At 43.3% G+C, this 144179-nt stretch overlaps 2 protein-coding genes and 1 long non-coding RNA gene across 4 annotated transcripts; 2 read left to right on the plus strand and 1 right to left on the minus strand.

The window, feature by feature from the left end:
• Positions 1–45105: 45105 nt before the first annotated feature.
• LOC123728798 (extensin-like) lies at positions 45106–47508 on the minus strand. The gene has a single exon (XM_045701771.1). It carries the CDS (start codon positions 47506–47508, stop codon positions 45106–45108), a length of 2403 nt encoding a protein of 800 aa, XP_045557727.1.
• Positions 47509–52290: 4782 nt separating this feature from the next.
• LOC123728799 (mediator of RNA polymerase II transcription subunit 15-like) lies at positions 52291–69199 on the plus strand. Its single transcript, XM_045701772.1, has 3 exons — positions 52291–52311; positions 52618–52739; positions 68395–69199. Exons 1-3 carry the CDS (start codon positions 52291–52293, stop codon positions 69197–69199), a joined length of 948 nt encoding a protein of 315 aa, XP_045557728.1.
• A 20070-nt stretch (positions 69200–89269) lies between these two features.
• LOC106577314 (uncharacterized) lies at positions 89270–93901 on the plus strand. Of its 2 annotated transcripts, none has more exons than XR_001322103.2 (2): positions 89270–89477; positions 93436–93901. It is a non-coding gene; the product is annotated as an uncharacterized lncRNA (long non-coding RNA). The 2 variants fall into 2 exon arrangements; XR_006760578.1 differs by lacking the exon at positions 89270–89477 and adding an exon at positions 90540–91052.
• The last annotated feature ends 50278 nt before the right edge of the window (positions 93902–144179 follow it).

Raw genomic sequence — 144179 nt, forward strand, 5'->3', positions numbered from 1 at the left:
AGAAGGATAATAATATACTGTAGAGAGAGAGAAGGATAATAACATACTGTAGAGAGAGAGAAGGATAATAATATACTGTAGAGAGAGAGAAGGATAATAATATACTGTAGAGAGAGAGAAGGATAATAATATACTGTAGAGAGAGAGAAGGATAATAATATACTGTAGAGAGAGAAGGATAATAATATACTGTAGAGAGAGAGAAGGATAATAATATACTGTAGAGAGAGAAGGATAATAATATACTGTAGAGAGAGAAGGATAATAATATACTGTAGAGAGAGAGAAGGATAATAATATACTGTAGAGAGAGAGAAGGATAATAATATACTGTAGAGAGAGAGAAGGATAATAATATACTGTAGAGAGAGAGAGGATAATAATATACTGTAGAGAGAGAGAAAGGATAATAATATACTGTAGAGAGAGAGAAGGATAATAATATACTGTAGAGAGAGAAGGATAATAATATACTGTAGAGAGAGAGAAGGATAATAATATACTGTAGAGAGAGAGAGGATAATAATATACTGTAGAGAGAGAGAAGGATAATAATATACTGTAGAGAGAGAGAAGGATAATAATATACTGTAGAGAGAGAAGGATAATAATATACTGTAGAGAGAGAGAAGGATAATAATATACTGTAGAGAGAGAGAAGGATAATAATATACTGTAGAGAGAGAGAAGGATAATAATATACTGTAGAGAGAGAGAAGGATAATAATATACTGTAGAGAGAGAGAAGGATAATAATATACTGTAGAGAGAGAGAGAGAAAGATAATAATATACTGTAGAGAGAGAGAAGGATAATAATATACTGTAGAGAGAGAGAAGGATAATAATATACTGTAGAGAGAGAAGGATAATAATATACTGTAGAGAGAGAGAAGGATAATAATATACTGTAGAGAGAGAGAAGGATAATAATATACTGTAGAGAGAGAGAAGGATAATAATATACTGTAGAGAGAGAGAAGGATAATAATATACTGTAGAGAGAGAAGGATAATAATATACTGTAGAGAGAGAGAAGGATAATAATATACTGTAGAGAGAGAGAAGGATAATAATATACTGTAGAGAGAGAGAGAAGGATAATAATATACTGTAGAGAGAGAGAAGGATAATAATATACTGTAGAGAGAGAGAGGATAATAATATACTGTAGAGAGAGAAGGATAATAATATACTGTAGAGAGAGAAGGATAATAATATACTGTAGAGAGAGAAGGATAATAATATACTGTAGAGAGAGAGAAGGATAATAATATACTGTAGAGAGAGAGAGAAGGATAATAATATACTGTAGAGAGAGAGAAGGATAATAATATACTGTAGAGAGAGAGAGGATAATAATATACTGTAGAGAGAGAAGGATAATAATATACTGTAGAGAGAGAGAAGGATAATAATATACTGTAGAGAGAGAGAAGGATAATAATATACTGTAGAGAGAGAGAAGGATAATAATATACTGTAGAGAGAGAAAGATAATAATATACTGTAGAGAGAGAAGGATAATAATATACTGTAGAGAGAGAGAAGGATAATAATATACTGTAGAGAGAGAGAAGGATAATAATATACTGTAGAGAGAGAGAAGGATAATAATATACTGTAGAGAGAGAAGGATAATAATATACTGTAGAGAGAGAGAGTCTGATAATAATATACTGTAGAGAGAGAGAAGGATAATAATATACTGTAGAGAGAGAGAAGGATAATAATATACTGTAGAGAGAGAAGGATAATAATATACTGTAGAGAGAGAGAAGGATAATAATATACTGTAGAGAGAGAGAGAAGGATAATAATATACTGTAGAGAGAGAGAAGGATAATAATATACTGTAGAGAGAGAGAAGGATAATAATATACTGTAGAGAGAGAGAAGGATAATAATATACTGTAGAGAGAGAGAAGGATAATAATATACTGTAGAGAGAGAGAAGGATAATAATATACTGTAGAGAGAGAGAAAGGATAATAATATACTGTAGAGAGAGAGAAGGATAATAATATACTGTAGAGAGAGAAGGATAATAATATACTGTAGAGAGAGAGAAGGATAATAATATACTGTAGAGAGAGAGAAGGATAATAATATACTGTAGAGAGAGAGAGGATAATAATATACTGTAGAGAGAGAGAAGGATAATAATATACTGTAGAGAGAGAGAAGGATAATAATATACTGTAGAGAGAGAAGGATAATAATATACTGTAGAGAGAGAGAAGGATAATAATATACTGTAGAGAGAGAAGGATAATAATATACTGTAGAGAGAGAAGGATAATAATATACTGTAGAGAGAGAGAAGGATAATAATATACTGTAGAGAGAGAGAAGGATAATAATATACTGTAGAGAGAGAGAAGGATAATAATATACTGTAGAGAGAGAGAAGGATAATAATATACTGTAGAGAGAGAGAAGGATAATAATATACTGTAGAGAGAGAGAAGGATAATAATATACTGTAGAGAGAGAGAAGGATAATAATATACTGTAGAGAGAGAGAAGGATAATAATATACTGTAGAGAGAGAGAAGGATAATAATATACTGTAGAGAGAGAGAAGGATAATAATATACTGTAGAGAGAGAAGGATAATAATATACTGTAGAGAGAGAGAAGGATAATAATATACTGTAGAGAGAGAGAAGGATAATAATATACTGTAGAGAGAGAGAAGGATAATAATATACTGTAGAGAGAGAGAAGGATAATAATATACTGTAGAGAGAGAGAAGGATAATAATATACTGTAGAGAGAGAAGGATAATAATATACTGTAGAGAGAGAGAAGGATAATAATATACTGTAGAGAGAGAGAAGGATAATAATATACTGTAGAGAGAGAAGGATAATAATATACTGTAGAGAGAGAAGGATAATAATATACTGTAGAGAGAGAGAAGGATAATAATATACTGTAGAGAGAGAGAAGGATAATAATATACTGTAGAGAGAGAGAAGGATAATAATATACTGTAGAGAGAGAAGGATAATAATATACTGTAGAGAGAGAGAAGGATAATAATATACTGTAGAGAGAGAGAGGATAATAATATACTGTAGAGAGAGAGAAGGATAATAATATACTGTAGAGAGAGAGAAGGATAATAATATACTGTAGAGAGAGAGAAGGATAATAATATACTGTAGAGAGAGAGAAGGATAATAATATACTGTAGAGAGAGAGAAGGATAATAATATACTGTAGAGAGAGAGAGGATAATAATATACTGTAGAGAGAGAGAAGGATAATAATATACTGTAGAGAGAGAGAAGGATAATAATATACTGTAGAGAGAGAGAAGGATAATAATATACTGTAGAGAGAGAGAAGGATAATAATATACTGTAGAGAGAGAAAAGGATAATAATATACTGTAGAGAGAGAGAAGGATAATAATATACTGTAGAGAGAGAAGGATAATAATATACTGTAGAGAGAGAGAAGGATAATAATATACTGTAGAGAGAGAGAAGGATAATAATATACTGTAGAGAGAGAGAAGGATAATAATATACTGTAGAGAGAGAGAAGGATAATAATATACTGTAGAGAGAGAAGGATAATAATATACTGTAGAGAGAGAGAAGGATAATAATATACTGTAGAGAGAGAGAAGGATAATAATATACTGTAGAGAGAGAGAGGATAATAATATACTGTAGAGAGAGAAGGATAATAATATACTGTAGAGAGAGAAGGATAATAATATACTGTAGAGAGAGAGAAGGATAATAATATACTGTAGAGAGAGAGAGGATAATAATATACTGTAGAGAGAGAGAGGATAATAATATACTGTAGAGAGAGAGAAGGATAATAATATACTGTAGAGAGAGAGAGAAGGATAATAATATACTGTAGAGAGAGAGAAGGATAATAATATACTGTAGAGAGAGAAGGATAATAATATACTGTAGAGAGAGAGAGAAGGATAATAATATACTGTAGAGAGAGAGAAGGATAATAATATACTGTAGAGAGAGAAGGATAATAATATACTGTAGAGAGAGAGAAGGATAATAATATACTGTAGAGAGAGAGAAGGATAATAATATACTGTAGAGAGAGAAGGATAATAATATACTGTAGAGAGAGAGAAGGATAATAATATACTGTAGAGAGAGAGAAGGATAATAATATACTGTAGAGAGAGAGAGGATAATAATATACTGTAGAGAGAGAGAAGGATAATAATATACTGTAGAGAGAGAGAAGGATAATAATATACTGTAGAGAGAGAGAAGGATAATAATATACTGTAGAGAGAGAGAAGGATAATAATATACTGTAGAGAGAGAGAAGGATAATAATATACTGTAGAGAGAGAGAGGATAATAATATACTGTAGAGAGAGAGAAGGATAATAATATACTGTAGAGAGAGAGAAGGATAATAATATACTGTAGAGAGAGAGAAGGATAATAATATACTGTAGAGAGAGAGAAGGATAATAATATACTGTAGAGAGAGAGAAGGATAATAATATACTGTAGAGAGAGGAGAAGGATAATAATATACTGTAGAGAGAGAAGGATAATAATATACTGTAGAGAGAGAGAAGGACAATAATATACTGTAGAGAGAGAGAATGATAATAATATACTGTAGAGAGAGAGAGGATAATAATATACTGTAGAGAGAGAGAAGGATAATAATATACTGTAGAGAGAGAGAAGGATAATAATATACTGTAGAGAGAGAGAGGATAATAATATACTGTAGAGAGAGAGAAGGATAATAATATACTGTAGAGAGAGAAAGGATAATAATATACTGTAGAGAGAGAGAAGGATAATAATATACTGTAGAGAGAGAAGGATAATAATATACTGAGAAGAGAGAAGGATAATAATATACTGTAGAGAGAGAGAAGGATAATAATATACTGTAGAGAGAGAGAAGGATAATAATATACTGTAGAGAGAGAGAAGGATAATAATATACTGTAGAGAGAGAGAGAAGGATAATAATATACTGTAGAGAGAGAGAAGGATAATAATATACTGTAGAGAGAGAGAAGGATAATAATATACTGTAGAGAGAGAAGGATAATAATATACTGTAGAGAGAGAGAAGGATAATAATATACTGTAGAGAGAGAGAAGGATAATAATATACTGTAGAGAGAGAGAAGGATAATAATATACTGTAGAGAGAGAGAAGGATAATAATATACTGTAGAGAGAGAGAAAGGATAATAATATACTGTAGAGAGAGAAGGATAATAATATACTGTAGAGAGAGAGAAGGATAATAATATACTGTAGAGAGAGAGAAGGATAATAATATACTGTAGAGAGAGAGAAGGATAATAATATACTGTAGAGAGAGAGAAGGATAATAATATACTGTAGAGAGAGAGAAGGATAATAATATACTGTAGAGAGAGAAGGATAATAATATACTGTAGAGAGAGAAGGATAATAATATACTGTAGAGAGAGAAGGATAATAATATACTGTAGAGAGAGAGAAGGATAATAATATACTGTAGAGAGAGAAAGATAATAATATACTGTAGAGAGAGAGAAGGATAATAATATACTGTAGAGAGAGAGAAGGATAATAATATACTGTAGAGAGAGAGAAGGATAATAATATACTGTAGAGAGAGAGAAGGATAATAATATACTGTAGAGAGAGAGAAGGATAATAATATACTGTAGAGAGAGAGAAGGATAATAATATACTGTAGAGAGAGAGAAGGATAATAATATACTGTAGAGAGAGAGAAGGATAATAATATACTGTAGAGAGAGAAGGATAATAATATACTGTAGAGAGAGAGAAGGATAATAATATACTGTAGAGAGAGAGAAGGATAATAATATACTGTAGAGAGAGAGAGAAAGATAATAATATACTGTAGAGAGAGAAGGATAATAATATACTGTAGAGAGAGAAGGATAATAATATACTGTAGAGAGAGAGAAGGATAATAATATACTGTAGAGAGAGAGAAGGATAATAATATACTGTAGAGAGAGAGAAGGATAATAATATACTGTAGAGAGAGAAGGATAATAATATACTGTAGAGAGAGAGAAGGATAATAATATACTGTAGAGAGAGAGAAGGATAATAATATACTGTAGAGAGAGAAGGATAATAATATACTGTAGAGAGAGAAGGATAATAATATACTGTAGAGAGAGAGAAGGATAATAATATACTGTAGAGAGAGAGAAGGATAATAATATACTGTAGAGAGAGAAGGATAATAATATACTGTAGAGAGAGAGAAGGATAATAATATACTGTAGAGAGAGAGAAGGATAATAATATACTGTAGAGAGAGAGAAGGATAATAATATACTGTAGAGAGAGAGAGGATAATAATATACTGTAGAGAGAGAGAAGGATAATAATATACTGTAGAGAGAGAGAAGGATAATAATATACTGTAGAGAGAGAGAAGGATAATAATATACTGTAGAGAGAGAGAAGGATAATAATATACTGTAGAGAGAGAAGGATAATAATATACTGTAGAGAGAGAAGGATAATAATATACTGTAGAGAGAGAGAAGGATAATAATATACTGTAGAGGAGAGAAGGATAATAATATACTGTAGAGAGAGAAGGATAATAATATACTGTAGAGAGAGAGAAGGATAATAATATACTGTAGAGAGAGAGAAGGATAATAATATACTGTAGAGAGAGAGAAGGATAATAATATACTGTAGAGAGAGAGAGAGGATAATAATATACTGTAGAGAGAGAGAAGGATAATAATATACTGTAGAGAGAGAGAAGGATAATAATATACTGTAGAGAGAGAGAAGGATAATAATATACTGTAGAGAGAGAAGGATAATAATATACTGTAGAGAGAGAGAGAAGGATAATAATATACTGTAGAGAGAGAGAAGGATAATAATATACTGTAGAGAGAGAGAAGGATAATAATATACTGTAGAGAGAGAAGGATAATAATATACTGTAGAGAGAGAGAAGGATAATAATATACTGTAGAGAGAGAGAAGGATAATAATATACTGTAGAGAGAGAGAAGGATAATAATATACTGTAGAGAGAGAGAAGGATAATAATATACTGTAGAGAGAGAGAAGGATAATAATATACTGTAGAGAGAGAGAAGGATAATAATATACTGTAGAGAGAGAGAGAATAATAATATACTGTAGAGAGAGAGAAGGATAATAATATACTGTAGAGAGAGAGAAGGATAATAATATACTGTAGAGAGAGAGAAGGATAATAATATACTGTAGAGAGAGAAGGATAATAATATACTGTAGAGAGAGAAGGATAATAATATACTGTAGAGAGAGAAGGATAATAATATACTGTAGAGAGAGAGAAGGATAATAATATACTGTAGAGAGAGAGAAGGATAATAATATACTGTAGAGAGAGAGAAGGATAATAACATACTGTAGAGAGAGAAAAGGATAATAATATACTGTAGAGAGAGAGAAGGAAAATAATATACTGTAGAGAGAGAGAGAAGGAAAATAATATACTGTAGAGAGAGAGAAGGATAATAATATACTGTAGAGAGAGAGAAGGATAATAATATACTGTAGAGAGAGAGAAGGATAATAATATACTGTAGAGAGAGAGAAGGATAATAATATACTGTAGAGAGAGAGAAGGATAATAATATACTGTAGAGAGAGAGAAGGATAATAATATACTGTAGAGAGAGAAGGATAATAATATACTGTAGAGAGAGAGAAGGATAATAATATACTGTAGAGAGAGAGAAGGATAATAATATACTGTAGAGAGAGAGAGGATAATAATATACTGTAGAGAGAGAGAAGGATAATAATATACTGTAGAGAGAGAAGGATAATAATATACTGTAGAGAGAGAGAAGGATAATAATATACTGTAGAGAGAGAAGGATAATAATATACTGTAGAGAGAGAGAGAAGGATAATAATATACTGTAGAGAGAGAGAAGGATAATAATATACTGTAGAGAGAGAGAAGGATAATAATATACTGTAGAGAGAGAGAAGGATAATAATATACTGTAGAGAGAGAGAAGGATAATAATATACTGTAGAGAGAGAGAAGGATAATAATATACTGTAGAGAGAGAAGGATAATAATATACTGTAGAGAGAGAGAAGGATAATAATATACTGTAGAGAGAGAGAAGGATAATAATATACTGTAGAGAGAGAAAGATAATAATATACTGTAGAGAGAGAGAAGGATAATAATATACTGTAGAGAGAGAGAAGGATAATAATATACTGTAGAGAGAGAGAGGATAATAATATACTGTAGAGAGAGAGAGGATAATAATATACTGTAGAGAGAGAGAAGGATAATAATATACTGTAGAGAGAGAAGGATAATAATATACTGTAGAGAGAGAGAAGGATAATAATATACTGTAGAGAGAGAGAAGGATAATAATATACTGTAGAGAGAGAGAAGGATAATAATATACTGTAGAGAGAGAGAAGGATAATAATATACTGTAGAGAGAGAGAAGGATAATAATATACTGTAGAGAGAGAGAAGGATAATAATATACTGTAGAGAGAGAAGGATAATAATATACTGTAGAGAGAGAGAAGGATAATAATATACTGTAGAGAGAGAGAAGGATAATAATATACTGTAGAGAGAGAGAAGGATAATAATATACTGTAGAGAGAGAGAAGGATAATAATATACTGTAGAGAGAGAGAAGGATAATAATATACTGTAGAGAGAGAGAAGGATAATAATATACTGTAGAGAGAGAGAAGGATAATAATATACTGTAGAGAGAGAGAAGGATAATAATATACTGTAGAGAGAGAGAAGGATAATAATATACTGTAGAGAGAGAGAAGGATAATAATATACTGTAGAGAGAGAGAAGGATAATAATATACTGTAGAGAGAGAGAAGGATAATAATATACTGTAGAGAGAGAAGGATAATAATATACTGTAGAGAGAGAAGGATAATAATATACTGTAGAGAGAGAGAGAAGGATAATAATATACTGTAGAGAGAGAAGGATAATAATATACTGTAGAGAGAGAGAAGGATAATAATATACTGTAGAGAGAGAGAAGGATAATAATATACTGTAGAGAGAGAGAAGGATAATAATATACTGTAGAGAGAGAAGGATAATAATATACTGTAGAGAGAGAGAAAGGATAATAATATACTGTAGAGAGAGAGAAGGATAATAATATACTGTAGAGAGAGAAGGATAATAATATACTGTAGAGAGAGAGAGAAGGATAATAATATACTGTAGAGAGAGAAGGATAATAATATACTGTAGAGAGAGAGAAAGAATAATATACTGTAGAGAGAGAGAAGGATAATAATATACTGTAGAGAGAGAGAAGGATAATAATATACTGTAGAGAGAGAAGGATAATAATATACTGTAGAGAGAGAAGGATAATAATATACTGTAGAGAGAGAGAAGGATAATAATATACTGTAGAGAGAGAGAAGGATAATAATATACTGTAGAGAGAGAGAAGGATAATAATATACTGTAGAGAGAGAGAAGGATAATAATATACTGTAGAGAGAGAAGGATAATAATATACTGTAGAGAGAGAGAAGGATAATAATATACTGTAGAGAGAGAGAAGGATAATAATATACTGTAGAGAGAGAGAGGATAATAATATACTGTAGAGAGAGAAGGATAATAATATACTGTAGAGAGAGAGAAGGATAATAATATACTGTAGAGAGAGAGAAGGATAATAATATACTGTAGAGAGAGAGAAGGATAATAATATACTGTAGAGAGAGAGAAGGATAATAATATACTGTAGAGAGAGAGAAGGATAATAATATACTGTAGAGAGAGAAGGATAATAATATACTGTAGAGAGAGAAAGGATAATAATATACTGTAGAGAGAGAGAGAGGATAATAATATACTGTAGAGAGAGAGAAGGATAATAATATACTGTAGAGAGAGAAGGATAATAATATACTGTAGAGAGAGAGAGGATAATAATATACTGTAGAGAGAGAGAAGGATAATAATATACTGTAGAGAGAGAGAAGGATAATAATATACTGTAGAGAGAGAGAAGGATAATAATATACTGTAGAGAGAGAGAAGGATAATAATATACTGTAGAGAGAGAGAAGGATAATAATATACTGTAGAGAGAGAAGGATAATAATATACTGTAGAGAGAGAGAAGGATAATAATATACTGTAGAGAGAGAGAAGGATAATAATATACTGTAGAGAGAGAGAAGGATAATAATATACTGTAGAGAGAGAGAAGGATAATAATATACTGTAGAGAGAGAGAAGGATAATAATATACTGTAGAGAGAGAGAAGGATAATAATATACTGTAGAGAGAGAAGGATAATAATATACTGTAGAGAGAGAGAAGGATAATAATATACTGTAGAGAGAGAGAAGGATAATAATATACTGTAGAGAGAGAGAAGGATAATAATATACTGTAGAGAGAGAGAAGGATAATAATATACTGTAGAGAGAGAGAAGGATAATAATATACTGTAGAGAGAGAGAAGGATAATAATATACTGTAGAGAGAGAGAAGGATAATAATATACTGTAGAGAGAGAGAAGGATAATAATATACTGTAGAGAGAGAGAAGGATAATAATATACTGTAGAGAGAGAGAGAAGGATAATAATATACTGTAGAGAGAGAGAAGGATAATAATATACTGTAGAGAGAGAGAGGATAATAATATACTGTAGAGAGAGAGAAGGATAATAATATACTGTAGAGAGAGAGAGGATAATAATATACTGTAGAGAGAGAAGGATAATAATATACTGTAGAGAGAGAGAAGGATAATAATATACTGTAGAGAGAGAGAAGGATAATAATATACTGTAGAGAGAGAAGGATAATAATATACTGTAGAGAGAGAGAAGGATAATAATATACTGTAGAGAGAGAGAAGGATAATAATATACTGTAGAGAGAGAAGGATAATAATATACTGTAGAGAGAGAAGGATAATAATATACTGTAGAGAGAGAAGGATAATAATATACTGTAGAGAGAGAGAAGGATAATAATATACTGTAGAGAGAGAGAAGGATAATAATATACTGTAGAGAGAGAGAAGGATAATAATATACTGTAGAGAGAGAGAAGGATAATAATATACTGTAGAGAGAGAGAAGGATAATAATATACTGTAGAGAGAGAGAAGGATAATAATATACTGTAGAGAGAGAAGGATAATAATATACTGTAGAGAGAGAGAAGGATAATAATATACTGTAGAGAGAGAGAGAAGGATAATAATATACTGTAGAGAGAGAGAGAAGGATAATAATATACTGTAGAGAGAGAAGGATAATAATATACTGTAGAGAGAGAGAGAAGGATAATAATATACTGTAGAGAGAGAGAAGGATAATAATATACTGTAGAGAGAGAGAAGGATAATAATATACTGTAGAGAGAGAGAAGGATAATAATATACTGTAGAGAGAGAGAAGGATAATAATATACTGTAGAGAGAGAGAAGGATAATAATATACTGTAGAGAGAGAAGGATATATATATAGAGAGAGAAGGATAATAATATACTGTAGAGAGAGAAGGATAATAATATACTGTAGAGAGAGAGAAGGATAATAATATACTGTAGAGAGAGAAGGATAATAATATACTGTAGAGAGAGAAGGATAATAATATACTGTAGAGAGAGAGAAGGATAATAATATACTGTAGAGAGAGAGAAGGATAATAATATACTGTAGAGAGAGAGAAGGATAATAATATACTGTAGAGAGAGAGAAGGATAATAATATACTGTAGAGAGAGAAGGATAATAATATACTGTAGAGAGAGAGAAGGATAATAATATACTGTAGAGAGAGAAGGATAATAATATACTGTAGAGAGAGAAGGATAATAATATACTGTAGAGAGAGAGAAGGATAATAATATACTGTAGAGAGAGAAGGATAATAATATACTGTAGAGAGAGAAGGATAATAATATACTGTAGAGAGAGAGAGGATAATAATATACTGTAGAGAGAGAGAAGGATAATAATATACTGTAGAGAGAGAGAAGGATAATAATATACTGTAGAGAGAGAGAAGGATAATAATATACTGTAGAGAGAGAGAGAAGGATAATAATATACTGTAGAGAGAGAGAAGGATAATAATATACTGTAGAGAGAGAGAAGGATAATAATATACTGTAGAGAGAGAGAGAAGGATAATAATATACTGTAGAGAGAGAGAAGGATAATAATATACTGTAGAGAGAGAGAAGGATAATAATATACTGTAGAGAGAGAGAGGATAATAATATACTGTAGAGAGAGAGAAGGATAATAATATACTGTAGAGAGAGAGAAGGATAATAATATACTGTAGAGAGAGAGAGAAGGATAATAATATACTGTAGAGAGAGAAGGATAATAATATACTGTAGAGAGAGAGAAGGATAATAATATACTGTAGAGAGAGAGAAGGATAATAATATACTGTAGAGAGAGAGAGAAGGATAATAATATACTGTAGAGAGAGAGAAGGATAATAATATACTGTAGAGAGAGAGAAGGATAATAATATACTGTAGAGAGAGAAGGATAATAATATACTGTAGAGAGAGAGAAGGATAATAATATACTGTAGAGAGAGAGAAGGATAATAATATACTGTAGAGAGAGAGAAGGATAATAATATACTGTAGAGAGAAGGATAATAATATACTGTAGAGAGAGAAGGATAATAATATACTGTAGAGAGAGAGAGGATAATAATATACTGTAGAGAGAGAGAAGGATAATAATATACTGTAGAGAGAGAGAGGATAATAATATACTGTAGAGAGAGAAGGATAATAATATACTGTAGAGAGAGAGAAGGATAATAATATACTGTAGAGAGAGAGAAGGATAATAATATACTGTAGAGAGAGAGAAGGATAATAATATACTGTAGAGAGAGAAGGATAATAATATACTGTAGAGAGAGAGAAGGATAATAATATACTGTAGAGAGAGAGAAGGATAATAATATACTGTAGAGAGAGAGAAGGATAATAATATACTGTAGAGAGAGAAGGATAATAATATACTGTAGAGAGAGAGAAGGATAATAATATACTGTAGAGAGAGAAGGATAATAATATACTGTAGAGAGAGAGAAGGATAATAATATACTGTAGAGAGAGAAGGATAATAATATACTGTAGAGAGAGAGAAAGGATAATAATATACTGTAGAGAGAGAGAAGGATAATAATATACTGTAGAGAGAGAAGGATAATATACTGTAGAGAGAATAATATACTTAGAGAGAGAGAAGGATAATAATATACTGTAGAGAGAGAGAAGGATAATAATATACTGTAGAGAGAGAGAAGGATAATAATATACTGTAGAGAGAGAGAAGGATAATAATATACTGTAGAGAGAGAAGGATAATAATATACTGTAGAGAGAGAGAAGGATAATAATATACTGTAGAGAGAGAGAAGGATAATAATATACTGTAGAGAGAGAGAAGGATAATAATATACTGTAGAGAGAGAAGGATAATAATATACTGTAGAGAGAGAGAAGGATAATAATATACTGTAGAGAGAGAGAAGGATAATAATATACTGTAGAGAGAGAGAAGGATAATAATATACTGTAGAGAGAGAGAAGGATAATAATATACTGTAGAGAGAGAGAAGGATAATAATATACTGTAGAGAGAGAGAAGGATAATAATATACTGTAGAGAGAGAGAAGGATAATAATATACTGTAGAGAGAGAGAAGGATAATAATATACTGTAGAGAGAGAGAAGGATAATAATATACTGTAGAGAGAGAGAAGGATAATAATATACTGTAGAGAGAGAAGGATAATAATATACTGTAGAGAGAGAGAAGGATAATAACATACTGTAGAGAGAGAAAAGGATAATAATATACTGTAGAGAGAGAGAAGGATAATAATATACTGTAGAGAGAGAAGGATAATAATATACTGTAGAGAGAGAAGGATAATAATATACTGTAGAGAGAGAGAAGGATAATAATATACTGTAGAGAGAGAGAAGGATAATAATATACTGTAGAGAGAGAAGGATAATAATATACTGTAGAGAGAGAGAGGATAATAATATACTGTAGAGAGAGAGAAGGATAATAATATACTGTAGAGAGAGAGAAGGATAATAATATACTGTAGAGAGAGAGAAGGATAATAATATACTGTAGAGAGAGAGAGAAGGATAATAATATACTGTAGAGAGAGAGAAGGATAATAATATACTGTAGAGAGAGAAAGGATAATAATATACTGTAGAGAGAGAGAAGGATAATAATATACTGTAGAGAGAAGAAGGATAATAATATACTGTAGAGAGAGAGAAGGATAATAATATACTGTAGAGAGAGAGAAGGATAATAATATACTGTAGAGAGAGAGAAGGATAATAATATACTGTAGAGAGAGAGAAGGATAATAATATACTGTAGAGAGAGAAGGATAATAATATACTGTAGAGAGAGAGAGAAGGATAATAATATACTGTAGAGAGAGAGAAGGATAATAATATACTGTAGAGAGAGAAGGATAATAATATACTGTAGAGAGAGAGAAGGATAATAATATACTGTAGAGAGAGAAGGATAATAATATACTGTAGAGAGAGAGAAGGATAATAATATACTGTAGAGAGAGAGAAGGATAATAATATACTGTAGAGAGAGAAGGATAATAATATACTGTAGAGAGAGAGAAGGATAATAATATACTGTAGAGAGAGAGGAGGATAATAATATACTGTAGAGAGAGAGAAGGATAATAATATACTGTAGAGAGAGAAGGATAATAATATACTGTAGAGAGAGAGAAGGATAATAATATACTGTAGAGAGAGAGAAGGATAATAATATACTGTAGAGAGAGAAGGATAATAATATACTGTAGAGAGAGAGAAGGATAATAATATACTGTAGAGAGAGAGAAGGATAATAATATACTGTAGAGAGAGAGAAGGATAATAATATACTGTAGAGAGAGAAGGATAATAATATACTGTAGAGAGAGAGAGAAGGATAATAATATACTGTAGAGAGAGAAGGATAATAATATACTGTAGAGAGAGAGAAAGGATAATAATATACTGTAGAGAGAGAAGGATAATAATATACTGTAGAGAGAGAGAAGGATAATAATATACTGTAGAGAGAGAGAAGGATAATAATATACTGTAGAGAGAGAAGGATAATAATATACTGTAGAGAGAGAGAAGGATAATAATATACTGTAGAGAGAGAGAAGGATAATAATATACTGTAGAGAGAGAAGGATAATAATATACTGTAGAGAGAGAAGGATAATAATATACTGTAGAGAGAGAAGGATAATAATATACTGTAGAGAGAGAAAGGATAATAATATACTGTAGAGAGAGAAGGATAATAATATACTGTAGAGAGAGAAGGATAATAATATACTGTAGAGAGAGAGAAAGGATAATAATATACTGTAGAGAGAGAGAAGGATAATAATATACTGTAGAGAGAGAAGGATAATAATATACTGTAGAGAGAGAGAAGGATAATAATATACTGTAGAGAGAGAGAAGGATAATAATATACTGTAGAGAGAGAAGGATAATAATATACTGTAGAGAGAGAGAGAAGGATAATAATATACTGTAGAGAGAGAAGGATAATAATATACTGTAGAGAGAGAGAAGGATAATAATATACTGTAGAGAGAGAGAAGGATAATAATATACTGTAGAGAGAGAGAGAAGGATAATAATATACTGTAGAGAGAGAGAGAGGATAATAATATACTGTAGAGAGAGAGAGAAGGATAATAATATACTGTAGAGAGAGAAGGATAATAATATACTGTAGAGAGAGAAGGATAATAATATACTGTAGAGAGAGAGAAGGATAATAATATACTGTAGAGAGAGAGAAGGATAATAATATACTGTAGAGAGAGAGAAGGATAATAATATACTGTAGAGAGAGAGAAAGAAGGATAATAATATACTGTAGAGAGAGAGAAGGATAATAATATACTGTAGAGAGAGAGAAGGATAATAATATACTGTAGAGAGAGAAGGATAATAATATACTGTAGAGAGAGAGAGGATAATAATATACTGTAGAGAGAGAGAAGGATAATAATATACTGTAGAGAGAGAAGGATAATAATATACTGTAGAGAGAGAAGGATAACAATATACTGTAGAGAGAGAAGGATAATAATATAATGTAGAGAGAGAGAAGGATAATAATATACTGTAGAGAGAGAGAAGGATAATAATATACTGTAGAGAGAGAAGGATAATAATATACTGTAGAGAGAGAAAGGATAATAATATACTGTAGAGAGAGAGAAGGATAATAATATACTGTAGAGAGAGAGAGAAGGATAATAATATACTGTAGAGAGAGAGAAGGATAATAATATACTGTAGAGAGAGAAGGATAATAATATACTGTAGAGAGAGAAGGATATTAATATACTGTAGAGAGAGAGAGAAGGATAATAATATACTGTAGAGAGAGAAGGATAATAATATACTGTAGAGAGAGAGAAGGACAATAATATACTGTAGAGAGAGAGAGAAGGATAATAATATACTGTAGAGAGAGAGAGAGAAGGATAATAATATACTGTAGAGAGAGAGAAAGGATAATAATATACTGTAGAGAGAGAGAAGGATAATAATATAATGTAGAGAGCGAAGGATAATAATATACTGTAGAGAGAGAAGGATAATAATATACTGTAGAGAGAGAGAAGGATAATAATATACTGTAGAGAGAGAGAGAAGGGTGATAATATACTGTAGAGAGAGAAGGAAAATAATATACTGTAGAGAGAGAGAGAAGGATAATAATATATTGTAGATAGAGAGAAGGAAGGATAATAATATACTGTAGAGAGAGAATAATAATAATATACTGTAGAGAGAGAGAGAGAGAAGGATAATAATATACTGTAGAGAGAGAGAAGGATAATAATATACTGTAGAGAGAGAGAGAAGGATAATAATATACTGTAGAGAGAGAGAAGGATAATAATATACTGTAGAGAGAGAGAAGGATAATAATATACTGTAGAGAGAGAGAAGGACAATAATATACTGTAGAGAGAGAAAGGATTATAATATACTGTAGAGAGAGAAGGATAATAATATACTGTAGAGAGAGAAGAGATAATAATATACTGTAGAGAGAGAGAAGGATACTAATATACTGTAGAGAGAGAGAAGGATAATAATATACTGTAGAGTGAGAGAAGGATAATAATATACTGTAGAGAGAGAAGGATAATAATATACTGTAGAGAGAGAGAAGGATAGTAATATACTGTAGAGAGAGAGAGAAGGATGATAATATACTTTAGAGAGAGAAGGAAAATAATATACTGTAGAGAGAGAAAGGATAATAATATATTGTAGATAGAGAGAAGGATAATAATATACTGTAGAGAGAGAAGGATAACAATATACTGTAGAGAGAGATAGAAAGATAATAATATACTGTAGAGAGAGAAGGATAATAATATCCTGTAGAGAGAGAAGGATAATAATACACTGTAGAGAGAGATGGAAAATAATATACTGTAGAGAGAGAATAATAATAATATACTGTAGAGAGAGTAGGATAATAATATACTGTAGAGAGAGTTAGAGAAGGATAATAATATATTGTAGAGAGAGAGAAGGATAATAATATATTGTAGAGAGAGAGAGAAGGATAATAATATACTGTAGAGAGAGAAGGATAATAATATACTGTATTTTTTATAGTGTCAGATAGTGAGTGTGGATCGCTCTCTTTCTCTCACTCTCTGCCAGTGTGTGTGTGCGTGTGCACGTGGCATTCATTCACTCTGAAAACATCAACATCAACACTCCAAGTCCCCGCAGACCGCCGTTTAACACTCCCCAGTAATCATGGGAATTTTCTCCCCTTCCCTAGCTGGGTACTCTCCCTTCCACTCCTCTCTCCTCTGCTCCGCACCGGGGCCTACCAGATCCCTGCATGCTGGGGCCTAAAATCCCATGCGCGGTGGGGCCCTCAGAAATCCAATAGAAGTGCTTTTATCCCCTGAAGATACAGTACAAATCATCATTGGTTTTATCTCAGCTGGGGTTGTCACTTTTCTCAATGAGCTTAGTCCTTCTCACCGCTGTCTGTCAGGGCCCTGTGTTCTCACACGCACACAAACACAAAAACACACACCAACGCACACACGCCTGCACGGTCCCGTCCGATACCCCTCCTCTCCTCTCTTCTCCTCCTCTCTCCCCTCTCTCCTCCCATCTCCACCAGGACCGACACCCCTCCTCTCTCCTCCTCTCCTCTCCTCTCTTCTCCTCGTCTCTCCCCTCTCTCCTCCCATCTCCACCAGGACCGACACCCCTCCTCTCTTCTCCTCTCTTCTCCTCTCTTCTCCTCCTCTCTCCCCTCTCTCCTCCCATCTCCACCAGGACCGACACCCCTCCTCTCTCCTCCTCTCTTCTCCTCTCTTCTCCTCCTCTCTCCTCCCATCTCCACCAGGACTGACACCCCTCCTCTCTTCTCCTCTCTACTCCTCCTCTGTCCCCTCTCTCCTCCCATCCCCACCAGGACCAACACCTCTCCCCTCTTCTCCTCCTCTCTCCTCCCATCTCCACCAGGACTGACACCCCTCCTCTCTTCTCCTCTCTCCTCCTCTCTTCTCCTCCTCTGTCCCCTCTCTCCTCCCATCCCAACCAGGACCGACACCTCTCTTCTCTTCTCCTCCTCTATCCCCTCTCTCCTCCCATCCCCACCAGGACCGACACCTCTCTTCTCCTCTCTTCTCCTCTCCTCTCTTCTCCTCCTCTCTCCTCCCATCTCCACCAGGACCCTTCAGTCTGTTTTCTTCTTCTCTCTTCTTCTGTCTTGTTCTAGCTTCTTTCCTTCTCCTGTCTTTGTTTTCTAGGGGTGAGGAAGGAGGGATTAAGAAGGGAGGGAGGGAAGAAGGAGAGAAGGAACGCAGGAGGACACTGGTTTTGTTCCAAGTTGCCCTCTGCTCTTCCACCACTTGTCTTTGGGCCAGGTCTTGCGACAGACTGAGAGGAGGAAAGTGTGTGTGTGTGTGTGTGTGTGTGCGTGCGTGCGTGCGTGTGTGTGCCATTCGTGAGGTCTTGGATGCAGTGGAATGTGCCTAATCTGCTGTCATCACTATGAAAATTGGTATTTGTTGATGTGTGTGTGTGTGTGTGTGTGTGTGTGTGTGTGTGTGTGTGTGTGTGTGTGTGTGTGTGTGTGTGTGTGTGTGTGTGTGTGTGTGTGTGTGTGTGTGTGTGTGTGTGTGTGTGTGTGGTGGCGGCTTCGGCCAAGTCAGGGGAGGATGGAAGAAGCCTGGAAGAAGCATCAAATACAGTGCAAGGCCACCTGTAAATACATCCCTGGAGAATAGATGCTTCTGTTCATAAAAGTTGCTCTTTTAGGTAGGGTGTGTGTGTGTGTGTTTGCGTGGATGTGGGTGTGTGCTAGTCATATTGAATTCGTATAATTATGGGATTTGGGCTTTATGTTTTTCTTTCTCTCTTACCTCATATTGTACTCTGCACTACGACTCCTTAAGGACCCATTCATGTATTCCAAGTACCAGTGCTTTCCTCCTTCAATAAAAGAGAACCCTTCTCTCTCTACATAAAAACCCCTTACATTTTGATAGCTCCTCTCCTCTCCTCTCCTCTCCTCTCCTCTCCTCTCCTCTCCTCTCCTCTCCTCTCCTCTCCTCTCCTCTCCTCTCCTCTCCTCTCTACCATTCAGAGCAGGTAAAGAGCTGTAGGTCTAAAATATTAAAGAGCCAGTCGGTAAAACCTTCCTCACAAATTAAAAAATAATTAATGTTTCTACCTTTAATGTACAGACCTGGCTGGCTGGGAGTCCGCAGCTTGACTCTGCCCTGGGCCCCTCTCTCTCTCTCCCCTTCTATCTCCGTCTCTTAATGCTCAGACTGGGTACCTATCTACCTGGTTAAGTGGTTTTTTGTATCCACCAGCCCATATTAAAGTGTGACTGTGACTTCCCAAGGAGCCACCCGCCCCGGTCCGCCATACAGCCTAAAACTCCAGATCAACTCTCCACATTGCTTTACCTTTTTAGCAATTAGAGCACCTTGGCTTAAATAATAAACTTACAACATTCCTCCTCACCCCAACTTCCTAATACACCTGGGTTCAAATACTATTTGAAATAATGTCAAGTTCTATTAGCTGTGCTTGATTGATCTTGCCTGTTGCGATGGAACCAATAGAAACACTTCAAAAGTCTTAACCCCACCCACCGGGGCACTCCAGGCAAGCTCAAGCAAAACACTGAGAGTATTTGAAAGATTTCAAACATTATTTGAACCCAGGTCTTCTACCTACCTCGCTCAATATAGCATATTTTATTTAGGTGCTGTGAGTGCTGCTATAGCGACTACACCACTCTGGACCTCGCTCTGTAGCTCTGCTAATGCAGGTATTTTCCACCCGGAGCCTTTTAGAAGGTCATTAAGTACCTACAGTAAGTAAGGGCTGTAGCATATTACCCATATACCCCGGCATCCTGGTCCATTTCTAGGGGAGGGGGAGTTTAATAATGAATCCTTTACCTGCGTATATACTAATGTTTCCTTAGCATATCAGCAGAGTTGAGGAATAACATTAAGAACATGTGGTCTGAGTCCCAAATGTCTGCCTAGAACCTTCAGACTGAGAGTGTCAGCAGAATATATACTAACCTATATCAATGTGTTACCCTATATCAACTTGTTAACGTATATCAACGTGTTAACCTATATCAACGTGTTACCCTATGTCAACGTGTTACCCTATGTCAACGTGTTACGCTATATCAACGTGTTACGCTATATCAACGTGTTCCCCTATATCAACGTGTTAACCTATATCAACGTGTTAACCTATATCAACGTGTTAACCTATATCAACGTTTTAACCTATATCAAGGTGTTAACGTATATCAACGTGTTAACGTATATCAACGTGTTAACCTATATCAACGTGTTAACCTATATCAACGTGTTAACGTATATCAACGTGTTAACGTATATCAACGTGTTAACCTATATCAACGTGTTAACCTATATCAACGTGTTAACCTATATCAACGTGTTTACGCTATATAAACGTGTTAACCTATATCAACGTGTTAACGTATATCAACGTGTTAACCTATGTCAACGTGTTAACCTATATCAACGTGTTAACCTATCTCAACGTGTTAACCTATGTCAACGTGTTAACCTATATCAATGTGTTAACCTATGTCAACATGTTAACCTATGTCAACGTGTTAACCTATGTCAACGTGTTAACCTATATCAACGTGTTAACGTATATCAACGTGTTAACCTATGTCAACGTGTTAACGTATATCAACGTGTTAACGTATATCAACGTGTTAACGTATATCAACGTGTTAACCTATGTCAACGTGTTAACGTATGTCAACGTGTTAACCTATATCAACGTGTTAACCTATATCAACGCATTTCTTGTTTACCATCAAATGTCAACTTTTTAAATACCTTTTTAAGAGATATTGTATTGATCATCAAGAGAAGACTTGTTTAGCAGATATTGCATTGCTCATCAAGAGAATACTTTTTTAAGAGATATTGTATTGCTCATCAAATTTCCTTTGTGTGGACTATTCAGTGTGGAAGGCTATTTCTAAGTCCTACTTATAGATTTGAGGTTTTTCTTCTGTGGACTACTTTCCTTTGTATTATTACACAGACTAACAGCTGAACTGCTAGAATAAATCCTTATTTCATTTCTTGATTATTTAGATTTTTGCTAAAATAAAATAACAGGGCCCAGCCTTTGGGAGAGGAACAGGAGGTTACTGCTGAAGCCTTGCCTTTAAGGCTTACTGTTTTAACTCGAGGTCCTTACAAAGCAAAACATAACTAAACTCAGAGGTGAATCAAATATCGACTTTATGTGATCAATTGCTTATTAAAACTTTAATTACATTCAACAAAAATATAAACGCAACATGTAAACATGTTGGTCCCATGTGTCATGAGCTGAAATAAAAGTTCCCTTAAACGTTCCATATGTACAAAAAGCTTATTTCTCTCAAATTTTGTTCACAAATTTGTTTATATCCCTGTTAGTGAGCATTTCTCCTTTGCCAAGATAATCCATCCACCTGACAAGTGTGGCATATCAAGAAGTGGATTACACAGCATGATCATTACAGAAGGCCACTCTAAAATGTGCAGTTTTCACACACAACATAATGCCACAAATTTTGAGGGAGCGTGCAATTGGCACGCCGACTGCAGGAATGTCCACCAGAGATGTTGCCAGAGAATTGAATGTTAATTTCTCTACCATAAGCTGCCTTCAATTTTTTTTTATGAATTTGGCAGAACATCCAACTGGCCTTACAACCTCAGACCACACATAACCACGCCAGACAAGGACCACCACACCCGGCTTATTCACCTGCTGGATTGTCTGAGACCTGATGAAACTGTGGGTTTGCACAAGCTACGGACAACCAACACAATTGCATTTTATGGATTTCAATTTGAATGCACAGAGATACCGTGATGAAATCCTGAGGCCCATTGTCGTTCCATTCATCAGCCGCCATCACCTCATGTTTCAGTATGATAATGCATGGCCCCATGTCGCAAGGATCTGCACACAATTCCTGGAAGCTGAAAATGTCCCAGTTCTTCCATGGCCTGCATTCTCACCAGACATGTCACCCATTGAGCATGTTTGGGATGCTCTGGATCGACGTGTATGACAGTGTGTTCCAGTTCCCGCCAATATCCAGCAACTTCGCACAGCCATTGAAGAGGAATGGGACAACATTCCACAGGCCACAATCAACAGCCTGATCAACATCTATACGAAGGATGTTGGTCATGCTGCATGAGGCAAATGTTGGTCACATCAGATACTGACTGGTTTTCTGATCCAAGCCCCTACTTTTTTTTTTTTTACTTCTTCGGGATCGGTGTCCCATCCACGAGACAGTTGAGCTAATGTATGGCTAATGTGATTAGCATGAGGTTGTAAGTAACAAGAACATTTCCCAGGACATAGACATATCTGATATTGGCAGAAAGCTTAAATTCTTGTTAATCTAACTGCACTGTCCAATTTACAGTAGCTATTACAGTGAAGGAATACCATGCTATTGTTTGAGGAGAGTGCACAATTTTGAACATGAAAAGTCATTTGGGCAGTCTTGATACAACATTTGAACAGAAATGCAATGGTTCATTGGATCAGTCTACAACTGTGCACATACACTGCTGCCATCTAGTGGCCAAAATCGAAATTGCACCTGGGCTGGAATAATACATTATGCCGTTTCTCTTGCATTTCAAAGATGATGGTACAACAAATATACAAAATAATGGTTGGTATTTTCTTTTTATTATCTTTTACCAGATCTATTGTGTTATATTCTCCTACATTCCTTTTACATTTCCACAAACTTCAAAGTGTTTCCTTTCAAATGGTACCAAGAATATGCATATCCTTGCTTCAGGGCCTGAGCTACAGGCAGTTAGATTTGGGTATGTTATATTAGGTGAAAATTGAAAAAAAGGGGCGGATCCTTTTTTATTTATTTTTATTTATTTCACCTTTATTTAACCAGGTAGGCAAGTTGAGAACAAATTCTCATTTACAATTGCGTCCTGGCCAAGATAAAGCAAAGCAGTTCGACACATACAACAACAGAGTTACACATGGAGTAAAACAAACATACAGTCAATAATACAGTAGAAAAATAAGTCTATATACAATGTGCGTAAATGAGGTGAGATAAGGGAGGTAAAGGCAAAAAAGGCCATGGTGGCAAAGTAAATACAATATAGCAAGTAAAACACTGGAATGGTAGATTTGTAGTGGAAGAAAGTGCAAAGTAGAAATATAAATAATGGAGTGCAAAGGAGCAAAATAAATAAATACAGTAGGGGAAGAGGCAGTTGTTTAGGCTAAATTATAGATGGGCTATGTACAGGTGCAGTGATCTGTGAGCTGCTCTGACAGCTGGTGCTTAAAACTAGTGAGGGAGATAAGTGTTTCCAGTTTCAGGATTTTTGTAGTTCGTTCCAGTCATTGGCAGCAGAGAACTGGAAGGAGAGATGGCCAAAGGAGGAATTGGCTTTGGGGGTGACCAGAGAGATATACCTGCTGGAGCGCGTGCCACAGGTGGGTGCTGCTATGGTGACCAGTGAGCTGAGATAAGGGGAGACTTTACCTAGCAGGGTCTTGTAGATGACCTGGAGCCAGTGGGTTTGGCGACGAGTATGAAGCGAGGGCCAGCCAACGAGAGCGTACAAGTCGCAGTGGTGGGTAGTATATGGGGCTTTGGTGACAAAACGGATGGCACTGTGATAGACTGCATCCAGTTTATTGAGTAGGGTATTGGAGGCTATTTTGTAAATTACATCGCCGAAGTCGAGGATTGGTAGGATGGTCAGTTTTACGAGGGTATGTTTGGCAGCATGAGTGAAGGATGCTTTGTTGCGAAATAGGAAGCCAATTCTAGATTTAACTTTGGATTGGAGATGTTTGATGTGAGTCTGGAAGGAGAGTTTACAGTCTAACCAGACACCTAGGTATTTGTAGTTGTCCACATATTCTAAGTCAGAGAGTCCAGAGTAGTGATGCTGGACGGGCTGGCAGGTGCGGGCAGCGATCAGTTGAAGAGCATGCATTTAGTTTTACTTGTATTTAAGAGCAGTTGGAGGCCACGGAAGGAGAGTTGTATGGCATTGAAGCTCGTCTGGAGGGTTGTTAAAACCTCTTGACGGGCTCGTCCCGTATGCGGGACGGACATCCAGCGAAAAAAATCCTATCGCCATAAGCATAACGAAATGTAATATATATATTTTTTCAAATATAGGACTATGTTATATCGTTTTATAGATACACCTCTCCTGAATCAAACCCCGTTGTCCGATTTCAAAAAGGCTTTACAGCAAAAGCAAAACATTAGATTATGTTAGAGGAGTATATCATAAAAGTAGCCACATAGGCGTTTTCCGACCAACCACATGCATCACAAATAACCAAAAAACAGCTAAATGCAGCACTAACCTTTTACAAACTTCATCAGATGACACTCCTAGGACATCATGTTACACAATACATGCATTCTTTTGTTCGATAAAGTTCATATTTATATATAAAAACAGAATTTTACATCGGCTTGTAACATTGACTAACTATTTTCCCTCAAATGCATCCGGTGAAACAGCGCTACAATTTACTAAATTACTATTCGAAAACATTTTTAACCTCTATGGGACCGGCGGGACGAATTCGTCCCACCTACGTAACAGCCACTGCCAGCCTGTGGCGCGATTTTCAAAATCTTCAAAATCCTATTACTTCAATTTCTCAAACATATGACTATTTTACAGCCATTTAAAGATAAGACTCTCGTTAATCTAACCACACTGTCCGATTTCAAAAAGGCTTTACAACGAAAGCAAAACATTAGATTATGTCAGCAGAGTACCAAGCCAGAAATAATCAGACACCCATTTTTCAAGCCAGCATATAATGTCACCAAAACCCAGAAGACAGCTAAATGCAGCACTCACCTTTGATGATCTTCATCAGATGACAACCCTAGGACATTATGTTATACAATACATGCATGTTTTGTTCAATCAAGTTCATATTTATATCAAAAACCAGCTTTTGACATTAGCATGTGACGTTCAGAACTAGCATACCCCCCGCAAACTTACGGGGAATTCGCTAACATTTTACTAAATTACTCACGATAAACGTTCACAAAAAGCATAACAATTATTTTAAGAATTATAGATACAGACCTCCTCTATGCACTCGATATGTCCGATTTTAAAATAGCTTTTTGGTGAAAGCACATTTTGCAATATTCTAAGTACATAGCCCAGGCATCACGGGCTCGCTATTTAGACACCCGGCAAGTTTAGCACTCACCATAATCATATTTACTATTATAAAAATGTCATTACTTTTTGTTGTCTTCGTCAGAATGCACACCCAGGACGTCTACTTCAATAACAAATGTTGGTTTGGTCCAAAATAATCCATCGTTATATCCGAATAGCGGCGTTTTGTTCGATGCGTTCCAGACACTATCCGAAATAGTAAAGAAGTGTCGCGCTTGGCGCAATTCCTGACAATAAAATTCAAAGTATTCCATTGCCGTACGTCGAAGCATGTCAACCGCTGTTTAAAATCAATTTTTACGTCATTTTTCTCGTAGAAAGCGATAATATTCCGACAGGGAATCTCCTTTTCGGCAAACAGAGGAAAAAATCCCAAAGGCGGGGGCGGTCGGGGTCACGCGCATAAGCTAGTGTCTCTTGATGGGCCACTAGAGAAAGGCGATAATGTGTTTCAGCCTGGGGCTGGAATGACGACATTCTCTTTTTTCCCGGGCTCTGAGAGCCTATGGAAGACGTGGGAAGTGTCACGTTAGAGCAGAGATCCTTAGTAAATGATAGAGATGGCAAAGAAGTTCCAGAAATGGTCAGACAGGCCACTTCCTGTAAAGGAATCTCTCAGGTTTTGACCTGCCATTTGAGTTCTGTTATACTCACAGACACCATTCAAACAGTTTTAGAAAATTTAGGGTGTTTTCTATCCATATGTAATAAGTATATGCATATTCTAGTTACTGAGTAGGAGTGGTAACCAGATTAAATCGGGTATGTTTTTTATCCAGCCGTGTCAATGCTGCCCCCTAGCCCTAACAGGTTAAAATGTAATATTGTCATTCTAAGATTTATAGATGAATATCTCTTGAAAGCACCTGTAATGCCAGATTTAAAAATAACTTTACTGGGTAATCACACTTTGCAATAAAAGGGGATGCGATACTCAGAAAATAGGCTAGCAATACAGGTCAGCGCCATCTTGGAACAATCGCATATCAAATCTAGTCTTGTATACTATTGTCAATAATCCCTTACCTTTGATTGTCTTCATCAGAAAGCACTTCCAGGAATCCCAGGTCCACAACAAATGTATTTTCGTTCGAAAAAGTTAATCCTTTATGTTCCAATAGCTTGTTCTTGTTAGCGCGTTCTGAAGGCTGCACCAAAAGTTCCGTCGTGTACGGGACACCTCTTTCGAAAAAATGCTTTTTTTTAATTCCGGTTCGTTCAAACATGTCAAACGTTGTATAACATAAATCTTTAGGGCCTTTTTCAACCAGAGCTCCAATAAGATTCAAGGGGGATGATTGCATTGTCTTTCAAAACGTTTCGAAAGGGGAGGGTAGCCAGGGGCGCCGGCGTCATAATGGTGATGGCCCTCCTCATGTGATCACTTTCCACAGCGTCTCATTCATTCAGTTCACAGTAGAAGGCTCAAATCACTTTGTAAAGACTGGGGACATCTAGTGGAAGCAATAGGAAGTGCTCAATGAACCATTGCTCACTGTGTGAATTACAGGCAAAGTGGTGAAGTTGAGTCCGCAATTCAGAATTCCACATCCTGTTACGATCGGTCTCGGGGTTTTGACTGCCATATGAGTTCTGTTATACTCACAGACACCATTCAAACAGTTTTAGAAACTTTAGGGTGTTTGCTATCCACAAGTATTAATTATATGCATATCCTAGCTTCTGAGTTTGAGTAGGAGGCCATTTAAAATGGGCACAATTTTTTTTCAAAAATCGCTGTAGCGCCCCCTATCCTAGGCGACCGTCAAGAGGTTAACACAGTGTCCAAAGAAGGGCCAGAAGTATACAGAATGGTATCGTCTGCGTAGAGGTGGATCAGAGACTCACCAGCAGCAAGAGCGACATCATTGATGTATACAGAGAAAAGAGTTGGCCCAACAATTGAAGCCTGTGGCACCCCCATAGAGACTGCCAGAGGCCCAGACAACAGGCCATCCGATTTGACACATTGAACTCTATCAGAGAAGTAGTTGGTGAACCAGGCGAGGCAATCATTTGAGAAACCAAGGCTATTGAGTCTGCCGATGAGGATGTGGTGATTGACAGAGTCGAAAGCCTTGGCCAGGTCAATGAATCCGGCAGCACAGTATTGTTTCTTATTGATGGCGGTTACGATATCATTTAGGACCTTGAGCATGTCTGAGGTGCACCCATGACCAGCTCTGAAACCAGATTGCATAGCGGAGAAGGTGCGGTGGGATTCGAAATGGTCGGTAATCTGTTAGTTGACTTGGCTTTCGAAGACCTTAGAAAGGCAGGGTAGGATAGATATAGGTCTGTAGCAGTTTTTGTCAAGAGTGTCCCCCCCTTTGAAGAGGGGGATGACCGCAGCTGCTTTCCAATCTTTGGGAATCTCAGACGACACGAAAGAGAGGTTGAACAGGCAGAATAGGGGTTGCAACAATTTCGGCAGATAATTTTAGAAAGAAAGGGTCCAGATTGTCTAGCCCGGCTGATTTGTAGGGGTCCAGATTTTGCAGCTCTTTCAGAACATCAGCTGACTGGATTTGGGAGAAGGAGAAATGGGGAAGGCTTGGGCGTTTAGCTGTGGGGGTGCAGTGCTGTTGACCGCGGTAGGGGTAGCCAGGTGGAAAGCATGGCCAGACGTAGAAAAATGCTTATTGAAATTCTCAATTATAGTGGATTTATCGGTGGTGACAGAGTTTCCTATCCTCAGTGCAGTGGGCAGCTCGGAGGAGGTGTTCTTATTCTCCATGGACTTTACAGTGTCCCAGAACTTTTTTGAGTTTGTGTTGCAGGAAGCAAATTTCTGCTTGAAAAAGCTAGCCTTGGCATTTCTAACTGCCTGTGTATATTGGTTTCTAACTTCCCTGAAAAGTTGAATATCACGGGGGCTGTTCGATGCTAATGCAGAATGCCACAGGATGTTTTTGTGTTGGTTAAGGGCAGTCAGGTCTGGAGAGAACCAAGGGCTATATCTGTTCCTGGTTCTAAATTTCTTGAATGGGGCATGCTTATTTAAGATGGTGAGGAAGGCATTTAAAAAAAATAACCAGGCATCCTCTACTGACGGGATGAGGTCAATATCCTTCCAGGATACCCGGGCCAGGTCGATTAGAAAGGCTTGCTCGCTGAAGTGTTTCAGGGAACGTTTGACAGTGATGAGTGGAGGTCGTTTGACCGCTGACCCATTACAGATGCAGGCAATGAGGCAGTGATCGCTGAGATCTTGGTTGAAAACAGCAGAGGTGTATTTAGAGGGCATGTTGGTTAGGATGATATCTATGAGGGTGCCCGTGTTTACGGCTTTGGGGTGGTACCTGGTAGGTTCATTGATAATTTGTATGAGATTGAGGGCATCAAGCTTAGATTGTAGGATGGCTGAGGTGTTAAGCATGTCCCAGTTTAGGTCACCTAGCAGCATGAGCTCTGAAGATAGATGGGGGGCAATCAGTTCACATATGGTGTCCAGAGCACAGCTGGGGGCAAAGGGTGGTCTGTAGCAGGCGGCAACGGTGAGAGACTTGTTTTTAGAGAGATGGATTTTTAAAAGTAGAAGTTCAAATTGTTTGGGTACAGACCTGGATAGTAGGACAGAACTCTGCAGGCTATCTCTGCAGTAGATTGCAACACCGCCCCCTTTGGCCATTCTATCTTGTCTGAAAATGTTGTAGTTAGGGATGAAGATTTCAGAGTTTTTGGTGGTCTTCCTAAGCCAGGATTCAGACACATCCGGGTTGGCAGAGTGTGCTAAAGCAGTGAATAAAACAAACTTAGGCTTCTAATGTTAACATGCATGAAACCAAGGCTATTACGGTTACAGAAGTCATCAAAAGAGAGCGCCCGGGGAGCTAGGCACTGCAGGGCCTGGATTCACCTCTACATCACCAGAGGAACAGAGGAGGAGTAAGATAAGGGTACGGCTAAAAGCTATGAGAATTGGTTGTCTATGACGTCCGGAATAGAGAGTAAAAGGAGCAGGTTTCTGGGGGCGATAAAATAGCTTCAAGGTATAATGTACAGATAAAGATATGGTAGGATGTGAATACAGTGGAGGTAAACCTAGGCATTGAGTGATGATGAGAGAGATATTGTCTCTAGAAACATCATTGAAACCAGGTGATGTCATAGCATGTGTGGGTGGTGGAACTGAGAGGTTGGATAAGGTATAATGAGCAGAGCTAGAGGCTCTGCAGTGAAATAAGCCAATAAACACTAACCAGAACAGCAATGGACAAGGCATATTGACATTAAGGAGAGGCATGCTTAGCCGAGTGATCATAAGGGTCCAGTGAGATTCAGACAGCTAGCCGGATCATAGGTAGCAAGCTGGCAGAAGATGGAGGGAGCTCTGTTTTTAGCCTCCTCGTGCGTTTCCGTCTGTAGATTAGTGGGGTTCCGTGTGGTAGAGGGGACCAATCCAATTGGCAAAATAGTTATAGTTATAGTGGCCCAAGAAAATTGTCCGATAGACCTATTCAGATAGCAGCTGGTAAGACAGCTAACGATTAGCGGGCCGCAGATGGGCGTTCAGGTTACGTCGCGATGGAGGGTCCAGTTGGATAACTCCCTCGGGCAGATAACGTCAGTAGTCCAGTCGTGAAGGCCCGATGGGGTTCCGCATCGGCAGTAAAACTCCTCTCCTTAAGAGAAGAAATTATCACAGTATTGCTACTGCGTGGATGGGTAACAACTCACACGTTCAGGACAGTAGGAGAGATATGCAGTAATTAGCTGAAGTTGAATGCCTTATTAAACGGAATATAATGACAACAAAGCAATCCTACTGAGCAAGAACTAATCCACCTCTACTTGATGGAGCTTTGAAGAAAAATGATGGTCTTTCATAGCAAAACCAATGAACACTTCTACATTGAGAGGAGATGGGAGGGTCCCAAATGACACCCTATTCTCAATTCCCTTTAAAGACTGTGGGCCCTGGTCAGAAGTAGTACACTGAAAAAAACATTAGGGTACCATTTGGGATAGTTTCTGTTCATTAGGATGAGGACGGCACTGATAGTTTCTGTAGAATTTAAATCCTACATCAGTTAGGATTAGGATGAGGACGGCGCTGATAGATTCTGTAGAATTTAAATCCTACATCAGGTAGGATTAGGATGAGGACGGCGCTGATACTTTCTGTTCATTAGGATGAGGACGACACTGATAGTTTCTGTTCATTAGGATGAGGACAGCGCTGATAGTTTCTGTTCAATAGGATGAGGACGGCCCTGATAGTTTCTGTTCATTAGGATGAGGACGGCGCTGATAGTTTCTGTTTATTAGGATGAGGACGACGCTGATAGTTTCTGTTCATTAGGATGATGATGGCGCTGATAGTTTCTGTTCATTGGGATGAGGACAGCGCTGATAGTTTCTGTTCATTAGGATGAGGACGGCCCTGATAGTTTCTGTTCATTAGGATGAGGACGGCGCTGATAGTTTCTGTTCATTAGGATGAGGACGGCGCTGATAGTTTCTATTCATTAGGATGAGGACGGCCCTGATAGTTTCTGTTCATTAGGATGAGGACGGCGCTGATAGTTTCTGTTCATTAGGATGAGGACGGCCCTGATAGTTTCTGTTCATTAGGATGAGGACGGCGCTGATAGTTTCTGTTCATTAGGATGTGGACGACGCTGATAGTTTCTGTTCATTAGGATAAGGACAGCGCTGATAGTTTCTGTTCATTAGGATGAGGACGGCGCTGATAGTTTCTGTTCATTAGGATGAGAACGGCGCTGATAGTTTCGGTTCAATAGGATGAAGACGGCACTAAAAGTGTCTGTTCACTCGGATGAGGATGGCACTGACAGTTTCTCATCCTTAGGATAAGGATAGCGCTGGTAGTTTCTGTTGATTTTAAATCCTACATCAGTTAGGGTTAGGTTGAGGACAGCGCTGATAGTTTCTGTTCGTTAGGATGAGGACGGCGCTGATAGTTTCTGTTCGTTAGGATGAGGACGGCGCTGAGAGTTTCTGTTCATTAGGATGAGGACAGAGCTGAGAGTTTCTCTTCCGTTAGGATGAGGACGACGCTGATAGATTCTGTTCATTAGGATGAGGACAGCGCTGATAGTTTCTGTTCGTTAGGATGAGGACGGCGCTAATAGATTCTGTTACATTAGGATGAGGACGACGCTGATAGTTTCTGTTCATTAGGATGAGGACGGCGCTGATAGTTTCTGTTCATTAGGATGAGGACGGCCCTGATAGTTTCTGTTCATTAGGATGAGGACGGCGCTGATAGTTTCTGTTCATTAGGATGAGGACGACGCTGATAGTTTCTGTTCATTAGGATGATGACGGCGCTGATAGTTTCTGTTCATTAGGATGAGGACGGCGCTGATAGTTTCTGTTCATTAGGATGAGGACGGCGCTGATAGTTTCTGTTCAATAGGATGAAGACGGCACTAAAAGTGTCTGTTCATTCGGATGAGGACGGCACTGACAGTTTCTCATCATTAGGATCAGGATAGCGCTGGTAGTTTCTGTTGATTTTAAATCCTTCATCAGTTAGGGTTAGGTTGAGGACAGCGCTGATAGTTTCTGTTCGTTAGGATGAGGACGGCGCTGATAGTTTCTGTTCATTAGGATGAGGACAGCGCTGATAGTTTCTGTTCATTAGAATGAGGACGGCGCTGATAGATTCTGTAGAATTTAAATCATGCATCAGTTAGGGTTAGGATGAGGACAGCGCTGATAGTTTCTGTTCATTAGGATGAGGACGGCGCTGATAGATTCTGTTCATTAGGATGAGGACAGCGCTGATAGTTTCTGTTCATTAGAATGAGGACGGCGCTGATAGATTCTGTAGAATTTAAATCATGCATCAGTTAGGGTTAGGATGAGGACAGCGCTGATAGTTTCTGTTCATTAGGATGAGGACGGCGCTGATAGATTCTGTTCATTAGGATGAGGACAGCGCTGATAGTTTCTGTTCATTATGATGAGGACAGCGCTGATAGTTTCTGTTCAATAGGATGAGGACGGCACTGATAGTTTCTGTTCATTAGGATGAGGACGGCGCTGATAGATTCTGTAGAATTTAAATCCTACATCGGGTAGGATTAGGATTAGGATGGCGCTGATAGTTTCTGTTCATTAGGATGAGGACGACGCTGTTAGTTTCTGTTCATTAGGATAAGGACAGTCCTGATAGTTTCTGTTCAATAGGATGAGGATGGCACTGATAGTTTCTGTTCATTAGGATGAGAACGGCGCTGATAGTTTCTGTTCAATAGGATGAAGACGGCACTAAAAGTGTCTGTTCACTCGGATGAGGACGGCACTGACAGTTTCTCATCATTAGGATAAGGATAGCGCTGGTAGTTTCTGTTGATTTGAAATCCTACATCAGTTAGGGTTAGGTTGAGGACAGCGCTGATAGTTTCTGTTCGTTAGGATGAGGACGGCGCTGATAGTTTCTGTTCATTAGGATGAGGACAGAGCTTAGAGTTTCTCTTCCATTAGGATGAGGACGACGCTGATCGATTCTGTTCATTAGGATGAGGACAGCACTGATAGTTTCTGTTCATTCGGATGAGGACGGCGCTGATAGACTCTGTAGAATTTAAATCATGCATCAGTTAGGGTTAGGATGAGGACGGCGCTGATAGATTCTGTTCATTAGGATGAGGACGGCGCTGATAGATTCTGTAGAATTTAAATCCTGCATCAGTTAGGGTTAGGATGAGGACGGCGCTGATAGATTCTGTTCATTAGGATGAGGACGGCGCTGATAGTTTCTGTTCAATAGGAAGAGGACGGCCCTGATAGTTTCTGTTCATTAGGATGAGGACGGCGCTGATAGTTTCTGTTCATTAGGATGAGGACGACGCTGATAGTTTCTGTTCATTAGGATGATGACGGCGCTGATAGTTTCTGTTCATTAGGATGAGGACGGCGCTGATAGTTTCTGTTCATTAGGATGAGGACGGCGCTGATAGTTTCTGTTCAATAGGATGAAGACGGCACTAAAAGTGTCTGTTCACTCGGATGAGGACGGCACTGACAGTTTCTCATCATTAGGATAAGGATAGCGCTGGTAGTTTCTGTTGATTTGAAATCCTACATCAGTTAGGGTTAGGTTGAGGACAGCGCTGATAGTTTCTGTTCGTTAGGATGAGGACGGCGCTGATAGTTTCTGTTCGTTAGGATGAGGACGGCGCTGATAGTTTCTGTTCATTAGGATGAGGACAGAGCTTAGAGTTTCTCTTCCATTAGGATGAGGACGACGCTGATAGATTCTGTTCATTAGGATGAGGACAGCACTGATAGTTTCTGTTCATTCGGATGAGGACGGCGCTGATAGACTCTGTAGAATTTAAATCATGCATCAGTTAGGGTTAGGATGAGGACGGCGCTGATAGATTCTGTAGAATTTAAATCCTACATCGGGTAGGATTAGGATTAGGATGGCGCTGATAGTTTCTGTTCATTAGGATGAGGACGACGCTGTTAGTTTCTGTTCATTGGGATGAGGACAGCGCTGATAGTTTCTGTTCAATAGGCTGAGGATGGCACTGATAGTTTCTGTTCATTAGGATGAGAACGGCGCTGATAGTTTCTGTTCAATAGGATGAAGACGGCACTAAAAGTGTCTGTTCACTCGGATGAGGACGGCACTGACAGTTTCTCATCATTAGGATGAGGACGACGCTGATGGTTTCTGTTCATTCAGATGAGGACAGCGCTGATAGTTTCTGTTCATTCGGATGAGGACGGCGCTGATGGTTTCTGTTCATTCGGATGAGGACGGCGCTGATAGTTTCTGTTCATTCAGATGAGGACAGCGCTGATAGTTTCTGTTCATTCAGATGAGGACAGCGCTGATAGTTTCTGTTCATTAGGATGAGGACGGCGCTGATAGTTTCTGTTCATTCAGATGAGGACAGCGCTGATAGTTTCTGTTCATTCGGATGAGGACGGCGCTGATAGTTTCTGTTCATTCAGATGAGGACAGCGCTGATAGTTTCTGTTCATTCAGATGAGGACAGCTGATAAGGGAATTTATATGTTTAAGGTAATGACTAAAGAATTCCACCTTGAAACGTAATTATTAGATTATGTAACATGTATAATGAATAATTAGACAAATGTAACTATTAGTAATTATTAGATTATGTAACATATATAATGAATTAGAGTGATAAACTTAAGTCCAATAAGTTGGTCGAGACAAGTAAGGGAGAGAAATGTGTGTGTTTGTGTGTGACTAAGAAAATACAGACAATTAAACTCCATCATAATTATCAATTACACAAATTACCTTAAAATCAGTATTACAAATTACCTTAAATTCATTATCCAAATGGCTTTCCAATGAGGCTGATCAAACCACAGAGGAAAGTCATGATAGAGGTCATAAGTCATACCACCCTTTCAAAGAAGTGTTTCTTACTATATTAGACTAATTAAAGAAAAACCGTCAAACATTTTCTACATGTTGTGTCCCAGGTTCCCAGAACATTCCTTTATCAAAAGAATTCACGTGTTTAATTAAAACTCCATGTGTGTGCGTACCCTTTTAAGATATCGTAGCACTAAGGCAAATAGAAATCTCACCAAACCCAAAAGAAATAGTACACATGAATCCAAACATAGTATTTTAAAAACACCAACAAATAGTTATACACTATTTGTTGTGTGTGGGTATTTGCAAACCCCAAGTTAAAAACAAACAAAACATTTCCAGGCCTTTTCAATTTGGTAGAAATATGCCTCTATCTCACTCACTCTCCCCAAGATCATAGCCCCAGGAAACATTCCAAAGAGAGACAATGAAACACTAATTTTCCCAGAGGAAAAAAACAAACACTTGGTCAGCATTCATTATACTACACCGATTCAGAAACCCAAACGTTAACTACAAACAAAACCTAATAATAATGATAATTCCATTGTACTCCTTCAAATGATTATTTTTAAACTTCCTCAATGTTTATATGTACTTAATTGAACATGCGCTACCCTTAGATACAATTATCCTGGGAAGAAAGAATCCTGTTGTTTAACAAATCTCGAACCTTTAAAAAGTTGGTGCTGTCTCATCAGCGTAAGAGTCAAAACTAACTTTTTCCACTCATAGCTACAATGTTTACATGCCCCAAAGGTCAATAAGATTAAAAGCAAACTTTACAACTTTTTTCTTCTCTTTCGGCTTCACACTTATGAAATGTCCAAGACTTTAAAAATAACATGTAAATCGCCAAATTTATAAAATATATCAGTCAACCCTTTTAGAATAAAAAAAACACATTTCGGTGGGCACAACTCTATTGCAATTACCTATCCGCTTATTATTAGAATTCATTAGATTTAGTTAACTGTCTCTTCTGTGATTCAGTTATTTAAATACGACTCCTTCTCAATATGCTATTTCAGCGGACCATTTAGGCAACAGACAACGTATTACATCGAAATCGCCTCACTATTATTTTGAATGAATTAGTCTTTCAATTTAAACTAAACAAGCTATTAAAACGTTCAGTTTATATCTTGAACAAACACTAACGACCGTATCTTTCCAGGCAAAACATACCAATAGTTGAATTACAATCAGAAACCCAGATTTTAGTCCATTGGTGCATAGGCTGGGAAACAAACCCGAGCCTCCCGTGTGGCAGGCGAGAATTATACCACTGATACCACTGAACCACCAAAGCTATTGAAATGACGAAGACTCCCTGCAAATAACCCTATTTATAAATGTCTGTAGTCGTAAAATCAGGCACGTACTACCGAGACAATTCCCAGAAAATAGCCCTAATTTAAAGGTTCAAGCATTTCTCTGGCGATGATTCTCATTACTCTCGCTCTCATTGTCTGTCTCTCTCTTTCCCTCTCGATTGTCGCGCCTGTCCTTCCCCTTATGTTTGCAGTTTCGGTGGTTGTGTCCTACTCGGTCACAATGTTTACAGGGAGCCTTACACTCCCGGGCGAAATGTCCTGTCTTATCGCAATTGAAACCTTCCGGGTTTGGAGCGAGTAGTCGTGCTGCACTCCGCTCCGCAGGTAATATTACATCTCATTACATTACAACGGTTTGATTTGTTTGATCTGAGCAATTTTTTAGCTAGCTACTTAGCTGTCTTTGTATCAAAGGTAATTGTGTAGTTTAGAGTAATTATCGAGGTTAGCTAGCCAGCTATTTTCGTCCGCCGCGCCACCGTTCTCCTACTTAGTCAACAACTGCTAGCTAGCTAGCCAACTTCTACCGACTAGCAGCATTGTAGAAACTAATACATTACAACGGAACAATTTGATTGGTGTAGTGTTAGCTAGCTACATAGTTGTCTTTGCTGTCTTTGTAACTAAGATAATTGTGCAGTTTAGAGTAATTATCGAGGTTAGCTAGCCAGATTATCTAGTGTTAGCTAGCTACATAGATGCCTTTGTATCATGATAAGGTGTAGTATTGAAACTATCGAGGTTACCTAGCCAGCTACACTTTCAAACAAAGTCAACAACGCAGCCACTGCTAGCTAGCCTACTTTACCAGCCAACAGTACTGTATCATTTTAGTCATTTTAGTCAATAAGTTGTCTTTGTCATAGTTTGTCATAGTTTGATAATTGTGTAGTTTAGAGTAATTATCGAGGTTAGCTGGCCAGCTATTTTCGTCCCCCGCGACGCCATTTCCAAACCTAGCCAACTATTACCGACGAGCAGCATTGTAGCAACTAAATACATTACAAAGGAACGTCTTGATTAGTGTTATGTTAGCCAGCTACATAGTTGCCTTTGTATCATGATAAGGTGTAGTACTGAAACTATCGAGGTTACCTAGCCAGCTACACTTTCAAACAAAGTCAACAACGCAGCCACTGCTAGCTAGCCTACTTCACCAGCCAGCAGTACTGTATCATTTGAATCATTTTAGTCAATAAGATTTTTGCAACGTAAGCTTAACTTTCTGAACATTCAAGACGTGTAGTCCACTTGTCATTCCAATCTCCTTTGCATTAGCGTAGCCTCTTCTGTAGCCTGTCAACTATGTGTCTGTCTATCCCTGTTCTCTCCCCTCTGCACAGGCCATACAAACGCTTCACACCGCGTGGCCACTGCCACTCTAACCTGGTGGTCCCAGCGCGCACGACCCACGTGGAGTTCCAGGTCTCCGGCAGCCTCTGGAACTGCCGGTCTGCGGCCAACAAGGCAGAGTTCATCTCAGCCTATTCTACCCTCCAGTCCCTCGACTTCTTGGCGCTGACGGAAACATGGATTACCACAGATAACACTGCTACTCCTACTGCTCTTTCCTCGTCTGCCCACGTGTTCTCGCACACCCCGAGAGCTTCTGGTCAGCGGGGTGGTGGCACTGGGATCCTCATCTCTCCCAAGTGGACATTCTCTCTTTCTCCCCTGACCCATCTGTCTATCGCCTCCTTTGAATTCCATGCTGTCACAGTTACCAGCCCTTTCAAGCTTAACATCCTTATCATTTATCGCCCTCCAGGTTCCCTTGGAGAGTTCATCAATGAGCTTGATGCCTTGATAAGTTCCTTTCCTGAGGATGGCTCACCTCTCACAGTTCTGGGTGACTTTAACCTCCCCACGTCTACCTTTGACTCACTCTCTGCCTCCTTCTTTCCACTCCTCTCCTCTTTTGACCTCACCCTCTCACCTTCCCCCCTACTCACAAGGCAGGCAATACGCTTGACCTCAATACGCTTGACCTCATCTTTACTAGATGCTGTTCTTCCACTAATCTCATTGCAACTCCCCTCCAAGTCTCCGACCACTACCTTGTATCCTTTCCCCTCTCGCTCTCATCCAACACTTCTCACTCTGCCCCTACTCGGATGGTATTGCACCGTCCCAACCTTCGCTCTCTCTCCCCCGCTACTCTCTCCTCTTCCATCCTATCATCTCTTCCCTCTGCTCAAACCTTCTCCTACCTATCTCCTGATTCTGCCTCCTCAACCCTCCTCTCCTCCCTTTCTGCATCCTTTGACTCTCTATGTCCCCTATCCTCCAGGCCGGCTCGGTCCTCCCCTCCTGCTCCGTGGCTCGACGACTCATTGCAAGCTCACAGAACAGGGCTCCGGGAAGCCGAGCGGAAATGGAGGAAAACTCGCCTCCCTGCGGACTTGGCATCCTTTCACTCCCTCCTCTCTACATTTTCCTCTTCTGTCTCTGCTGCTAAAGCCACTTTCTACCACTCTAAATTCCAAGCATCTGCCTCTAACCCTAGGAAGCTCTTTGCCACCTTCTCCTCCCTCCTGAATCCTTCCCTCCCTCTCTGCGGATGACTTCGTCAACCATTTTGAAAAGAAGGTCGACGACATCCGATCCTCGTTTGCTAAGTCAAACGACACCGCTGTTCCTGCTCACACTGCCCTACCCTGTGCTTTGACCTCTTTCTCCCCTCTCTCTCCAGATGAAATCTCGCGTCTTGTGACGGCCGGCCGCCCAACAACCTGCCCGCTTGACCCTATCCCCTCCTCTCTTCTCCAGACCATTTCCGGAGACCTTCTCCCTTACCTCACCTCGCTCATTAACTCAGCCTTGACCGCTGGCTACGTCCCTTCCGTCTTCAAGAGAGCGAGAGTCGCACCCCTTCTGAAAAAACCTACACTCTATCCCTCCGATGTCAACAACTACAGACCAGTATCCCTTCTTTCTTTTCTCTCCAAAACTCTTGAACGTGCCGTCCTTGGCCAGCTCTCCTGCTATCTCTCTCAGAATGACCTTCTTGATCCAAATCAGTCAGGTTTCAAGACTGGTCATTCAACTGAGACTGCTCTTCTCTGTGTCACGGAGGCTCTCCGCACTGCTAAAGCTAACTCTCTCTCCTCTGCTCTCATCCTTCTAGACCTATCTGCTGCCTTTGATACTGTGAACCATCAGATCCTCCTCTCCACCCTCTCCGAGTTGGGCATCTCCGGCGTGGCCCACGCTTGGATTGCGTCCCACCTGACAGGTCGCTCCTACCAGGTGGCGTGGCGAGAATCTTTCTCCGCACCACGTGCTCTCATCACTGGTGTCCCCCAGGGCTCTGTTCTAGGCCCTCTCCTATTCTCGCTATACACCAAGTCACTTGGCTCTGTCATATCCTCACATGGTCTCTCCTATCATTTCTATGCAGACGACACACAATTAATCTTTTCCTTTCCCCTTTCTGATAACCAGGTGGCGAATCGCATCTCTGCATGTCTGGCAGACATATCAGTGTGGATGACGGATCACCACCTCAAGCTGAACCTCGGCAAGACGGAGCTGCTCTTCCTCCCGGGGAAGGACTGCCCGTTCCATGATCTCACCATCACGGTTGACAACTCCATTGTGTCCTCCTCCCAGAGTGCTAAGAACCTTGGCGTGACCCTGGACAACACCCTGTCGTTCTCCACTAACATCAAGGCGGTGACCCGATCCTGTAGGTTCATGCTCTACAACATTCGCAGAGTACGACCCTGCCTCACACAGGAAGCGGCGCAGGATTACTGCAACTCGCTGTTGGCTGGGCTCCCTGCCTGTGCCATTAAACCCCTACAACTCATCCAGAACGCCGCAGCCCGTCTGGTGTTCAACCTTCCCAAGTTCTCTCACGTCACCCCGCTCCTCCGCTCTCTCCACTGGCTTCCAGTTGAAGCTCGCATCCGCTACAAGACCATGGTGCTTGCCTACGGAGCTGTGAGGGGAACGGCACCTCCATACCTTCAGGCTCTGATCAGGCCCTACACCCAAACAAGGGCACTGCGTTCATCCACCTCTGGCCTGCTCGCCTCCCTACCTCTGAGGAAGCACAGTTCCCGCTCAGCCCAGTCAAAACTGTTCACTGCTCTGGCACCCCAATGGTGGAACAAGCTCCCTCACGACACCAGGACAGCGGAGTCAATCACCACCTTCTGGAGACACCTGAAACCCCACCTCTTTAAGGAATACCTAGGATAGGATAAAGTAATCCTTCTAACCCCCCCCCCCCAAAAGATTTAGATGCACTATTGTAAAGTGGTTGTTCCACTGGATATCATAAGGTGAATGCACCAATTTGTAAGTCGCTCTGGATAAGAGCGTCTGCTAAATGACTTAAATGTAAATGTAAATGAAACACTTTCTATTGTCTGATACTGTCCATTTTTTCCCTTCTCTCTTAGGTCTCTTCCCCTTAAAGCCTCCTTTATGCTTATCTTCAATTACCCCGATAATTACTATTAGATACTGATCTCCTTTCCGTTCTTTCTTTTCTAACTTCGTCACTCTCTCTATCTCCTCAGAATTTAGGAATAATTACTATTGTGACTTTTGATAAGTTATTAGGTCTCACAGGCACATAATTATTCCGCTGCTGATATCCTTCTTGAAACTTTCTCTTTCTCCACAATTACCTTCTTGCCTTCTTTTCCGGGTTTCAGACAGCCACACCCTGGCTGTATCTAACCCTCGACCTGCTGTTTCCCTTGATTATCTACACACGTCTTATGTATCTGCTTTATCATTAATTCTAGTTTTTCTATATTTAAACATCCATCAAATTCGTACTTCTTTCTCCATTTCGGGCCAAAATAAATGTTATTTTATCCTTGGCCTCCATATATCTCTCATCTCCAGTTAATTCCAGAATTCCCTTAGAGGATTTACTACCCATGTTCATTCAATTACTATTGTTGTTATTATGCTTCTTCTCACAATCTATGTGTATGTGCTATTACTCTCTGTGTGTGTGCTTTCTATCGTTATTATCCTTAACCTATGTGTGTGCTTACTACCGTTATTATCCTTAACCTATGTGTGTGCTTTCTATCGTTATTATCCTTAACCTATGTGTGTGCTTACTACCGTTATTATCCTTAACCTATGTGTGTGTGCTTTCTATCGTTATTATCCTTAACATATGTGTGTGTGCTTTCTACCGTTATTATCCTTAACCTATGTGTGTGCTTACTACCGTTATTATCCTTAACCTATGTGTGTGTGCTTTCTATCGTTATTATCCTTAACCTATGTGTGTGCTTACTACCGTTATTATCCTTAACCTATGTGTGTGTGCTTTCTAGTGTTATTATCCTTAACCTATGTGTGTGTCTTTCTACTGTTATTATCCTTAACCTATGTGTGTGTGCTTTCTACCGTTATTATCCTTAACCTATGTGTGTGCTTACTACCTTTATTATCCTTAACCTATGTGTGTGTGCTTTCTACCGTTATTATCCTTAACCTATGTGTGTGCTTTCTACCGTTATTATCCTTAACCTATGTGTGTGTGCTTTCTACTGTTATTATCCTTAACCTATGTGTGTGCTTTCTACTGTTATTATCCTTAACCTATGATTATAAATACCTCCCGTTAATTTCCTCCAGGATCTTAGAATAATTATTTTTATGACTTTTGATAGATTATTAGGTCTCACACGTATACAACAACAGAACTCTTACGTTCATTAAGCTATTTCCTAGGGGTTTTAAGGTCCTGGATAACAGCCCATTTTATCGTTGTTTCTTATGACTTTCGACTGGTTAATATATCTATATTTGACGCAAGTAATTATCTTCTTATCCTTGTTGAAAACTTTCTATGTGTGTGCTTTTTATTTTCTCACTCAATTACTATAGTTATTTCCCAATGTGTATTCTCTCTATGTGTGTGTACCTCCTTTCATGGAATAATCAGACCTCTTTTGTGCCCCTCCGGTAGATCTCGACTATCCCCACCAGAATTCTTACGTTGGCAGGAACTCTTACGTTGGCCAGAACTCTTACGTTGGCCAGAACTCTTACGTTGGCCAGAACTCTTACGTTCTCAGCCTAATATATACAGTATGTTGACCAGGTTTCCTCTTAGGTCTTAATATTAGCTAGTTTAAATCGGCAGTGGCCACAGATGCCTAGGGTCATTACGGACCCCCCCTCCCAGAACTCTTACGTTCGATTTGGATCTATGCCCAATTCCTGCCTTCCATTTGCACAGAATACTTTGTTACCTTTAAAACGTTTTTTCTCCACACAAAATTCTAAAGACAGGTCACCAGATATAAACCCCTTCGGATATTTCAGCGTCTAACACCCAGAGTATTAAAATCCTTTACATCATTTAATGCAATCATACAGATATTATCCCCTGTATCCGTGAATAAAGAGCACTGACCTTATTTTTTTGCAGCTGAGGTTTCAATGTTGGTTGGATCTCGTCACCGTTTCTGTCGTATACCAGTTCGCCACCGGCCTGTAAAGAACCCTCCGAATGGGGCCAGGTCTTTAATCTACGGATATTTCATCCGCCTGTGCACGGTTTCGGTGTCCCCATGGACCGACAGAAGCAGGTATTGAGATCCGGCTCGAAGGACCAAGCTGTCACGAGAATTTTCAATCCCAATGATGATAACTAAACAATTATTTAAACTTTGACCAATCCCCGAGGTTTGTAAGACCCTGGGTTTAATAATAATTAGGCAAAGACTCAGCTTCTGCAAAAGGTTGGTTCTTTCTTCACGAGAACGTTCTAAAGTCAAAATACAAAGAACATGTCATTTTATAACTCTCACCCCCCCACCTACTGATACGCACACACAAACACACAAACAGTAGGTGGGATGTATCTTCCCCACAGTCCACATTCCTTGAATATCACTACCAAGCCGGCAGTTCCATTCCGTTCCTAGATTAGCGGGACCTTGACAGAGTCTCTTTCCTGTTTGGCTGTTCTCTCCATGGGATTTAATGATGATATTGTAGCGACTTTAAACCAACACCTAGCGACCTTGTCGAGGTGTTTGGGCTTGAATATATACTGATTACATGTGTTCATATCTCTGACGTCCTACTGTACTATAGTTCTACAGCTTGTACTTCCATGTCTCTGACGTATTACTGTACTGCAGTTCTACAGCTTGTACCTCCAACTTTGTTTCTTCTCTCTTTTATCCCTTCTCTCTCCATGTAACAGTGAGGTGTGTGTGTGTGTGTGTGTGTGTGTGTGTGTGTGTGTGTGTGTGTGTGTGTGTGTGTGTGTGTGTGTGTGTGTGTGTGTGTGTGTGAATTAGTGTGTGTGCGTGTGTATGTGTGTGTGAGGTTTTGATGGGCCCTGCTACATTCTGTACCACCCACGTTACCTATCTACGACATAACTATATACAACCCACAGTACCCGTCCAGGACATAACTATATACCACCCACAGTACCCGTCCAGGACATAACTATATACAACCCACAGTACCCGTCCAGGACATAACTATATACAACCCACAGTACCCGTCCAGGACATAACTATATGCAACCCACAGTACCCGTCCAGGACATAACTATATACCACCCACAGTACCCGTCCAGGACATAACTATATACCACCCACAGTACCCGCCCAGGACATAACTATTTACAACCCACAGTACCCGTCCAGGACATAAATATATACCACCCACAGTACCCGTCCAGGACATAACTATATACCACCCACAGTACCCATCCAGGACATAACTATATACCACCCACAGTACCCGTCCAGGACACAACTATATACAACCCAAAGTACCCGTCCAGGACATAACTATATACCACGAACAGTACCCGTCCAGGACACAATTCCCGTACCCGTCCAGGACATAACTATATACCACCCACAGTACCCGTCCAGGACATAACTATATACCACCCACAGTACCCGTCCAGGACATAACTATATACCACCCACGGTACCCATCCAGGACATAACTATGTACAACCCACGGTACCATCCAGGACATAACTATATACCACCCACAGTACCCGTCTAGGACATCACTATATACAACCCACAGTACCTGTCCAGGACCTAACTATATACAACCCATGGTACCCGTCCAGGACATAACTCTTGGTAATTAAAGGGAGGTGTAATGATGCAGGGCCCAGCCAGCATGATTTCTGTCTGATCGCCATGCTGCTTCATTAAGACCACTCAACCTAACGAGCTGGGGCTATAATTAAGTTCTCGCCCCGGTCGAGAGTGACAGTGAGTGTGTGTGTGTGTGTGTGTGTGTGTGTGTGTGTGTGTGTGTGTGTGTGTGTGTGTGTGTGTGTGTGTGTGTGTGTGTGTGTCTGTGTGAGAGATAGAGAGAGAGAGTGTGTGGGATGTGTGTGTATGAGAGTGTGTGTTCATGCCACTGTGATAGACGAGCTCTGTCAAGATACCAAGACCAAGACAGGACAGAGGAAAGGCCCAGAATACCATTCGAGTTAGAAATACTAGGATTAAGTTATTGCCGTTTTGGCTTCCCTCCTCGTATTGCTCTCTCTCGCCCTGTTTTCTAGAAAGCAAACTGATTTGAGAGGTGACGTTTCACCAGGGTTGGAGGGAGGTGATGTTTCTCCACGGTTGGAGAGAGGTGATGTTTCTCCAGGGTTGGAGGGAGGTGATGTTTCTCCAGGGTTGGAGGGAGGTGATGTTTCTCCAGGGTTGGAGAGGAGGTGATGTTTCTCCAGGGTTGGAGGGGAGGTGATGTTTCTCCAGGGTTGGAGGAGGTGATGTTTCTCCAGGGTTGGAGGGGAGGTGATGTTTCTCCAGGGTTGGAGGGAGGTGATGTTTCTCCAGGGTTGGAGGTGATGTTTCTCCAGGGTTGGAGGGAGGTGATGTTTCTCCAGGGTTGGAGGGGAGGTGATGTTTCTCCAGGGTTGGAGGTGATGTTTCTCCAGGGTTGGAGGGAGGTGATGTTTCTCCAGGGTTGGAGGGGTGATGTTTCTCCAGGGTTGGAGGAGGTGATGTTTCTCCAGGGTTGGAGGGGAGGTGATGTTTCTCCAGGGTTGGAGGGGAGGTGACGTTTCTCCAGGGTTGGAGGGAGGTGATGTTTCTCCAGGGTTGGAGGGAGGTGATGTTTCTCCAGGGTTGGAGGGGAGGTGATGTTTCTCCAGGGTTGGAGGGAGGTGATGTTTCTCCAGGGTTGGAGGGGAGGTGATGTTTCTCCAGGGTTGGAGGGGAGGTGATGTTTCTCCAAGGTTGGAGGGGAGGTGATGTTTCTCCAGGGTTGGAGGGAGGTGATGTTTCTCCAGGGTTGGAGGTGACGTTTCTCCAGGGTTTGAGGGGAGGTGATGTTTCTCCAGGGTTGGAGGGGAGGTGATGTTTCTCCAGGGTTGGAGGGAGGTGATGTTTCTCCAGGGTTGGAGGGGAGGTGACGTTTCTCCAGGGTTGGAGGGAGGTGATGTTTCTCCAGGGTTGGAGGGGAGGTGATGTTTCTCCAGGGTTGGAGGGGAGGTGATGTTTCTCCAGGGTTGGAGGGAGGTGATGTTTCTCCAGGGTTGGAGGGGAGGTGATGTTTCTCCAGGGTTGGAGGGAGGTGATGTTTCTCCAGGGTTGGAGGTGACGTTTCTCCAGGGTTGGAGGGAGGTGATGTTTCTCCAGGGTTGGAGGGGAGGTGATGTTTCTCCAGGGTTGGAGGGAGGTGATGTTTCTCCAGGGTTGGAGGGGAGGTGATGTTTCTCCAGGGTTGGAGGGGAGGTGATGTTTCTCCAGGGTTGGAGGGGAGGTGATGTTTCTCCAGGGTTGGAGGGGAGGTGATGTTTCTCCAGGGTTGGAGGGAGGTGATGTTTCTCCAGGGTTGGAGGGAGGTGATGTTTCTCCAGGGTTGGAGGGGAGGTGATGTTTCTCCAGGGTTGGAGGGAGGTGATGTTTCTCCAGGGTTGGAGGGGAGGTGATGTTTCTCCAGGGTTGGAGGGAGGTGATGTTTCTCCAGGGTTGGAGGGGAGGTGATGTTTCTCCAGGGTTGGAGGTGACGTTTCTCCAGGGTTGGAGGGGAGGTGATGTTTCTCCAGGGTTGGAGGGGAGGTGATGTTTCTCCAGGGTTGGAGGGGAGGTGATGTTTCTCCAGGGTTGGAGGGAGATGATGTTTCTCCAGGGTTGGAGGGAGATGATGTTTCTCCAGGGTTGGAGGGAGGTGATGTTTCTCCAGGGTTGGAGGGGAGGTGATGTTTCTCCAGGGTTGGAGGGGAGGTGATGTTTCTCCAGGGTTGGAGGGGAGGTGATGTTTCTCCAGGGTTGGAGGGAGGTGATGTTTCTCCAGGGTTGGAGGGAGGTGATGTTTCTCCAAGGTTGGAGGGAGGTGATGTTTCTCCAGGGTTGGAGGGAGGTGATGTTTCTCCAGGGTTGGAGGTGACGTTTCTCCAGGGTTGGAGGGGAGGTGATGTTTCTCCAGGGTTGGAGGGGAGGTGATGTTTCTCCAGGGTTGGAGGGAGGTGATGTTTCTCCAGGGTTGGAGGGAGGTGATGTTTCTCCAGGGTTTGAGGGGAGGTGATGTTTCTCCAGGGTTGGAGGGGAGGTGATGTTTCTCCAGGGTTGGAGGGAGGTGATGTTTCTCCAGGGTTGGAGGGAGGTGATGTTTCTCCAGGGTTGGAGGGAGGTGATGTTTCTCCAGGGTTGGAGGTGACGTTTCTCCAGGGTTGGAGGGGAGGTGATGTTTCTCCAGGGTTGGAAGGAGGTGATGTTTCTCCAGGGTTGGAGGAGGTGATGTTTCTCCAGGTTTGGAGGGTAATTGTATTGGGGATAAAATGGTTTTGTTGTAATGTTGTCGTCTTGAGGCATTTTTTGGCAACTGGCCAAGTTTGGATGACATTCTGACCTAGAGGGAGACTGCTGGTTGGCTGCTCTGGGGTCTTTGAAACCATGGTTCTTTTCTCATGATAAAAAATGACCATTTTGAAATAAATCAATCAATAACCCAGCCTTCAATATGTGGTATATTTCCATATTAAATAAAAATATGCAGCGGTTCCATGGTAGGATGGTTAAAAGCACATGCTGATTTCTGTTATTTTCATTTCATTTCTCCCTCCCTCCCTCCCTCCCTCCCTCCCTCCCTCCCTCCCTCCCTCCCTCCCTCCCTCCCTCCCTCCCTCCCTCCCCCTTCTCTCTAGCCACTCTTCCTCTCTCTCTCTCCATGTCTCTCTCTCTCTCTTCTCACCAGGGAGCAATCCCATTATGAATTCTTTATATAGCCTTTTCTCTTAATGATCAGTGGGCTGGGTGGAGGGGCCTGCTCCAGCTCTGATTACTATTGGACACTTAGCACTACATAAAGCAGACCATTAATATGGTGTGTGTGTGTGTGTGTCTGTGTGTGTGTGTTAATATGCCCCGCTAGCGTCATTGCTATAGATCCAGTCGTTGGGCTTCCAGTAGATGTTGCTAGAGTTTCAATTGGCCATAAATGTCCGTCTCTCCCAAGTGGGTTACTCTGGAAGAGCAGACTGGACATGAAGGGATGATGGCGGGTGAGGAACTTTCTCTCTCTCTTTTTCTCCACCTCTCTTTCTCTGGCTCTTTCTCTCTCTCTCTCTCTCCACCCCCTCTCCCTTTCTCTCTCTACCGTGCCCCTTTCCCTTTCCCTCTCTCTCTCTCTCTCTCTCTCCCGCCCCCTCTCCCTTTCTCTCTCTCACCCGCCCCTCTCCCTCTCTCTCTCTCTCTTTCCGGCCCCAGACAAAAGTGATCCACTCTATAATTCATGACCCAGCATTTCCTTTTTTTCACTCATTCTGTCTTTTTAAAAAGAAAGATATTTAAGATGCAGTACTACACCTTCCCTCCTCTCTCACCCTCCCCTCCTCTCTCACCCTCCCCTCCTCTCTCACCCTCCCCTCCTCTCTCACCCTCCCTCTCTCACCCTCCCCTCCTCTCTCACCCTCCCTCCCCTCTCACCCTCCCCTCCTCTCACCCTCCCCTCCTCTCTCACCCTCCCTCCTCTCTCACATTCCCCTCCTCTCTCACCCTCACCTCCTCTCTCACCCTCCCCTCTTCTCTCACCCTCCCCTCCTCTCTCACACTCCTCCTCTCTCACCTTTCCCTCTCTCTCTCACCCTCACCTCCTCTCTCACCCTCCCCTCCTCTCTCACCCTCCCTTCTCTCTCCCCTCTCCCCTCTCTCCTCTCTCTCACCCTCCCTCCTCTCTCCCCTCCTCTCTCACCCTCCCTTCCTCTCTCCCTTCCTCTCCCCCTCCTCTCCCCCTCCACTCTCACCCTCCCTTCCTCTTTCCCCTCCTCTCTCACCCTCCCTCCCTTCCTCCCTCCCCTCCTCTCTCCCCTCCTCTCTCACCCTCCCCTCCTCTCTCCCCCTCCCCTCCTCTCTCCCCTCCTCTCTCACCCTCCCCTTCCTCTCTCCCCTCCTCTCTCCCCTCCTCTCTATCTCTCCCCTCCTGTCTTCCCTTCTCTCTCACCCTCCACTTCTCTCTCTCCCTTGCCTCCTCTCTCACCCTCCCCTCCTCACTCACCCTTGCCTCCTCTCTCACCCTCCCCTCCTCTCTCACCCTCCCCGCCTCTCTCACCCTTGCCTATTTCAGGTTAGAGCAGGAAAGGAGTGAGAGAGAAAAGAGAGAGGAAGAGAGAAAGAAAGAGGGAGGGAGGTGCAGATGGAGGATTTAGAGCAATAAGGATGACAAGAAGTAGGATGGGGTGGGTGGAGAGTGTTAGTGTAGTACTAGAATGTAGGGGTGAGGGGGGAGAGTGGTAGTGTAGTACTAGAATGTAGGGGTGAGGGGGAGAGTGGTAGTGTAGTACTAGAATGTAAGGGTGAGGGGGGAGAGTGGTAGTGTAGTACTAGAATGTAGGGGTGAGGGGAGAGAGTGGTAGGGGTGTGTTTGTATCGTGTTGTCAGGGTTTTTGGGTAGTGTTCTATGTTTTGTATTTCTATGTTCTATTTTCTAGTTATTCTATTTCTATGTTTAGTTTATTGTTTTGACCTTCAATTGGAGGCAGCTGTTCCTCGTTGCCTCTAATTGAAGGTCCTATTTAGTAGGGGTGTTTTTCTATGGTTTTGTGGGTAGTTGTTTCTTGTTTAGCTGTGTGCCTGACAGGACTGTTTTTGTCATTCTTTTTGTTCAGTGTTCATTTATTTAATAAAGAAGAAAATGAGCATTCACATCCTCGCTGCATTTTGGTCCAATCCTTACGACGCCCGTGACAGTAGGGGTGAGCGGGGAGAGTGGTAGTGTAGTACTAGAATGTAGGGGTGAGGGGAAAGTGTTAGTGTAGTACTAGAATGTATGGGTGAGGGGGGAGAGTGGTAGTGTAGTAGTATGTAGGGGTGAGGGGAGTGTGGTAGTGTAGTACTAGAATGTAGGGGAGAGGGTGGAGAGTGGTAGTGTAGTAGTAGAATGTAGGGGTGAGGGGGGAGAGTGGTAGTGTAGTAGTAGAATGTAGGGGTGAGGGGGGAGAGTGGTAGTGTAGTACTAGAATGTAGGGGTGAGGGGGGAGAGTGGTAGTGTAGTACTAGAATGTAGGGGTGAGGGGGGAGAGTGGTAGTGTAGTAGTAGAATGTAGGGGTGAGGGGGAGAGTGGTAGTGTAGTACTAGAATGTAGGGGTGAGGGGCGAGAGTGGTAGTGTAGTACTAGAATGTAGGGGTGAGGGGGGAGAGTGGTAGTGTAGTACTAGAATGTAGGGGTGAGGGGGGAGAGTGGTAGTGTAGTACTAGAATGTAGGGGTGAGGGGGAGAGTGGTAGTGTAGTACTAGAATGTAGGGGTAAGGGGGAGAGTGGTAGTGTAGTAGTAGAATGTAGGGGTGAGGGGGGAGAGTGGTAGTGTAGTAGTAGAATGTAGGGGTGAGGGGAGAGAGTGGTAGTGTAGTACTAGAATGTAGGGGTGAGGGGGAGAGTGGTAGTGTAGTACTAGAATGTAGGGGTCAGGGTGGAGAGTGGCAGTGTAGTACAAGAATGTAGGGGTGAGGGTGGAGAGTGGTAGTGTAGTACTAGAATGTAGGGGTGAGGGTAGAGAGTGGTAGGGTAGTACTACAATGTAGGGCTGATGTGTAGAACAAGAAAGGAGAGTGTGAGAAAATAACTGATGTCATGTTTAAGGTTGACTCCTTGGACATGTGAGATCTGCTCAACGGCTGTGAATAAACCCACATCCGTTTGGTTTGTTGTGGGAATTAAAGGTGCTTCACAAATTGCTTTGTAATATCAGAAAATGTCCATAATATATCTTCAGTAATAGTGGAATGACAGTGTTTCACAGTATGACTGACCTGCCGGTATTGTGACTGGGTAGGTCAGTTACCAGTAGTACTACTGGGTAGGTCAGTTACCAGTAGTACTACTGGGTAGGTCAGTTACCAGTAGTACTACTGGGTAGATCAGTTACCAGTGGTATTACTGGGTAGGTCAGTTACCAGTAGTACTGCTGGGTAGGTCAGTTACCAGTGGTACTACTGGGTAGGTCAGTTACCAGTAGAACTACTGGGTAGGTCAGTTACCAGTGGTACTACTGGGTAGGTCAGTTACCAGTGGTATTACTGGGTAGGTCAGTTACCGGTGGTATTACTGGGTCGGTCAGTTACCAGTGGTACTACTGGGTAGGTCAGTTACCAGTGGTATTACTGGGTAGGTCAGTTACCAGTGGTATTACTGGGTAGGTCAGTTACCAGTGGTACTACTGGGTAGGTCAGTTACCAGCGGTACTACTGGGTAGGTCAGTTACCAGTGGTATTACTGGGTAGGTCAGTTACCAGTGGTACTACTGGGTAGGTCAGTTACCAGCGGTATTACTGGGTAGGTCAGTTACCAGTGGTATTACTGGGTAGGTCAGTTACCAGCAGTGCTACTGGGTAGGTCAGTTACCAGTGGTATTACTGGGTAGGTCAGTTACCAGCAGTGCTACTGGGTAGGTCAGTTACCAGCGGTACTACTGGGTAGGTCAGTTACCAGTGGTATTACTGGGTAGGTCAGTTACCAGCAGTGCTACTGGGTAGGTCAGTTACCAGTAGTACTACTGGGTAGGTCAGTTACCAGTGGTATAACTGGGTAGGTCAGTTACCAGCTGTACTACTAGGTAGGTCAGTTACCAGTGGACTGGTACTACTGGGTAGGTCAGTTACCAGTGGTACTACTGGGTAGGTCAGTTACCAGTGGTACTACTGGGTAGGTCAGTTACCAGTGGTATTACTGGGTAGGTTAGTTACCAGTGGTACTACTGGGTAGGTCAGTTACCAGATGTATTACTGGGTAGGTCAGTTACTAGGTGTGTTACTGGGTAGGTCAGTTACTACCTTGGGTAGATTAGGTTTTGATCACGGGCCAGGAATGGTAATTCAGTCAGAAGAACAGATGTGGGCTCACCGTATGGCTGCTCCCCCTCCCCACTAATATGCCACTCTCCCTTCCTGTCACATGATTGAACAAAATGACTGACACAGATACTGGGGAGGTAGAATGCTGGGGGGGATATTCCACAGGAGGTTTGTGGCACCTTAATTGGGGTGAATGGGCTCGTGGTAATGGCTGGAGCGGAATCGGTGGAATGGTATCAAACACATCAAACACCAATCCATTAGCTCCGTTTCGGTCGTTATTATGAGCCGCCCTCCTCTCAGCAGCCTCCTATTGGCCTACTGCTGAAGGGATTCAAATGAATTGTAGTATACTTTCAGATATATTTTGACCTGGCTGTGCTGTCACACAATGGGACAGCCAGGTGACTTGGTAAAAAACCTCTCCTTTCTGAAACCTAGAAGGGTAATAGGTGAAGTACATCATACATTCAAAACATACAGTCCAGATCGATGTATTTTAGGAGATAAAATGATCCACAAATGTTAAATGATACAGAAATATTAGTTGTTAGCATAATTAGATGCCAGCAGCTGAAATAAGGTCATATCCCACTCCACACCCCTTTCCATCAGTATTTCCTCCCTGACCCTCTCTTTCTCTCAGCTCCAGCACCCCCCCCCACACATCTGAAAAACTCCCCCGTAGTGTGTCTTCCCCCATCCTCCAACCATCCAGCCTGGGCCAGCTCTCACACCTGGCCTGGACCCTGCCGTGCCTCTCCCCAGCCAGAACAGCTCACGCCTGGGTACTCTGGGCAGGAGCCCAGCCTCTCACATCCATATCCAGGGCCAACAGCTGTACACATGGACGCGCACACACACACACATAGCATTGACACTCGCAGGCATGCACTTTAACACACACACACACACAGCTGTCTGAGACAGAGCAGACCTGAAGGCTCCGGGGCTTGATGATGATTCACCTTCAATTAATATTAATACTCCTGACTCCTACTCTCTTTTTTCTCCTTCCCTCCATCCCTTATTCCCTCAATCCCTCCATCTCTCCTTCCTTCCATCCCTCCATCCCTTATTCCCTACACCCCTTCATTCCTTCATCTCTCCTTCCTCCCATCCCTTATTCCCTCCATCCCTTCATTCCCCCATCCATTCATCCCTTCATCTCTTCTTCCCTCCATCCCTCCATCCATGGCTGCTACCCATGGTGCACTGCACCTCTCTCATTGTAACTACTGGGTGGGAACCTGGAGGTTTACACTCAGATCTCTCTTTTAATTCCCTTCTCCGTCTCTCTCCCCATCTCTTCCATCTCCCCTCCTCTCTCTCTCTCTTTCTCTTTCTCTCTCTCTCTCTCTGTCTCTTTATCTCCCTCTTCTCCTAACCCCCTCTCCCCCACCTTTCTCTTCTCTCTGATACCTGCCAATGTTTGAGCTTTCGAGCCCCCCACCAGTTTCTATTTCCATCCAACTCTAAAGGGACATCATCTCCTCTTGAAAAGAGCACTGTGTTGGACCACAGCAGTGGTAGCAAAGCCCAGTAGCCTGGTCAGATCCAGAGCCAGGCCTGGGCCCTTGTTCATAAAGCGTCTCAGAGTAGGAGTGCTGATCTAGAACCAGGTCCTCCCTGTCCATATAATCTTATTCACTACAATCTAAAAGGCAAAACTGATCCTAAATCAGCTCTTTATAATGGTATTTTCAGATGGGTCGGGTTTGAGGACTCTCATGCATCGTAAGTCCAACGTCTAAGATTCTGTGATTAGTAGCCCAGATTGCTTTTCTCTATTTTAAGTCAATATTTTTCTGTCTGTCTGTCTGTCTGTCTGTCTGTCTGTCTGTCTGTCTGTCTGTCTGTCTGTCTGTCTGTCTGTCTGTCTGTCTGTCTGTCTGTCTGTCTGTCTGTCTGTCTGTCTGTCTGTCTGTCTGTCTGTCTGTCTGTCTGTCTGTCTGTCTGTCTGTCTGTCTGTCTGTCTGTCTGTCTGTCTGTCTGTCTGTCTGTCTGTGTCTCTCTCTCTCTGCCCCCCTCCCTCTCTATTGCTCTCCTGTGGATTGCTCTCATTCACATGCATGTACTATGAGCTCCAGCCATTGGAGTGCACATAAAACCCTGTCTTTATGGCTGGACATTAAAAAAAAGAGAAAAAAAGAAGGGATGGATAGAAGAGGGGCTGTAATCTGGCTTGTAAGGCATTAACATTTGAGGGACCCTCTTTCGCTTTATTTCTTTTGTTTTCATTTCTTTCTTCTTTGTTTTCTGTGTTTTTTGGATCATACAGACAATTTCTCAGCGTCTAAAAAGGTCAACCCCACCGTTATCTCCGGCATATATTGTGACTGGTGAACGAAATCTGAATTTATTTACTTATTTTGCTCCCGACTTTCTCTGTCATCTCATACCCAGCCTTTTTATTATTGTGTGTCTCACTGTCCCAGTAGCAAAGCATGGTGGATCTTTAGATCTTCAATGAATGCGTAACTAACCAACGGTCCAATGGAATCAGAGGAATCTATGGGAATCACCGTGGGGACGGGACTACTTCCTGTCTGTGTGTATTGATGGGCACTCAGGGGGGTGATTCGCCCCGCGCTTCGCCCTCGCTCCATGCCGTCCCCAAACAGTCCCTATCTAGGTCTCAGCGTAAAATCGCGGTCTTTGTAACAGGACAGAGCTGAATACAGTGGAGAGGAAAACCTCCAGCTCACTCCTCATGGGTCTAAGACTCCCCATTGTCTTTCACACAGGCCACAGTCCAAATATGAATATTCATTTTAATATTGTAATCCAGGAGAGGAGATGCCTAACAACATTTACATAACTCTCCCACCCTCCCCTTTTTTCACATTTTATTCTGTCCACTCATGAAGCAGTTGAGTTTCGTTTTCAAATCATACATTTTCTGAATAAAAGAGAGAGGGAGAGGCATACACATGAAAGGTGCCAGTGTCACACCCCTAAAGATTATACTGATTCAAAAGAAGAAAAAAATGATAATTACTCTCTCTCTCTCTCCTCTCTCTCTCTGTGATTATGGAATCGGATGATTATTTCAGGGGAAGTCACACATAAAGATGATGGCACGGAGAGGTCTGTGAGTCTCTGTAGACTCAGACAGACAAAAGTACTTAAGGATTTCTATCAGGTCAATATGATATTATTTCCCTGAACTGTGTTCTGTAGTTAAACTACCACTAGGATATGACTTCCCTGATCTGTGTTCTGTAGTTAAACTACCACTACTATGATAGTATTTCCCTGATCTGATCTGTGTTCTGTAGTTAAACTACCACTACTATGATAGTATTTCCCTGATCTGTGTTCTGTAGTTAAACTACCACTACTATGATAGTATTTCCCTGATCTGATCTGTGTTCTGTAGTTAAACTACCACTACTATGATAGTATTTCCCTGATCTGTGTTCTGTAGTTAAACTACCACTACTATGATAGTATTTCCCTGATCTGTGTTCTGTAGTTAAACTACCACTACTATGATAGTATTTCCCTGAACTGTGTTCTGTAGTTAAACTACCACTACTATGATAGTATTTCCCTGAACTGTGTTCTGTAGTTATCCATGTCAATTATGTAGCTATGTAGATGGAATCCCACACTGTCTTTTGATGGGCCTTAACTCCTGTCCCTTCTCTTGTCACTAGTCCTTTTGACTGTAATCATTAATTCCCTATTACAGGATATCTCTTTCTCTCTCTTTTTACTTTTTAAATGGTGGTTTGGTTATATGTGGTGTATGTTTCTGAGATGTGAAAATGATGAACACCCACTGTGGGTTCCATTGAAAATCAATGGTGCTGCTTCTAATCAGGCCGAGCATGTTCCACCATGAGACCCAGCGGTGAGCAGCAGACCTGGGTTTAAGTACTGATATTTTACAATATTTCATCTGTGCTTGATTGAACTTGCCTTTGTGGAACCAATACCTGGTAGTCCAGGCAGGCTATAGTAAACTCTGAATGTCTAGATGTGGCTAGGTTACATACAGGAGCTATGAAGACAGTCAGAGCACCACTCTGAGGGTTATAACCTACAGCCAATCACAGCAGGTCATTTTCATGTCAGGTTTCAGAATGGAAAAAGCATATGAGAGGATTCAAGAGGATACAGACGGCAACATTTCATATAAAGTAGTTTTTTGGGGTTGTTTTGAGAGGAGAGAATTGGGGCCTGTGTGTGTGTGTTGTAATGGAAACCAGGCAGTACAGTACATACAGGTGTGTGTTTGTACAGTACAGTACAGTACATACAGGTGTGTGTGTGTGTGTGTGTGTGTGTGTGTGTGTGTGTGTGTGTGTGTGTGTGTGTGTGTGTGTGTGTGTACAGTACAGTACATACAGGTGTGTGTGTACAGTACAGTACAGTACAGTACAGTACAGTACAGTACATACAGGTGTGTGTGTGTGTGTACAGTACAGTACATACAGGTGTGTGTGTGTGTACAGTACAGTACAGTACATACAGGTGTGTGTGTGTGTGTGTACAGTACAGTACAGTACATACAGGTGTGTGTGTGTGTGTGTGTACAGTACATACGGTGTGTGTGTGTGTGTGTGTACAGTACAGTACAGTACATACAGGTGTGTGTGTGTGTGTGTGTACAGTACATATAGGTGTGTGTGTGTGTGTGTACAGTACAGTACAGTACAGTATTCCTGTCAGTGAGCTGCTGCTGTTCTTCTCCCAATAAGACCATTAGTACTGCTTACTGAGACGTCAGGTTTCCTGTGGCTCGCTGTGTGTGTGTCCCTGTGTGTGTTTCCATGTGTGTGTGTGTGTGTGTGTGTGTGTGTGTGTGTGTGTGTGTGTGTGTGTGTGTGTGTGTGTGTGTGTGTGTGCATGCCTGTGTTCACTCCGTGTGTGTGTACCTGTGTGTGTTTCGTGTGTGTGTAGTGCTGTACATACTGTTGTGTCTCGTGTGTGTGTACTGTGTAGTACATACAGGTGTGTGTGTCTGTCTGTGTGTGTGTGTGTGTGTTTGTGAACCTGTGTGTGTGAACCCGTGTGTGTGTGTCTCACTCCGTGTGTGTGTGTCACTCCGCGTGTGTGTCCCTTTGTGTGTGTGTGTGTGTGTGTGTGTGTGTGTGTGTGTGTGTGTGTGTGTGTGTGTGTGTGTGTGTGTGTGTGTGTGTGGCTTGCTCCCAGAGACCTGAATCTCTCCGTGGAATATTTTCATACTGCGTGCTTCTTACTGACAGAATGAAAAATGATACCTGGAAAATGTAAATAAATAATCAAATGCCAGGCCTACATGACTGGCTGGACAGAGACTGTTGAGCTCATTCACTCATTGATGCATCCAAAATGGCACCCTATTCACTAAGTAGTGCTCTACAGATCTCCAGTAGTAGACTACAGACGTATCAGACAGGTCAGATCTCCATTAGTAGAATACAGACGTATCAGACAGGTCAGATCTCCAGTAGTAGAATACAGACGTATCAGACAGGTCAGATCTCCAGTAGTAGACTACAGACGTATCAGACAGGTCAGATCTCCAGTAGTAGAATACAGACGTATCAGACAGGCCAGATCTCCAGTAGTAGAATACAGACGTATCAGACAGGTCAGATCTCCAGTGGTAGAATACAGACGTATCAGACAGGTCAGATCTCCAGTAGTAGACTACAGACGTATCAGACAGGTCAGATCTCCAGTAGTAGACTACAGACGTATCAGACAGGTCAGATCTCCAGTAGTAGACTACAGACGTATCAGACAGGTTAGATCTCCAGTAGTAGAATACAGACGTATCAGACAGGTCAGATCTCCAGTAGTAGAATACAGACGTATCAGACAGGTCAGATCTCCAGTAGTAGAATACAGACGTATCAGACAGGTCAGATCTCCAGTAGTAGAATACAGACGTATCAGACAGGTCAGATCTCCAGTAGTAGAATACAGACGTATCAGACAGGTCAGATCTCCAGTAGTAGACTACAGACGTATCAGACAGGTCAGATCTCCAGTGGTAGAATACAGACGTATCAGACAGGTCAGATCTCCAGTGGTAGAATACAGACGTATCAGACAGGTCAGATCTCCAGTGGTAGACTACAGATGTGTCAGACAGGGAAGCTACAGACAACTCTCCTCTTCTCTTCCCTCTTCTCCTCTTCTCTCCCCGCCTTTCTCCCTTTCTCTCTCTCCCCCCTCCCTCTCTCTCCCCCTCTCCCTCTCTCTCCCTCTTTTCTCCCTCTCTCCCCCATTCTCCCTCTCTCTCCCCTTCTCCCTTTCTCTCTCCCCTTCTCCCTCTCTCTCCTTTTCCCCCTCTCTCCCCCTTCTCCCTCTCTCTCCCTTTCCCTCTTGCTCTCCCTTTTCCCTCTCTCCCTTCCTCTCTCTGCCCTTCTCCCTCTTGCTCTCTCCCCTTCTCTCTCTCTCTCCCCCTTTTCCCCCTCTCGCCCCCATTCGCCCCCTCTCTCCCCTTCTCCCTCTCTCGCTCCTCTTCTCCCTCTCTCTCCCCCTTTTTCTCCTCTCTCCCCCTTATTCCCCCTCTCTCCCCCCTTCTCCCTCTCTCTCTGCCCTTCTCCCTCTCGCTCTCTTTTTCTCCCTCTCTCTCTCCCCTTCTCCCTCTCTCCCCCTTCTTCCTCTCTCTCTGCCCTTCTCCCTCTCCCCTTCTCCCTCTCTCCTTCTCCCACTCTCTTTACCCCTTGTCCCTCTCTCTCTACCCCTTCTCCCTCTCTCTCTCCCCTTCTCCCTCTCTCTCTACCCCTTCTCCCTCTTCCTCCCTTCCTCCTCCCCTCCCTTCCACTTCCCATCCCTCACCTCCATGTGGTGTTGACTGTATTTTGCTTGGGGCAGGGAAACTAGGCCAGGATTACTCTTGCTGGCATGTCCCCAGTGAAGCGTGCGTGTGTGTGTGAAGGGTGTGTTGGGCTGTGTTTGTGTGTGTGACGGTGTGTGTTGGTCTGTGTGTATCTCGCTGTCGGTCTCGCTTTCTTGGTGTGTGTGTGTGTGTGTGTGTGTGTCTTGGTGTTGTGTGTCTTTGTGTGTGTGTGTGTCTTTGTGTGTGTGTCTTTGTGTGTGTTTCTTGGTGTGTGTGTGTGTGTGTCTTGGTGTGTGTGTGTCTTGGCGTGTGTGTCTTTGTGTGTGTGTGTGTCTTGGTGTGTGTGTGTGTGTGTGTGTGTGTGTGTGTGTGTGTGTGTGTGTGTGTGTGTGTGTGTGTGTGTGTGTGTGTGTGTGTGTGTGTGTATCTTGGTGTGTGGGCCTGGGAGGGCAGGCAGGCAGGCTGTCCAGGCAGCAGTGAGGGAGAGCGGGGCATATGGAGACTGGGTATTGAGCCAGCAGGTATATTTCAACGTCTGCTCTTCTTCTGTTTAATATTCCATCCTTCATGCTCTCTTCTTCTGTTCTGGTTTCCAAGTAATGTTTGTGCTGCCAGCAAAGAGACCACAAGGTCCAATGGAACTAAACACAAAGAAATATGAAATATTGTACAGTATGACTGGGGTTGTACAGTATGACTGGGGTTGTACAGTATGGCTGGGGTTGTACGGTACGGCTGAAGTTGTACAGTATTGCTGGGGTTGTACTGTATGGCTGGGGTTGTACAGTACAGCTGGGGTTGTACAGTACGGCTGGGATTGTACAGTATGACTGGGGTTGTACAGTATGACTGGGGTTGTACAGTATGGCTGGGGTTGTACTGTATGGCTGGGGTTGTACAGTATGACTGGGGTTGTACAGTATGGCTGGGGTTGTACAGTATGACTGGGGTTGTACGGTATGGCTGGGGTTATACAGTGTGACTGGGGTTGTACTGTATGGCTGGGGTTGTACTGTATGACTGGGGCTGTACATGACTGGGGTTATACAGTATGACTGGGATTGTACAGTATGGCTGGGGTTATACAGTATGACTGGGGTTGTACGGTATGGCTGGGGTTGTACAGTATGACTGGGGTTATACAGTATGACTGGGGTTGTACAGTATGACTGGGGTTGTACGGTATGGCTGGGGTTATACAGTATAACTGGGGTTGTACTGTATGGCTGGGGCTGTACAGTATGACTGGGGCTGTACAGTATGACTGGGGTTGTACAGTATGACTGGGGTTGTACAGTATGGCTAGGGTTATACAGTATGACTGGGGTTGTACGGTATGACTGGGGTTGTACGGTATGGCTGGGGTTGTACAGTATGACTGGGGTTGTACAGTATGACTGGGGTTGTACAGTATGGCTGGGGTTGTACAGTATGGCTGGGGTTATACAGTATGACTGGGGTTGTACAGTATGACTGGGGTTGTACAGTATGGCTGGGGTTGTACGGTATGGCTGGGGTTATACGGTATTACTGGGGTTGTACGGTATGGCTGGGGTTATACAGTATGACTGGGGTTGTACTGTATGGCTGGGGTTGTACTGTATGACTGGGGCTGTACAGTATGGCTGGGGTTGTACAGTATGGCTGGGGTTGTACAGTATGGCTGGGGTTGTACAGTATGACTGGGGTTGTACAGTATGGCTGGGGTTATACAGTATGACTGGGGTTGTACTGTATGACTGGGGCTGTACAGTATGACTGGGGCTGTACAGTATGACTGGGGTTGTACAGTATGGCTGGGGTTATACAGTATGACTGGGGTTGTACAGTATGACTGGGGTTGTACAGTATGACTGGGGCTGTACAGTATGACTGGGGCTGTACAGTATGACTGGGGCTGTACAGTATGACTGGGGCTGTACAGTATGACTGGGGCTGTACAGTATGACTGGGGTTGTACAGTACGGCTGGGGTTGTACAGTATGACTGGGGCTGTACAGTATGACGGGGGTTGTACAGTATGACTTGGGCTGTACAGTATACATGTGCTAGTCTTCATTCTATAGCTTTGTTTTCTTCAAAATGGCTGTACAGTGGTTTGATACGTGAATCTATCAAGCTTGCTACCTTTGAATCTATGTATATCTGATACTTTTATGCTGGACACACACACACACACACACACACACACACACACACACACACACACACACACACACACACACACACACACACACACACACACACACACACACACACACACACACACACACACACACACACACACACACACGGGCCCTCTGATTCTCCTCTCAGCGTTCCAGATTTAATTGTTCTCATAATTAGGTTGCAGCAATGCTTGTGGCTGGAGGGATGGTGTGTGTGTCTTTGTTAGTGTGTGTTTTTTTTGTATATGTGTCTGTACGCTTACGTGTGTGTGTGTGTTTGTGGCGTCACCTCTGTGCATTGCATTGTGCCTGTAGGGTGTATTGCTGTGATCTGTGAGTACCATTACCTCTACTGAGACGGCAGCATGCTAAAACTCTAATCCTCAACGCCCTCCCAAACACCGAACCCACCCACCCTTCCTTCCCTCCCACCCTCCCCCTTCCCTCCCTTCCTTCCTCCATCTTCTTCTCTCCATCCCGCCTTCCCTCCCTTCCTCCATCTCCTTCTCTCCCTCTCCCCTTTCTCCTTCTCTCCATCCCTCCTTCCATCTCCTTCTCTCTCCCCCTCCCTCCCTCCCTCCATCTTCTCTCCATCCCTCCTTCCTCCATCTCCTCTCTCCTCCCTCCTCCCTCCTCCCTCCCTCCATCTCCCTCCCTCCCTCCCTCCCTCCCTCCCTCCCTCTCTTAACCAACATCAGAGAGTGTTTCACTAGCTACCACTGCAGCTACAGCCAGACCAGCAGGCCCTAAGGCTCAGGGTTTGATCCGTGGCTGTAAAATGCATTATCTTCTGCTGCTGCTGGGGCCAATGGGTGGATGGATGGGTGGATGGATGGATGGATGGGTGGATGGATGGATGGGTGGATTGATGGATGGGTGGATGGATGGGTGTGTAGATGGATGGGTGTATGGATGGATGGGTGAATGGATGGGTGGATGGATGGATGGATGGATGGATGGATGGATGGATGGATGGATGGATGGATGGATGGATGGATGGATGGATGGATGGATGGGTGGATGGATGGGTGTGTAGATGGGTGTATGGGTGAATGGATGGGTGTGTAGATGGGTGTATGGATGGATGGGTAGATGGATGGATGGGTGGATGGATGGGTGGATGGATGGATGGGTGGGTGGATGGATGGATGGGTGGATGGATGGATGGGTGTGTGGATGGATGGATGGATGGATGGATGGATGGATGGATGGATGGATGGATGGATGGATGGATGGATGGATGGATGGGTGGGTGGATGGATGGGTGGATGGATGGGTGGATGGATGGATGGATGGGTGTGTAGATGGGTGTATGGATGGATGGGTGAATGGATGGGTGGATGGATGGGTGGATGGATGGGTGGATGGATGGGTGTGTAGATGGGTGTATGGGTGAATGGATGGGTGTGTAGATGGGTGTATGGATGGATGGGTAGATGGATGGATGGGTGGATGGATGGGTGTATGGATGGGTGGGTGGATGGGTGTGTAGATGGGTGGATGGATGGGTGGGTGGATGGGTGTGTAGATGGGTGTATGGATGGATGGGTGGATGGATGGGTGGATGGATGGGTGAATGGATGGGTGTGTAGGTGGGTGTATGGATGGATGGGTGAATGGATGGGTGTGTAGATGGGTGTATGGATGGGTAGATGGGTAGATGGATGGATGGAGGTACGTATAGAGGTAAGGATGATTAGATGGGTGGATGGATGGGTAGATTGATGGATGGTGGTGAGTGGGAAGTGTGAAGGGTTTGCTTACCGCTGTGCATGTGTGTTGAAGGGTTTGCTTACCGCTGTGTGTGTAGTTGAAGGGTTTGCTTACCGCTGTGTGTGTGGTTGAAGGGTTTGCTTACCGCTGTGTGTGTGGTTGAAGGGTTTGCTTACCGCTGTGCGTGTGGTTGAAGGGTTTGCTTACCGCTGTGTGTGTGGTTGAAGGGTTTGCTTACTGCTGTGTGTGTGGTTGAAGGGTTTGCTTACCGCTGTGTGTGTGGTTGAAGGGTTTGCTTACCGCTGTGTGTGTGGTTGAAGGGTTTGCTTACCGCTGTGTGTGTGGTTGAAGGGTTTGCTTACCGCTGTGTGTGTGGTTGAAGGGTTTGCTTACCGCTGTGTGTGTGGTTGAAAGGTTTGCTTACCGCTGTGTGTGTGGTTGAAGGGTTTGCTTACCGCTGTGTGTGTAGTTGAAGGGTTTGCTTACCGCTGTGCATGTAGTTGAAGGGTTTGCTTACCGCTGAGTGTGTGGTTGCTTTTGTGTGTGTCTGTGTCCATGTGTGTGTCCGTGTGTGTCCGTGTGTGTGTCTGTGTGTGTGTCTGTGTGTGTGTGTCCGTGTGTGTCCGTGTGTGTGTCTGTGTGTGTCCATGTGTGTGTCCGTGTGTGTCCGTGTGTGTGTCTATGTGTGTGTCCCCCTCCTCCTCTGCCTTGCGGGGAAAGGGCAGCCATTCATGAAACATGTCTTAAGAAGCCCAGCGCCCACAGTGCTCTGCAGCTAATGCTCACTTTGTCACCCAAACAGGGCGGGAAAGGTAATCAATAGTCTTTGATAGCTACTATTAGGATTTTAACAAGCTTTTCCTAACGCTGCGCTGCACCAGAGAGGAGAAAAGAGGAGAACCAAACACCCTTTCATCCCCTCCCAACCTCTCTCCATCCTCCCTCCTCGGGACCCTCCCTCCACGGGACCCTTTATCTCTTTCTCACTTTTTGATTCTCACTCCATTGCACAATGGTAGGGCTGCCGTGCATTGCCAATGGTAGGGCTGCCGTGCATTGCACAATGGTAGGGCTGCCGTGCATTGCACAATGGTAGGGCTGCCGTGCATTGCACAATGGTAGGGCTGCCGTGCGTTGCCAATGGTAGGGCTGCCGTGCATTGCCAATGGTAGGGCTGCCGTGCATTGTCAATGGTAGGGCTGCCGTGCATTGCCAATGGTAGGGCTGCCGTGCATTGCCAATGGTGGGGCTGCCGTGCATTGTCAATGGTAGGGCTGCCGTGCATTGCCAATGGTAGGGCTCCCGTGCATTGTCAATGAGAGCTGTGGTTAATGATGTTTTGTAATGTGTCTGCACTGCTTGCAGCCTGATGGTCCAGAGAGTAAAACACAGGCTCAGACACACTAGGGATTGGAAGTGCAAAAGGCCATTAATACTGGAGGTTTTCCGTATTCAATTAATGAATCAGCTTTCCCAATGTGTTGTTCATTCAAAACGAGACTCTTCTTGAGTTGTCAGAATGCTCATGGATGTAGTGAACAACATACGTAATGCAATTATGCATCTGTTGCATCTGTATCTCAGTCACTTAAATCATCATTTCTGAAGCCAATACCTCATAGGAACATATAGGTAAGCTGTCAGCCAATGGTAACTACAAAAAGTGATGTATTCTAATGAGACCATGTTGAAGTTGTGAAGTACTCTTACTCCTCCTGGCTCCAGGTACGTGTTCAGACAGTGTTAACTCCTACCTCACAGCAACCGGCAGGGCAGCAGCTAGCTACTGTAATGCTAACTAAATCACAGTAACTGGTAGGGCAGCAGCTAGCTACTGTAGCTAACTAAATCACAGTAACTGGTAGGTCAGCAGCTAGCTACTGTAACGAACTAAATCACAGTAACTGGTAGGGCAGCAGCTAGCTACTGTAATGAACTAAATCACAGTAACTGGTAGGGCAGCAGCTAGCTACTGTAGCTAACTAAATCACAGTAACTGGTAGGGCAGCAGCTAGCTACTGTAATGAACTAAATCACAGTAACTGGTAGGGCAGCAGCTAGCTACTGTAGCTAACTAAATCACAGTAACTGGTAGGGCAGCAGCTAGCTACTGTAAGCTAACTAAATCACAGTAACTGGTAGGGCAGCAGCTAGCTACTGTAATTAACTAAATCACAGTAACTGGTAGGGCAGCAGCTAGCTACTGTAGCTAACTAAATCACAGTAACTGGTAGGGCAGCAGCTAGCTACTGTAATGAACTAAATCACAGTAACTGGTAGGGCAGCAGCTAGCTACTGTAATGAACTAAATCACAGTAACTGGTAGGGCAGCAGCTAGCTACTGTAGCTAACTAAATCACAGTAACTGGTAGGGCAGCAGCTAGCTACTGTAGCTAACTAAATCACAGTAACTGGTAGGGCAGCAGCTAGCTACTGTAACGAACTAAATCACAGTAACTGGTAGGGCAGCAGCTAGCTACTGTAATGCTAACTAAATCACAGCAACTGGTAGGGCAGCAGCTAGCTACTGTAATGCTAACTAAATCACAGTAACCGGTAGGGCGGCAGCTAGCTACTGTAGCTAACTAAATCACAGTAACTGGTAGGGCAGCAGCTAGCTACTGTAGCTAACTAAATCACAGTAACTGGTAGGGCAGCAGCTAGCTACTGTAATGAACTAAATCACAGTAACTGGTAGGGCAGCAGCTAGCTACTGTAAGCTAACTAAATCACAGTAACTGGTAGGGCAGCAGCTAGCTACTGTAATGCTAACTAAATCACAGTAACTGGTAGGGCAGCAGCTAGCTACTGTAATGAACTAAATCACAGCAACTGGTAGGGCAGCAGCTAGCTACTGTAATGAACTAAATCACAGTAACTGGTAGGGCAGCAGCTAGCTACTGTAATGCTAACTAAATCACAGTAACTGGTAGGGCAGCAGCTAGCTACTGTAGCTAACTAAATCACAGTAACTGGTAGGGCAGCAGCTAGCTACTGTAACTAACTAAATCACAGTAACTGGTAGGGCAGCAGCTAGCTACTGTAGCTAACTAAATCACAGTAACTGGTAGGGCAGCAGCTAGCTACTGTAGCTAACTAAATCACAGTAACTGGTAGGGCAGCAGCTAGCTACTGTAATGAACTAAATCACAGTAACTGGTAGGGCAGCAGCTAGCTACTGTAATGAACTAAATCACAGTAACTGGTAGGGCAGCAGCTAGCTACTGTAATGAACTAAATCACAGTAACTTGTAGGGCAGCAGCTAGCTACTGTAATTAACTAAATCACAGTAACTGGTAGGGCAGCAGCTAGCTACTGTAATGAACTAAATCACAGTAACTGGTAGGGCAGCAGCTAGCTACTGTAATGAACTAAATCACAGTAACTGGTAGGGCAGCAGCTAGCTACTGTAATGAACTAAATCACAGTAACTGGTAGGGCAGCAGCTAGCTACTGTAATGCAACTAAATCACAGTAACTGGTAGGGCAGCAGCTAGCTACTGTAATGCTAACTAAATCACAGTAACTGGTAGGGCAACAGCTAGCTACTGTAATGCAACTAAATCACAGTAACTGGTAGGGCAGCAGCTAGCTACTGTAACTAACTAAATATAAATTGCAGCATCTGTGTTCATCACATCATTTAAATAATTGTTCCCCACTCAGCTCTTTCCCTTCTGTTTTCTATCCGATTTCCCCCCAAAGCCAAATTATCTGTTAATTTCCAAAAAGGCTCATCTGTGCTTTAATAAAAATCTCCATCTCCCTTCTCTCTAAATGATCACGCTCGCTTAGAACACATATTACTAATGACAGCAATTAACCTAAAATGGAAGTGAAATAATTACAGAGCGGAGAGGGATCGCTCATTCAGAGGACGATACATTCCTATTTTTTCTTGGTGGATGATCAAGGTGTATTGTGTTTGAATCCCACAACGTTTAGTCTCCATTAAACACACTGGAACGTAGCTATCATGTGCGGTTGAGGTTCGCTAGATTGCCTGAGGTCACCTTCAGATGAAGACAACAGGTCACAACCAAACATGTTGAGTTCTGTGTGCTGTGCCTTTTCTCAATGTTCAATGGTTCCTTTTCTAAAGGCCAATTTTGTGAGAGAAACACACACACATTTTACAATTACACACACACACACACTGAAAGAGGTGTGGTGGTGGTAGCAGCAGTAGTGACCCAGGTGGGTTCAATCTCCCCCCGACGAGATTCAATAAGTCCCATTAACGTGGCCTGGTCTGGCTTCATTTGGGAAATGTCACAGTTAACAACCTTATACAGGGTTACCCAGCCACACAGGGAGGTTCACTACACATCTCCCACCTACCATTCTCTCTCTCTCTCTCTCTCTCTCTCTCTCTCTCTCTCTCTCTCTCTCTCTCTCTAAGGTAACAACCTAATTCATTACCACAGACATATGTTAGTACAAACCTGTGGCTTCTGTTTTAGAGAACAAGGTGTTTTCGTTAGCTGTTGTTTATCTGATATGGTTTTTATACCCTTCGTCCTGTGTATGCTACATTTCCATGACCGGAGCTTTGCTTTCCCTGTCTTGTCCTTACTTACCTTCAACCTCACCTCAAAATAAGATCATGATCAACAACGTCGGACATCTTGGATGGGGCTGCTGCTGATGTTGATGTTGTAGTGTATCTGGGGTGATGATGAAGATGTGAAGATGATGAAGATGGTGTTGTAGTGCATCTGGGGTGATGATGATGATATTGTAGTGTATCTGGGGTGATGATGAAGATGATGAAGATAGTGTTGTAGTGCATCTGGGGTGATGATGATGATGTTGTAGTGTATCTGGGGTGATGATGATGATGTTGTAGTAGAGTATCTGGGGTGATGATGAAGATGTTGTAGTGTATCTGGGTTGATGATGAAGATGATGAAGATGGTGTTGTAGTGTATCTGGGGTGATGATGATGATGGTGTAGTGTATCTGGGGTGATGATGAAGATGTTGTAGTGCATCTGGGGTGATGATGATGATAATGTAGTGTATCTGGGGTGATGATGAAGATGGTTGTAGTGCATCTGGGGTGATGATGATGATGGTGTAGTGTATCTGGGGTGATGATGAAGATGATGAAGATGATGTAGATGTTGTAGTGTATCTGGCTGATGATGAAGATGTTGTAGTGTATCTGGGCTGATGATGTAGATGTTGTAGTGTATCTGGGGTGATGATGAAGATGATGAAGATGATGTAGATGTTGTAGTGTATCTGGGGTGATGATGTAGATGATGATGTAGATGATGTAGTGTATCTGGGGTGATGATGTAGATGATGAAGATGATGTAGATTATGTAGTGTATCTGGGGTGATGATGAAGATGTTGTAGTGTATCTGGGCTGATGATGATGATGATGAAGATGGTGTAGTGTATCTGGGGTGAGAGGAGCAACATAACATGCTGAAAGGACTGGAGGAAAAACAGAGACAGATAAATGGAATCTCATCCGCTCCTGGTTTCAGCCTTATCTCCTTCCAGCTCTGTAAAACCCTGGAGGGGGGAGGGAGAGGGGAGGCAGGGGGGAGATTAGAGACAGAGAGCAGTGGTTTTTACTGGGGGTTTTTGTAATGCACGGTGGGTGAAATTATTTCTGGCCCCAAGTTTAATTATTTCCCTTCATATCAATACAGTCCAACTTTTGTAATTTCCGTGTTTATCTGATTACAGAAATATTACATTCTGTTCAGGCCCGAGCAAATTGACTTTGGTGGCAAGGTCTTGACAAGAACCAGACACGCTGGTTCATGCATCAGCAACGCCATAACCCTATTAGCCGCGCACTGCTTCCCTTAGTGCCGAGCAAGACGCACAGCCTGCTTCCCTTAGTGCCGAGCAAGACGCACAGCCTGCTTCCCTTAGTGCCGAGCAAGACGCACAGCCTGCTTCCCTTAGTGCCGAGCAAGACGCACAGCCTGCTTCCCTTAGTGCCGAGCAAGACGCACAGCCTGCTTCCCTTAGTGCCGAGCAAGACGCACAGCCTGCTTCCCTCAGTGCCGAGCAAGACGCACAGCCTGCTTCCCTCAGTGCCGAGCAAGACGCACAGCCTGCTTCCCTCAGTGCCGAGCAAGACGCACAGCCTGCTTCCCTTAGTGCCGAGCAAGACGCACAGCCTGCTTCCCTTAGTGCCGAGCAAGACGCACAGCCTGCTTCCCTTAGTGCCGAGCAAGACGCACAGCCTGCTTCCCTTAGTGCCGAGCAAGACGCACAGCCTGCTTCCCTCAGTGCCGAGCAAGACGCACAGCCTGCTTCCCTTAGTGCCGAGGAAGACGCACAGCCTGCTTCCCTTAGTGCCGAGCAAGACGCACAGCCTGCTTCCCTTAGTGCCGAGGAAGACGCACAGCCTGCTTCCCTCAGTGCCGAGCAAGACGCACAGCCTGCTTCCCTTAGTGCCGAGCAAGACGCACAGCCTGCTTCCCTTAGTGCCGAGCAAGACGCACAGCCTGCTTCCCTTAGTGCCGAGGAAGACGCACAGCCTGCTTCCCTTAGTGCCGAGGAAGACGCACAGCCTGCTTCCCTTAGTGCCGAGGAAGACGCACAGCCTGCTTCCTATGAAGACAAAGAGGAGAGGGGGAGAGAGAGAGGAGAGACGTGCAGGTAGACATCTTCACTGGGAGTGTGTGATTGAGTCACAAATGGCACACTTTTCCTTAAATAGTGCACTACTTTTGACCAGAGCCCTATTTAGGACGTACCTTAAGATTGTCTTTAATCTTGCCGTCTGATCTCAGCACTCATCTCATCTGTACAGGCAGGCCTAGAGGCCCCAGGTTCTGGGTCCGGTGACGACAGCTAGTCAGAGAGAGAGAGGGATGAGGGAAAAGGTTCAGGAGAAGATGGGGGTGGATGGGGTAGGGTGGGGAGAGGAGGAAGAGCGAGAGAGTATTGATGTAAACAGATGAGAGTGTTTAGAAACAGCAGCTGAGGTGAAACAGAGAGCACAGAAGAAAGAGAGAGCCAGAGAGAGATTAAAAAAGAGTGAGCCGGAGAGGATGCATGAAAGACAGATTGAGAGATTGAGCCAGAGCATGACAGAGACCCACTAGACACAGACGTCAGTTCAACGTCAAGTTTTGATTTACATTTCTTTGAGATGTCAAATAACATGAATTCAACGTGAAATCAACAAAAATTTCACCATGTCTATGGATTTAGGAAAAAAGTTGCGTACATTTTTTTAAACAAAATGCCCTTTAATGTTGATGACTTTTGCAAATCCAATTCGTTTTCTATGTTGACTCAACATCATCACATAGATTTCTTTGGGTTGAAATTACGTGGAAACAATGTTTATTCAATCAGTTTTTGCCCAGTGGAGAAGGAAAGCGAGAGAGAGCTGCCATGAGGTGGAGATGCCATGTGCTGGAGCGTACACCTGTGCACTGAACAGGTGTTTTCCGCCCCACTTCAGCCCCCTGATTAAACCTCGCCACGCTTGCCTTCCCCCGTGTGTGTGTGTGTGTGTGTGTGTGTGTGTGTGTGTGTGTGTGTGTGTGTGTGTGTGTGTGTGTGTGTGTGTGTGTGTGTGTGTGTGTGTGATTAAACCTGCCACGCTTGCCTTCCCCCCGTCAAAGGGAAGATTATCCTCCATCGGTGTAGAGCAGGCCAGGACTAGCAGGCCCACGGAAAACAACACAGCCTAATTAACCAGCAGGAACCCAAGGCAAGGCGTATCGCTGGAGCTGATGTAACCCCTGCCCCTCTCCTCTCCTCTCCTCTCCTCTCCTCTCCTCTCCTCTCCTCTCCCTCTCCTCTCCTCTCCTCTCCTCTCCTCTCCTCTCCTCTCCTCTCCTCTCCTCTCCTCTCCTCTCCTCTCCTCTCCTCTCCTCTCCTCTCCTCTCCTCTCCTCTCCTCTTGTGTCATCTTACAGGTTAGGTGTGGGTCAGGAGGAGATTAAAACCAACATGTTTTATTTTATAAACTGTTTCATTTCTACCCTTAGTATGTGTGTGCATCGGGTGGTGGGTTGACACTGATGTACATTACATTTTGGTTGGTGCTTTGTGTACTGTATAGATGCCTTTGAGTCGGAACCCCTGGCCTTCTAAAACGTCAATAAGGAATCTGCATTATGCATTACTGACATGATTACATGACTAATGGTTATTCTCAGGAAGAGGGTACAAGGCTACGTTCAGAGCAGGAGGGGAGGGAGTGGGTTTGAACCTACTAGAACAGAGGGAAGCAATCAGACCAGGGGAGACTGTAATTATAGACAGCTGCAGGGGCCTGAGAAAGCCTGCTTTACCCAGCCCTATAAACACTTTCACCTGGAATAGAGCTACGTTACCAACTTCTAAACACTTTGACCTGCAGAGGTACGTTACCAGCACTATAAACACATTTACATTAAATAGCTACGTTACCTAGCCTTATACACACTTTCTCCTGGTATAGAGCTACGTTACCTAGCACTATAAACACTTTGACATCAAAGAGAGCTGCATTACCTATCCTTATAAACACTTTGCCATTAAGTAGAGCTGCATTACCTATCCGTATAAACACTTTGACAGAAAATAGAGCTATGTTACCCAAACATAAACACGTTCACCGGGAGAGTTTCCCTGAATTGTTATGACAGACTCGGATCCCAGCCTACTGCAGCTAATTGTATGAAGAATATCTTGCTGAACGGCCCTAGAGACTGCACCCTATTCCCTTTATAGTGCACTACTTTTGAGCAGGGCCCATAGGGAATAGAGTGCCATTTGGGACTGACTTTCTCAACATGAACCCTCGCCCAATGAAGAATAGAGCGAATAAAGAAAGCTGACTGCACAGTTCAAGTGTTTATCCCAAGCAGTTTGAGATTTCACTGAATACCAACTAAACTTAAAAGTATGTTTAGGGCAGGGTAGAGGGTTTAAACGAGGGAGGACTATACATAAGGCATGATAACAACTAAATTAATGGATGTCTGATCAAATATTTATCTGATAAACCTCCAGATTTGGAATGGCAACATGGAAATTCTCCAAACTCCAAATAGTCTGTTTGTGTCTTGGTTCGCTTGGCTGATCTGCATAGCGACTGAACAATAGAAGATAGGAGATATTCTGTGTTCTTTCTGTTCCTCCTCACAGCACAGCGTTCTTTGTGCCTCAGAACACGGACAGCTCTACATAATGTCAAAAGTACCTCTCTGACCATTGAGGTAGATATAGATGTTATTTGTTCTTTCCTCCCAGTAGATCATGCTTTATGTCTCTCTGAACAACTATTGAGGTACAGTAGGCTTGCTCTATGCTCTTCTGCACAGGGTTCTTCCATTACCTGTACAGGTCCATACATGAGCCTGGTTTCACTGCTTACCTTTACTTTCTTTCCTCTGTTGGACATGCCCTACTGAGTGGCTAATCAAGCTCAGGCAACTTGTAATTTGTGTGTGTGTGTGTGTGTGTGTGATGCTATCTTAGTGTAATAACCTGCATCAATTACTTTTTTATGTTGCTTGGTTTAAACCTAACTAAGTTGTCGTCAAAGTGTCAAAACAAGTAGGCTAAACTTGAATCCCTAAGGTTTCTTACTTTCCCATTTACAGAGACTAAATTACCTGATAAGATTTTGTTGAACTAAATGTTTGCATTCAGAGGTTGCTCCCGGGAAGCATCGCTCTGTGGAGCGTGTTCTGTGTTGTTTCTGGGAGACACTCTGTGGAGCTTGTTCTGTGTTGTTTCCGGGAGACACTGCTCTGTGGAGCTTGTTCTGTGTTGTTTCCGGGAGACATTGCTCTGTGGAGCGTGTTCTGTGTTGTTTCCGGGAGACACTGCTCTGTGGAGCGTGTTCTGTGTTGTTTCCGGGAGACACTGCTCTGTGGAGCGTGTTCTGTGTGGTTTCCGGGAGACACTGCTCTGTGGAGCGTGTTCTGTGTTGTTTCCAGGAGACATTGCTCTGTGGAGCTTGTTCTGTGTTGTTTCCAGGAGACACTGCTCTGTGGAGCGTGTTCTGTGTTGTTTCCGGGAGACACTGCTCTGTGGAGCGTGTTCTGTGTTGTTTCCAGGAGACATTGCTCTGTGGAGCGTGTTCTGTGTTGTTTCCGGGAGACACTGCTCTGTGGAGCGTGTTCTGTGTTGTTTCCAGGAGACACTGCTCTGTGGAGCGTGTTCTGTGTTGTTTCCGGGAGACACTGCTCTGTGGAGCGTGTTCTGTGTTGTTTCCGGGAGACATTGCTCTGTGGAGCTTGTTCTGTGTTGTTTCCGGGAGACATTGCTCTGTGGAGCGTGTTCTGTGTTGTTTCCGGGAGACACTGCTCTGTGGAGCGTGTTCTGTGTTGTTTCTGGGAGACACTGCTCTGTGGAGCGTGTTCTGTGTTGTTTCCAGGAGACATTGCTCTGTGGAGCTTGTTCTGTGTTGTTTCCAGGAGACACTGCTCTGTGGAACGTGTTCAGTGTGGAGAGCAAGCCCACCTCAGTAGCGTGTCACTGTAGACCTATTTAGTCGTTTAGTAAGTAAGAGTATATTCAATTTATTCATGATGCAAGCCACAGGACTGGAGCTCAGTGGGGGAAGCGATCGGAGCATGAAATGAAAACACCCCTCAACCATTCCTCACTCTACTGCATCTCTCAATTAGCAGATTACACTGTCTGCTACCCTGTGAGTTTCTATCAGCAGACAGTGTGTAAGAACAAACCCAGTCCAAAGCAAAGGCTTCATGTACCTATTTGTTTTGTTGAGATGGCACTGATGATCAGATTCCATATCTTTGAATTTCCTCTGTGTGATGTAACCTCCTCCCCCCCTTTAATTTAAACATACCTGTAAAACATGTTTCAATGGGCTTGAGGCCGCTGTTCCAAAGCCTACTCCACCTGCTGCCAGTGAATTACCCCACGTCTTCTGTCACACAACACTGGATTCCCAAAAGACAGTTTTAGGAAAGAAGCAGCTCGATACCGTCCAGGAATGTCTTAACCCTGAGATCTAAGCCGCGTCCCAAATGCCACCCGATACCCTATATAGTGCCCATAGGGATCACCAAAGGGCTCTGGTCAAAAGTAGTGCACTATATAGGGAATAGGGTGCCATTTGGGAGACACCCATAGCCGAGCCTTAGAAAAGCCTCTTTCCTTATCATTTATTAACCCTGATGGGCTGACTGGTGTGGATGTTTGGCACTATAAACGGACGATTCCGGGTGTTGGTCCGTTTCGTAACAGCCTACCTAAGAAGCTGGGCGTACGGCATGTACACTCGGTCCTCATCTGAAATGCAAGGCCACTCCATTCCTGTGATGTTTAATACATGAAGCTCAGCCATTTTCAGTCTGATGAGCAAATCTTGGGTATTAAAGACAAGGTCCTGGCCCAGTCAGGCAGGTTTGTTGTTATGGTGTCAGGGTCATATTAAAGCTACTTGTTATGACAGACTTAGCTTTTTTTTGTTGTCCTATATCCTTAGTTACACACCCTACTACTGTGACCATGTTATCATTTATTTGATTTATTTCAAGTTTATTTGGACGGGGACGTTGTACAACAAAAACATACGTTTCAGAACACTGAGAATTTATTATTTTGAACCAGCTTTAGCTAACAGCTCATTTATATTTGTAGTATTACGACTACCCACTAAAGAGGCTGAAAGAGGAGTGTTATGAATGATCTGTTATGTAGTGATGAAAAACGGATGAATAGGTTTTGTGCTGACCAAGTTCCCATGTCTTCCTGTAAGCTAAAATCTTTTCCCCCATAAATAGACCTCTGAATGTGTACACAATTTAGAGCCATCAACTTCTGTCTTTATGTAGTTTTCATATACATGCCATCACTGGTCTGGTAATGTTAGCAGAGTGTGAACAGACACAACAGACTTCACAGTGTCACATTGTTTATTAACATGGACCAGCTGTGTGTGTCTGTTTATTAACATGGACCAGCTGTGTGTGTCTGTTTATTAACATGGACCAGCATTTGTGTGTCTATTTATTAACATGGACCAGCTGTGTGTGTCTGTTTATTAACATGGACCAGCTGTGTGTGTCTGTTTATTAACATGGACCAGCTGTGTGTGTCTGTTTATTAACATGGACCAGCTGTGTGTGTCTGTTTATTAACATGGACCAGCTGTGTGTGTCTGTTTATTAACATGGACCAGCTGTGTGTGTCTGTTTATTAACATGGTTCAGCTGTGTGTGTCTGTTTATTAACATGGACCAGCTGTGTGTGTCTGTTTATTAACATGGACCAGCTGTGTGTGTCTGTTTATTAACATGGACCAGCTGTGTGTGTCTGTTTATTAACATGGACCAGCTGTGTGTGTCTGTTTATTAACATGGACCAGCTGTGTGTGTCTGTTTATTAACATGGACCAGCTGTGTGTGTCTGTTTATTAACATGGACCAGCTGTGTGTGTCTGTTTATTAACATGGACCAGCTGTGTGTGTCTGTTTATTAACATGGACCAGCTGTGTGTGTCTGTTTATTAACATGGACCAGCTGTGTGTGTCTGTTTATTAACATGGACCAGCTGTGTGTGTCTGTTTATTAACATGGACCAGCTGTGTGTGTCTGTTTATTAACATGGACCAGCTGTGTGTGTCTGTTTATTAACATGGACCAGCTGTGTGTGTCTGTTTATTAACATGGACCAGCTGTGTGTGTCTGTTTATTAACATGGACCAGCTGTGTGTGTCTGTTTATTAACATGGACCAGCTGTGTGTGTCTGTTTATTAACATGGACCAGCTGTGTGTGTCTGTTTATTAACACGGACCAGCTGTGTGTGTCTGTTTATTAACATGGACCAGCTGTGTGTGTCTGTTTATTAACATGGACCAGCTGTGTGTGTCTGTTTATTAACATGGACCAGCTGTGTGTGTCTGTTTATTAACATGGACCAGCTGTGTGTGTCTGTTTATTAACACGGACCAGCTGTGTGTGTCTGTTTATTAACACGGACCAGCTGTGTGTGTCTGTTTATTAACATGGACCAGCTGTGTGTGTCCGTTTATAACGTCAACAAGTTGTGTGTTTTTCCTCCTGTGGTTTTTACAAAGCTGCTGAAAGACATTTATCTGTGAGTGATGTCACAATGTGTAGTGAACTACTGTTGAAGACCAAAAGACTGAATAATTAAATGAAGGCTCCACTTTACTGGAATTATTTAAAGTACCGTAATTGCAGATGTATGGGGCTTCTCCTTGACCTAGTGGAGTGTGTGTGTGTGTGTGTGTGTGTGTGTGTGTGTGTGTGTGTGTGTGTGTGTGTGTGTGTGTGTGTGTGTGTGTGTGTGTGTGGACAGAGTGAATGGGGCCCTATGGGGAGCGATCAACGACTAGCGAGGTGGTATAATGTTACCTTCCACAAACCAAAATATCTCCTTAACGACGACCAAATTGGTGAAAGGCATTGACCTGAATCAAGCCCAAACACAGACCAAACACAGGACAATATTATTTCTTTAGAGGCGGTAGACTGAGAGAGACAGAGACCCCCCCCCCCCCCTCCAGCTAGCAGCTAAATTGTCCCCACATTACCGCAGCCGGTTGAATTGACACCCTTGTTGAAGGGAAACATGGGGAGATGTAAGGGTGAAATATCAAAGGAACTGCCTGTCTCCAGCTGCATTCTGAAGCTGGCTTTTTAAAGTGTTTTTCATTTGTCACCATTTTGTTTCTGGACGATGAGAACCTGATTGTATGTGGTCAATGCACCCTTTTCATGTAGTTGTCTGGAGTGATGTTTAAGAATGTTTTAGGCATCAGTGACGGGAAAATATTGTCCAATGGCACAGGACTAAAAGTTTTTTTTTAAAAAGCCTCACAATTTATTTGACCTGATATCATACTTTGAATCAATATAAATATAATCAATAAAAATAAAAAACGTGCACCACTTGGGGTCCAGAGGCCCAAGTTTGTGAAACACTGAGCTATAGTGTGTCAGGTGTCAGGTGTCTCAGAGAGAGAGAGATGGTGGTTTTGATAGGAAGCTTAAACAGCCATAGCAGAAAGAAGCTTAGAAGCCTAATGCTAGCCTAGTTCAGTAAAATGTCAGAGAAGATAGTCTGACTGGATCATGTTTCTGACAGGGACAAACTTCCACAGGGATTCATTTGTCATCAGCTGCAATAACAAGTATCGGTCGGTATGAAGTATGAAGACTGTACTCTCTATCCCCTCTCTCTCTCCATCTATCAGTGAGGTGTGTGTGTGTACTCCTAAGTGTGTGTGTGTGTTGTGTACTAAGCCACTTCTGCTGCTACATGCATACCAAAACAGCCTCAGGCTATTTAGCTAATGCTAACAACACGCCAACTCACACGTCACTACAGTACGGTCGACGTCTCTACAAACCACCTCTAAAAATCACACAGCCACAAACCTGGAAAAAGTCAACAAGCTGTTAGGTTAAAACCTAGTCCACAAACCAACGTATCTGTCAGTCATGATTAAGACATATTTGTGTTCTAATCAGTACAGTCTTGTAGTTGTTTTTTCTAAAGCCAAAGCCATCACATTCAACCTAAACTCTTGGCAGGAAGAAGCCCAGTTATTAGTAACTTTGTTGAAACACAACAGGGGAAAGTCCAGAGGTCACTGTGGTTTTCATCTCATCTTAAAAAAAGTGTTTATTAAATACCAGGATTATTGACAGCCAGGGTTTTTATTCGATCATTGGTTTTCATCTCATCTTAAAAGATCTCCATCCAGAATATCATTGACAACAGAAGTGCTATTTCTTGTTGTCTTTAAAACCATGTTTTTTTATTTTTATTTCTATTTATTGTAGTTGTATTTACGACAACATTCAACTAGACCACAGTGTGTTGCACATTCAGTTACACTGAGATCAAATAACGGTTAAATAAAGAAACATCCAGATGTATCACAGCAATATTAACACAGGACCTCTTCTTCTTGTGGTCGTCCTTAAATGTTTAAAGCTGCCGATAGATGTGGTTTCCATCCTCCTCAGAGATCATGATGTTATCTGGGAGATGTTCTACTGCTGAAGAGATCATTGCGGTGATAATGTCTACGTATGCACTGCATGAAAACCCAGCTCTATCCTACATAATGAATACATGGATATTCCCTGATGGGGTTCATAATATATTCTCCCCTGACACTTCTTGTGTATGTTGTGTTGTGTATGCTCAAAGGAAATCTAATTTGTTCCCAATTGATGAATATACCGTAAATTAAACAGAACAATTTACATTATTTAATTACTGTAAAGATTAATTACTTTGTATTTTCAATTCCCTGTTGCGGAAACAAAAGACAGCACATTAAATCATCTTTGACAAAATGTCTAACTTTGTTAATCGTATCTCCAACCGTATAATATTCCAGGTACTGTTATCATAGTTCTAGTTTTTATAGACCGGATTATGGGGATCCAATCGTTTTTTCAAGTGACCGACCCTAATCATTTTGTATCATACTCATTTTAATAATATGAATAGAAAATGGTCATTGTTATTACCAGAAGTACTGCTGTCATTGTAAAAAGCAACATATCGAGGACCTTCCCTCCCCCTCCCTCCCTGTTTAAAGCAGCAGGTTGTGTTTCAGCTTGATGGACCACTAATCAGCAAATCAATTAGGCTCTGACCCAGAAACACAGAGAATTAACATCTCTCTACGTCTCTCCTTTCTCTTTATCCATCAGTCCTTCAGCCTCCCCCTCTCCCTCTCTCACCCCCTGGCGTTAGAGCCAATACCTCAATCAATCCTCTAGGGGTGTCTGGTTGGAGAATGCCTTAATAGCCCGAGAACATCATGGAACACGATTCCACGTGATTCCATGTTCTACAACCACATATCCCCATAGTCAAGAGTCCTAATTATTCACTAACCAGTAGATATGGTGATTGAACACAGTATACATCCTCCTAACTACCATGGTATAGAGTCTATAACACAGCCCTAACTACCATGGTATAGAGTGTATTACACAGCCCTAACTACCATGGTATAGAGTGTATAACACAGCCCGAATTACCATGGTATAGAGTGTATAACACAGCCCTAACTACCATGGTATAGAGTGTATAACACAGCCCTAATTACCATGGTATAGAGTGTATAACACAGCCCTAACTACCATGGTATTGTCGTGTCTTTGGGGTACCATTAAACTGAAGACATGTTTATCAATTAACTCCCTGTAATTATTATCACGCGATTAAACTGATTAATCGTTTAATTGTAATTAACTAGGAGATCGGGGCACCAAGGAAAATATTCAGATTACAAAGCTATAATTTTCCTAATATAACTTTCCTATATTATAACATTATATATTATATTCTATTATAGTATAGGCCGATTATCTTCTGGTTTAAATGGTGTATTTTACCTCGCGTCCAGTCTCATTCCAAACGTCATAAATTGTTGTATCTGCACGTGTACCAAGTCTTTACTAAAATCATCCATACATCAATTGTCTTAAAATCATTTATTTACTAAACTAATTAATTCACAGAAAGTATACAAACAGTAATTATCGTCACAAAGAATTGGTAATGTGCCCTAGTGGTCTAAAACAGGCATGTCTGGTGTCTTGTAGAACAATGGGTCATAAAATGTTCAGCTGAGGAGGTACACAGAGTTCATCAATATTAACAATTGACAATTGAACGCTCACTCATTCGGGAACAATTGCAATCAATATATATTTACGCTCAGTGTGTCGTCGGGATCCTTGTTGGAGCGTCGTTCTGATGGAGAGTTTTGTCCGCGTCTCTCTCTCTCTCTCTCTCTCTCTCTCTCTCTCGGTTAGAATGGATCTTTCAAAGCAACATTCATTAATGTCGTTATAGAATGGATGTTTCGTTGGTCTTCGCGTTCAATTATATAATTTACTTAGCTGCAGACTAATAATTAATATCAAAGACTTGTTCTTATTCTGTCGGTATGAATAGTCTAAAAGTTAACCACGTGGTATAGTTCACTTTCAGTAGAGTACTTGGATGGTCAAACCTATTGGCCAACTCGCAATGGAGTGGAGGCCGGGTCTGAAAAAAGTAGATCAGGGTATAGTTTTATAGTGAACATGTCACATGACACCTGGTCCTGTCTGTGTCCCTGGGGGCGTGCCGATGACTGAGTTAAGCTTGGTACAGAAATATAATTCTATCACATTAACATCAGTACATAGCATCTCAATGTATTACAAATAGCTTTATCCTTATTAATACATTCTGTACAACCATGTGGATTCAAGTCTCAAGGCTGAGGCTATTATATAAACCATTTTATGGTAATATGGCTATATTGTCTCTTCTGAGTATCACAAAATTGTACCAAGCGGACCAGTTCGTAGCTGGATTCTTCACCAATCTTCCATACCTTCTCCAGAACACAAATGTCATTTGATTCCCCAATTCTGTGAGTTGGAAGAATTTCCTGTGTCTCTCTATGGGACCCCTCTGTGTCTCAACTGGGCCATGTGGTTGTAAGATTCTCCTCTGGAATTTTACAACCCTTTCACACAGGGCCTGGGTGGGGGGAGGTAGGTTGGGGGATGGTGCAAGGGGGGAGGGGGTCAACTGTCCTCCCTGTACTCAAAGTGGCCAACGTCATGACAGTATAGAGTGTATAACACAGCCCTAACTACCATGGTATAGAGTGTATAACACAGCCCTAACTACCATGGTATAGAGTGTATAACACAGCCCTAACTACCATGGTATAGAGTCTATAACACAGCCCTAACTACCATGGTATAGAGTGTATAACACAGCCCTAACTACCATGGTATAGTGTGTATAACACAGCCCTAACTACCATGGTATAGAGTGTATAACACAGCCCTAACTACCATGGTATAGAATGTATAACACAGCCCTAACTACCATGGTATAGAGTGTATAACACAGCCCTAACTACCATGGTATAGAGTGTATTTAACAGCACTAACTACCATGGTATAGAGTGTATAACACAGCCCTAACTACCATGGTATAGAGTGTATTTAACAGCCCTAACTACCATGGTATAGAGTGTATAACACAGCCCTAACTACCATGGTATAGAGTGTATAACACAGCCCTAACTACCATGGTATAGAGTGTATAACACAGCCCTAACTACCATGGTATAGAGTGTATAACACAGCCCTAACTACCATGGTATAGAGTGTATTTAACAGCACTAACTACCATGGTATAGAGTGTATAACACAGCCCTAACTACCATGGTATAGAGTGTATAACACAGCCCTAACTACCATGGTATAGAGTATATAACACAGCCCTAACTACCATGGTATAGAGTGTATAACACAGCCCTAACTACCATGGTATAGAGTGTATAACACAGCCCTAACTACCATGGTATAGAGTGTATAACACAGCCCTAACTACCATGGTATAGAGTGTATAACACAGCCCTAACTACCATGGTATAGAGTGTATAACACAGCCCTAACTACCATGGTATAGTGTGTATAACACAGCCCTAACTACCATGGTATAGAGTGTATAACACAGCCCTAACTACCATGGTATAGAGTGTATTAACACAGCCCTAACTACCATGGTATAGAGTGTATAACACAGCCCTAACTACCATGGTATAGAGTGTATTAACACAGCCCTAACTACCATGGTATAGAATGTATAACACAGCACTAACTACCATGGTATAGAGTGTATTAACACAGCCCTAACTACCATGGTATAGAGTGTATAACACAGCCCTAACTACCATGGTATAGAGTGTATAACACAGCCCTAACTACCATGGTATAGAATGTATAACACAGCCCTAACTACCATGGTATAGAGTGTATAACACAGCCCTAACTACCATGGTATAGAGTGTATAACACAGCCCTAACTACCATGGTATAGAGTGTATAACACAGCCCTAACTACCATGGTATAGAGTGTATAACACAGCCCTAACTACCATGGTATAGAGTGTATTTAACAGCCCTAACTACCATGGTATAGAGTGTATTTAACAGCCCTAACTACCATGGTATAGAGTGTATAACACAGCCCTAACTACCATGGTATAGAGTGTATAACACAGCCCTAACTACCATGGTATAGAGTGTATTTAACAGCCCTAACTACCATGGTATAGAGTGTATAACACAGCCCTAACTACCATGGTATAGAGTGTATTTAACAGCCCTAACTACCATGGTATAGAGTGTATAACACAGCCCTAACTACCATGGTATAGAGTGTATAACACAGCCCTAACTACCATGGTATAGAGTGTATTTAACAGCCCTAACTACCATGGTATAGAGTGTATAACACAGCCCTAACTACCATGGTATAGAGTGTATAACACAGCCCTAACTACCATGGTATAGAGTGTATAACACAGCCCTAACTACCATGGTATAGAGTGTATAACACAGCCCTAACTACCATGGTATAGAGTGTATAACACAGCCCTAACTACCATGGTATAGAGTGTATAACACAGCCCTAACTACCATGGTATAGAGTGTATAACACAGCCCTAACTACCATGGTATAGTGTGTATAACACAGCCCTAACTACCATGGTATAGAGTGTATAACACAGCCCTAACTACCATGGTATAGAATGTATAACACAGCCCTAACTACCATGGTATAGAGTTTATTTAACAGCCCTAACTACCATGGTATAGAGTGTATAACACAGCCCTAACTACCATGGTATAGAATGTATAACACAGCCCTAACTACCATGGTATAGAATGTATAACACAGCCCTAACTACCATGGTATAGAGTGTATAACACAGCCCTAACTACCATGGTATAGAGTGTATAACACAGCCCTAACTACCATGGTATAGAGTGTATAACACAGCCCTAACTACCATGGTATAGAGTGTATAACACAGCCCTAACTACCATGGTATAGAGTGTATAACACAGCCCTAACTACCATGGTATAGAGTGTATTTAACAGCCCTAACTACCATGGTATAGAGTGTATTTAACAGCCCTAACTACCATGGTATAGAGTGTATAACACAGCCCTAACTACCATGGTATAGAGTGTATAACACAGCCCTAACTACCATGGTATAGAGTGTATTTAACAGCCCTAACTACCATGGTATAGAGTGTATTTAACAGCCCTAACTACCATGGTATAGAGTGTATTTAACAGCCCTAACTACCATGGTATAGAGTGTATTTAACAGCCCTAACTACCATGGTATAGAGTGTATAACACAGCCCTAACTACCATGGTATAGAGTGTATAACACAGCCCTAACTACCATGGTATAGAGTGTATAACACAGCCCTAACTACCATGGTATAGAGTGTATAACACAGCCCTAACTACCATGGTATAGAGTGTATAACACAGCCCTAACTACCATGGTATAGAATGTATAACACAGCCCTAACTACTATGGTATAGAGTGTATAACACAGCCCTAACTACCATGGTATAGAGTGTATTTAACAGCCCTAACTACCATGGTATAGAGTGTATAACACAGCCCTAACTACCATGGTATAGAGTGTATTTAACAGCCCTAACTACCATGGTATAGAGTGTATAACACAGCCCTAACTACCATGGTATAGAGTGTATTTAACAGCCCTAACTACCATGGTATAGAGTGTATAACACAGCCCTAACTACCATGGTATAGAGTGTATAACACAGCCCTAACTACCATGGTATAGAGTGTATAACACAGCCCTAACTACCATGGTATAGAGTGTATAACACAGCCCTAACTACCATGGTATAGAGTGTATAACACAGCCCTAACTACCATGGTATAGAGTGTTTAACACAGCCCTAACTACCATGGTATAGAGTGTATTTAACAGCCCTAACTACCATGGTATAGAGTGTATAACACAGCCCTAAATACCATGGTATAGAGTGTATAACACAGCCCTAACTACCATGGTATAGTGTGCATTTAACAGCACTAACTACCATGGTATAGAGTGTATAACACAGCACTAACTACCATGGTATAGTGTGTATTTAACAGTACTAACTACCATGGTATAGAGTGTATTTAACAGCACTAACTACCATGGTATAGACTGTATTTAACAGCCCTAACTACCATGGTATAGAGTGTATTTAACAGTACTAACTACCATGGTATAGAGTGTATTTAACAGCACTAACTACCATGGTATAGAGTGTATAACACAGCCCTAACTACCATGGTATAGTGTGTATTTAACAGCACTAACTACCATGGTATAGAGTGTATAACACAGCTACTACTTATATGTGTATAACACAGCACTAACTACCATGGTATAGTGTGTATTTAACAGCACTAACTACCATGGTATAGAGTGTATAACACAGCCCTAACTACCATGGTATAGTGTGTATTTAACAGCACTAACTACCATGGTATAGAGTGTATAACACAGCCCTAACTACCATGGTATAGAGTGTATAACACAGCCCTAACTACCATGGTATAGAGTGTATAACACAGCCCTAACTACCATGGTATAGAGTGTATAACACAGCACTAACTACCATGGTATAGATTGTATAACACAGCACTAACTACCATGGTATAGAGTGTATAACACAGCACTAACTACCATGGTATAGAGTGTATTACACAGCCCTAACTACCATGGTATAGAGTGTATTACACAGCCCTAACTACCATGGTATAGAGTGTATAACACAGCCCTAACTACCATGGTATAGAGTGTATAACACAGTTTTCCGTTGTCTACTCTTCCTCATATAGGCTAGTCACTAAGAAACAGATATTATGACTGCCTTAGGAATATCTGCTTAGTGCTGGAAGTGGTGCTATCCTCCAGGGCCTTGAAACTGTCCTTACTCTGTCTGGTAATATAGTGGGGCTGCTGTGGACCACAGATCAGCGTAACTCATCCCCCTCTCCCTCCTATCGACTCTGACCTGTTGGTGTCAGACGTGAAGGCGCATGGGACAGACAGGTCTGCCATGTTACAATCTCTGATCTCTGATGTCTCTCTGGATGGAAACTCGTGCCCTAATTTCGTACACCTTGTTATCTAGAGATTGGACATTGGCGAGTAATATGCTCGGAAGCGGTGGATGGTGAGCTCGCCTTCTGAGTCTGACCAGTAGGCCGCTCCGTCTGCCTCTCCTGCCGCGACCGCGTTGTTTTGGACCTGCTTTTGGGATTAGATCCCATGTCCAGGGTGGAGGTCCGAACAAAGGATCTGCTTTGGGAAAGACGTATTCCTGGTCGTAATGATGGTAAGTTGACATCGCTTTTATATCCAGTAGTTCTTCCCGGGTGTATGTAATAACACACAAGATTTTCTGTGCTAACAATGTAAGAAATAATACATGAAATAACAAATGACTGCATAGTTTCCTAAGGACCTAAAGCGAGGCGACCATCTCTCTCGGCGCCATCTTGTTCACTGCTGTTCTGCTGTTAATCATATTCACGCACACGCATGTACCGACACACACACAAAGACACACAGACACACAGACACACAGACACACACACACACACACACACACACACACACACACACACACACACACACACACACACACACACACACACACACACACACACACACACACACACACACACACACACACACAAACACACACACACACACACCACAACACCTCCAAAACAAGCTACACCGACTGACATATCCAAATATTTGCAGTCTTAGGCGAGATTCAAGCTCTCAATGAGCCTGTGCCAGCATTGTGACTGCATGGGAATGTGTGTGACGTGAAGTAGCTATAGAAACCATCACGCTTTGGGGCCAAAACATTTGGACCTGGAGAAGTAGGTAACCAAGGAGTAAATCAGCAGCATAACAAACCAGGGCAGGGAGCCACAAGCTACAGAGAGCCTGATCTCTCTTCATCTCCCTCTCTCAGAGAAAACTCAACAGCTATATAGCAACGACATACAGACAGAGTTGTTCTGTATGGCTCAATCAATTCCAACTGTGTGTGTGTGTGTGTGTCTGTGTGTGTGTGTGTGTGTGTGTGTGTGTGTGTGTGTGTGTGTGTGTGTGTGTGTGTGTGTGTGGTGTTTGTTTTTGTGTCAGAGTTTGAATCTGTGTTCTCTTCTCTGGTGTTTGTGTTTTTCACATTTTCTTTGGTATTGTCTCTGTCATATGTTGGCACTCCCCCTTTGCCCCCTTCTTTGCCTCAGGGTCTTTAGCATGTCATGTTTCAGCTGGCATGTCTCAGGGTCTTTAGCATGTCATGTTTCAGCTGGCATGTCTCAGGGTCTTTAGCATGTCATGTTTCAGCTGGCATGTCTCAGGGTCTTTAGCATGTCATGTTTCAGCTGGCATGTCTCAGGGTCTTTAGCATGTCATGTTTCAGCTGGCATGTCTCAGGGTCTTTAGCATGTCATGTTTCAGCTGGCATGTCTCAGGGTCATTAGCATGTCATGTTTCAGCTGGCATGTCTCAGAGTCTTTAGCATGTCATGTTTCAGCTGGCATGTCTCAGGGTCTTTAGTATGTCATGTTTCAGCTGGCATGTCTCAGGGTCTTTAGCATGTCATGTTTCAGCTGGCATGTCTCAGGGTCTTTAGCATGTCATGTTTCAGCTGGCATGTCTCAGGGTCTTTAGTATGTCATGTTTCAGCTGGCATGTCTCAGGGTCTTTAGCATGTCATGTTTCAGCTGGCATGTCTCAGGGTCTTTAGCATGTCATGTTTCAGCTGGCATGTCTCAAGATCTTTAGTATGCCATGTTTCAGCCGGTATTTTTAGGGTCTTTAAATCAAATCAAATGTTATTTGTCACATGCTTTGTGTAGACTAACAGTGAAATGCTTACTTATGGACCCTTCCCAACAATGCAGAAATAAAAAAAAATAGAAAATAATAACACAAGGAATAAATACACGAGTGACGATAACTTGGCTATATACACTGGGTACCAGTACTGAGTCAATGATAACTTGGCTATATACACGGTGTACCAGTACTGAGTGGATGTGCAGGGATACAAGGTAATTGAGTTAGATATGTACATACTTTATAAGTATAGATAAAGTGACAACAGGATAGACAATAGACAGTAACAGCAGTATACTGTAGGTAGGGGTAAAGGATAGATAATAGACAGTAACAGCAGTATACTGTAGGTAGGGGTAAAGGATAGATAATAGACAGTAGCAGCAGTATACTGTAGGTAGGGGTAAAGGATAGATAATAGACAGTAACAGCAGTATACTGTAGGTAGGGGTAAAGGATAGATAATAGACAGTAACAGCAGTATACTGTAGGTAGGGGTAAAGGATAGATAGACAGTAACAGCAGTATACTGTAGGTAGGGGTAAAGGATAGATAATAGACAATAACAGCAGTATACTGTAGGTAGGGGTAAGGGATAGATAATATACAGTAGCAGCAGTATACTGTAGGTAGGGGGTAAAGGATAGATAATAGACAGTAACAGCAGTATACTGTAGGTAGGGGTAAAGGATAGATAATAGACAGTAGCAGCAGTATACTGTAGGTAGGGGTAAAGGATAGATAATAGACAGTAACAGCAGTATACTGTAGGTAGGGGTAAAGGATAGATAATAGACAGTAACAGCAGTATACTGTAGGTAGGGGTAAAGGATAGATAATAGACAGTAACAGCAGTATACTGTAGGTAGGGGTAAAGGATAGATAATAGACAGTAACAGCAGTATACTGTAAGTAGAGTTAGAGGATAGATAATAGACATTAACAGCAGTATACTGTAGGTAGGGGTAAAGGATAGATAATAGACAGTAACAGCAGTATACTGTAGGTAGGGGTAAAGGATAGATAATAGACAGTAACAGCAGTATACTGTAGGTAGGGGTAAAGGATAGATAATAGACAGTAACAGCAGTATACTGTAGGTAGGGGTAAAGGATAGATAATAGACAGTAACAGCAGTATACTGTAGGTAGGGGTAAAGGATAGATAATAGACAGTAACAGCAGTAGGTGTAGGTAGGGGTAAAGGATAGATAATAGACAGTAACAGCAGTATACTGTAGGTAGGGGTAAAGGATAGATAATAGACAGTAACAGCAGTATACTGTAGGTAGGGGTAAAGGATAGATAATAGACAGTAACAGCAGTATACTGTAGGTAGGGGTAAAGGATAGATAGACAACAGGATAGATAATAGACAGTAACAGCAGTATACTGTAGGTAGGGGTAAAGTGACTAGACAACAGGATAGATAATCAACAGTAACAGCAGCGTATAATGAGTCAAAAGAGTTAGTGCCAAAAGAGTCAATGCAGGTAGTCCTGATAGCTATTGGTTAATTATTTACCAGTCTAATGGTAGAAGCTGTTCAGGGTCCTGTTGTTTCTAGACTTGGTGCTCTGGTACCGTTTGCTGTGCGGTAGCAGAGAGAACAGTCTATGACTTCGGTGGCTGGAGTCTTTGGCAATTTTTAGGGCCTTCCTCTGACACCATCTGGTATAGAGGTCCTGGATGGCAGGGAGCTCTGCCCCAGTGATGTACTGGGCCGTACTCACTACCCTCTGTAGTGCCTAGCGGTCGGATGCCAAGCAGTTGCCATACCAAGCAGTGATGCAGCCGGGGGCGGTATGTGAATTGGAGTGTGTCCAGGGTGTCTGGGATGATGGTGTTGATGTGAGCCATGACCAGCCTTTCAAATGTATGTTGAATCGGTAATTACATCATATTTACCTAATAATAACTATATTGTGTATTTGGGATTAATTCATTCAAGAAACCCTTCATACATTTTGGTACCAGATAGTTCAAATTTGTATTGGATTTTTTTCTTTTAATTGGAAAAAGTATGCATTGGTCTGTAAAATAATGCATTTAATAAAACCAACATAGCCACAGCAGATTTTGTCACTCTGAGTAGTACAGAGTGAGTACTTTAGGGATCTTTCCCTGGATATATGACTGTATATACCAGAACAGTCCTACTGAAAGACTGACATGAAGTAATCATTATGACTGTATATACCAGAACAGTCCTACTGAAAGACTGACATGAAGTAATCATTATGACTGTATATACCAGAACAGTCCTACTGAAAGACTGACATGAAGTAATCATTATGACTGTATATACCAGAACAGTCCTACTGAAAGACTGACATGAAGTAATCATTAGTAATGTTTATACCAGAACAGTCCTACTGAAAGACTGACATGAAGTAATCATTAGTAATGTTTATACCAGAACAGTCCTACTGAAAGACTCACATGAAGTAATCATTAGTAATGTTTATACCAGAACAGTCCTACTGAAAGACTCACATGAAGTAATCATTAGTAATGTTTATACCAGAACAGTCCTACTGAAAGACTGACATGAAGTAATCATTAGTAATGTTTATACCAGAACAGTCCTACTGAAAGACTCACATGAAGTAATCATTAGTAATGTTTATACCAGAACAGTCCTACTGAAAGACTCACATGAAGTAATCATTAGTAATGTTTATACCAGAACAGTCCTACTGAAAGACTGACATGAAGTAATCATTAGTAATGTTTATACCAGAACAGTCCTACTGAAAGACTGACATGAAGTAATCATTAGTAATGTTTATACCAGAACAGTCCTACTGAAAGACTCACATGAAGTAATCATTAGTAATGTTTATACCAGAACAGTCCTACTGAAAGACTCACATGAAGTAATCATTAGTAATGTTTATACCATGGCATTGTTGAATACTTGTTTCTGATTAGCCATTCTAGAGTGGACATTAAAACCAGATAAAGGGACAGTTGGAAAATATATCGGACACCTTTCTATCACGACGCAATATGCACCTACACACGCAGACTGTACTTGCTACAAAGTTACAGAAAGCTAAACAAACAACCACACAAACTGAAATCGGATACATTGTAAATGCAGGTCCAATGACAAAAAAACTAGATAGTATTGATTTGTTACTGAAGAGACATCTTTTTTTTGGAACATCTGACAAGCTAATGTGGTGAGTGATGGACATGACTTGCTCTGGTCCCTACTGTTGCAGCCATCACGCCTGTCAAATACTCCCACATTTCTAGTTTGACCAGCTGTTTTCAGCAACAAACATTTTTGAATTTGGTTCTCATATTGGTAGGTTTGCTAGCAACAAACTATTTAGCTAGCTTTTAGCCTAGTGTTTGATATGCGATGTGATCTCCTCGTAATGAACAGTGTAGTGTCCTGACGAGAAGGCAAGCGTTTCTAGCTATGCCAGGTAAAATCGGGCATTATCAGCTCATTGTTATGGATGTGTCCAAATGAATGCCAAAAGAATACAGCTACTTTGATGTTATTCTGTCTGCAGGGTCGGTCGTGAATGTGTTAGCCGTAGCTAGCTAGCTAGCCAGGAATAAAACCGTTGCCATGGAACAGAAAGAACGAACGACTGGGTCGCGTCTCTAGCAACCAAAACGTGAAAATAGAAATGCATTTCTACCAGTAAATGTGTGCTTTCATATTATTTTATTTGACAACTGTGGTATAAGCGAGATAAACACCTCCGTTCTGTACATTACCTTGGAGAAATGAACTCCGCAGAGTGTCGTGTCTCTGCCTTGTCCCGCCGCGTCTTGACCAAGCAGACGGCATATTTACACGGTAGAATTCAATGGCTGTAGTTCATTCATACATGCTCTTATGTTTGAGCTGTTTTGAAAGCAAAAGTGGAATTTAAAACATTATTGACAGTGTTGAATTCAATTTTCATAATAGCAAGGTAGGACTGATGTTTTGGTTAGCTAAACTAACAAGTCTGTTTGTTTGGTTACCACGGCAACAACTGTAGCTAGCTTGTAAACTTGCTAGCTACTTCAGTGGATGTTGAACACATTTCTAGCAGCAACTGTGTTAAATTATAGCCATGGTTTAAAAGGGATAATCCCCATGGGGTTCTATGCTCTCTCTGGAAAATAATGCAAGTCCGTGGAAATTCCACTCCACTAGTGCGTTTTGAAACACACCATCCACGTCGTTCATTATTTCACACAAAAGGCATAGCCCCTCGTTGATTTGCCCTTCCATATGCCAGAACAGTCCTACTGAAAGACTCACATGAGGTAATTTGACCTCCGTTGCTTTTGGATGCATTGGAAATGCTTTTGGATGTAACTGAGGCATTTCTACTTAAACAAACACTTTTACAGGGACAGTGATGACAACACTGTTGTCTGAGACAGAAATTAGTTTGTACCTGGTTGTGACAACTAGGATAGTACTCACTGTTTTATTGTGTATTTGACCTAAAATAGAGCAAATACTGTATCTCAATCCTCAGACCCATCCAGCATTCCTTTAGTCTCCAGAATAAACCTTTCAAATCTCCATGCAGCTGTCATTCCTGCCTATTCTTCTCTTTTCTTCTCTCCAATTCTCATACACAGAGGGATTGTCCCCTCTATTGTTGGCCTCTTGGTGAATCTATTTTAGCTGGGATGAAAATCAGCCTCTTCAGAATTCTGCCGACACACAGTCAATGGAGGTGTCAGTCTACCAGGACTCTGTATTGTCCACAGGATCATTTAATTGGAGAGGCACAACGGTGAAGCCCCCTGTCGCTGTCGCAGGCACGCACGTACATGCACACGCACACACACACACGCACACACACACACACACACACACAACACCACCACCACAGGTCCTAGCCCGTGAGAGGGCCCTTTGTTGGGGGAGAGGACCAAGTCTCGTGGCCCCATGTTCTCATGACTGGCTGAACAGACCAAAGGGACTGGGGAGGGTAGGAATGGGAGGGAAACCTTCACTACCATTACCTGGGAGTCATTCTGGGGGCAGGCACAATTAGTCAGCACACAATAAAGCTGTCTTTGATTGCAGGAATGCTGGGGAAAGAGGGCGAGAGGGGGAGGAGAGGTGTGAGGAGAGGGGTGAGGAGTAGTCCCGTGGCCAAATCAGGGGACTCCTTGTGGCATGAGAAGCATGTCTTTGGAGGAGCACTGGCCATGTCCTGTCATCAATGAGTACTCTGTTTCTCTCTGAGATCGATACTTTGGGGTTGAAAGATGCACAGGGAGAAAAAAGAGGAGACAGGTGAATAGAGAAGACAGCATTCCTTAGTGATAGCTGCTTCAGGTGAATAGAGAAGACAGCATTCCTTAGTGATAGCTGCTTCAGGTGAATAGAGAAGACAGCATTCCTTAGTGATAGCTGCTTCAGGTGAATAAAGAAGACAGCATTCCTTAGTGATAGCTGCTTCAGGTGAATAGAGAAGACAGCATTCCTTAGTGATAGCTGCTTCAGGTGAATAGAGAAGACAGCATTCCTTAGTGATAGCTGCTTCAGGTGAATGGAGGACACAGCATTCCTTAGTGATAGCTGCTTCAGGTGAATAGAGGACACAGCATTCCTTAGTGATAGCTGCTTTAGATGAAAAGTGGAGACAGCATTCCTTAGTGATAGCTGCTTCAGGTGAATATGGTGGAGACACACACACACACGCACACACACACCCTCACACACATGTACACACACATGTACACACACACACACAAGCACACACCCTCACACACACACAGTTACAGACAGTCCTAGACTACAGTCCTAGAGGGACAGGCATTCACATGTTTTATTTGGGCGTTCCCCGTTGCAGTTACACTAGAACAACTTTTGAGAAGCCACACCCTGCAGAATAGGACTGTATAATCATCAACATACTGTGTATCACACCCTGCAGAATAGGACTGGATAATCATCAACATACTGTGTATCACACCCTGCAGAATAGGACTGTATAATCATCAACATACTGTGTATCACACCCTGCAGAATAGACTGTATAATCATCAACTTACTGTGTATCCCACCCTGCAGAATAGACTGTATAATCATCAACATACTGTGTATCACACCCTGCAGAATAGGACTGTATAATCATCAACATACTGTGTATCACACCCTGCAGAATAGGACTGTATAATCATCAACATACTGTGTATCACACCCTGCAGAATAGACTGTATAATCATCAACATACTGTGTATCACACCCTGCAGAATAGACTGTATAATCATCAACATACTGTGTATCACACCCTGCAGAATAGGACTGTATACTCATCAACATACTGTGTATCACACCCTGCAGAATAGGACTGTATAATCATCAACATACTGTGTATCACACCCTGCAGAATAGGACTGTATAATCATCAACTTACTGTGTATCACACCCTGCAGAATAGGACTGTATAATCATAAACTTACTGTGTATCACACCCTGCAGAATAGGACTGTATAATCATAAACATACTGTGTATCACACCCTGCAGAATAGACTGGATAATCATCAACATACTGTGTATCACACCCTGCAGAATAGGACTGTATAATCATCAACTTACTGTGTATCACACCCTGCAGAATAGGACTGTATAATCATCAACATACTGTGTATCACACCCTGCAGAATAGACTGTATAATCATCAACATACTGTGTATCACACCCTGCAGAATAGGACTGTATAATCATCAACATACTCTGTATCACACCCTGCAGAATAGACTGTATAATCATCAACTTACTGTGTATCACACCCTGCAGAATAGACTGTATAATCATCAACATACTGTGTATCACACCCTGCAGAATAGGACTGTATAATCATCAACATACTGTGTATCACACCCTGCAGAATAGGACTGTATACTCATCAACATACTGTGTATCACACCCTGCAGAATAGGACTGTATAATCATCAACATACTGTGTATCACACCCTGCAGAATATATCTACATCTGGTTTGACTGATTGTTTGTGTGTTTACGTGTGTGTGTACACGTGCACATGTTTGTACTCTAAATGTGTACTTTATATCTGTGTGTGTGTGTGTGTGTGTGTGTGTGTGTGTGTGTGTGTGTGTGTGTGTGTGTGTGTGTGTGTGTGTGTGTGTGTGTGTGTCTTAGGTCACAGTTGTCAGGACAACCTACCAGCCTACCCTCATGGCCGCCCTCCAAGCCCAGACAAAGCTGTGGCCTGCTGGACCAGGCGTGTGTTGTCCACAGTCCCTGAGGGGCCGCCGCCACCTCCAACAATACACAAAGACCCCCCACCCTGGCACTACCCTCACCCTGTCTCTACCCTGTCTACCCACCATCCTGCCCCCGCCGCTGCTCCCCTCACCACCCCAGCCCACCGCTTTGTGAAGGAGGGAGAAGGAAGTTCCTGTCATCTCCATTTCAAGGCACCCCCTGCCTCCTCGTACCCCCCCTCTCTGGCCCCTTTATGATGATGTTACACGCACCGATGGACAGAGGGATGCACACACACACACACACACACACACACACACCGCATAGTTCAAGTATCGAGTGTTAACTCAAGTTATTCTGGATGAAGGAAATATGTAATACACAGTGCATTTGGAAAGTATTCAGACACCTTGACTTTTTCCACATTTTGTTACTTCACAGCCTTTTTCTAAAATTTATTAAATTACATTTTTTCATCATCAATCTACACACACTAACCCACAAAGACAAAGCGAAAACAGGTTTTTAGAAATTCCTGAAAATGTATATACACAAAATAAATATAAATAACTTATTTACATAAGTATTCAGACCCTTTGCTAAGAGACTCGAAATTGAGCTCAGGTGCATCCTGTTTCCATTGATCATCCTTGAGATGTTTCTACAACTTGATTGGAGTCCACCTGTGGTAAATTCAACTGATTGGACATGATTCGGTAAGGCACACACCTGTCTATGTAAGGTCCCACAGTTGACAGTGCATGTCAGAGCAAAAACCAAGCCATGAGGTCGAAGCAATTATCCGTAGAGCTCCAAGAAAGGATTGTGTCGAGGCACAGAGCTGGGGAAGGGTACCATAAAATGTCTGCAGCATTGAAGGTCCCCAAGAACACTGTGGCATCCATCATGCTTAAATGGAAGAAGTTTGAAACCACCAAGACTCTTCCTAGAGCTGGCCGCCCGGCCAAAATAAGCAATCGGGGGAAAGGCTCTTGGTCAGGGAGGTGACCAAGAACTCAATGGTCACTCAGAATGACCTCCAGAGTTCCTCTGTGGAGATGGGAGAACCTTCCAGAAGGACAACCATCTCTGCAGCACTCCACCAATCAGGGCTTTATGGTAGAGTGACTAGACAGAAGCCACTCCTCAGTAAAAGGCACGTGACAGCCCGATTGCGGTTTGCCAAAAGGCACCTAAAGGACTCAGACCATGAGAAACAAGACTGAACTCTTTGGCCTGAATGCCAAGCGTCACGTCTGGAGGAAATCTGGCACCATCCCTACGTTAAAACATGGTGCTGGCAGCATCATGCTCTGGGGATGTTTTTCAGCGGCAGGGACTGGGAGACCAGTCTGGATCGAGGGAAAGATGAACGGTGCAGAGTACAGAGAGATCCTTGATGAAAACCAGCTCCAGAGCACTCAAGACCTCAGACTGGGGCGAAGGTTCACCTTTCTATAGTATGTCACAACAGTGCTATGTCACAACAGTGCTATGTCACAACAGTGCTATGTCACTTGACGTGCATGCTTGTGTGTGGCTATGACAGGTGGTGTCAGATAGCGGGAGTCAGGAAGTCAGTCAAGATGATAATACTGTGGGTTTTACATTTCAAGGACACACAGATGCTTGATTCTTATGAAAAGATTCTTATATTATCAATCTTAACTGGAGTGATTTTGAATTGTCAACTAACCAAATAATTGTCCTTATACAGTAGTTGCGAATTGAAATAATAATTTCAAGTCTGTTTGGTCCCTCATCTCTGGACAGGACAGATTGACATGATCAGGAGTCAAGCCCTCATCTCTGGTCAGGACAGATTGACATGATGAGGAGTCAAGCCCTCATCTCTGGACAGGACAGATTCACATGATGAGGAGTCAAGCCCTCATCTCTGGTCAGGACAGATTCACATGATGAGGAGTCAAGCCCTCATCTCTGGACAGGACAGATTCACATGATGAGGAGTCAAGCCCTCATCTCTGGACAGGACAGATTCACATGATGAGGAGTCAAGCCCTCATCTCTGGACAGGACAGATTCACATGATGAGGAGTCAAGCCCTCATCTCTGGACAGTACAGATTCACTTGATGAGGAGTCAAGCTCTCATCTCTGGACAGGACAGATTCACATGATCAGGAGTCTGTTGGTGAAAAGATCATTATCTCAGCAGATGATGCCATTATGCTGATGAACTCACCAGATGATGTCATTATGTTGATGAAAAGGGGCCAGTACGGAGCAGGCCTAAAGGGAAAGGGCCTAAAAACCTTTAATGAACATGTACCTCACGGTCGCCCCAACGATTCCCCCGGCTCTCGTTCCCCACGACCCGTCCACCCTCTTCTTTTCCTTCCACTTTACTCCACCCTCCTTTCAACCCCTTGCCCCCTCTTTTCTTTGCCTCTCTCCCCCCAATCCCTCCTCTCCTCCACCTCTCATTCCTCTCTCCATTTCCCCTCGGCCCTCCTCCCTCTTGTCCCCCCCAGCCCTCGACCCTCCCTCACAAAAAATGACTGTGTTTAATCATCCAAGGTCTCCTGTGTGTGTGTGTGTGTGTGTGTGTGTGTGTGTGTGTGTGTGTGTGTGTGTGTGTGTGTGTGTGTGTGTGTGTGTGTGTGTGAGCTCTGCTCCAAGTTCTAATCAATGAGACTGATCTACAGGGAGCCAGAATCCCAGCGCCGCTGTTGCCAAGACAGTCGCGCTCATCAACCCGGGATCGCTATGGTGAGGAGTCCCATTAGAATAGATGTTTTGCTCGGATGTCTAATGTCTGGCGCTACACTCTCATACAGCGGCCCTTTATGCAACGTCTTTTTATCACGTCTACTGCGCTTTTCCAGCCCAGAGATACGGGAAGGAAAGAGCAAGGGGGAGAGGGAGTAAGGAGAGAGAGAGATAGACGAGGGAGGAGAAAGAGTTAGAAAAAGGAGAGAGAGAGAGAGATGGGGAGGAGAAAGAGTTAGAAAAATGGAGAGAGAGAGAGTGAGACGGAAGAGGAGAAAGAGTTAGAAAAGGGGAGAGAGAGAGAGACGGGGAGGAGAAGAGTTAGAAAAAGGAGAGAGCGATAGAAAAGGGGGAGGAGAAAGAGATAGAAAAAGGGAGAGAGAGAGAGAAAAGGGGAGGAGAAAGAGATAGAAAAAGGGAGAGAGAGAGAGAGCGAGACGGGGAGGAGAAAGAGATAGAAAAAGGGAGAGAGAGAGACGGAGAGAGAAAGAGACGAAGAGAGAGAGTATGGGGAGGAGAAAGAGTTAGAAAAAGGGAGAGAGAGAGGGAGAAAGAGAGAGACGGAGAGAGAGAGACGGGGGAGGAGAAAGAGATAGAAAAAGGGAGAGAGAGAGAGAGAGACAGGGGAGGAGAAAGAGTTAGAAAAAGGGAGAGAGAGAGTGAGACGAGGGAGGAGAAAGAGTTAGAAAAGGGGAGAGAGGGAGAGAGAGAGAGAGATAGAGAGAGGGGAGGAGAAAGAGTTAGAAAATGGGAGAGAAAGAGAGACAGAAAGAGAAGAAGAGGTGCTTTGCCCAATAATCACATCTGCTAAAGAAGTAGAGGAGATGAGGAGGAAAGAGTGGTGAGGAAATGAGACGTTGCTCTCTGCTGTCTGACGAGCTAACTGCTTTGTTTTGGTACATTTCATGATGGCTTCTGGAAACAAAGTGAAACTGACCTTTAGTTTTCCCTCTTTTTCTTCCCCTCTCTCTTTCTATCTGATCTCTGTCTTTATTAAGGGTCTCAGATTAAAAACAAACAAAAAACGGACTATAAAATCCCCAAATTCAGGCTTGTTGCTTCATTTTTTACCTTACGACCAAAGTTCTTGAAAAAAGTTTTTGAATGCAATCTGCAGTCCCTGACAAGTATTTCAAATCGAATGTGATTTGTCACATGCTTCGTAGACAACAGGCGTAGATTAACAGTGAAATGCTTTCTTACGTTTTTTTTTTACAACAATGCAGAGTTAAAGATCAAATATAGAAATAGTGATACAAAGTGAATAACGAATGACAATAATGAGTAAAAGTAACATGGCTATATACAGGAAGTACCAGTACCGAGTCGATGTGCAGGGGTACGAGGTCATTGAGGTAGCTGTGTACATATACAGTGCATTTGACTTTTTCCACATTTTGTTACGATACAGCCTTATTCTAAAATGGATTAAAATAATAATAAAAAATAAAAAATAATAATAATCATTAAATTCCCTCATCAATCTATCATCAATCCCTCTACACACAATGCCCCATAATGATAAAGCAAAAACAGGTTTTAGAACTTTTTGCAAATGTCTATTTTATTTAAATTTTTTTATCGCATTTACATAAGTATTCAGTACTTTGTAGAAGCACCTTTGGCAGTGATCACAGCCTCGAGTCTTCTTGGGTATAACGCTACAAGCTTGGCACACCTGTTTTCGGGGAGTTTCTCCCATTCTTCTCTGCAGATCCTCTCAAGCTCTGTCAGGTTGGATGGGGAGTGTCGCTGCACAGCTATTTTCAGGTCTCTCCAGAGTTGTTAGATCGGGTTCAAGTCCGGGCTCTGGCTGGGCCTCTCAAGGACATTCAGAGATTGTCCCGAAGCCACTCCTGCGTTGTCTTGGCTGTGTGCTAATGGTCGTTGTCCTGTTGGAAGGTGAACCTTCACCCCAGTCTGTCCTGAGTGCTCTGAAGCAGGTTTTCAACAAGGATCTCTCTGTACTTTGCACCGTTCATCTTTCTAGTCTCCCAGTTCCTGCCGCTGAAAAACATCCCCACAGCATGATGCTGCCACCACCATGCTTTACCGTAGAGATTAGGGATGCACGATATATCGGTAAGCATATCGGTATCGGCAGAAATTAGCTAAAAATGCCAACATCGGCATCGGCCCGATGTCTAGCTTAACTCCGATGTGCAAAACCGATGTCAAAGCTGACGTGCATGCCTATATAACATAGGTACGTGATGTACATACCAATATAATGTAGGTAGATGACGTACATACCTATATAACGTAGGTAGATGACGTACATACCAATATAATGTAGGTAGATGACGTACATACCTATATAACGTAGGTAGATGACGTACATACCTATATAAGGTAGGTAGATGATGTACATACCTATATAACGTAGGTAGATGACGTACACACCTATATAACATAGGTAGATGACGTACATACCAATATAATGTAGGTAGATGACGTACACACCTATATAACGTAGGTAGATGACGTACATACCTATATAACGTAGGTAGATGACGTACATACCAATATAACGTAGGTAGATGACATACACACCTATATAACGTAGGTAGATGACGTACACACCTATATAACGTAGGTAGATGACGTACATACCTATATAACGTAGGTAGATGACGTACATACCTATATAATGTAGGTAGATGACGTACATACCTATATAACGTAGGTAGATGACGTACACACCTATATAACGTAGGTAGATGACGTACATACCTATATAACGTAGGTAGATGACGTACATACCTATATAACGTAGGTAGATGACGTACATACCTATATAACGTAGGTAGATGACGTACACACCTATATAACGTAGGTAGATGACGTACATACCAATATAATGTAGGTAGATGACGTACATACCAATATAATGTAGGTACGTGACGTACATACCAATATAACGTAGGTAGATGACATACATACCTATATAACGTAGGTAGATGACATACACACCTATATAACATAGGTAGATGACGTACATACCAATATAACGTAGGTAGATGACGTACACACCTATATAACGTAGGTAGATGACGTACACACCTATATAACGTAGGTAGATGACATACATACCTTTTTAACGTAGGTAGATGACGTACATACCTATTTAACGTAGGTAGATGACGTAATGACGCCACGGAAAAAACTGTGCTACACGTCCAACACAGCATTCCTAACCTAGCCCACAATGTCTGCTGTGTGGATCAGATGCAACGTTTGTGCTGCTGTTATTTCCCAAGGAGGGGAGAAAGTGAAGTATTTCAATACCAATAACCTAATGACTCATTTGAAAGAGCATCACCCCCAGACATCCAGCGACGACTTATAACAAAAGCAGAAAAAAAACTAGGCGCACACTTTCAACAACGAAACAAGTTCAAGTCGAGCAGTCATTTGAAAGAGTTAGAAAATTTCAGCGAGACAACTCAAAGGTGAAATCCATTAACGGCAATATAATGGAATTCATTGCCCTTGACAATCAACCGTCCTCTGTCGTGGATGATGTTGGCTTTCACCGACTGGTCGAACACCTCAAGCCCTGGTACACACTACCAAGTGGCGTTATGTTTCAGTATTGTTGAAACACACATCCATGAGCTATTTGCTATGGGCGTCACTGCTTTTAGCTTCACGACTGACATTTGGACCAGCGATGTCAGCCCCATGAGCATGCTGAGTCTGACAGCACAGTGGGTCGACGAGGATTTCCTACTGAGGAAAGCCGTATTGCATGCTCAAGAATGTGCTGGTTCTCATACCGCTGCTGCCATTTCAATGGCATTTGAGAACATGTTTGATACTTGGAAACATGAACACACTTCTATCTCCCTTCGAACAACTGACTGGAGAAATAAGTTCATCAACTGTGTCTGCAGCAGACGTGATACCCTCTGTCATGGTTCTGAAACGCCTGCTCAGCAAAACTGCTGACACAGACTGTGGGGTTAAAACTTGCAAAAGTACTCTGCTAGAGGCTGTGAACAAGCGATTCGGTGGCATTCTCTCTGAGCCTCTTTACTGTGTTGCCACCATGCTCGATGCTAGGTTCAAGGACCGCAACTTCGATGGTGACAAGAAATAGGGCTTACGTGAAATGTAACAGACACAACTGGACAAGATGGAAATGGACACAGTGACAGTGCGCACCGAGGAAGAGAGGCCACGGACAGACAGAGCTGAAACTTCACTGCTTGACATGTATGATGAAATCCTGGTTGAGAATGAAACGAGTAAACAAATGAACAACGAAACAGCACAGGAAGTGAAAGAAACAGGTTTTTATTATGTTTTACTGGTAATGGGGACATACGTAAATGCCAACAAAATAACTTTTTGATCAGTGTGGTGTGTTTCAACTATTTAACTGTAGAATGCTTAAAAGGGTGGTAAAATTGTAAATATCGGTTATCGGTATCAGTATCGGGTTTTTTGGCAAGGAAAACATTGGATATCGGTATCGGCCATAAATGTCGTATCGTTGCGCCCCTAGTAAAGATGGTGCCAGGTTTCCTCCAAGTGACTGTCATGTGCTTTTTACTGAGGAATGGTTTCTGTCTGGCCACTCTACCATAAAGGCCTGATTGGTTAAGCGCTGCAGAGAGGGTTGTCCTTCTGGAAGGTTCTGCGATCTCCACATAGGAACTCTGGAGCTCATTCAGAGTGACCAATGAGTTCTTGGTCACCTCCCTGACCAAGACCCTTCTCCCCCGATTGCTCAGTTTGGCCGGGCGGCCAGCTCTAGGGAGAGTCTTGGTGGTTCCAAACTTCTTCCATTTTAAAATGATGGAGGCCACTGTGTTCTTGGGGACCTTCAATACTGAAGGCATTTTTTGTTACCCTTCCCCAGATCAGAATCCTGTCTCGGGGCGCTACGGACAATTCCTTTGACCTCATGACTTGGTTTTTGCTCTGACATGCACTGTCAACTGTGGGACCTTATATAGACAGGTGTGTGCCTTACCGAATCATGTCCAGTCAATTGAATTTACCACAGATGGACTCCAATCAAGTTGTAGAAACATCTCAAGGATGATCAATGGAAACAGGATGCACCTGAGCTCAATTCCGAGTGTCATAGCAAAGTCTCTGAATACTTATGTAAATAAGGTATTTCTGTTTTTTTACCTTGCAAAAATGTCTAAATACTTGTTTTTTCGCTTTGTCATTATGGGGTATTGTGTGTAGATTGGTGAGGAAAATATTTTATTTCATCTATTTCAGAATAAGTCTGTAACGTAGCATAAAAATGTGGAAAAAGTCAAGGGGTCTGAATACTTTCCGAATGCAGTGTACTGTAGGTAGGGGTAAAGTGACTAGACAACAGGATAGATAATAGACAGTAACTGCAGTATACTGTAGGTAGGGGTAAAGGATAGATAATAGACAGTAACAGCAGTATACTGTAGGTAGGGTAAAGGATAGATAATAGACAGTAACAGCAGTAGGTGTAGGTAGGGGTAAAGGATAGATAATAGACAGTAACAGCAGTATACTGTAGGTAGGGGTAAAGGATAGATAATAGACAGTAACAGCAGTATACTGTAGGTAGGGGTAAAGGATAGATAATAGACAGTAACAGCAGTACACTGTAGGTAGGGGTAAAGGACAGATAATAGACAGTAACAGCAGTATACTGTAGTTAGGGGTAAAGGATAGATAGTAGACAGTAACAGCAGTATACTGTAGGTAGGGGTAAAGGATAGATAATAGACAGTAACAGCAGTATACTGTAGGTAGGGGTAAAGGATAGATAATAGACAGTAGCAGCAGTATACTGTAGGTAGGGGTAAAGGATAGATAGTAGACAGTAACAGCAGTATACTGTAGGTAGGGGTAAAGGATAGATAATAGACAGTAACAGCAGTAGGTGTAGGTAGGGGTGAAGGATAGATAATAGACAGTAACAGCAGTATACTGTAGGTAGGGGTAAAGGATAGATAATAGACAGTAACAGCAGTAGGTGTAGGTAGGGGTAAAGGATAGATAATAGACAGTAACAGCAGTATACTGTAGGTAGGGGTAAAGGATAGATAATAGACAGTAACAGCAGTATACTGTAGGTAGGGGTAAAGGACAGATAATAGACAGTAACAGCAGTATACTGTAGTTAGGGGTAAAGGATAGATAGTAGACAGTAACAGCAGTATACTGTAGGTAGGGGTAAAGGATAGATAATAGACAGTAACAGCAGTATACTGTAGGTAGGGGTAAAGGATAGATAATAGACAGTAGCAGCAGTATACTGTAGGTAGGGGTAAAGGATAGATAGTAGACAGTAACAGCAGTATACTGTAGGTAGGGGTAAAGGATAGATAATAGACAGTAACAGCAGTATACTGTAGGTAGGGGTAAAGTGACTAGACAACATGATAGATTATAGACAGTAACAGCAGTATACTGTAGGTAGGGGTAAAGGATAGATAATAGACAGTAACAGCAGTATACTGTAGGTAGGGGTAAAGGATAGATAATAGACAGTAACAGCAGTATACTGTAGGTAGGGGTAAAGTGACTAGACAACAGGATAGATAATAGACAGTAACAGCAGTATACTGTAGGTAGGGGTAAAGGTTAGATAATAGACAGTAACAGCAGTATACTGTAGGTAGGGTTAAAGGATAGATAATAGACAGTAACAGCAGTATACTGTAGGTAGGGGTAAAGGATAGATAATAGACAGTAACAGCAGTATACTGTAGGTAAGGGTAAAGGATAGATAATAGACAGTAACAGCAGTATACTGTAGGTAGGGGTAAAGGATAGATAATAGACAGTAACAGCAGTAGGTGTAGGTAGGGGTAAAGGATAGATAATAGGCAGTAACAGCAGTATACTGTAGGTAGGGTAAAGGATAGATAATAGACAGTAACAGCAGTAGGTGTAGGTAGGGGTAAAGGATAGATAATAGACAGTAACAGCAGTATACTGTAGGTAGGGGTAAAGGATAGATAATAGACAGTAACAGCAGTATACTGTAGGTAGGGGTAAAGGATAGATAATAGACAGTAACAGCAGTAGGCTGTAGGTAGGGGTAAAGGATAGATAGTAGACAGTAACAGCAGTATGCTGTAGGTAGGGGTAAAGGATAGATAATAGACAGTAACAGCAGTATACTGTAGGTAGGGGTAAAGGATAGATAATAGACAGTAACAGCAGTATACTGTAGGTAGGGGTAAAGGATAGATAATAGACAGTAACAGCAGTATACTGTAGGTAGGGGTAAAGTATAGATAGTAGACAGTAACAGCAGTATACTGTAGGTATGGGTAAAGGATAGATAATAGACAGTAACAGCAGTATACTGTAGGTAGGGGTAAAGGATAGATAATAGACAGTAACAGCAGTATACTGTATGTAAGGGTAAAGTGCAACAGGATAGATAATAGACAGTAACAGCAGTATACTGTAGGTAGGGGTAAAGGACAGATAATAGACAGTAACAGCAGTATACTGTAGGTAGGGGTAAATTATAGATAATAGACAGTAACAGCAGTATACTGTAGGTAGGGGTAAAGGATAGATAATAGACAGTAACAGCAGTATACTGTAGGTAGGGGTAAAGGATAGATAATAGACAGTAACAGCAATATACTGTAGGTAGGGTAAAGTGACTAGACAACAGGATAGATAATAGACAGTAACAGCAGTATACTGTAGGTAGGGGTAAAGGATAGATAATAGACAGTAACAGCAGTATACTGTATGTAAGGGTAAAGTGACTTGACAACAGGATAGATAATAGACAGTAGTAGCAGCGTATGTAGTGAGTGAGAGTGTGTGTGTGTGTGTGTGTGTGTGTGTGTGTGTGTGTGTGTGTGTGTGTGTGTGTGTGTGTGTGTGTGTGTGTGTGTGTGTGTGTGTGTGTGTGTGTGTGTGTGTGTGTGTGTGTGTGTGTGTGTGCATAGAGTCAGTGCCAGAGAGTTAGTCCTAAAAAAGGTCAATGCAGTTAGTCTAGGTAGCCATTTGATTAGATATTTAACAGTCTGGTTTAACAGTCTTGTTTAACAGTCTGGTTTAACAGTCTGGTTTAGCAGTCTGGTTTAGCAGTCTGGTTTAACAGTCTGGTTTAGCAGTCTGGTTTAACAGTCTGGTTTAGCAGTCTGGTTTAGCAGTCTCATCTCTTGGGGGTAGAGTCTGTTCAGGGTCCTGTTGGTTCCAGACTTGGTGCTCCAGTACCGCTTGAGAGTACCGTAGCAGAAAGAACAGTCTGTAGCTCGGGTGGCTGGAGTCTGGCAATTTTCTGGCCTTCTTCTGACACTGCCTGGTGTAGAGGTCCTGGATGGCAGAGAGCTTGGCCCCAGTGATGAACTGGGCCGTACTCACTACCCTCTATAACATCTTGCGGTCCGGTGCCGTGCAGTTGCCGTATCAAGCGGTGATGCAGCCAGTCTAGATGCTCTCAGTGGTGCAGCTATAGGACTTTTTGAGGATCTGAGGGCCCATGCCAAATCTTTTCAGCCTACTGAGGGGGAAGAGGTTCTGTCATGCCCTCTTCACAACTATGTGGGTGTGGACCATTTTAATTCCTTAGAAATGTGGACACTGAAGAACTTGATACTCTCAACCCGCTCCACTACAGCCACACCATGTGCTCGGCCCTCCGTTTCCTGTAGTCCGTGATCAGCTCTTTGTCTTGCTGAAGTTGAGGGAGAGGTAGTTGTTCTGGCACCACACTGCCAGGTCTCTGACCACCTCCCTATAGGCTACCTCGTCGTCAGTGATCAGTGACTTGATGAGTAAACCATAATATATTTATAAGTGAGACCTGTAATAAGACAATGTGAGAGATTTTCCCTGACGGTTTATCCCTTTATAAGATTTGAGTTTCCCTCTACTCTACCTCATCTCCCTCCTCTTCCTCTCTCTTCTCCCTCCTCTTCCTCTCTCCTCTCCCTCCTCTTTCTCTCTCTTCTCCCTCCTCTTCCTCTCTCGTCTCCCTCCTCTTCCTCTCTCCTATACCCCTCTTCTTCTCTCCTCTCCCCTCTCTCCTTCCTCGTTCCTGTCCTCTCTTCACCAAAACACACACATGAAAAAAAGCGGGGAAGAGCTTTTTCCACTCGTCTACTCATTGATGAAATGTTTCTTCCTCTTGTTCAATAATGCAGGTGGTTTTCATTGGAGAAGTCCCAGTGGCCCTGGGTGAGATTTGCATCCTGATTTATTTGTCATATATCCTTTATATCGTTAAATTCTTTATACATCTCCAGTGGATCCCCATGCATCTTTCATTATGCCAGCCCTTCAGTAGCTCAGGCAGCGGTGTTCGTTGGGCAGATCCAAACACATTTTACACGTCTTACTGCAGATGTACCTAGCTTATTTCACCTTGAGTGTGTAGGACTGGATGAAAAATTCACAAGTGGGAGTTGTTAATTTTTCCGCTCGTCGTGCCTGAGTTTTGGGAGGAGGATGGTTTTGAAAGAGTCACCTCACACATGCTTGTGTCGTGGAAGTGGAACGTTTTCCAAGTGGAAGTGTTGGTGGTTGATATAGAATACATCGCAGCCTATTAGTGATTGATGATCATAAAGTTCATAGTTCAGCCTTACAAACGTTAGCCTGGTCCCAGATCATTTTGTGCTGTCTTGCGAATTCATATGGTCATTGTGTGGCAAGACAGTACAAACAGATATGGGACCAGGCTAGAAAAATGCCATCAGATCATTTCAAATAGCCAGAAGGGAGAAGGGAGGACGTTGACTTCGGGCCTCGTCTTTTCCTGTTGGTATTTGTGCCAGTGACAGACAATAGAAACCCTGTGGGGATAAATAAGGTGGTTACATGGTGGAAGTGACAATGCTTTGAACTGGTGTCACACAGAATGAACTCCATACACACACAGTCAGGGTTTAAAGATAACCATGTCTGTGATGGTATATATTATATGTTTTTAATACCCTGTCTTTGACTGTCAGCCAATCAGCATTCAGGGCTTGAACCACCCAGTTTATATTCAATGTTTTTAATACCCTGTCTTTGACTGTCAGCCAATCAGCATTCAGGGCTTGAACCACCCAGTTTATATTATTTGTTTTTAATACCCTGTCTTTGACTGCAGATTTTCTATCTATTATATCTCGCCAGCAAAGAACTCTGTCGGGATTTCAGGAAAAGCATTCCCTACTGATTATTTATTCTTCCCGCAATTATTCCCACATCTCCGATCTCCCTCCCTCTGTCTCCCTGTCTGTCTTTTGTTGACACGCTGTCAGTCTCAGAGTGATCCACTAGCTCGTTCCAGTGATTTAAATTTCCCTGACATGGGCACAAGCTAAAGCACTCCATACGTGGCTCAGTGTGGTGGGAGAGATGCAGCTAGGCCGTTGCCCCGGATTTGAGCAGCAACGGGCGTGCAGGCAGAAACAGATTGCGATGTCGGAATGTGCCATCGAGCCTTACAAACCCCATCTGCTTGGGCGACCCGCGAATAGATGGATAGAGGGAAAGATGGAGGGATGGAGAAAGGTAGAGAGGAGGAGGAGAGGAGGCAAGATGGAGTATCTATTAAATATACAGCAGGCTGTGGGATGGGAAGAGGGTGTTAGAGATTCTACATGAAGACACTACCAGGACACACACACACACACACACACACACACACACACACACACACACACACACACACACTCTCTCTCTCTCTCTCTCTCTCTCTCTCTCAGGCTTATCATTGAACCACACATTACTTCATAAATACTGACAGTCTCCAAGGGGTCACCCGTGTAACATATATCAAAAATGACTCACACCGTCAATTTAAACGGACACATTTTAGTATTATTGGAATCCAAATCTTGTGACAGATACAGCATTCAGCTGATGTGAACAGATTCAGAGTGGAGGATTCTAACCCCCCTTGCTATTTCAACCTTTTACAGCAGCAAAAGTCTTGCAGCATCTCAGCTTCGTGACAGCTCGATAACGCCTCACTCCGCAGAGGTGTCTCTTGAAACGTTTCGCCATTCGCCATCTAATTCACACATCTACCATCGTAGAATGAAGGAAAAGGGGAGGGGGAAACAGAGCTGGTTATAGTTGTAGTATCATACAAGAGTGGTATTGGAGGGTTGGGACTGGGAGGATGTGGAGGGTTGGGACTGGGAGGTAGTGAAGGGTTGGGACTGGGAGGTAGTGGAGGGTTGGGACTGGGAGGATGTGGAGGGTTGGGGCTGTGAGGTAGTGAAGGGTTGGGACTGTGAGGTAGTGAAGGGTTGGGGCTGTGAGGTAGTGAAGGGTTGGGACTGGGAGGATGTGGAGGGTTGGGACTGGGAGGATGTGGAGGGTTGGGACTGGGAGGATGTGGAGGGTTGGGCCTGTGAGGTAGTGGAGGGTTGGGACTGGGAGGATGTGGAGGGTTGGGCCTGTGAGGTAGTGGAGGGTTGGGACTGTGAGGTAGTGGAGGGTTGGGACTGGGAGGATGTGGAGGGTTGGGACTGGGAGGATGTGGAGGGTTGGGACTGGGAGGATGTGGAGGGTTGGGACTGGGAGGTAGTGGAGGGTTGGGACTGGGAGGATGTGCAGGGTTGGGACTGGGAGGTATTAGAGGGTTGGGACTGGGAGGTAGTGAAGGGTTGGGACTGTGAGGTAGTGGAGGGTTGGGACTGGGAGGATGTGGAGGGTTGGGACTGGGAGGTTGTGTGAAGGGTTGGGACTGGGAGGTAGTGGAGGGTTGGGACTGGGAGGTAGTGGAGGGTTGGGACTGGGAGGATGTGGAGGGTTGGGACTGGGAGGTAGTGGAGGGTTGGGACTGGGAGGATGTGGAGGGTTGGGACTGGGAGGATGTGGAGGGTTGGGACTGGGAGGATGTGGAGGGTTGGGACTGGGAGGTATTGGAGGGTTGGGACTGGGAGGTAGTGGAGGGTTGGGACTGGGAGGTTGTGTGAAGGGTTGGGACTGGGAGGTAGTGGAGGGTTGGGACTGGGAGGATGTGGAGGGTTGGGACTGGGAGGTAGTGGAGGGTTGGGACTGGGAGGTAGTGGAGGGTTGGGACTGTGAGGTAGTGGAGGGTTGGTACTGGGAGAATGTGGACGGTTGGGACTGTGAGGTAGTGGAGGGTTGGGACTGTGAGGTAGTGGAGGGTTGGGACTGGGAGGTAGTGGAGGGTTGGGACTGGGAGGTAGTGGAGGGTTGGGACTGTGAGGTAGTGGAGGGTTGGGACTGGGAGGTGGGGAGGGTTGGGACGGGGAGGTAGTGGAGGGTTGGGACTGGGACTGGGAGGATGGGAGGTAGGGGAGAGTAGGGACTGGGAGGATGGGAGGTAGGGGAGGGTAGGGACTGGGAGGATGGGAGGTAGGGGAGGTTGGGACTGGGAGGATGGGAGGTCGGGAGGGTAGGGACTGGGTGGATGGGAGGTAGGGGAGAGTTGGGACTGGGCGGATGGGAGGTAGGGGAGGGTTGGGACTGGGAGGATGAGAGGTAGGGGAGGGTAGGGACTGGGAGCATGGCATACACACGGATCAGGCAACAGGCGCAGTGTTTTTGCCGAATCAGGTCATTCTGGAGTAGAACGCTAGGTTCATTCACCTCAGAATTCTTCTCCATCAGGATGGAAAAATAGTGCAATCTTCTGCCTTCCCTTCTGTCACGGAACACTGCAGGAGGGGGGGGTGGGAGTGACGGGAGAGTGTGGGGGGGGGGCGTGGAGGTAACTGCAACAGCCTGACTGGAAAACTGTGTTGGGTTATTTTTAATTCATGGCCTACCACCTGGCTAATGGTGTTTTTGGATCCGCCAGGCTAGCCTCCTCTCTCCTGCACGAGCAGCACTGAAACAGAACTTGTTTCAGAAAATAATCACTATTCATGATGCACCAAATGCAACTCAAATTATTAATGCCTGCTGTCCCGTCTGCATTGCATTACGAGTGGTTGATCATAATATAGGAATATTAAAATATAAAGATGTCAGGGAACATTAGAATGCATTGGTGGGAAGCCAAACATATCATGTAAAATATTGGCGGGAACGTAGCTGAAATCAAGGACATTTCAGGATTATTTTCATAAGGTATACCTGTCATGGTACTACCCAGTGTCAGTTTGAAACAAACACTCAGTGTCCTCTGTGTGGGAAAGTTTCAAGTTTTAATGTCACATGGTACAAGTACAATGAAAGGCCTAACTCACCTTGGTTTAGTGGAGTATCAGCTCACATGGGACTAGCTGTACTAATTACACATTTGAAGTAGTAGTGGTGTATTCTTTTAATAATATAATATAATATATATATAATGATTGTCAGTCATTCCTTGGAGCATTTGTATGTTTAATATTATACAATATTTTTTCAAGCTCTCAGTATTTTTTCCCCTCAAAACAAGCAGTTGTGGTTCATTTCATTTGGCATTTGACCAAAACCTGATTATGTCTAGAATGGAAAATCAATCAACGATACAGGGAAATGTGACATCATCGTGAACTTTTACAGTAACAAACAAACATGCTTTTTATGTTATCAACAACCTAATTGATTTGTCCATGCAGAGCCCCTCAATCTAAAAGCTTAGAAGTAGATTGTAAACTGTTTGTTACCAGTTGAAGATATTGCATGCAGCCATAAAGACAGAGGTAATGACCATACATTATACGATTACATTAAATATTGATAAGTATTGTCTAATGTATATTTTGTAATGCTTCTCAAACCGAATGACCATCAACTGACCAGACCAAAGATTGTACATCACAAATACTAAAGTCAGAGGGGAAAAAACTGCAAAAAAGAGAGTTAACCTGAAACAACAACACAAACACTTATTTTGCAGATGTTATTGCAGGTGTAGCAAAATGCTTGTGTTCCTAGCTCCATCAGTGCAGTGGTATCTAACAGCGCAGTAGTATCTAAAAAAAAACGATTAAAAAAATTGAATAAAAAGGGAGGGTCCATACTCATCCCTCTATTTTTCTACACAAAATACCTACAGTAGGTAATCCCTGTGTAAGAAACTGACCAATCAGAACAAAGAAGCTGGTAGGCTGTCCAATTACTTTGCGGCATAGCTGTTGCTTGTTGACCAAGCCTGCTGGTAGTTTCCTTGTAGTATTAATCACTTTGATGCTGATTGGAGTGATCCTGCCTGATTGCGATCCTGTCTGATATTGATCCTGTCTGACTGTGATCCTGTCTTTGCATCCTGCCTGTTAGAACAAAGGAGTTTACTTTATCTGGGATCCATCAACAGTGTTGGGCCTGCGTCTAATTTAAATACATCACATCACAGCATCAGATGGCTAGCGCGTGTGTGTGTGTGTGTGTGTGTGTCTGTGTGTGTGTGTGTGTGTGTGTGTAAGTTGCTGTTGAACGTAGCTTTGTTAAAACTGCTGAGAGGAGATCAGAGATGCTGAGAGGAGATCAGAGATGCTGAGAGGAGATCAGAGATGCTGAGGGAACGGCAGGGAAGACGTAAAAGATTTAGACTGTGATAAAACACATAGACGCACACACATGAAAAGAGCAAAACACGCACACAGGCCCAGCTCAAACGCAGACGTGCAAGCAGAGACGAACATACGCACACACATTGTTGATAATTATTTTCAGATGAATAGGCAGAAATGTATGTACTTAATATATGTTATCTTGATCAAGGCTGAGAAAAGAGTGTAAAATCTGAAGAACGTAAGATATAATTATCTGTTCAAGCAATTAAAAAGCAATCTGTTCATAATCAGAAGAGATCAGTAGACAGCCAGCCCTAGATAGCAGCAAACGGTATCACTGAAACTAGTGTCCTTATTCTCAGGAATGTCAACGCCTAGAAAATACCCAGTGAATGTATCCCAAAGAAGCAGACATTTAATTAATTTGTTTTTACTATGTAATTACCATTTTTGCCAGGTAATTGCTTAGTAAATAACTGGTCGTTTCTGTACCGTAAAAAATAATACAGTTAAACCAAATTCCCGTTATACTCTCTGTTTCCTATAAGTGTCCCATTGACATAAACAGACCAGAACACAAGTAACAAAGTAGTTTTTAACAAGCACTTATTTGTTGAAGGGAATAAAAGCTGTTTTAGAGCGTAAAGCATTCTTCCATCACCTGCACACATTCCTTTTGATGAGCCGAACGGGGTGTGTGTGTGTGTGTGTGTGTGTGTGTGTGTGTGTGTTTTGTGTGTGTGTCTGCACATGGCTGTTCTGTTTATGCTAAGACTCAAACAAACCTTAGCAGCTTTCAACTTTCTCAATGAAACAGACGATAACTTTGTTGCGATATTAGAATAAACCAACAAACTTGATATGGGTATTTACCATTGAAGCCCTTCTGTGTGGAATACAGTAAGAGGATTATGTGGAGTTTAGGTTGTGTTAAGGTTTTAGCTTTAATTGTTGTTTTTCCATTTTTGTTAAAACACAAGTTTATTGTCTGACACGCTATGACCTCAAAGCAAGCCATGGGAGGAGAACAGATCAGTGGAACATACAAATCAAATCAAAATCTAATTTTATTTGTCACATACACATGGTTAGCAGATGTTAATGCGAGTGTAGCAAAATGCTTGTGCTTCTAGTTCCGACAGTGTTGTCACGACTTCCACCGAAGTCGGTTCCTCTCCTTGTTCGGACGACGTTCAGCGGTCGACGTCGCCGGTCTTCTAGCCATTGTCGTGTCTTTGGCTATGCCGGATTAAGTGATATGACATGCTAACCTATAAAATCCTTTCTCTGTAATTAATATTACCTGATTAAGCTAATCATGTAAATGTAATTAACTAGAAAGTCGGGGCACCACGGAAGAACGTTTATAGAGCCGTTATCTTCCGAATAAACTCTTAAAATACTTAGTAATATTTTACATCGATAGCAGTCAATATTAACACTTATTTTATTTTCAGTCTCATAATGAAAGTTGTAAATTCTTGGCTATCTTCACGAACCCTGGTGTCATGGTTGTTGTCGGTGAATGAGGACCAAAACGCAGCAGGTACGTGAATGCTCATCTTGATTTTTAATTATCTTCAAAATGAACGTACAAAATAACAAAACACGAACGATCAACAAAAACAGTCTGGTAAGGCACAAGGCAAAACACAGAACAATCACCCACAAATAACACATACAAACACACCCTAATCTATGGGACTCTCAATCAAAGGCAGATAGACAACACCTGCCTTCAACTGAGAGTCCCAACCCCAATCAACCAAACATAGAAACACACACACTAGACTAACCCTAGAATTAACTAAACATAAACCAAAACCCGGAATTACTAAATCAAACACCCTTTACACAAACACACCACCCCGAACCACATAAAACAAATACCCCCTGCCACGCCCTGACCAAACTACAAAACAATTAACCTTATATACTGGCCAGGACGTGACACCTGGCTAACAAGTTGAATCAGCAATACAAAATTGGGTTTAATTATTTCTTTACTAAATACCTAAACTAATCACACAGAATTACAAATACACCGAATACAAATGATGTCATACATGATGGCTGGTTACACAAAGGAAAGGGGGGTTGGGCTTGAATGAAAGAGCGGGAAGACTTAGGAATAAAGAAACAGCAGCTATGCTATCGTAAATACATTATCTTATGCATTCTAAATTTCCGCCCATTTGGAAAAGGAAAATGCAATAAATATTTACTCTGAGCTGCGCTTCGGTAGATTGGTCGTAGATGCTGGCCGGGTTGGCCAACAGATCTTCCTGTCCTCGGAAGAATGTCTCTGGTGGTAAATTGGATACGTGGTGGTATCTTCGTCTGTCTGTTAGACTGGATCCGTCGTCCGTCCTTTCCTAGCCCCCGTCTACAGCGGCCGCTGCTAACTCAACGGCTAGGAAGTATCACTTCTGTAGTGAATAAGCTCAAAGTTCATACCATTCGCTACCAAAGCTCACGCCGAGGTTGGCTTAGTTCTGTACTTGACGTGTGTCCTTCTAACGTAGAGGCTGCAGACCTCACGTACTGGAACATGTGGTTATCTTTTCGTCAAAGGCTTATATAGTGGAGAGGGGGAAGGATGTGTTTCATCGTTTATAACCCCTGTCTCTTCACAGGGGTGGGCCACTGATCAAGCAGGGCACTTTCCTTATGAAAACCCAATTCTCTCATTTGGAAGCTAAAATTACATTTAATCTCCTAACAAACAATTTCAATATCAAACATTTCAATTGCATAACAATTCCATGTTACTCTGATAACTAGAGGGTGTATACTTTCTCAGGTACAGTTTATATCGTCCTGTCATCAGTCATAATGTCTCAGATGACAACTGAACTGACATCCATACTCATTACGTTCCCAAGCATATTTCCAACTGGTTTTATTACCAAAATATGGTTCCTTTTCCCCATTTGTTTGATGTTCCCAGACTCTCTATATTTAACACAGGCTATTCAAGTCCTTCAGTAGGGTCAGAAAGAGAGGGGAAGGGAGAAAGGTATTTATGGGGTGGTCATAAACCTTACCCACAGGCCAACGTCATGACACCATCATCGTTCCACTTTTCATTTTCCATTTGTTTTGTCTTGTTTTCCTACACACCTGTTTTTCATTTTCCTCATTTTTTGTTGTGTATTTAACCCTCTGTTCCCCCCATGTCTTTCTGTGGAATTGTTTGTTGTAAGTGCTTGTGCACATGTTTACTGGTGCACGACGGGTTTTGTACCCATGTTTGTTATTCTTTATGCCGTTGGTCAGCAGGAGCAGGTGCCCCTGGTATAGGGGTCAAGGAGCGAGTCCAGGAGCAAGCGGCGATGATCCACCATCTCGGCATCGCCATGGACCGCGCCGTCCAAACCATGGACCGCTGGGAGAGACAGGGAGTTCCTCCAGCGCCTCCACCAGCACAACCAGGGTCTCCACTACTCGCCTCCCCTTCACCCGGTCTCAGTGGGATTCGTCTCGCCCTTCCCCGGGAGTAAGACGGGACGGCTGCACGCTGCCAGGGTTTCCTATTGCAGCTAGATCTCTACCTGGCAACCATCCACCCGGCTCCTTCGGGCCGTGAGATGGTGTCTGCCCTCGTCTCGTGCCTCTCAAGGAAAGCCCTGGAGTGGGCCAACGCCGTGTGGGGAGAAGGAGATGCGGCGCTGGACCATTTCGAGGATTTCACCCGCTGTTTCCGGGCAGTCTTCGACCACCTACCCGAGGGTAGAGCGGCGGTTGAACGTCTCTACCATCTGAGGCAGGGGACGAGGAGCGCCCAGGAGTTCGCCATGGACTTTTGGACCCTGGCCGCCGGCGCGGGATGGAATGACAGGGCCCTGATCGACCACTATCGCTGCAGTTTGCGCAAGGACGTCCGTCGGGAGTTGGCGTGCAGGGACACCACCCTCACCTTCAACCAGTTGGAGGACATGTCCATTCAGTTGGATAACCTGCTGGCTACCCACGGACGTCCAGAGCAGGGTCTGTCAGGTCCATTCCCCAGCACCACCGCTCCGATGCCCATGGAGCTGGGAGGTGCTGTGCGCAGGGGGACCAGAGGAGGTTCCGTCTCGTGCACCATTTGTGGCCGCAGAGGCCACACTGGCGGTCGGTGCCGGGTTGGTTCCTCTGGGGATCGAGGCAGCAGGCAGGGCACTCTGGTGTCACCCCAGGTGAGCCGGCACTATTCTCACCCAGAGCCCTCTGTTGCACACATGTTTTCGTTTGTCACTTTTCCTGAGTTTTCCCCGCATTCCCAGCATAAGGCGCTCATCGATTCAGGCGCGGCTGGGAATTTTATAGACAGATCATTCGCCCATAGTTTAGAGATCTCCATCGTTCCAGTGGCTATGCCTTTCCCAGTTCACGCTTTAGACAGTCAACGATTAGGGTCAGGGTCGATTAGGGAGGCCACCGCTCCTCTGGGCATGGTGACGCAGGGGGGTCACACGGAGAGAATCAGTCTCTTCCTCATTGACTCTCCTGCGTTTCCCGTGGTGCTAGGCCTATCCTGGTTAGCTTGTCATGACCCCACTGTTTCATGGCAACGGAGGGCTCTCACGGGGTGGATGCAAGAGTGCTCAGGGAGGTGTTTAGGGGTTTCCGTAGGTGCTACTATGGTGAAAAGTCCAGACCAGGTCTCCACCGTGCGCATTCCGCCCGAATATGTCGATTTGGCTCTCGCCTTCTCCAAAAAGAAGGCGACTCAATTACCGCCCCATCGACGGGGGGATTGTGCGATAAATCTCCTGGTAGACTCTGCACTTCCCAGGAGTCACGTGTATCCCCTGTCACAGGCGGAGACGGCGGCTATGGAAACATATGTCTTCGAATCCCTGCGTCAGGGGTACATTCGGGTCCTCCACTTCACCCGTCTCCTCGAGTTTCTTTTTTGTGAAGAAGGAGGGAGGTCTGCGCCCGTGTATTGACTATCGAGGCCTAAATCAGATAACTCTGAGGTACAGTTACCCACTACCTCTTATCGCCACGGCGATTGAGTCAATGCACGGGGCGCGCTTCTTCAACAAACTAGATCTCAGGACTGCTTACAACCTGGTGCGTATCCGGGAGGGAGACAAGTGGAAGACGGCATTCAGTACGACCTCAGGGTCGTGATGACTGCTCCATCAGTCTTTCAAGCCTTTGTAGACGAGATTTTCAGGGACCTGCACGGGCAGGGTGGTGTATATTGATGACATTCTGATATACTCCGCTACACGTGCCGAGCATGTGTCCCTGGTGCGCAGGGTGCTTGGTCATCTGTTGGAGCATGACCTGTACGTCAAGGCTGAGAAATGCCAGTTCTTCCAACAGTCCGTCTCCTTCTTAGGGTACCGCATTTCCACTTCAGGGGTGGAGATGGAGAGTGACCGCATTTCAGCCGTGCGTAATTGGCCGACTCCCTCCACGGTAAAGGAGGTGCAGCAGTTTCTAGGGTTTGTCAATTACTACCGGAGGTTTATCCGGGGTTTTGGTCAGGTAGCAGCTCCCATTACCTCACTGCTGAAGGGGTACCGATACATTTGCAGTGGTCAGCTGAGGCGGACAGGGCTTTTGGTCACCTGAGGGGTCTGTTATCCTCGGCTCCCATGCTGGCCCATCCGGGTTCCTCTTTGGCGTTCATAGTGGAGGTGGACACGTCCGAGGCTGGGATAGGAGCGTGCTCTCTCAGCGCTCGGGTACGCCACCGAAGCTCCGCCCCTGTGCCTTCTTCTCCAGGAAGCTCAGCCCGGCGGAGCGAAACTATGATGTTGGGGACCGGGAGCTGTTGGTTGTCGTCAGGGCTTTGAAGGCGTGGAGACATTGGCTTGAGGGGGCTAAACACCATTTTCTCATCTGGACTAACCACCGCAATCTGGAGTACATCCGGGCAGCGAGGAGACCCTCGCCAGGCAAGGTGGGCCAAGTTGTTTCACCCGTTTTGTTTTCACTCTTTCAGACCAGGTTCCCATAATGTGAAGGCAGACGCACTGTCCCGGCTGTATGACACAGAGGAGCTGCCCATGGATCCCACCCCCATACTCCCGGCCTCCTGCCTGGTGGCGCCGGTAGTGTGGGAGCTGGACGCGGACATTGAGCAGGCGCTTCGTGCAGAGCCCACTCCTCTCTAGTGTCCCACTGGGCGTCTGTACGTTCCATCTGCTGCCTGTGACCGGCTGCTCTATTGGGCCCACACATCACCCTCCTCTGGTCATCCAGGCGTCGCTCGGACGGTGCGCTGTCTGAGTGGGAAGTACTGGTGGCCCACTTTGGCTAAGGACGTGAGGGTTTATGTTTCCTCCTGCTCGGTGTGCGCCCAGTGTAAGGCTCCTAGGCACCTGCCCAGAGGTAAGCTACACCCCTTACCCGTTCCACAATGGTCTTGGTCGCACCTGTTGGTGGATTTCCTTACCGATCTTCCTGCCTCACAGGGTAACACCACAATCCTGGTCGTTGTGGACCATTTTTCTAAGTCCTGACATCTCCTCCTTCTGTCCGGTCTCCCTACGGCCCTACAGACTGTGGAGGCCTTGTTTACCCACGTCTTCCGGCACTACGGGGTGCCTGAGGACATAGTGTCTGATCGGGGTCCCCAGTTCACTTCGAGGGTCTGGAGGGCGTTCATGGAACATCTGGGGGTCTTGATCAGCCTTACCTCGGGTTTCCACCCCGAGAGTAACGGGCAGGTGGAGAGAGATAACCAGGATATGGGTAGGTTTCTGAGGTCTTATTGCCAAGAACGGCCAGCGGAGTGGGCAGCATTCGTGCCCTGGGCAGAGATGGCCCAGAACTCGCTCTGCCACTCCTCCACTAACCTCTCCCCCTTCCAGTGCATACTGGGGTATCAGCCGGTTCTGGCTCCTTGGCATCAGAGTCAGACCGAGGCTTCTGCGGTGGACGGCTGGTTCCGGTGCGCGGAGGGACATGGGACGTGCTGCGCCAGAAAGCCAGCGCAGACCGTCACCGCAATGAGGCCCCGGTGTTCGCACCGGGGGACCGGGTCTGGCTCTCTTTAAATGGGTCCACGCCATTTAAAGTCCTGAGGAGACTGAACGAGGTGAGTTACAGGTTACAGCTTCCTCTCAATTACTGTATTAACCCCTCGTTCCATGTCTCTCCTCAGGCCGGTGGTGGCTGGCCTGTTCCAGGAGTCTGAGGTGCGGGAGGTTCCTCCGCCCCCTCTGGACATCGAGGGGGTCCCGGCGTACTCCGTTTGATCCATACTGGATTCGAGCCGTCGGGCGAGGGGCCTTCAGTACCTCGTGGACTGGGAGGGGTACGATCCGAAGGAGAGAGATGCTGGGTTCCGGTTGGAGGACGTGTTGGACCCTTCAATGCTGTGTTGGACCCTGTTGGACCCCTCAACCCTTCAATACCCTTCAATGCTGCGGGAGTATGAGAATATGTACATGAGAATATGTACATGTAGGTACATGGATGAGCGATGGCTGAGCGGTATAGGCAAGGTGCAAAAGATGTATAAAATACAGTATGCACGTGATATGAGTAATGTAAGATATGTAAACATTATTAAAGTGGCATTATTTAGAGGGGCATTGTATAAAGTGACTAGTGATCCATTTATGTAGGCAGCAGCCTCTCTGAGTTAGTGATTGGGGTGGCAGTGTAGCCTAGTGGTTAGAGTGTTGGGCTAGTAACCAAAAGGTTGCAAGTTTGAATCCCTGGGCTGACAAGGTACAAATCTGTTGTTCTGCCCCTGAAAAGGCAGTTAACCTCTCTGGGCTACTCAACAGCCAGTTGAATCCTGTGGCGCGTTATTCAAATCCTTAGATATGCTATTACTTCAATTTTTCAAAAATATGACTATTTTACACCATTTTAAAGATAAGACTCTCGTTAATCTAACCACACTGTCCGATTTCAAAAAGGCTTTACAACGAAAGCAAAACATTAGATTATGTCAGCAGAGTACCGAGCCAGAAATAATCAGACACCCATTTTTCAAGCTAGCATATAATGTCACATCAACCCAAACCACAGCTAAATGTAGCACTAACCTTTGATGATCTTCATCAGATGACAACCCTAGGACATTATGTTATACAATACATGCATGTTTTGTTCAATCAAGTTCATATTTATATAAAAAAACAGCTTTTTACATTAGCATGTGACTAGCATGTGACTAGCATTCCCACCGAACACTGCCGGTGAATTCACTAAATTACTCACGATAAACGTTCACAAAAAGCATAACAATTATTTTAAGAATTATAGATACAGAACTCCTCTATGCACTCGATATGTCCGATTTTAAAATAGCTTTTCGGTGAAAGCACATTTTGCAATATTCTCAGTAGATAGCCCGGCATCACAGGGCTAGCTATTTAGACACCCAGCAGGTTTAGCACTCATCAAAGTCAGATTTACTATAAGAAAAATGTTCTTACCTTTGTTGTCTTCGTCAGAATGCACTCCCAGGACTTCTACTTCAATAACAAATGTTGGTTTGGTCCAAAATAATCCATCGTTATATCCAAACAGCGGCGTTTTGTTCGTGCGTTCTAGACACTATCCTAAAGGCTAAATCAGGGTTACGAGCATGGCGCAATTCGTGACAAAAGAATTCTAAATATTCCATTACCGTACTTCGAAGCATGTCAACCGCTGTTTAAAATCAATTTTTATGCCATTTTTCTCATAAAAAAGCGATAATATTCCGACCGGGAATCTGCGTTTAGATAAACAGACAAAGGAAAAGAAACCATTCGGTCGAAGCGGGCACGCGCCTAAGCCCATAGTACTCTGAGTGGCCACTTGCCAAAAGCGATAAAGTGTTTCAGCCAGAGCCTGCCTCGATATTGTTCAACGTTTTCCCGGGCTCTGAGACCCTATGGACGACGTAGGAAGTGTCACGTTATTGCACAGATCCTGAGTCTTTAATAAAAAGAGCCAAGATGAAACACTACTTCTCAGACAGGCCACTTCCTGCTTGAAATCTTCTCAGGTTTTGGCCTGCCATAGGAGTTCTGTTATACTCACAGACACCATTCAAACAGTTTTAGAAACTTTAGGGGGTTTTCTATCCAAAGCCAATAATTATATGCATATTCTAGTTACTGGGCAGGAGTAGTAACCAGATTAAATCGGGTACGTTTTTTATCCAGCCGTGCAAATACTGCCCCCTATCCCCAACAGGTTAACCCACTGTTCCTAGGCTGTCATTGAAAATAAGAATTTGTTCTTAACCTCTATGGGCTAGGTGGGACGCTAGCGTGCCACCCGTGGTGCACTCCATCAACAGCAGGTGCATTTCAAGAGCGGCAAATTTGAATCCAAATAAATGTCAAAATTCAAATTTTTCAAAAATACAACTATTTTACACCATTTGAAAGATAAACATCTCCTTAATCTAACCACGTTTTACGATTTCAAAAAGGTTTTACGGCGAAAGCATAAATTTAGAGTATGTTAGGACAGTACATTTACAAGAGTTGTGTGTAATGTTTTGTCAAGTCAAAGACAGGGTCACCAAAACCATAAAACCAGCTAAAATGATGCACTAACCTTTTACAATCTCCATCAGATGACACTCCTAGGACATTATGTTAGACAATGCATGCATTTTTAGTTCTATCAAGTTCATATTTATATCCAAAAACAGCGTTTTACTATGGCATTGATGTTGAGGAAATCGTTTCCCTCCAATAACCGGCAGTCAAGTCAGCGTCACAAATTAAATAATTAAAATTAGAAAACATTGGTAAAATATTATATTGTCATTTAAAGAATTATAGATTTACATCTCTTGAACGCAATCAACTTGCCAGATTTAAAAATAACCTTACTGGGAAATCACACTTTGCAATAATCTGAGCACTGTGCCCAGAAAAATACGCGTTGCGATACAGACTAGACGTCATGTTGGGGAGATCTAAAATCGAAAATACTATGTAAATAATCCATTACCTTTGATTCTCTTCATCAGATGTCACTTCCAGGTATCACAGGTCCATAACGAATGTAGTTTTGTTCAAAAAAGCTCATCATTTATGTCCAAAAATCTCCGTCTTGTTAGCACATGATCTAAGCCAGCCGGACTTCTCGTCATGAACGAGGGGAAAAAATATATTTCCGTTCGTTCAAACATGTCAAACGTTGTATAGCATAAATCATTAGGGCCTTTTTTAACCAGAACATGAATAATATTCAAGGTGGACGAATGCATACTCTTTTATAACGTATTGGAACGAGGGTACCCAACATGAACTCGCGCCAGGTGTCTAATGGGACATCATCGTTCCATGGCTCTTGTTCGGTCAGATCTCCCTCCAGAAGACTCAAAACACTTTGTAAAGGCTGGTGACATCTAGTGGAAGCAATAGGAAGTGCCAAAATATTCCTCAGCCCCTGTGTTTTTCAATGGGATAGGTTTAAAGTCAATACAACACATCAGGTATCCACTTCCTTTCAGAAAATGTCTCAGGGTTTTGCCTGCCAAATGAGTTCTGTTATACTCACAGACACCATTCAAACAGTTTTAGAAACTTTAGAGTGTTTTCTATCCATATATAATAAGTATATGCATATTCTAGTTACTGGGTAGGATTAGTAACCAGATTAAATCGGGTACATTTTTTTTATCCAGACGTGCAAATGCTGCCCCCTAGCCCTAACAGGTTAACTGACTTGCCTAGTAAAATAAAAATAAATTGCTGTTTAGCAGTCTGATAGAAGCTGTTTTTCAATCTCTCGGTCCCAGCTTTGATGCACCTGAACTGACCTCGCCTTCTGGATGGTAGCGGGTTGAACAGGCTGGGGCTCGGGTGGTTGATGTCCTTGATGATCTTTTTGGCCTTCCTGTGACATCGGGTGCTGTAGGTGTCATGAAGGGCAGGTTGTTTGCCCCCGGTGATGCGTTATGCAGACCGCACCACCCTCCGGAGAGCCTTGCGGTTGAGGGCGGTGCAGTTGCCGTACCAGGCTGGGATACAGCCCAACAGCTCTCGATTGTGTATCTGTAAAAGTTTGCCATGGTTTTGGGTGACAAGCCAAATTTGTTCAGCCTCCAGAGGTTGAAGAGGCGCTGTTGCGACTTCTTCACCACAGTGTCTGTGTGGGTGGACCATTTCAGTTTGTCTGTGATGTGTATGCCCAGGAACTTAAGATTTTCCACCTTCTCCACTGCTGTCCCTTCGATGTGGATAGCGGGGTGCTCCCTCTGCTGTTTCCTGAAGTCCACGATCATCTCCTTTGTTTTGTTGCTGTTGAGTGAGAGGTTGTTTTCCTGACACCACACTCCAAGTGCCCTCACCTCCTCCCTGTAGGCTGTCTCATCGTTGTTGGTAATCAAGCCTGCAAACTTGATGATTGAGTTGGAGGCATGCATGGCCACGCAGTCATGGGTGAACAGTGAATACAGGAAGGGGCTGAGCACGCACCCTTGTGGGTCGAGGGTCAGTGAAGTGGAGATGTTGTTTCCTACCTTTACCACCTGGGGGACGGCCCGTCAGAAAGTCCAGGACCCAATTTCACAGGAAGGGGTTGAGACCCAGGGCCTCCAGCTTGATGATGAGCTTGGAGGGTACTACGGTGTTGAATGCTGAGCTGTCGTCAATGAAATCATTCTTTCATAGGTATTCCTTTTGTCCAGATGGGATAGGGCAGTGTGCAGTGTGATGGCAATTGCGTCGTCTGTGGACCTGTTGGGGCAGTATGCAAACTGAAGTTGGTCTAGGGTGGCCGGTAAGGTGGAGGTGATATGATCCAAGACTAGTCTCTCAAAGGGTTCACAAGGGTGATACAGGGTCACAAGAGTGATTCAGGGTTCACAAGGGTAATATAGGGTTCACAAGGGTGATACAGGGTCATAAGGGTGATGCTGGGTTCATACAGGTGATACAGGGTTCACAAGGGTGATTCTAAAGGGATTAGGTTGTTGGAGTGGAAGCAGAAGAAAGCCTTGTTTGGTCACATTGTTGTGTTCCCAAATATCATGCATTTGTTGGTGTTTATTATTAGATTACACTGGAGAGACGTACTGTGCTGCATTGTGAACCTGTACATGAACAGGTCCACATCTCTATGAGAGAGAGAGAGAGAGAGAGAGGGAGAGACAGAAAGAAAGAGAGACAGAACAGAGGGAAGAGAGGGAAGAGGAGGAGGAGGGGAGTGGATGGATGGCAGATTTTTTACCTGAAGGCGAATGTAAGCAGGCAGACAGAGGAACCGGTGGGTTCTGTTGTAGCTGGGGAACAGAAGAACAGAACAGACGTTACCTAGCCTAGTTCCAGGAAGGCCCTGTCTCTCTTCTCCACCCACCCACCCACCTTCCCTCCATCCTCCTCCCCTCCCCTCCCCTCCCCTCCCTGATCCATTATTCAACAACAAGCACAATTAGCCCCGTCGAAGCTATTTTTACGCACTCCGTTAAGATAGATTCAGTGTAGAAGAAAGGAATGCAGCAACTCACTTTCTCCCATTGCACTGATTTATTCATCCGTCTGCTTAATGCCTTGTTACAATGGTATCCATGTAGCTTTTATCCCTTCACTTATTCATCATGGGCTTTTAAGTGTAAGAGAGTTTGTTTAGGGATGTTTAGTAGGGAGAGTGTTACAGCTGGGATCATCATCCACAGAGATGGTTCATCTATCATGATGAGGATAAGCTCGATGAGTTTCACAATGATTTTTCTGCTATCATTTACAATGGATGTCCAGCCTGGTTTTCCACAGTTTTCCATGTTATTCCAAGGTATTCCAGAATCCATTGCATGGACAGGACCTGATCACAGCCAGTGTAAAAAGAAAGGGAACTTACACTCACACTTGTCTTTTCCTACTAGCACTGAGTTTGCTGATATCGTCTTAATTGGTCCCACCTAACTATCTGAAGATGAATGTACTGACTATGACTGAGATATGTGGTTTCCCACCTAACTATCTGAAGATGAATGTACTGACTATGACTGAGATATGTGGTTTCCCACCTAACTATCTGAAGATGAACGCACTGTAAGTCACTCTGGATAGGAATGTCCACTTCTGCTCCTGAGAACCTGAGATTTGAACCCACATTCAGCACAGCAGGCCGGGTTTGGCTGTCTCAGTCCTCTGTCTTCCTCTCTACCCTTTTCTAAGGCTCTCTCTTTTTTTTACAAGATTCCGGATTGTTCCGACGACTGAAAGGAGCACTGATTCTGACGTTGGCATCATATTCCTCTTATTCACCGCATGTATTCAGCTCATTAATACGCTGAACAATCCTGGAAAGGTCATAGTTGAAGAAATCCCTAGCCAAATATATATTCCCACTCTATAGAAAGCCTGACGAGGAATTCCACATCTCTTCAACAGACAGTCCTAGTCTGCGTCCCAAATGGATTCCTATTCCCTATGGGCCCTGGTCTAAAGTAGTGCACTATATAGGGAATAGGGGAGTGATTGGGGACAAAGTCCTCCTCATTATATTGTATATGACTGTAAGGAGGATAAACATATTTTTACCATTTCACAGACAGACCAAAGAACACAAATTGCCAGTCTGGTATCATATTTCAGAGCTTTATGTGGGAAATGGCTATGAAATGGCTAAGAGTTTTAAGGGTATGATGTAATTTATTGGCAAATCTGCCCACCAGCCATCAAAGAGGACAGGGATGTATTTTTGTGTGTGCACACTCTACTGCCAGATGCAGTAACTCCGGCCCTCTGCCTCCGACTCTGACAGTTTCCACAAAATCAATTCTTTCCCTGAAAAACTTTGCTGGCCTCTTCGGGACCCCGGGGCGATTTAGTACCCCTCTCTCTTAAACTAGGGTAGAAGATTGGGTTTGTTCTTGTCCCACACTTCTGTTTTTATCAAAGCATCGGTTTATCTTCATAAACGTTAATTTGATGAAATAGGAAATTCAAGGGCTCCTGCTATCTAAGATCTAGCTTTGATATCCTGAATGTCTGGCAGCAAAATAGATTTCCTTGATATATGTACGGGAAAGTTGCTTCGAGATTTCCTGCTCCGAGAGTGATTTGTTTCAATTAAATGGCATAAGCAAGTACGCAAGTATAGTTCTTCAATAAGGAACTTAGTTGTAGAGAACAGGTGAATTTAATTTGGCTTAAAACGCATTAGCTTCAATCCATCAAGTACCAATCCAATACTATTCCAATGAAAGAGTGATTCCTGTATATTGCCATACCTGTTCACTCTCAGTTTAATCTCAGGTGATTGAAGCCCAAGCTCTTTTCCCTTCTAGGTTCGACTCATCAGATGAAAAGATATGGACCTGTCTCGGTATTACAGTGATCTTTAAAGTGATCTTGGAGAGGACATAGCTGATAAGCATTGGAACTAACTACGCACCATAATTGGCAGTCATTAGCGTTGCTGAGGCAGACCCCATACCAGGTGTTTGTAGAAGCAGCCAGGTCTGGCAGGTAATTGGGACTCCTTAATGGACGGGGGTCTGCTTGGTGGGTTCATTTGGCCTCTCCTCAACTTTCATGTTGATCTCTTCCCCCCTCTTTGCGCTCATGCCCCCACCTCCGCTCTCATCCTGCAACTCCCACCCTCCACCTCAACCACCCACCACCCTCATCTCCAGCCCCTGCCCCAGCCCCAGCCCCAGGTCCGTAAATTGGGGGAAGGGGGAGGGGTGGTGGGGTAGTAAGGTCTGTCCACTGGGGGGAGGAGAGAGGGGTGAAGGGGTGAAGGGGTGGTGAGGTGGTGAGGTCTGTCCACTGGGGAGGAAGAGAGAAGGGGGGGGGGCTACAGAAGGTTAAACAGGCTGCTCACATCATCTGCCAGGTCCTGTATTAAGCCAGAGATGGGAGTAAAAATATATTATCCATGGGCTTATCTTGGCTCTGGCCTGCTCTGCTCTCGCTTGCTATGGTCTGATCTGCTCTGGTCTGATCTGGTCTGCTCTGATCTGGTCTGCTCTGCTCTGCTCTGGTCTGCTCTGGTCTGCTCTGGTCTGCTCTGGTTTAGTCTGCTCTGGTTTAGTCTGCTCTTGTCTGGTCTGCTCTTGTCTGGTCTGCTCTTGTCTGGTCTGCTCTGCTCTGTTCTGGTCTGCTCTGTTCTGGTCTGGTCTGCTCTGCTCTGTTCTGTTCTGGTCTGCTCTGCTCTGCTCTGCTCTGTTCTGATCTGGTCTGCTCTGGTCTGCTCTGCTCTGGTCTGCTCTGCTCTGGTCTGGTCTGGTCTGGTCTTCTCTGCTCTGGTCTGCTCTGGTCTGCTCTGGTCTGCTCTGATCTGGTCTGCTCTGGTCTGCTCTGGTCTGCTCTGGTCTAGTCTGCTTTTCTCTGTTCTGGTCTGCTCTGATCTGGTCTGCTCTGGTCTGCTCTGGTCTGGTCTGATCTGGTCTGATCTGGTCTGCTTTTCTCTGCTCTGGTCTGGTTTGGTTTTCTCTGCTCTGATCTGCTCTGCTTTGATCTGGTCTGGTCTGGTCTGGACTGCTGTACTCTGGCTTGCTCTCTCAACCCTCTTTAATCCTGTTAATGAGCTGAAACCTGTCAAGTAATGAGAGAGGTGTTTTAGTCAGTAAGTCAGTGTGGATACGTAATGACAGAGGTGTTTTAGACAGTGGGTCAGTGTGGGTAAGTAATGAGAGAGGTGTTTTAGACAGTGGGTCAGTGTGGGTACTGGTAATCCAGTAATGAGGGAGGTGTTTTAGAACGTGGGTCAGTGTGGGTACGTAATGACAGAGGTGTTTTCGACAGTGGGTCAGTGTGGGTACTGGCCATCAAGTAATGACAGAGGTGCTTTAGACAGTAAGTCAGTGTGGGTACGTAATGACAGAGGTGTTTTAGACAGTGGGTCAGTGTGGGTAAGTAATGAGAGAGGTTTTTAGACAGTGAGTCAGTGTGGGTAAGTAATGCGAGAGGTGTTTTAGACAGTGTGTCAGTGTGGGTACTGGCCATCAAGTAATGAGAGAGGTGTTTTAGAACGTGGGTCAATGTGGGTAAGTAATGAGGGAGGTGTTTTAGACAGTGGGTCAGTGTGGGTGCGTAAGTAATGAAGGAGGTGTTTTAGATGGTGGGTCAGTGTGGGTAAGTAATGAGGGAGGGGTTTTAGACTGTGGGTCAGTGTGGGTACTGGCCATCAAGTAATGAGAGAGGTGTTTTAGATGGTGGGTCAGTGTGGGTAAGTAATGAGAGAGGATTTTTAGGCAGTGGGTCAGTGTGGGTAATTAATGAGAGAGGTGTTTTAGATGATGGGTCAGTGTGGGTATGTAATGAGAGATGTGTTTTAGATGGTGGGTCAGTGTGGGTGTGTAATGAGGGAGGTGCTTTTTTGGTGGGTCAGTGTGGGTGAGTAATGAAGGAGGTGTTTTACGCAGTGGGTCAGTGTGGGTACTGGTCTTCAAGTAATGACAGAGGTTTTTTAGACGTTGGGTCAGTGTGGGTACGTAATGAGGGAGGTGTTTTAGACATTGGGTCAGTGTGAGTACATAATGAGGGAGGTGTTTTAGATGGTGGGTCAGTGTGGGTAAGTAATGAGGGAGGTGTTTTAGACAGTGGGTCAGTGTGGGTACTGGTCTTCAAGTAATGAGAAAGGTGTTTTAGACATTGGGTCAGTGTGTGTAAGTAATGAGGGAGGTGTTTTAGGCAGTGGGTCAGTTTGGGTAAGTAATGAGAGAGGTGTTTTAGATAGTGGGTCAGTGTGGGTAAGTAATGAGGGAGATGTTTTAGACAGTTGGTCAGTGTGGGTAAGTAATGAAGGAGGTGTTTTAGATGGTCGGTCAGTGTGGGTGCGTAATGAGGGATGTGCTTTAGATAGTGGGTCAGTGTGGGTAAGTATAGAGAGAGGTGTTTTATATGGTGGGTCAGTGTGGGTAAGTGATGAGGGAGGTGTTTTAGATGGTGGCTCAGTGTGGGTAAGTAATGAGGGAGGTTTTTTAGACATTGGGTCAGTGTGGGTACTGGCCATCAAGTAATGAGAAAGGTGTTTTAGGCAGTGGGTCACTGTGGGTGAGTGATGAGAGATGTTTTTCGGCAGTGGGTCAGTGTGGTAATTAATGAGAGGTGTTTTAGACAGTGGGTCAGTGTGGGTACGTAATGAGGGAGGTGTTTTAGGCAGTGGGTCACTGTGGGTGAGTGATGAGAGATGTTTTTCGGCAGTGGGTCGGTGTGGGTAAGTAATGAGAGAGGTGTTTTAGATGGTGGGTCAGTGTGGGTAAGTAATGAGGGAGGTGTTTTAGGCTGTGGGTCAGTGTGGGTACTGGCCATCAAGTAATGAGTGAGGAGTTTTAGACAGTGGGTCAGTGTGGGTTCGTAATGAGGGAGGTGTTTTAGATGGTGGGTCAGTGTGGGTAAATAATGAGAGAGTTGTTTTTAGACAGTGGGTCAGTGTGGGTAAGTAATGAGGGAGGTGTTTTAGACAGTTGGTCAGTGTGGGTAAGTAATGAGGGAGATGTTTTAGACAGTGGATCAGAGTGGGTAAGTAATGAGGGAGGTGTTTTAGATAGTGGGTCAGTGTGGGTATTTAATGAGGGAAGTGTTTTAGACAGTGGTTCAGTGTGGGTAAGTAAAGAGGGAGGTGTTTTAGACAGTGGGTCAGTGTGGGTAAGTAATGAGGGAGGTGTTTTAGACAGTGGGTCAGTGTGGGTAGTAATGAGGGAGATGTTTTAGACAGTTAGTCAGTGTGGGTAAGTCATGAGGGAGGTGTTTTAGACAGTGGGTCAGTGTGGTTATGTAATGAAGGAGGTAATTAAGATAGTGGGTCAGTGTGGGTATGTAATGAGGGAGGTGTTTTAGACAGTGGGTCAGTGTGGGTCAATAATGAGGAAGGTGTTTTAGACAGTGGGTCAGTGTGGGTACGTAATGAGGGAGGTGTTTTAGATGGTGGGTAAGTAATGAGAGAGGTGTTTTAGATAGTGTTTCAGTGTGGGTTCACCATGTGGTGTGGATTTGATAGAAACATCAGAGACTACATATTTTTGTCTTGTTCTCCTAAGTGTTTGTGGAATTGTCTTCAACAGTAGTCTTTGGCTCTCGAGTGGTCATTCTTGGCTTCATCCGACATTGAAGAATATGTGTGTGTGTCACGTCCTCAGCTCTCTACCTGTGTGTGTCACATCATCAGCTCTCTCTGTGTGTGTGTGTGTGTGTGTGTGTCACGTCCTTAGCTCTCTCCCTGTGTGTGTCACGTCCTCAGCTCTCTCCCTGTGTGTGTCAGGTCCTTAGCTCTCTCCCTGTGTGTGTCACGTCCTCAGCTCTCTCCCTGTGTGTGTCACGTCCTCAGCTCTCTACCTGTGTGTTTCACGTCCTCAGCTCTCTCCCTGTGTGTGTGTGTCACGTCCTCAGCTCTCTCCCTGTGTGCGTGTGTCACTTCCTCAACTCTCTCCCTGTGTGTGTCAGGTCCTCAGCTCTCTCCCTGTGTGTGTCACGTCCTCAGCTCTCCACCTGTGTGTGTGTGTGTGTGTGTGTCACATCCTCAGCTCTTTACCTGTGTGTGTCACGTCCTCAGCTCTCTCCCTGTGTGTGTCACGTCCTCAGCTCTCTCCCTGTGTGTGTCACGTCCTTAGCTCTCTTCCTGTGTGTTTCACGTCCTCAGCTCTTTACCTGTGTGTGTCACATTCTCAGCTCTTTACCTGTGTGTGTGTGTGTCACGTCCTCAGCTCTCTACCTGTGTGTGTGTGTCACGTCCTCAGCTCTCTCCCTGTGTGTGTCACGTCCTCAGCTCTCTCTCTGTGTGTGTCACGTCCTCAGCTCTCTCCCTGTGTGTTTCACGTCCTCAGCTCTCTCCCTGTGTGTGTGTGTCACGTCCTCAGCTCTCTCCCTGTGTGTGTGTGTCACTTCCTCAACTCTCTCCCTGTGTGTGTCAGGTCCTCAGCTCTCTCCCTGTGTGTGTCACGTCCTCAGCTCTCTACCTGTGTGTGTGTTTGTCACATCCTCAGCTCTTTACCTGTGTGTGTCACGTCCTCAGCTCTCTCCCTGTGTGTGTCACGTCCTCAGCTCTCTCCCTGTGTGTGTCACGTCCTTAGCTCTCTTCCTGTGTGTTTCACGTCCTCAGCTCTTTACCTGTGTGTGTGTGTGTGTCACGTCCTCAGCTCTCTCCCTGTGTGTGTCACGTCCTCAGCTCTCTCTCTGTGTGTGTCACGTCCTCAGCTCTCTCCCTGTGTGTATGTCACATCCTCAGCTCTCTGCCTGTGTGAGTCACATCCTCAGCTCTCTCCCTGTGTGTGTCAGGTCCTCAGCTCTCTCCCTGTGTGTGTCACGTCCTTAGCTCTCTTCCTGTGTGTTTCACGTCCTCAGCTCTTTACCTGTGTGTGTCACATTCTCAGCTCTTTACCTGTGTGTGTGTGTGTCACGTCCTCAGCTCTCTACCTGTGTGTGTGTGTCACGTCCTCAGCTCTCTCCCTGTGTGTGTCACGTCCTCAGCTCTCTCTCTGTGTGTGTCACGTCCTCAGCTCTCTCCCTGTGTGTTTCACGTCCTCAGCTCTCTCCCTGTGTGTGTGTGTCACGTCCTCAGCTCTCTCCCTGTGTGTGTGTGTCACTTCCTCAACTCTCTCCCTGTGTGTGTCAGGTCCTCAGCTCTCTCCCTGTGTGTGTCACGTCCTCAGCTCTCTACCTGTGTGTGTGTTTGTCACATCCTCAGCTCTTTACCTGTGTGTGTGTCACGTCCTCAGCTCTCTCCCTGTGTGTGTCACGTCCTCAGCTCTCTCCCTGTGTGTGTCACGTCCTCAGCTCTCTTCCTGTGTGTTTCACGTCCTCAGCTCTTTACCTGTGTGTGTGTGTGTGTGTCACGTCCTCAGCTCTCTCCCTGTGTGTGTCACGTCCTCAGCTCTCTCTCTGTGTGTGTCACGTCCTCAGCTCTCTCCCTGTGTGTATGTCACATCCTCAGCTCTCTGCCTGTGTGAGTCACATCCTCAGCTCTCTCCCTGTGTGTGTCAGGTCCTCAGCTCTCTCCCTGTGTGTGTCACGTCCTCAGCTCTCTCCCTGTGTGTATGTCACATCCTCAGCTCTCTCCCTGTGTGTGTCACGTCCTCAGCTCTCTCCCTGTGTGTGTGTGTCACTTCCTCAACTCTCTCCCTGTGTGTGTGTGTCACGTCCTCAGCTCTCTCCCTGTGTGTGTGTGTTAGGTCCTCAGCTCTCTCCCTGTGTGTGTGTGTCAGGTCCTCAGCTCTCTCCCTGTGTGTGTGTCAGGTCCTCAGCTCTCTCCCTGTGTGTGTCAGGTCCTCAGCTCTCTCCCTGTGTGTGTGTGTCAGGTCCTCAGCTCTCTCCCTGTGTGTGTGTGTCAGGTCCTCAGCTCTCTCCCTGTGTGTGTGTGTCAGGTCCTAAGCTCTCTTCCTGAGTGTGTGTGTGTGTCAGGTCCTCAGCTCTCTCCCTGTGTGTGTCACGTCCTCAGCTCTCTCCCTGTGTGTGTGTGTCACTTCCTCAACTCTCTCCCTGTGTGTGTCAGGTCCTCAGCTCTCTCCCTGTGTGTGTCAGGTCCTCAGCTCTCTCCCTGTGTGTGTTACGTCCTCAGCTCTCTCCCTGTGTGTGTCACGTCCTCAGCTCTCTCCCTGTGTGCGTCACATCCTCAGCTCTCTCCCTGTGTGCGTCACGTCCTCAGCTCTCTCCCTGTGTGTGTGTGTCACGTCCTCAGCTCTCTCCCTGTGTGTGTCAGGTCCTCAGCTCTCTCCCTGTGTGTGTCACGTCCTCAGCTCTCTCCCTGTGTGCGTCACATCCTCAGCTCTCTCCCTGTGTGTGTCACGTCCTCAGCTCTCTCCCTGTGTGTGTGTGTCACGTCCTCAGCTCTCTCCCTGTGTGTGTCAGGTCCTCAGCTCTCTCCCTGTGTATGTCACGTCCTCAGCTCTCTCCCTGTGTGTGTCACGTCCTCAGCTCTCTCCCTGTGTGTGTGTGTCACATCCTCAGCTCTCTCCCTGTGTGTATGTCACATCCTCAGCTCTCTCCCTGTGTGTGTGTCAGGTCCTCAGCTCTCTCCCTGTGTGTGTCACGTCCTCAGCTCTCTCCCTGTGTGTGTCACGTCCTCAGCTCTCTCCCTGTGTGTATGTCACATCCTCAGCTCTCTCCCTGTGTGTGTGTGTCACGTCCTCAGCTCTCTCCCTGTGTGTATGTCACATCCTCAGCTCTCTCCCTGTGTGTGTGTCACGTCCTCAGCTCTCTCCCTGTGTGTGTCACGTCCTCAGCTCTCTCCCTGTGTGTGTCACGTCCTCAGCTCTCTCCCTGTGTGTATGTCACATCCTCAGCTCTCTCCGTGTGTGTGTTACGTCCTCAGCTCTCTCCCTGTGTGTGTCACGTCCTCAGCTCTCTCCGTGTGTATGTCACATCCTCAGCTCTCTCCCTGTGTGTGTCACGTCCTCAGCTCTCTCCCTGTGTGTGTTACGTCCTCAGCTCTCTCCCTGTGTGTGTCATGTCCTCAGCTCTCTCCCTTTGTGTGTGTGTCACTTTTTCAACTCTCTCCCTGTGTGTGTCACGTCCTCAGCTCTCTCCGTGTGTGTGTGTCAGGTCCTCAGCTCTCTCCCTGTGTGTGTCACATCCTCAGCTCTCTCCCTGTGTGTGTGTGTCAGGTCCTCAGCTCTCTCCCTGTGTGTGTGTGTGTGTCAGGTCCTCAGCTCTCTCCCTGTGTGTGTCACGTCCTCAGCTCTCTCCCTGTGTGTGTGTGTCACTTCCTCAACTCTCTCCCTGTGTGTGTCAGGTCCTCAGCTCTCTCCCTGTGTGTGTCACGTCCTCAGCTCTCTCCCTGTGTGTGTCACGTCCTCAGCTCTCTCCCTGTGTGTGTCACGGCCTCAGCTCTCTCCCTGTGTGTGTGTGTCAGGTCCTCAGCTCTCTCCCTGTGTGTGTCACGTCCTCAGCTCTCTCCCTGTGTGACACGTCCTCAGCTCTCTCCCTGTGTATTTCAGGTCCTCAGCTCTCTCCCTGTGTGTGCACGTCCTCAGCTCTCTCCCTGTGTGACACGTCCTCAGCTCTCTCCCTGTGTATTTCACGTCCTCAGCTCTCTCCCTGTGTGTGACACGTCCTCAGCTCTCTCCCTGTGTGTGTGTCACATCCTTAGCTCCCTCCCTCTCTGTGTGTGTCGTCACGTTGGAGGGAGAAATGACAGGCGCGAACGCTGATTCGGTCTGGCGGTGGCATCGTCTGAGAGTGGTGGGTTGCCGACCAGGAGCAAATTATATTCATTGGTCTTAAACGCTCTGGCTGGCCAGCGGGTTGTGTTGCGACCGTCAGTGTCATGTTACATTATGACCTGGGGATGACGAGATGGAGAGGACACTGGGAGAGGAGTGAGAAGGGAGGAGCAGCAGAGGGAGGGGCTGCCAGGTTCAGGGACTCATAAACAAACAGGCTGTCTTTTAGCATCTTTTGACAAATGCTATTTTAAAAATTGATTAGTTATTATTTTTATTGATGTGTGTGTGAGTTAGTTGTTGACAGCAGTGTGTGTATGTGTGTGATTTTGTTGTTGACAGCAGTGTGTGTGTGTGTGTATGTGTGTGAGTTTTTTGACAGCAGTGTGTGTGTGTTTGTGTGTGTGTGTGTGTGTGTGTGTGTGTGTGTGTGTGTGTGTGTGTGTGTGTGTGTGTGTGTGTGTGTGTGTGTGTGTGTGTGTGTGTGTGTGTGTGTGAGAGAGAGAGAGAGAGAGAGAGTTTGTTGTTGACAGCAGTGTGTGTATGTGTGTGATTTTGTTGTTGACAGCAGTGTGTGTGTTCGTGTGTGTGTGTGTGTTTTGGTGTGTGTGTGTGTGTGTGTGTGTGTGTGTGTGTGTGAGAGAGAGAGAGTTTGTTGTTGACAGCAGTGTGTGTATGTGTGTGATTTTGTTGTTGACAGCAGTGTGTGTGTTCGTGTGTGTGTGTTCTTGTGTGTGTGTGTGTGTGTGTGTGTGTGTGTGTGTGTGTGTGTGTGTGTGTGTGTGTGTGTGTGTGTGTGTGTGTGTGTTTGTGTGAGTTTGTTGACAGCAGTGTGTGTGTGTGTGTGTATGTGTGGGAGTTTTTTGACAGCAATGTGTGAGTGTATGTGAGTGTGTGTGTGTGTGTGTGTGTGTGTGTGTGTGTGTGTGTGTGTGTCAACAGAGACTCTTATAACACACTGACATCTGCTCTAAGAACCTCTAACACACTGTTGCTCAGCAACATCCCACTGTATTGAGACCTAATGCATCAAACAGTCACACACTCTCCAGCTGCCTCAAGAATGAACTGACCACATGTGGACGAGAGGACTTGGCAAAACAACCAAAAACACAACTGCAAACAATGAAAGCGAGTCATTGTTGCTTGAAAAAATCATCAGGAAAACTAGTTTTGAAACAAAAACCAAACAAAAATCCTTCTGACAAAGAAAGAAAGCAGTCTTTATGTTCACGATAACAATGGGTACAGCTCAGTCGCTGTTTTCTAACGGCAGTTTAAAACAAAAGAGCCGTTTATTGGATATGGTTGAATAGCAGAGGGTTGTGTGTGTGTGTGTGTGTGTGTGTGTGTGTGCGTGCGTGCGTAAGTGCGTGCATGCAGCTGTGAGTCTTTATGAAGACAAACTCTGAGTTTCTCCATTGTCAGTTCCTAGGACTACCTTGTGTTGGGACAATACACTATTATGTAGAGTTACCTTGAACTGGCAGTTGATAATTACCATGTTACTAAAGAGCAGATGACAGACAGAGAGGAAGAGAGAAAGAGGGAGAGAGAGAGAGAGAAAGTCATCAAAGGGAACGATTGTACATGGAGTGTGGGGTTCGGTTGTGAATGGCTTTGTTCCTTTATTTGTAGACTGACACAGTGCCTCCTTGGAAGAGGCGGCTCCCGTTTGTGAAATAAAACAAAATATGATAGTAAAAATGCACCTTTAAAATAAAGCATTGTGTGCGTCTATCATCGCATTTACCGACTAATGTAAGATAGACTACTCCTCATAATGTGATGAGTAGATTGGATAGTCATCGTTTAGGCTAATAATATAACTCAATCGCTGTTCTGAACAATGCATAGCTGAGTCAGTCGCGGCATAGAGTAGGCTAGATACACTATATCAGATTCAGGAAAATGGTGGTCTTTTTGTAAACTCATGCAATTCTACTACACTTTATATGGCTTGAGACATTAGCTGACGATTTTATTTTATACGACAGGGCAGCCTACACTGACAAAACAAATACAAAGAACATCCTTTTCTTAAACACAACTATATAATCTATGCCTATGAAAAGGATAGACCAAAATGTTACAATATGACATCTATCTAGCCTGGAGAAGGACATGATTGTCCCAATGAAAACTTTCCAGTGACACCCAATGATAAAAACAGTGAATATGCACACTCACCGGGAATATGGCTGGTGCTCTCTGCTGGTGCTCTCTGCCGGTGCTCTCTGCCGGTGCTCTCTGCCGGTGCTCTCTGCCGGTGCCAATTAGATAAAGGCTATCCTACCGTTCCCTCAACATTGGGAGTTGAGATATACATCTCGCTTTCCAACCTTTGTTTTTCCTGCGTTTGTATTTTGAAATATGGCGATAGGTCTATTTTTCTTTTAATGGGCTCCAATGATGGCGTCCTGCACTATCCCCCACGGTCGGCGTTGATCTCTTACCGTATGTTTAGACACAGTAGAAAGACAGAAGACATTGCAGATAAAAATGTACACTCCAGTACATCTTATTTTGCTACGGTCCTACTTTACTGGTAATAACCATGTGGATTCCAACAGGTTTGACCTCTGCTCTGACCTTTCATTCGGTCAGGTGGTCGAAGTACACTAACCCGTTAGCCATTGCGTCTCCATGCACTCCACACCTGTGCTAAACATCTGTGCACCGCGTCTCCACTGTCCGCCCCGTTCACTCCGATATCCCTCTACCTCTTTGACGGGTATGAATAATTTCCTGCTCCCTCCAATATCCCTCCACCAACAATCTGGAGCCAACAAACTCTCTGTTGCAGCGGGAACCAAACGCTTATCAATTATAGATCTTTGCCAATGATATGTTTTGTTCTGTCTACGTCCTTGCCTTTTCCTTGACCTTCTGTCAGCAGGAACGATGGGACCTTGATGTTCCCTTTCTGATAGATATGGGCATGAAGATTAGTACATGTTTTGCTCCATCCTCTGTGTACGACGGGAAAGATTCAACCTTTTCCCAACTACTGAACAGGGCCCAGTGTACAGTATTTGGTCCATGGTGAGAGGTAGTACCTCTCCGTTTCACTCTGTTTCTAAACGTTTTCTGCCTACTGAACATTATTCGGCCCTTGGTGAGAGGGAGCACTCAGTGGCAGTGAAAGGGTGGGGCATGTTAATGAGGTGTGATCCTGCTTATGGCTCTATGATTGGATAATTAGAGGAATGTGGCCAATTAGGATAGTTTGCTGCCCTGTCAGGGTGTGTGTAAGAACAGGAAGACTCCCTGCCAGCTGGAGCTATGGTGTTTATAGTGTGTGTGTGTGCGTGTCTGTGTTTGGGTGTGTGTGTATGTGCGTGTGTGTGTTTGGGTGTGTGTGCATGTGCGTGTGCGGATGTCATCACTACTGGCTGGTATTATAAATCCTTGACGCAAAGAGCAAAAGCCCTCTGAAAGTTTCATTACTTTAGTCTATGACAATATTGAGGACAAAATACTATTTGGCAAAGTCTTGTTTTGATAATGTGGATGGAACTGAGACCCAGCGAATAATCCAATAGCAGGTTGAAATTGTTAAAATAATTAAACAATTTTATAACATATATCTACCAGATTATACAATTCAACACAGAACGTTATTTCCATAACCTAGAAGCTAAACATTAGTCAATATTCAGGCCAATGTATAGGAATTGATATCCTAGACAATGACACCATTTACCAGATTGCAGCAGCCACTACACTTAAATCTTTTGATGTCGTCTACCATAGTGCCCTTCGCTTTATCGCAGGTGACAGTTGTAAAAGTCACCGCTGCTTCCTGTATCAAAAGGTTGTCTGGTCCTCATTAAAGTCCCACAGGTCACTTCATTACTCCTATTTTTTGTTTCCAAAGCTCTGCTACACAAGTTTCCAACTTACATAACTTTGCTGCTAACCTATAAGAGAATGAGCTACCAAACCCGCTCGCAGGATTGGTTAACTCTTGAGGTCCCTCTGGTCTCCACCAATTTAGGTAAATCCTCCTTTAGTTTTAGTGCCACCCCATTGTTGGAATAACCTAGAAAATTCCTTGCATCTTGATTCCCTGGTGCCGCTAGGACAGTTTATGACTCTGGTGTTGAATAAATTCATTGAGTATGGAAGTTGTTTCCATTGATTGTAGTGGTTTATTTGTTGAGGTTGTGGTGTTGAGGTCGTGGTGTTGAGGTTGTGGTGTTGTGGTTGTGGTGTTGTGGTTGTGGTGTTGAAGTTGTGGTGTTGAGGTTGTGGTGTTGTGGTTGTGGTGTTGAGGTTGTGGTGTTGAGGTTGTGGTGTTGAGGTTGTGGTGTTGAGGTTGTGGTGTTGAAGTTGTGGTGTTGAAGTTGTGGTGTTGAGGTTGTGGTGTTGAGGTTGTGGTGTTGAGGTTGTGGTGTTGAGGTTGTGGTGTTGAAGTTGTGGTGTTGAAGTTGTGGTGTTGTGGTTGTGGTGTTGTAAGTTGTGGTGTTGTGGTTGTGGTTGTGGTGTTGAGGTTGTGGTGTTGAAGTTGTGGTGTTGTGGTTGTGGTGTTGAGGTTGTGGTGTTGAGGTTGTGGTGTTGTAGTTGTGGTGTTGAGGTTGTGGTGTTGTGGTGTTGAAGTTTTGGTGTTGAGGTTGTGGTGTTGAGGTTGTGGTGATGTGGTTGTGGTGTTGTGGTTGTGGTATTGAAGTTTTGGTGTTGAAGTTTTGGTGTTGAGGTTATGCCTTGTGGTTATTTTTATTCGTCTTATTTTATTTGGAATGTAAATTTTTCTTGCTGTTTGTGAGAAAATGTTTGTATTCAGGGCACCATTGGGAATGAGACCATGGTCTTAATTGGACTACCCTAAATAAATAAAAGCAACAACAAAAAATATATATACAGTGGCTTGCGAAAGTATTCACCCCCTTGGAATTTTTCCTATTTTGTTCCCTTACAACCTGGAAATAAAGTAGATTTCTTTGGGGGGTTTGTATCATTTGATTTTCACAACGTGCATACCACTTTGAAGATGCAAAATATTTTTTTATTGTGAAACAAACAAGAAATAAGACAAAAAAATGGAAAACTTGAGTGTGCATAACTTTTCACGCCCCCAAAGTCAATAGTTTGTAGAGTCACCTTTAGCAGAAATTACAGCTGCAAGTCTCTTGGAGTAAGTCTCTATAAGCTTGGCACATCTAGCCACTGGGATTTTTGCCCATTCTTTAAGGCAAAACTGCTCCTGCTCCTTCAAGTTGAATGGGTTCCGCTTGTGTACAGCAATCTTTAAGTCATAGTACAGATTCTCAATTGGATTGAGGTCTGGGCTTTGACTAGGCCATTCCAAGACATTTAAATGTTTCCCTTTAAACCACTCGAGTGTTGCTTTAGCAGTATGCTTAGGGTCATTGTCCTGCTGGAAGGTGAACCTCTGTCCCAGTCTCAAATCTCTGGAAGACTGAAACAGGTTTCCCTCAAGAATTTCCTTGTATTTAGCACCATCCATCATTCCTTCAATTCTGACCAGTTTCCCAGTCCCTGCCGATGAAAAACATCCCCACAGCATGATGCTGCCACCACCATGCTTAACTGTGGGGATGGTGTTCTCAGGATGATAAGAGGTGTTGGGTTTGCGCCAGACATGGCATTTTCCTTGATGGCCAAAAAGCTCCATTTGACCAGAGTACCTTCTTCCATATGTTTGGGGAGTCTCCCACTTGCCTTTTGGTGTTCGCCAAAACGTGTTTGCTTATTTTTTTCTTTAACCTCTCTAGGGTATGTGGGACAAAATCGTCCCACCTACTCAACAGCCAGTGGAATCCCGTGGCGCGTTATTCAAATACCTTAGAAATGCTATTACTTCAATTTCTCAAACATATGACTATTTTACACCATTTTAAAGACAAGACTCTCGTTAATCTAACCACACTGTCCGATTTCAAAAAGGCTTTACAACGAAAGCAAAACATTAGATTATGTCAGCAGAGTACCCAGCCAGAAATAATCAGACACCCATTTTTCAAGCTAGCATATAATGTCACAAAAAACAAAACCACAGCTAAATGCAGCACTAACCTTTGATGATCTTCATCAGATGACACGCCTAGGACATTATGTTATACAATACATGCATGTTTTGTTCAATCAAGTTCATATTTATATCAAAAACCAGCTTTTTACATTAGCATGTGACGTTCAGAACTAGCATTCCCACCGAACACTTCCGGTGAATTTACTAAATTACTCACGATGAACGTTCACAAAAAACATAACAATTATTTTAAGAATTATAGATACAGAACTCCTTTATGCAATCGAGGTGTCCGATTTTAAAATAGCTTTTCGGTGAAAGCACATTTTGCAATATTCTGAGTAGATAGCTCGCCATCACAGGCTAGCTATTTTGACACCCACCAAGTTTGACCCTCACCAAACTCAGATTTACTATAAGAAAAATTTGATTACCTTTGCTGTTCTTCGTCAGAATGCACTCCCGGGACTTCTACTTCAATAACAAATGTTGGTTTGGTTCCAAATAATCCATAGTTATATCCAAATAGCGGCGTTTTGTTGTGCGTTCAAGACACTATCCGAAGGATTACATGCCCGACTCGTTTCGTGACAAAATATTTCTAAATATTCCATTACCGTACTTCGAAGCCTGTCAACCACTGTTTAAAATCAATTTTTATGCAATTTTTCTCGTAAAAAAGCAATAATAATCCGACCAGGAGTCGTTGTTTTTGTTCAAAGACGAAATAATAAAAACATGGTGTCGCCTCATGCACACGCCTCAGTCTCATTGTCCTCAGATCGACCACTATCCAAATGCGCTAATGTTTTTCAGCCTGGGCCTGCAAAGGCATCATTCACCGTTTTGCCGCCTTCTGAGAGCCTATGGGAGCCGTAGGAAGTGTCACGTTACAGCAGAGATCCTCAGTTTTCAATAAAGAGAGTGTAGAAGGCCAAGAAATGGTCAGAGAGCGCACTTCCTGCAAGGAATCTTCTCAGGTTTTGGCCTGCCAAATGAGTTCTGTTATACTCACAGACACCATTCAAACAGTTTTAGAAACTTTGGAGTGTTTTCTATCCAAAGCTAATAATTATATGCATATTCTAGTTTCTGGGCAGGAGTAATAATCAGATTAAATCGGGTACGTTTTTTATCCGGCCGTGAAAATACTGCCCCCTATCCATAACAGGATATAATGTCACATAAACCCAAACCACAGCTAAATGCAGCACTAACCTTTGATGACCTTCATCAGATGACACTTCTAGGACATTATGTTATACAATGCATACATGTTTTGTTCAATCAAGTTCATATTTATATCAAAAACCAGCTTTTTACATTAGCATGTGACGTTCAGAACTAGCATACCCACCGCAAACTTCCGGTGAATTTACTAAATTACTCACGATAAACGTTCACAAAAAACATAACAATTATTTTAAGAATTATAGATACAGAACTCCTTTATGCAATCACTATGTCCTATTTTAAAATAGCTTTTCGGCAAAAGCACATTTTGCAATATTCTGAGTAGATAGCCCAGCCATCACGGGCTAGCTAATTTGACACCCACCAAGTTTGGCCCTCACCAAACTCCGATTTACAATTAGAAAAATGTGATTACCTTTGCTGTTCTTCGTCAGAATGCACTCCCAGGACTTCTACTTCAATAACAAATGTTGGTTTGGTTCAAAATAATCCATAGTTATGTTCAAATATCCTCTGTTTTGTTCGTGCGTTCAAGACACTATCCGAAGGGTGACGAAGGGTGATGCGCCCGACGCGTTTCGTGACAAAACATTTCTAAATATTCCATTACTGTACTTCGAAGCATGTCAACCGCTGTTTAAAATCAATTTTTATGCGATTTTTCTCGTAAAAAAGCGATAATATTCCGACCGGGAAACCCTGTTTACGTTCAAAGACAGAGAAAATAAAAACATGGTGTCGCCTCGTGCACGCGCCTCAGTCTCATTGTTCTCTGATCGACCATTATCCAAATGCGCTAATGTTTTTCAGCCTGGGCCTGCAAAGGCATCATTCACCGTTTTGCCGCCTTCTGAGAGCCTATGGGAGCCGTAGGAAGTGTCACGTTACAGCAGAGATCCTCAGTTTTCAATAAAGAGAGTGTAGAAGGCCAAGAAATGGTCAGAGAGCGCACTTCCTGCAAGGAATCTTCTCAGGTTTTGGCCTGCCAAATGAGTTCTGTTATACTCACAGACACCATTCAAACAGTTTTAGAAACTTTGGAGTGTTTTCTATCCAAAGCTAATAATTATATGCATATTCTAGTTTCTGGGCAGGAGTAATAACCAGATTAAATCGGGTACGTTTTTTATCCGGCCGTGAAAATACTGCCCCCTATCCATAACAGGATATAATGTCACATAAACCCAAACACAGCTAAATGCAGCACTAACCTTTATGATCTTCATCAATACACTTCTAGACATTATTTATTTGTTCAATCAAGTTCATATTTATATCACCAGCTTTTATAGCATGTACTAGAACTAGCATACCCGCAATTCGGTGAATTTACTAATTACTCCATGTTCACAAAAAACAATTAAGCAATGTCTTTTTTTCTGGCCACTCTTCCGTACAGCCCAGCTCTGTGGAGTGTATGGCTTAAAGTGGTCCTATGGACAGATACTGCAGCTCCTTAACCTCTATGGGACCGGCGGGACGAATTCGTCCCACCTACGTAACAGCCACTGCCATCCTGTGGCGCGATTTTCAAAATCTTCAAAATCATATTACTTCAATTTCTCAAACATATGACTATTTTACAGCCATTTAAAGATAAGACTCTCGTTAATCTAACCACACTGTCCGATTTCAAAAAGGCTTTACAACGAAAGCAAAACATTAGATTATGTCAGCAGAGTACCAAGCCAGAAATAATCAGACACCCATTTTTCAAGCCAGCATATAATGTCACCAAAACCCAGAAGACAGCTAAATGCAGCACTCACCTTTGATGATCTTCATCAGATGACAACCCTAGGACATTATGTTATACAATACATGCATGTTTTGTTCAATCAAGTTCATATTTATATCAAAAACCAGCTTTTACATTAGCATGTGACGTTCAGAACTAGCATACCCCCGCAAACTTACGGGGAATTCGCTAACATTTTACTAAATTACTCACGATAAACGTTCACAAAAAGCATAACAATTATTTTAAGAATTATAGATACAGACCTCCTCTATGCACTCAATATGTCCGATTTTAAAATAGCTTTTTGGTGAAAGCACATTTTGCAATATTCTAAGTACATAGCCCAGGCATCACGGGCTCGCTTATTTAGACACCCGGCAAGTTTAGCACTCACCATAATCATATTTACTATTATAAAAATGTCATTACCTTTTGTTGTCTTCGTCAGAATGCACACCCAGGACGTCTACTTCAATAACAAATGTTGGTTTGGTCCAAAATAATCCATCGTTATATCCGAATAGCGGCGTTTTGTTCGTATGCGTTCCAGACACTATCCGAAATAGTAAAGAAGTGTCGCGCTTGGCGCAATTCCTGACAATAAAATTCAAAGTATTCCATTGCCGTACGTCGAAGCATGTCAACCGCTGTTTAAAATCAATTTTTACGTCATTTTTCTCGTAGAAAAGCGATAAAATTCCGACAGGGAATCTCCTTTTCGGCAAACAGAGGAAAAAATCCCAAAGGCGGGGCGGTCGGGGTCACGCGCATAAGCTAGTGTCTCTTGATGGGCCACTTGAGAAAGGCGATGGGGCTGGAATGACGACATTCTCTTTTTTCCCGGGCTCTGAGAGCCTATGGACGACGTGGGAAGTGTCACGTTAGAGCAGAGATCCTTAGTAAATGATAGAGATGACAAAGAAGTTCCAGAAATGGTCAGACAGGCCACTTCCTGTAAAGGAATCTCTCAGGTTTTGACCTGCCATTTGAGTTCTGTTATACTCACAGACACCATTCAAACAGTTTTAGAAAATTTAGGGTGTTTTCTATCCATATGTAATAAGTATATACATATTCTAGTTACTGAGTAGGAGTGGTAACCAGATTAAATCGGGTATGTTTTTTATCCAGCCGTGTCAATGCTGCCCCCTAGCCCTAACAGGTTAAGGGTTATCTTTGGTCTCTTTTTTGCCTCTCTGATTAATCCTTGCCTGGTCCATGAGTTTTGGTGGGCGGCCCTCTCTTGGCAGATTTGTTGTGGTGCCATATTTTTTCCACTTTCCGATCAGGTCCATGGGATGTTCAAAGTTTCTGATGTTTTTTTATAACCCAACCCTGGTCTGTACTTCTCCACACCTTTTTCCCTGACCTGATTGGAAAGCTCCTTGGTCTTCATAGTGCTTAGTGGTGTTGCAGACTCTGGGGCCTTTCAGAACAGGTGTATATATACTGAGATCATGTGACAGATCATGTGAAACTTAGATTGCACACGGTGGACTTTATTAAATTATGATGTGACTCCTGAAGGTAATTGGTTGCACCAGATCTTATTTAGGGGCTTCATAGCAAAGGGGGTGAATACATATGCACACACCAATTTTCCTTTTTTTTTATTTACTTTTTTTTATTTACTTTTTTTTATTTCACTTCACCAATTTGGACTATTTTGTGTATGTCCATTACATAAAATCCAAATAAAAATCAATTTAAATTACAGGTTGTAATGCAACAAAATAGGAAAAACGCCAAGGGCGATGAATAGTTTTGCAAGGCACTGTATAGATATATAAATTAGCAATTAGTAATGTAGATATTTGATATTCTCTCCTCCCCTGTAAACATGAGATCCACGGATCCTCAAAACGTCCATATTTTCATATTAGACTTCAGAGTATTGTTTGTTTATGTTTATTATTTTTCTTCAACCATTTAATTAGTAAGAACATACCATTCGCAATGTCATGTGTAGAGGCAGACTCAGCAGGCTGTTTCGTTATTGTAGTAGGAAGACTATATAATAAAGTTGTTATCTTAGCTTAAATTTATGCACCAAATTGGGATAGCAGTTGATTCATCGCAAATGTATTTTCTCTATTACCAAATATGGAGACACACCACCTAATACTAGATGGTGATATGAATTGTGTCACCCAATCTGGATTGTAGCTCTCCTAGGCTTCATCAAAGACAGTATTCACAATTCAGCTATTTCTTAAGACATATGGCATATCTGATGCATGCCGTTTCCACAATCCCACAACTAGGGAGTGTTCTTTTTTCTCGCCAGTTCATAAGACCTTCTCACATATAGACTACTTTTTCCTAGACAATAGATTTCTGCCACTTATCACAGAGTGTGATTACCAAGCTATAGTAATTTTGGATCTTCTACCAAATACACAACTCACTACTTAACTATCTTAACTCACTACTGCTATCAGAAGAAACCTTTGTTGTCTTAACTCACTATTGCTATCAGAAGAAAACCTTGGCGGCTTAACTCACTACTGCTAATAGAAGAAACCTTTGTTGCTTTTATATCATCTCAGATTGAACTATTTCTCAATCTTAATCAAACCCCTGGAATGTCACCTACAGC

Source organism: Salmo salar, chromosome ssa18 (assembly GCF_905237065.1).
Source record: "Salmo salar chromosome ssa18, Ssal_v3.1, whole genome shotgun sequence".
In the NCBI taxonomy this organism is placed as follows: Eukaryota; Metazoa; Chordata; class Actinopteri; order Salmoniformes; family Salmonidae; genus Salmo; species Salmo salar.

Bases quoted from the DNA above. Each gene is read 5' to 3' on its own strand.
- LOC123728798 (XM_045701771.1), bottom strand. From the start codon at position 47,508: ATGGTTTCAAAGACCCCAGAGCAGCCAACCAGCAGTCTCCCTCTAGGT.
- LOC123728799 (XM_045701772.1), top strand. From the start codon at position 52,291: ATGGGACAGCCAGGTGACTTG. The intron at 52,312-52,617 runs GTAAAAAACCTC...CCAACCATCCAG, and splicing joins TGGGACAGCCAGGTGACTTG to CCTGGGCCAGCTCTCACACC. The intron at 52,740-68,394 runs GTACACATGGAC...TGCTTCCCTTAG, and splicing joins CATATCCAGGGCCAACAGCT to TGCCGAGCAAGACGCACAGC.